This window comes from Malaclemys terrapin, chromosome 15 (assembly GCF_027887155.1).
Source record: "Malaclemys terrapin pileata isolate rMalTer1 chromosome 15, rMalTer1.hap1, whole genome shotgun sequence".
NCBI classification, from domain to species: Eukaryota; Metazoa; Chordata; order Testudines; family Emydidae; genus Malaclemys; species Malaclemys terrapin.
In genome coordinates this window covers 4999331-5140179 of record NC_071519.1, presented here as the reverse complement: position 1 = coordinate 5140179, position 140849 = coordinate 4999331, and the positions used below count along the sequence as shown (strand labels likewise).

At 48.5% G+C, this 140849-nt stretch overlaps 6 protein-coding genes and 1 long non-coding RNA gene across 18 annotated transcripts; 3 read left to right on the top strand and 4 right to left on the bottom strand.

Moving 5' to 3' along the window:
• Positions 1-6374: 6374 nt before the first annotated feature.
• On the bottom strand, positions 6375-34394 carry LOC128823069 (uncharacterized). 2 transcript variants are annotated; one of them, XR_008441654.1, is made up of 3 exons: positions 34296-34394; positions 11727-11857; positions 6375-7152 (listed from the first exon to the last, which is right to left on the bottom strand). XR_008441654.1 is itself a non-coding variant. In XM_054005146.1 (3 exons), the coding sequence occupies exon 1, from the start codon at positions 28926-28928 to the stop codon at positions 27861-27863; it is 1068 nt and encodes a 355-aa protein (XP_053861121.1). In that variant the 5' UTR covers positions 28929-29060; the 3' UTR covers positions 6375-7152; positions 11727-11857; positions 27829-27860. The 2 variants fall into 2 exon arrangements, 1 of the variants encoding a protein (XP_053861121.1); XM_054005146.1 differs by lacking the exon at positions 34296-34394 and adding an exon at positions 27829-29060.
• LOC128822974 (zinc finger protein 420-like) lies at positions 33757-49425 on the top strand. 8 transcript variants are annotated; one of them, XM_054004901.1, is made up of 6 exons: positions 33757-33955; positions 36233-36321; positions 38311-38437; positions 39153-39266; positions 39587-41632; positions 48748-49425. In XM_054004901.1, exons 1-6 carry the CDS (start codon positions 33772-33774, stop codon positions 48954-48956), a joined length of 2769 nt encoding a protein of 922 aa, XP_053860876.1. In that variant the 5' UTR covers positions 33757-33771; the 3' UTR covers positions 48957-49425. The 8 variants fall into 8 exon arrangements, with proteins under 8 accessions (XP_053860876.1, XP_053860879.1, XP_053860875.1 ...); XM_054004904.1 differs by having other exon boundaries at positions 39150-39266; positions 39587-41464; XM_054004900.1 differs by having other exon boundaries at positions 39150-39266.
• A 12326-nt stretch (positions 49426-61751) lies between these two features.
• Positions 61752-68783, bottom strand: LOC128823120 (uncharacterized). The gene is made up of 3 exons (XR_008441673.1): positions 67233-68783; positions 65161-65287; positions 61752-63492 (listed from the first exon to the last, which is right to left on the bottom strand). It is a non-coding gene; the product is annotated as an uncharacterized LOC128823120 (long non-coding RNA).
• Positions 68784-68790: 7 nt separating this feature from the next.
• Positions 68791-78778, top strand: LOC128823003 (zinc finger protein 883-like). Its single transcript, XM_054004993.1, has 4 exons — positions 68791-68953; positions 69666-69792; positions 74616-74732; positions 75081-78778. The coding sequence occupies exons 2-4, from the start codon at positions 69759-69761 to the stop codon at positions 76757-76759; spliced, it is 1830 nt and encodes a 609-aa protein (XP_053860968.1). The 5' UTR covers positions 68791-68953; positions 69666-69758; the 3' UTR covers positions 76760-78778.
• Positions 78779-94220: 15442 nt separating this feature from the next.
• LOC128823089 (zinc finger protein 3-like) lies at positions 94221-95939 on the bottom strand. The gene is made up of 2 exons (XM_054005179.1): positions 95862-95939; positions 94221-95508 (listed from the first exon to the last, which is right to left on the bottom strand). The coding sequence occupies exon 2, from the start codon at positions 95495-95497 to the stop codon at positions 94712-94714; it is 786 nt and encodes a 261-aa protein (XP_053861154.1). The 5' UTR covers positions 95498-95508; positions 95862-95939; the 3' UTR covers positions 94221-94711.
• A 6051-nt stretch (positions 95940-101990) lies between these two features.
• LOC128823106 (zinc finger protein 28 homolog) lies at positions 101991-107074 on the bottom strand. Its single transcript, XM_054005211.1, has 3 exons — positions 106840-107074; positions 102859-102947; positions 101991-102185 (listed from the first exon to the last, which is right to left on the bottom strand). Exons 1-3 carry the CDS (start codon positions 107057-107059, stop codon positions 102030-102032), a joined length of 465 nt encoding a protein of 154 aa, XP_053861186.1. The 5' UTR covers positions 107060-107074; the 3' UTR covers positions 101991-102029.
• Positions 107075-114251: 7177 nt separating this feature from the next.
• Positions 114252-136620, top strand: LOC128823056 (zinc finger protein 419-like). Of its 4 annotated transcripts, none has more exons than XM_054005110.1 (7): positions 114253-115006; positions 115779-115894; positions 119478-119510; positions 126470-126579; positions 127286-127412; positions 133900-134013; positions 135770-136620. In XM_054005110.1, exons 2-7 carry the CDS (start codon positions 115792-115794, stop codon positions 136519-136521), a joined length of 1239 nt encoding a protein of 412 aa, XP_053861085.1. In that variant the 5' UTR covers positions 114253-115006; positions 115779-115791; the 3' UTR covers positions 136522-136620. The 4 variants fall into 4 exon arrangements, with proteins under 4 accessions (XP_053861088.1, XP_053861085.1, XP_053861084.1 ...); XM_054005109.1 differs by having other exon boundaries at positions 114254-115006; positions 115782-115894; XM_054005112.1 differs by having other exon boundaries at positions 114260-115006; positions 115782-115894; positions 135773-136620.
• The last annotated feature ends 4229 nt before the right edge of the window (positions 136621-140849 follow it).

The following is a 140849-nucleotide window of genomic DNA, read 5'->3' as shown; positions in this document are numbered from 1 at the left end:
AGATGATCGCCCAAGCATCAGAAGGCTGGCCTTCAATAAGACTTAAAGTTTTAAAATGCAGTGTGTCCTTTTCCATCCCTCCTCCCCCACCCATCCCAGGCTACCTTGGCAATTATCCCCCTACTTATGTGAGGAATTAATAAAGAATGCATGAATGTGAAAAAACAATGACTTTATTGCCTCTGCAAGCGGTGCTCGAAGTGGGGAGGGGAGGGTGGGGTGGTTGGTTTACAGGGAAGTAGAGTGAACCGGGTCGGGGGGGGTTGGAGGGTTCATCAAGGAGAAACAAACAGAAGTTTCATACAGTAGCCTGGCCAGTCACAAAACTCGTTTTCAAAGCTTCTCTGATGCGCACCGCACCCTGCTGTGCTCCTCTAACCGCCCTGGTGTCTGGCTGCACGTAATCAGCGGCCAGGCGAGTTGCCTCAACCTCCCACCCTGCCATAAATGTCTCCCCCTTACTCTCACAAATATTGTGGAGCGCACAGCAAGCAGCAATAACAATGGGGATATTCTTTTCGCTGAGGTCTGAGCGAGTCAGTAAGCTGCGCCAGCACGCTTTTAAACGTCCAAATGCACATTCCACCACCATTCGGCACTTGCTCAGCCTATAGTTGAACAGGTCCTGACTCCTGTCCAGGCTGCCTGTGTACGGCTTCATGAGCCATGGCATTAAGGGGTAGGCTGGGTCCCCAAGGATCACGATAGGCATTTCAACATCCCCAACGGTTACTTTCTGGTCTGGGAAGAAAGTCCCTTCCTCCAGCTTTCGAAACAGACCAGAGTGCCTGAAGACGCGAGCATCATGTACCTTTCCCGGCCATCCCAGGTTGATGTTGGTGAAACGTCCCTTGTGATCCACCAGGGCTTGCAGCACATTGAAAAGTACCCCTTGCAGTTTATGTACTCGGTGGCTTGGTGCTCCGGTGCCAAGATAGGAATATGGGTTCCGTCTATGGTCCCACCACAGTTTGGGAATCCCATTTCAGCAAAACCATCCACTATTGCCTGCACATTGCCCAGAGTCACTACCCTTGATATCACCAGGTCTTTTATTGCCCTGGAAACTTGGATCACAGCAGCCCCCACCGTAGATTTGCCCACTCCAAATTGATTCCCGACTGACCGGTAGCTGTCTGGCATTGCAAGCTTCCACAGGGCTATCGCCACTCACTTCTCAACTGTGAGGGCTGCTCTCATCTTGGTATTCTGGCGCTTCAGGGCAGGGGAAAGCAAGTCACAAAGTTCCACGAAAGTGCCCTTACGCATGCGAAAGTTTCGCAGCCACTGGGAATCGTCCCACACCTGCAGCACGATGCGGTCCCACCAGTCTGTGCTTGTTTCCCGGGCCCAGAATCGGCGTTCCACGCCATGAACCTGCCCCAGTAACACCATGATTTCCACATTTCTGGTGCCTGTACCTTGTGAGAGGTCTATGTCCATGTCAATTTCCTCATCACTCTCTTCGCCGCGCTGCAATCGCCTCCTCGGCTGGTCCGGGTTTCGCCTTGGCATGTCCTGGCTCTGCATATACTCCAGGACAATGCGCGTGGTGTTCATAGTGCTCATAATTGCTGCAGTGATCTGAGCAGGCTCCATGGTCCCAGTGCTAGCTATGGCGCCTGGTCTGAAAAAAGGCGCGAAACTAGTATCTGATGGACCAGGAGAAGGAGGGAGGGTGGGAGGCAGGGAGGGGCGAGTGATGACATGGCGTACAGGTACAGGGAATTAAAATCAAGAAAGGTGGCTGTGCATCAGGGAGAAACACAAACAACTGTCACACAGAATGGTCCCCCCAAAGATTAAACTGAAAACCCTGGGTTTAGCAGGCCATTGATTTGATGGAGGGAGGGGGAAGCAAATGAATACAGAACAAATTTATTTTTTACATCTTAAGACAACGGTGCAGCATGACTGATAGCCCTCGGCATCTTTCTGGGCGCTTGGCAGTTAGTGTACTACGATGGCCTTCAGGCCTATTGCACAATCTGCTGCTCAGGGAAGACTCTGCTAATGTGCGATGACCCGACTTGTAATAGGACGGTTACCAGTCATAATACACCATCTACTGCCAAAAGGCAAGGGGATGGTGCAATGCAGCCCCACGGCTGCCAGCACCCAGATCGCCGATGAAGGCTACCAGTCATGCTACACCGTCTACCGCCAAAAGGCAGTTAGCAGCTGCTGCTGTGTAGCAATGCAGTCCCACGTCTGCCAGCACCCAGAGGACATATGGTGACGGTGAGCTCAGCTGAGCTGAGCGGGCTCCATGCTTGCCGTGGTATGTTGTCTGCACAGGTAACCCAGGTAAAAAGGCGCGAATCGATTGTCTGCCGTTACTGTGACGGAGGGGGAGGGGCCTGACGACATGTACCCAGAACCTCCCGCGACACTGTTTTGCATCATCCGGGCATTGGGATCTCAACCCAGAATTCCAATGGGCGGCGGAGACTGCGGGAACTGTGGGATAGCTACCCATAGTGCAATGCTCCGGAAGTCGACGCTAGCCTCGGTACTGTGGACGCGGTCCACCGACTAGAGCACTTAGAGCATTTTATGTGGGGACACACACAATCGGCTGTATACAACCGGTTTCTATAAAACCGGCTTCTATAAATTCGAACTAATTTCGTAGTGTCGACGCTCCAGTGGGCGCCGCATTGGGGACCCCTGCTGTACACTAACCCAGTCCTATACAGAACTGTGTACAGTAACCCTAGCCCTGTACAGTAACCCTATAGACTAATTCTAACCTTGTACACTAAACCAGCCCTATACACAACTGTGGCGGTCCACGTCCCCAAGGGTATGAGCGGCGTGGACTATCTGCCACTGTCCGTAAAATAGCCCTTTTGTTCAGGGCAGTGTGGCCTAACAGCCAGAGTCTATGGCATCCCCTTTAAGGCAGGGTGCCAAAATATTAACAACAGGCTCCCACCTCCTCACCCCATGAGGAGATCGTGCCCCCCCTGGACTCCTGCCCCATCCAACCCCCCATGTTCCTTGCGGCCCCCCCCAGGACCCCTGCCCCATCCACCCCCCTTCCCTGTTGCCTGACTGCCCCCTGCTGCCCCATCCAACCCCTCCTCGCATTCCTGATGGCCCTCCTGGGATCCCTGCCCCATTCGATCCCCCTGTTCCCTGCCCTCTGACCACCCCGACCCCTATCCATCTCCCCACAAGCTCCCGAACACCCATGCCCTCTTCCAACACCCCCTCCCTGCTCCCTTACCGCGCTGCCTGGAGCTGCTCGGCTGGGTCCAGGTCTGGGTCCGCTCGGCCAGGTCCAGGTCCGGGTCCGATCAGCCGGGTCCGGGGCTGGGTCCGCTGGACCGGGACCGGCACCACGGGACTCAAGCCGGGCCGGGCCGGAGCCACTTGGCCGGGACCAGCGCGGCGGGGCCCGAGCTGGGCCGGGCTGGAGCCACTCGGCTGGGCCCAGGACCAGGGCCAGTGCCGCGGGGCCCGAGCCAGGTTGGGCTGGGACGGAGCCGCTCAGCCAGGCGCGGGGCCCAAGCTGGTCCGGGCCGGAGCCGCGCCACGGGGCCCGAGCCGGGCTGGGCTGGAGCCGGTTGGCCAGAACCGGTGCGGCACCATGGGGCCCAAGCCAGGCCGGGACTGGGCTGCAGCGCTCAGCGGGGCCAGGCCACGGCCAGGGGGCCGGGCCAGAGAGAACTGCTCGGCCGGAGCCGGACTGGGCTGGGCTGGGCTGGGCCGCGCCGTGCTGCGCCTCCCTGGAGCTCTCCTCGCGCTCCCCCCTCCCGCCCCAGCTTACCTGCCTGCTGCTTGTTTCAGGCTTCCCGCAAACATCTGATTCGCGGGTAGCAGGGGAGGGGGAGGAGAAGCGGGCGGAGCGTTCAGGGGAGGAGGGGGAAGTGAGCTGGGGCCAGGGACAGCCGCCCAAGCTTTTGTTAAATTTAAAAGCCCTTTTAAAACTGGTTGTCCCTAAATAACCGGTTCTAAAAGGGCTTATAAATTTAACAACCAGTTCCTGTGAACCGGTGGGAACTGGCTCCAGCTCACCATTGCCCCTCAGGGATTATTATGTGGGGATCACGAGCCACTCAGGTCTGAAGGCAGCGCTGCCGCCAGCAACAGAACAGAAGTAAGGGTGGTACTAGGGTGCAAAGTCTGCTGTGAAAAGTGATATTGGCAAAGTTTCTTCGCACCCTCAGTAACAGTAACTATTAAAACAACCTTTTCTGCTTATAACAAGAATTCAATAAAAATGTGGTTTAGTCTTAATTTAAAAGTGGTGAGAAAAGGTCCATTCATTTTAAACAACAGGGTTAGAAACTTAGCATGGGAAATAATGTTAAATATAAAAAATGTGTTTTGAATTTACAAGTGCGTGTGTGGGGGGGGGGTCGCTCTCACAGGCTTGCTGTATGAAAGGGATTGGCAACACAACACGTTTGAGAATTGTTCTCATGGCTCTTCTCTGACCCGTCTCCAATTTATCAGCATCCTGTTTGAATTGCGACCACCAGAACTGGACCCAGGATCCCAGCAGTGGTCGCACCAGGGCCAAATCCAGAGGTAAAAATCACCTCTCTGCTCCTACTCCAGATTCCCCCATTTATACACACCAGGATCACATGAACCCTTTTGGCTGCAGCATTGCACAGGGAGCTTGTGTTCGGCTGATTATCCAGGTAACCAACTGAAATGACATAGGGTAGAAAGAAGCAGAACTATTGGCTGGAAAATAGCCCCAAATCGCAGACAGGTTGCATTGAAATTTGACAATAGATTTAATCATTGCAATAACTTTCTTGGGCTCAGGACCAACCCACAAGACTATTAGAACGTCAGCCTAACCCCTTGGATCAGGGCCACCAGACCACGGCCCCATCACTTTTAAGAAGGTACATGGAAAACAGGGGCCGGTTTTTCTGGTCCCCTGTTTGTTCCCAGTCGAGAGACATAATTTGCCTTTCCCGCCCCGTTGCTGGACCAGTGGATTCCTGGAGGATGGCGGCTGTTGGAAGGGGGTGGGTGGAGGGGCTCCCTCCGGGGGGCCTCAGGATGCAGTTGAGGGAGCCCCTGGGATCTGTGCCCCGCCCAGCACTTTTCATGGCCCTCCACAGCCCCTGCATTGCCAAATCTATTCCAGCTCTGGTGCCAGACGCCTCTTTTTCGCTCAGTTGGGGGAAGGATGGGTGTGTCTTGTCTCCGCCGCACACGCATCTGTCCTCTTTCGCTCCCTTCCTTGGCACATCCTTCAGGTTTCTCTGGTGCCGTTCTCAGCTACTTTGCCAGCCTTACAGTCATCTCCCCCCGTTAAAATGCAGCTGCTTCTGGGGGTGGGGTATTGGGGCAGTTTATACAGGGACCCCTCGCCCGGCGCTGAGATGCAGCCACCTCTGGGGCAGGGCGGCTGGTTATACAGGGGTCCCTTGCCCAGCACTGTGTAGCACCTGACACCATGTGGGTCCTGATCTCAGTTAGGGTCTGTGCAGCACCTGGCACAAGGGGGGACCTCCAGCTGCAACCGTAACACAAATAATTCATATAAATATCTAAATTTCCTTTTACATCTTCTAGGCTCTTCCCTTTCTCTGGAGGTGATAGATCGGCTCACCTTCCTAACAGCCCCAGATCGCCTTAGTTCAATGGGACTGGTTTGAAATGTGTGAGGATGTGACCGGTCGCTTCCCAGCTTATGGCTGCTCCCACTGCTTAGCCGAAGGCCTTAGCCTAAGAACCAGGCCTCAGGCTGTCACAGTGGGAGAAGGCCCTGACAACGGCAGACAGTGATTTTGATTCTTTCTTGTATCCCTCTATAACTAGCTAAATAATAAACATACACCTAAATTCTTAAAGTATAGGCCTTTACAGACAGGCCTGAATATCCATATCCTAACACTCCACCCCCACCCCCCCTTTTTTTTTTTTTTTTTTTTTGCAAACAGGCCTAAATACCTATATCCCAACACCCTGCTCCCCAAACCCCATCCCCGCTACCCCCATCCCTGCTCCCCAAATCCATCCCTGCTCCCCAAATCCATCCCTGCTCCCCAACCCCCATCCCCGCTACCCCATCCATTCCCAAAACCCCATCCCTGCTCTGCAAACCCCATCCCTGTTGCTCCCCCCATCCCATCCCTACTGCTCCCCAAATCCCATCCCTGCTGTGACACACACACACACACATGGGTGCAATCTGGAACGGGGGTACCACTGAACCCTCTGGTATACCAGCCTGGGCTCCCTCACTGACTGTGATGCCGTGACAAGCTGCAGACCCACTCCCAGTCCTGCACTTATACAAACTTTTACACAGGCAGGGACACACCCATCTGCAATTACATGAAGGCTTCTCCTCAGCCACTCATCAACTAACATTAGAGAAAGAACAGGAGTACTTGTGGCACCTTAGAGACTAACAAATTTATTAGAGCATAAGCTTTCGTGGACTACAGCCCACTTCTTCGGATGCATACAGAGTGAAATAAATATTGAGGAGATATATATACACACATACAGAGAGCATAAACAGGTGGGAGTTGTCTTACCAACTCTGAGAGGCCAATTAAGTAAGAGAAAAAAAACTTTTGAAGTGATAATCAAGATAGCCCAGTACAGACAGTTTGATAAGAAGTGTGAGAATACTTACAAGGGGAGATAGATTCAATGTTTGTAATGGCTCAGCCATTCCCAGTCCTTATTCAATCCTGAGTTGATTATGTCTAGTTTGCATATCAATTCCAGCTCAGCAGTCTCTCGTTGGAGTCTGTTTTTGAAGTTTTTCTGTTGTAAAATAGCCACCCGCAGGTCTGTCATAGAATGACCAGACAGGTTAAAGTGTTCTCCCACTGGTTTTTGAGTATTATGCTTCCTGATGTCAGATTTGTGTCCATTAATTCTTTTGAGGAGAGACTGTCCGGTTTGGCCAATGTACATGGCAGAGGGGCATTGCTGGCACATGATGGCATATATCACATTGTCTCACCCTGTTAGATGTCTTGGCCTTCACAACATCTTCTGGCAAGGAGTTCCACAGGGCTGGTATTGCAAAATCACACGTGTTCCTGAGATGTACGAGGCACAGGACATAAACGCAGTCCAGAAGGGTGGTACGAGAACACCCTGGAACCTAGTAGGGTAAAAACACTCTCCCCAAGGATAACAAGGACACGTTGGCCTCTCCTAAAGATAAAGTCAAATGAGAGCGTGCTGGATAGAGATGTTTTGATCGAATCAACATGTACAAGGTAAAGGGTGATAACTAATATAAAAACATAAAAATGGCCATACTAGGTCAGACCACTCCATCTAGCCCGGTATCCTGTCTTCTGACAGTAGCCAATGCCAGGTGCCCCAGAGGGAATGAACAGAACAGGTAAACACCAAGTGATCCATCCCCTGCTGCCCATTCCCAGCTTCTGTCAAACAGTGGCTGAGGCACCATCTCTGCCCATCCTGGCTAATAGCCATTGATGGACCTGTTCTCCATGAATTTATCTAGTTCTTTTTAGAACCCTATTAGTATCTTGGCCTTCACAACATCTTCTGGCAAGGAGTTCCACAGGTTGACTGTGTGTTCTGTGAAAAAATACTTCCTTTTGTTTCTTTTAAACCTGCTGCCTATTCATTTCATTGGGAGACCCCTAGTTCTTGTGTTATGAGAAGGAGTAAATAACACTTCCTTATTTACTCTCCCACATCAGAAGGGCAATTGGGGTTGCCAGCAACCCTCCAGAGTCACCAGGAATTAAAGATTAATCTGTAATCTCCAGGAATACGTCCACCTAAGACTGGCAGCCCTGCGGGCAATGCGTCACTTGTTTGTATCCGGGTATAAAGAGGGGTCATGGAGCAGGTGCCTTTGTCCGGCCGAGAGGGGAACAGAAAGTCCTGCCACTCACTGAGCTGACAGCATTGTCTCGGGCATTCATGTGGTAGTGCCCCTGTGACCACTGAGCCAGGGCATTAGCACCCTGCACCAGGGGTGCCACAATAGGGCGGGGGGCAGGGGGTCATGGCCCGTCCACTTTTTGCCACGGGCCCCGCCCCTGCCCCACCTCTTCCCCCTGAGGCCCCGCCCCCTGCCAGGCCAGAAGGTGGAGCCTGGTTGGGGAGCCTGAGCAGTTGTGGGGAGCTGCGGACCCTCGACCTGCCCAGGGTGGAGGCCCCGAGAGCAGCCCGCGGCCCATGTCCCTGCCCCCTGAGGCCCTCGCCCAGGGCAGATAGAGGGTCCGCGGCTCCCCACAGCCGCCCGGGCGACTCTTACCATGGCCCGGCTGTGGCTCCGAGGCCCCATCCCCCGGCCAGAGTCAAGTCGGGGTAAGCGCCGTGCAGGCTGCTGTGGGAGCCGTGGGCCAGGGGCTGCTCTCAGTCCCACCCACCCAGGGCAGGTCGAGGGTCCACGGCTTCTGGCCCCACTCCGGCTTCCAACTTGACCAGGGGCAGGACTTGGGGGGGAAGAGAAGGGGCAGGGCTGGGGCCACGGAGGGGGCAGGGGCCCCTGCCCTGCTCTGTTGGCAATAACTCTGGCCGGGGGCCTTTGCTGCTAGCTGCGTCTGGTGGCCTCATGGGGGTTCGATCGAGGTCTGCTGGCCCGGCTTTCTGCGCAGGGCCAGGATGGCAAACACCGCCAATGCACACACACAGCCAACAACTCATGAGAGCAGCAATCCGCTGCCCGCTGGGACTGTTCCCCGGATCCTGGCAGGGCACTGTGAACTATGAAGCTCTTTGCCTTGAAATAACTCCAGTCCCTTTGTCTCCATCTTTCCCCGGCAATTCGAGGTAACCAGGCGCACCTGGGAGCCCCAGCCTCTGCCTAGCAGGGGCTGTTTTGCAATCAAGAGGCTGGAAGAGAAACGGGAGTTATCGAAAGGGGGTCGTGACGAAGTGGGGGATGTTCTTGTTTTTTCCTTGTTTTTCCAATGGTTTGCATGCAGAGGGGGTGGGACTCAGTTTCCCTGGGTGTTACTGGTTTAACGAGGTGAGGGGAGAGGGGGTTTATTGTTACAGAGGACTACCCACAATAATGCTTCCCTAGATCTCTTGTTCTCTGGAGGGGCCACTCACCCCTCCCCTCTGGGAGCAGAGGCGTGGGGCTCTGGACCTTTTGCAGGCCGTTGGCTGGGTTAGAGCTGGCAATATATCTGCGCTGACCCCCAATCTCTGAGCTCAGTGTGAGTGGTGCCCCTGGAGGTCACTTAAAGCAGAGCCTCCATGAGCCAGGGCGGTTCCCCTTTTGCCCCAGAAGCTGGAGCAAAAGTGCAATGAGCAGCGTGCAGGAATTAGGGGGAATCCCTGGCATCCCCCAACTCTGCAGGGGTCTAACCCTGCTCCCCCTGCCTCTCCCCATGCTCTCTCCCCCCAGGTGGACAAATACCAGATGCCCAGAGCACAATGCGTGGGGCCGATCATGCTGATCTGACTGCACAAGGAGCCCTATTCCTTCTTCCCCTCGGACAGCTGGCTCTGCAACTGTGTCCAGGTGACGTCACCTGAGGGGGACACCTACCGCTTCCCCTGCTACCAATGGATCGAGGGGTACTGCACCGTGGAGCTGCAAGAAGGGGCAGGTAGGTTCCCAAAGCCAATTCCCCCACTTCACACAAGGGATCACAGGCCCTGCCTGCCCACTGCTCCCTCATCTCTGTGCCCCCTAACACAAGCGCCTCTCGCCCGCCCAACAGCAAGTCCTGAGGGAGCACAGTGCTTCCAGGGTACTGCAAATGACTCCAAGATCTCTTTCTTGATGGGTAGCAGGTAAGTTAGACCCCATCATTTTGTATGCATAGTTGGGATTATATTTTGCCATATGCAGTACTTTGCACTTAACATTGAATTTCATCTGCCATTGTGTTGCCCAGTCACCCAGTTTTGTGAGATCCCTTTGTAACGCTTCACAGTCAGCTTTGGGCTTAACTATTTTGAGTAATTTTGTATTGTGTGCAAATTTTTCCACCTCCCTGTTTACCCCTTTTTGCAGATCATTTATGAATATGTTGAACAGGACTGGTCCCCCCAGTACAGACCTCTGGGGAGCACCACTATTTACCTCTCTCTGTTCTGCAAATGGGCCATTTACTCCTACCCTTTGTTTCCTATCTTTTAACTGGAATGCCTGGCAATGCTTTCAGTATCCTCAAAGGATCTGTAGTGGGGTGGTTACCCCACTCCTGCCCTGAAGGGCTTAAAACAGCCCTGGGAGAGGGCTGTGGCAGGGGAAAAGCTGGGCTGATTGGGAAAGCAGCCACAGCTCTAGCCAGTGCAATCAGGGCCCAGCTGGCCTTTATAAGAGGGCAGTGGGCCAGAAGGACACATGCTCTCTCTAGCCCCTAGAGAGAGAAGGACCTGGCTGCCTGAGAAGCTGAGGAGGGTACCTAGGGTGGAGCAGTGCTGGGGAAGGACAGAGGGAGCTCGGGAGCTCCAGCCTAGCAAAGCCCCAAGCTGCAGGCCGAGGTAAGGGCTCACAAAAGGGTACTAGGACTGCAGAGGGGCAGCCCAGGAATAGGCAGAGGCAGCTGGTCCAACCCCTGTTGCCGATGATGAGTGATTAACAGACGGCGTCTGCCCCAGTGAGTGTGGGCTAAATGGAGACTGGCAGTAACCACTGAGGCAAGGTGGGGATAGAGGGTTGGGGGTTCCCCTGGGAGGGAGATTCAGAGTGAGGGGGTACTGTGGTGGGTGGAACCCCTGAGTAAAGGGCACCGGGATTGTCTCATTCCCAGTTGTTCTCCCGCTGGTCTGGGTTGTGCTGGGCAGCAGGTTGTTTTCTTTTTACCATTTCCTTTATTGAAAATCTATTTCAATGAATCATTTCAGCCTCTGCAACACTGGAAGGAAATGGGGTGAGTCGGAGGGATTCACTCTTTCCCCATCACTAGGCCTGCTCACTCCACCAGCGCTGGCCTATATCTGAGCCACAGTGGAGTTTATCCTCCCTATATACCCCTCCACCTCCCAAAGAGTCTCTGCACTTAATAACAGCAATTGGATCCTAAATTGGACTCATTAGGGCTGGAGCTGAAAGTGGCTGGGGAATTCTAATGGATCCCAAACCCAGTGTGATCATTCTACGCTTTAATCCCCGTTTCCATCTATTGGCAAAGCCACTTCTGGATGTTTTCCTGCCGAGCTGGGATTTTCCTCAATACGCTGTTGCTCTTTTTTTTTTTTTTTTTTAATATAAATAACATGACTCCATAATAATGAACTGCTGTTGAGTGAAGCAGGTTTGAATGGATCAGAGGAGAAGGCAACGGGGGAATCTGCTCTCCTGATTTTTGAGTCATCAGATGTAACCTGCTCTGGAATTTCATTTTGTATGAAAGAGAAAGTGACTTATACCACTCTGTGTTGCGGGTTTTTCTCTCTCTCCTGAAGGCCATTTGGTCACATAACTGAATATTAGTTTTGTTCTCCTGGATGTAGCTCAGATTTTTCAGGGACTTTGGGACAAATGACTGTTTGCTAAACAAGTACTGTCTTATTTTATTTTTGTCTTTTCCCCACCACAGCATGATGACACAGAAGAAGCTCAAGTGCAGTTCACTCACCAGGAGAGGATACTCCGGGCCATCGGGCGTGCTACCAAGGCAACAGTAGTGGGTTTAGGGCTCAGCTCTGAAATAGTGAACAGCACACCCCAAATTGTGCAACTAACTGAAGTAATTGGGTGTGTGTGGCCTATGATTTGGGAAACGCTGTCCCTGTCTGTGTTGATGTGGAGAAAACACAAGTGTCATTTTTGGTGAACTTACCCTTGGTAGATGCTGCAAATGTTCACTACAATGAAATCAGTAGCTGCATTCTCTCTATTTTTTAATATATTCCGCTCCTTTGGTGACTTACAGGGATTCTACTGCAGCTGTGTATTACTCCTGGGGGAATTCTGCACCAAAAAATTAAAAATTCAGCATACAATATTTTAAAATTCTGCATCTTTTAGTTGTCAAAATAATACAATGTAATCATGCCAGCTTCAATTATTTTGGTAGTTTATTTCAAATTATCTGTCAGGAAGTGTGTCTCTAACAATACAGACAAAAAAAAGATGCTGGTGATTTTTTTTTTTTTTTTTTTTTTTGGACAAATAGATTCTTTGCTAGGCATATGAATACAGGACTTTGAGTAATTCATTTATATTACAATACAGAATTGTTTTTCCCGCACCTGTCAGAAGCAGTGCAAAGGCTTTGGGGAGTCAGGGGTAATGGAGGAGCTGAGGGAGAGAGATTGGAGTGAACCTCTCGGGGTGTGGGTGGGAGAAGTATGGAACAGGTTTTTTTGCAGGGGAGGTGTGATTGTTAGGGAATTGGGGAGCCTTCCCCATGCAGACCCTCTCCAATTCAGTCAGGCACCTCTCCCCATGTCTCTGCACCCCCATCTCCATGGGTCTCTGCAGTCTTCTCCCCCATCCCCATGTGTTCCCGCAGCCACCCATCCCCATCCCCACATGGCCTTGCACCCGCACTCCCATTCAACCCCTGGCTCAATGATGTAACTCCACTAGGTCCTGAGCCACTAGGAAAAGGTTAGCCACACCTTGGTGAAACTAAGGTAGCCCTGAAGTTGTGGCTTAAATGTGAACAATAAATTGATGTTAGTATTAAAATATGCAAGCGGCTGAGTGTGGATCGCACTGCCTGGGTGAAGTTCTGTGATTAGGATTAATAAACAAATGGACAGCTGCCTCCTTGGGTTCCGGTTTCAGGATTTATAAGGGTTGATTTTCTGCTGTATTGTTCCGATGATTTGGTCAAACTGATAACAAAGATCTTGCTTTAGAATCAAGTCAACTAAGTGATTTCCTGATCTGACCTGAATGTGATCACTGTATTGTGTACCCCAGAGCTAGCTGAGTGGTGTTAATAAAACTTTAGATTTAGTGAAGTGTTTTCTTCATTTTGCTTTATACATTTGAATTAAATGTATGAGAGCTATTGTGTCATGTCTTTCAATAAGCTACATAAGCCAGCCAGAACTGTAGAAAATCTGGGTGGAGAGCAGCCTGTGCAACTCGGAGCCTTATCAGTGCCCTCTATATTAACCCTTTGTCTCTCATTGGGGAGCAGCTGGGCAGGCACCCATCTCAGCTTCTGCTGCAACCTAGGGGTCTCAAAGCATCACAAGGGAAAATGAGCTCCTCTTCGCAGGCTTTCAGTAGTGGGGGTAGGCGTGGGCCGGGGAGGGGGGGGAAGGGGTCTGTTTTGAAGGATTCTATATGGAGGTGACAGAGAGCGAACAAGTTGGAAATGTACAGGGCGGGGTGTGTGTGTGTGGGCGGGGGGGACGGACTCCAGCTCGTTTGCCCCGCACCAGCAGCCAGGCCTGGGTGGGGAGCGGAGGGGGCTGGGCTGTATCACAGGCAGCAGCCATGCTGCACAGGGGCAGCAACCCACATCAGCCGCCCTCAGAAGTGGCTCTGTCCCACCTCCTCCACTCCCCATAGGTGCCCGGAGCAGGGTCCCTCTGCTCAGCCCAAGTTAGGGGCATTTCCCGTGTCCCTCTCCCTGCTGAGGTGCCATGAGGACACAGGAGTTCCAGGGAGACACTGATGCAGAGAATCTCCCCGGCCCACGGCTGGCCCAGAGCCATGTCCCCCCCCTTTACATTGTGCCCTTCCAGTATCACAGGTACAAAACGTATCTGCTAGGAGGGGCAGACTGAACCTGTCACGGTGTATAGGTGCACCCCGTCCCCTGGCACGGTGTATATGTGCACCCCAGCCTGTCGTGGTGGGCAGGGAGTGTGCTGTTACTGCAGTTACAGCCTACCAGATTCTACTGGGTCTCACCACGATGAGATTCAGGGGTCAGGGTCGCATGGCACCCCTCAGATACAGGGTAGTGCGGTCTAGAGGCCAGAGTCAATACTGAGGCCCTTGCATTCAGGGCAGCGCGGCCTAGCAACCAGAGTCCATATAGTAGCCTTCAGACACAGGGCAGTGTGGCCTAGCTGCCAATACTCAGGAGGCCATTGCTGGGGGGGAGGGGTGGACAGTGGCCCAGGTATGGGGGCCTGGGCCCACCCGACTCCACCAGGCCCCGACCCAGGGCCCTAACTGTGATGGAGTGGTCTGCCACTGGGTCAGCGGAGAATCCCACCAACACATGCTGGCCTCACACGGTGGGAGATACCACTCGCTCACCCGCCTAGCGTCACCTCCACTGAACTTCCTGAAGCTGCGGTCCATGAGGCATCCAGGTAACTCCCTGGGACCCTGATGGCAACAGATCTCCAGTCTGGGTCTCAGGATCTCCAGCTAGACGACACCTCAGCTGGAGCTTTTCCCCCAAAGGTCCTTCCCCTCCAGCGGTCAGCCCAAACTGAGCCAGGCTGCTCCCTTTTTATACTAGCACAGCACTTGGAGCATGCCCAGTACGGTCTGAGGTGCGGGAATTCCTTTGCCCGCGGTGTGGGGTGTGTACACTCCGTCACATTATTGGGGGGGGGGGGTCCTGACTCCCCAGCAGACGACCGCTCTCCCTCTCCTGCCCCTGGAGGGAGGGGAAACCCTTTACCCATGTCTCCAGCTCCCTTCCTTCCTCCGCTACAGATCTATAGGTTGTGATAAAAACACTGCGTGGCAGTTCTGCCCAGTGGGTGGTTGGAGCTGGCCATGGTGGCTGCAGGGTCCCGCTGTAACCTCGCTGTCACCGTTCAGGGCAACTGCACCTGGATTCCCCCTCCGTGGTCCACCAGTGACACCCACCTTTAAGCTTCCTAGCTGTCACCTCTCTTGGGTGGAGACTTCTCTCTCCCTCTCCTGAATAGCGTATTTTCAGGCTGCACCAGCCCTGTTTACAATGTAATATCCCTCAGCAAGTCCTAAACGGCCAGCACATGTCTTTTGCTGTTTCTGCAGTGACTAAGAGCAGAGTCACTGCCAACAGTGATATCCACTCAGCTCTTTGGTGCAAGCAAGTTTATTCTTCAGGGGAAAGCATTGCCCAGAAAACATTAAAATCAAGGAAAGAACCAGAGATCGCCCCAACTCCCGCAAGGGCTCTGGTTAGGGATTTGTCCTTCAAACCCCACCCACGGCTTTTTCTGTCATCACAACAGCCTTTGCTCAGCACAAGCCCCCACTCCGTTAATCTGTAAATCTCTCCTTTATGGGGTTTGGGGTTCTGTGATCTGGGAAAGGAATCACAGGGTCACCAAAGCACAAACCTGTCCGTGGGGGTGCAGGGTGGGTGACAAATGGTACATTCTGACCCAGCCTGACTCTAGTTCTCACAATCCCATGGGCTGTATTAGTGGGAGCATTGCCAGCAGATCGAGGGACGTGATTATTCCCATTTATTTGGCACTGATGAGGCCACACTTGAAGTAATGCGTTCAGTTATGGTTCCCCCACTTCAGAAGGGATGTGGACAAATTGGAGAGAGTCCAGCGGAGGGCAATGAAAATGATCAGGGGACTGGGGCACATGACTTACGAGGAGAGGCTGAGGGAACTGGGTTTATTTAATCTGCAGAAGAGAAGAATGAGGGGGGATTTGATAGCAGCCTTCAACTACCTCAAGGGGGGTTCAAAAGAGGATGGAGTTCAGCTGTTCTCAGTGGTGGCAGATGACAGAACAAGGAGCAATGGTCTCAAGTTGCAGTGTGGGAGGTCTATTTGGAAACACTATTTCACTAGGAGGGTGGTGAAGCACTGGAATGGGTTACCTAGGGAGGTGGTGGAATCTCCCTCCTTAGAGGTTTTTAAGACCCAGCTTGACAAAGCCCTGGCTGGGATAATTTAGTTGGGTGTTGGTCCTGCTTTGAGCAGGGGATTGGATTAGATGACCCCCTGAGGTCTCCTCCAATCCTAATCTTCTATGATTCTATGACACAATACACACAGCTGGAGGGCATGCAGATAAATGCCAGTATTCCTATCTGTGCAACACAACACAAACAGTGGCATGTTCTTTATCAAGCCGGGCCTTAAAAACGTCTAAGGATGGAGATTCCACCATCTCCCTAGGAAACCCATTCCAGTGCTTCAGCACCCTCCTAGTGAAACTATATATATATATATATATATACACACACACACACACACAACACCTCTACCCCGATATACCGCGGTCCTCGGGAGACAAAAAATCTCACCGTGTTATAGGTGAGACCATGTTATATCGAACTTGCTTTGATCCCCCCCGTTCCTTGTTCCCTGACTGCCCCATCCAGAGACCCCTGTCCCTAATCACCCCCAGGACCCCACCTCCTACCCAACCCCCCTGCTCCCTGTCCCCTGACTGCTCCAACCCCTATCCACACCCTCCACCCCCTGACAGGCACTCACCGGCAGCGGCGGGAAGCGGAGCATCCCAGCCCCAGTACGCTCCACTCTGCCACCTCCCAGCCGCGGCACTCCGCTTCCCGCCGCCGGTGAGTGCGGGGAGGTTGGGGAAAGGACACCCCCCCGCACTCACCTGCGGTGGGAAGCGGAATGACGCGGCCCCAGACTGCTCCACTTTCCTTGCCCTGGCCCCAGCCGTGTTGCTGGGAGGAGGGAGTAGGAGGGGGGATTGGGGAAGGGTCCCGCATTTACCTGCGGCAGGAAGCAAAGCGCCATGGCTGGGAGCTGGCGGAGTGGAGCAGGCTGGGGCCGGGCTGCTCCGCTTCCCACTGCCGATGAGCGTGGGGAGGTTGGGGAAAGGACGCCCTCTGCACTCACTGGCGGCAGGAAGCAGAGCATTGTGGCCCCAGCCTGCTCCACTTTCTTTGTCCCAGTCCCAGTCCCAGTCCCAGGCCGGGCTGCTCCGCTTCTGCCACTGCGTGCAGGGGGGATCACTTCCCCCAAGCCCCCTCCCCCGAGCGACATGGCTGGGGCCAGGGCGAGGGAAGCGGAGCGGTCTGCTTCCAGCCCCATGCTAATCCCCTGGGCCACTCTGGGACTACGGGGCCCCCAAAATTGCCCCGCCCCACAGCTCCTGCCTCCTAGACCCTGGGGGAGGGGGGGGAAGCCCCTGACCGCCCCCGAGACCCTCTGCCCCATATCCAACTCCTCGGCCTTGGCCCGGCCCAGCCCCCTTAACACAGATTTGGCTGGCATAGCTATGTCAGAGCTTTACCGCGTTGCATGTGAACCTGCGTTATACTGGGGTAGAGGTGTACACACACACGCATCCCAGTTCCCTCAGCATCTCCTCGTAAGTCATGTGCCCCAGCCCCCTGATCATTTTTGTTGTCCTCCGCTGGACTCTCTCCAGTTTGTCCACATCCCTCTGTAGTGGGGGGCCCAAAACTGGATGCAATACTCCAGGTGTGGTCTCACCAGTGCCGTATAGAGGGGAATAATCACTTCCCTCGATCTGCTGGCAACACTCCTACTAATGCAGCCCAATAAGCCATTAGTCTTCTTGGCAACAAGGGCACACTGTTGACTCATATCCAGCTTCTCATCCACTATAATCCCCAGGTCCTTTTCTGCAGAACTGCCACTTAGCCTGTCTGTCCCCAGCCTGTAGCAGTGCATGGGATTCCCAGTGGCTAGTGCCAGGTCCAGGGTTAAAGGGTGGAGGGCAGAGTTAAGGTGACATTTCAGGGGTGGCATATATTTTAAGTCTTCATTTCCTAGTTTTCAGAGGTTTAAATTCATATTCTGTGAAGGGACGCTGGAACACTGGGCAAGCTTAATTCTGAATTAAGGTAGTTTATGGGCATTTAATTTCCTCTTTTTATGGACTTTTTGTCATTAGAACTGTATCTACCCTACAGATTTGGCTGGCTTAGCTATGTCGGTTAGGATGTGATTTTTACACCCCTAACCGGACATCGCCATGTTGGCAAATCTTTTCAGCAGATACCAAACCAGAGTCTGCCTTTGGACTTGAGAGCACTTTAAAATGTTGTTCTTAACCCAGAAATGTTGGTATCAGAGCAAAACTGCCCAAGGAAACTCCTGCAGAAAACAGGAGAAATATACAACATGCATGAGCTGAAAGCTACCCATGGGAGGGCTCAAACTCAAATGCATAGTGTGTAGTTCAGGTTCAGTGACCACAGCATATCCCCTGGAGCCAACCAGTGCTTAATTTGTTATGAAAGAGGTGCCAGGGCTCAAGTCATCAGGCGCTGGGACTCAAGTAATTTTTTTACTTTCATAACTGATGTGGCAAGTGCAGAGGTGCCGGGGCTATGAACTGCCTAGTGGTGCAGGGACTCAGCCCTGGCACAAATTAAGTGCTGGAGCCAAGCAATCACTGTGACAGCTGAGTCCTGGAACTCTACTGGCTCTTAACAGGGTCTCGGTTTTGTGGCACATGTGAATTTCAATGTCTTTGACTCGTCTGTTCGGCTTGTGCTGAACTGGAATTCCAGACTCTACAGTTATTAACTTTTTTTTCAATATTGCTTCCACAAAGGGGCTGTGGGTGCCTTGTAGATGAGAAATGCCAAGTGACTGAGATCAGTCAGGGGACAATTAAAACCATAGTTTGAACCCCAGGTGTGCACACAAAAAATAAGAACAAGGTGATTCTTGTATACAGCTGTTTTTTAGGGGGGCAGGTCTGTATCTCATGTACCTCATGATCGAATCACCCCAAATTTGGACCTCTGATCTTGCCCAGCACCCCCATAAAGAACAGCAAATTACAATACAATTTGAGGGTCCTGTGGCACCTTTAAGACTAACAGAAGTATTGGAGCATAAGCTTTCGTGGGTGAATGCCCACTTCATCAGACTTTACTTGTGTCTGATGAAGTGGGCATTTACCCACGAAAGCTTATGCTCCAATACTTCTGTTAGTCTTAAAGGTGCCACAGGACCCTCTGTTGCTTTTTACAGATTCAGACTAACATGGCTACCCCTCTGATACTTAATACAATTTGAGTAAACCTGTGGATTTTAGAGCAGTTACAATAGTTAATCTTTAAAGAAAAAATAATGCCAAACCTTAACTATACCAGACCTGGTGTTCTACTATAGAATAACTTCCCAAAGGCCTGGAGGGTGTGACAGTCAGATGTGTCCACGTGTTGACAGAAGACAGTTTGAGGTTCCTCCTATTCATAAGTGCTTGGGAGAAGGGAGAGCGGGGAGCAGTGGGAGGGGAGCAGATGAGCTGGTGATTGTGGGGTGCCACAAAGCAAGGGGGGCTGAGACGAGTGAAGAGGTCTGTGAAGGATTAGAGGGAATCAGAGAGGGCTGGATACAGTGGAAGGAAAAGGTGCGAGAGAGGAGGTCAGGGACAGGAGCTTCTGAGAATTGGTAGCATATTGGGGTGGGCTGGGGGAATTGGAGGAAAAGGAGGTGCTGTGGTGGGGAAGGATTGGGTGGGAGATTTAGGTAACATGGGAGTGGGGAACACTGGGAATAACAGGAGGGGGAGGGAAGGGGTTGCTTTAAGAAGCGGGGTGGGTCTAGAGGGAGGGGAAAGGGAAGGTTTCAGAGAGGCAGAGATTTGGGGCAAAAACAGTCTCAGTGGAGTGCCACGGTCTCTGATGCCCTCTCCCTAGGCAAAGCTCATCAACACTACTCCACCTAGGGATCTAAACAGCGGGTAAAAAAAGTAACCGTTTAACCTATTGTAATTCAATTGGTTAAACGGTTAAAGGGGAATTAGAGGTGCGGGGACGCTGCAGCCCCCCCATGCTTCACATGGGGGACCCCCTCCGCCCCATACACTCAGGGTCCCGGCTGCCCCCTAACTCCGCACCTGGGGCTCTGCTGCTGCCGGCATCTGGGGGTGGCAGCAGAGCCCCATGCGCAGGGCCGACAGCCGGGACCCCGGGCATGCGGGGAGAGCAGCCAGGACCCTGGTGCGCAGGGGGAGCAGCCGGGACCCGGGCACGTGTGTGTGTGGGGGGGGAGCGGAGTTTAATCGTTAACTGGAACTGATAAGCAGCAAGCTTCTTGGTTAACCGGTTAAACGTTTACACCCCTAACTCCGTCCTCATCCTCCTTGACCTGGTCAGCTGCCTTTGCCACCGCTGATCCTGCTCTCTTTCTTGATACCTTGTCTTCCCTTGTCCTCTTCCTGGCTCCCTTCCTACCTCTGTAATCACTCCTTCAGTGTGTCCTCCGGAGGATCCTCCTCACACCCATCCCAACTCTCCATGGGGGTTCCACAGGGCTGTGTCCTTGGTCCCCCGTTTCTTCTTCCTCTGCACCTTACATCTGGGTAATCTCATCCACACACACCGTATTCAGCCACCTTCTCTATGCTGCTCCAGATCCGCCTCCTTCTGTCCCAACTAAAACCTCATCTCCTGCTGAATGGCGAGTCACTAGCTCAAGCGCAACAGCTGAAATGGTAAACGCAGAGCTCTCAATGTGTCCCCCAAGCCACCCCCCGCCTCTTTTCTCTCATTGCGGACAGCCCCCCCCCCCCCCACCCTGCCTGTCACACATCTCCGACACGGACCTCCAGCTAGGGCCTCGCACCCAGGCTACAGGGGAAACTCTTGCATTTTCGTTCTGTGTAACATCCCCAAGATATGGCCTGAGCTAGCGTCTTTTCTGCCCATCCACACTGCTAAAACCCATGTCCAGACTCTCCTCCACGCAACACCCTTCCCCTGCCGCAGGGAACTAGACTAGCTCAGTGGTTCTCAACTGGGGACACAAGTACCCCTGGGAGTACGCCGAGCTCTACCAGGGGGTCCATCAACTCACCTAGAGATTTGCCTAATTTTACAACAGGCTACATACAAAGCACTAGTGAAGTCAGTGCAAACTTAAATTGCATATAGATAATGACTTGTTTATACTGCTCTATAGACTATACACTGAAATGTAAGTACAAGATTTGTATTCCAATGGATTTGTTTTATAATTGTACGGTAAAATGAGAAAGCCAGCCATTTTTTAGTACTAGTGGCTGTGACACTTTTGTATTTTTATGTCTGATTGTGTAAGCAAGTGATTTTTTAAGTGGGGCTACGCAAGACAAATCAGACTCCTGAAAAGGGGACAGTTGTCTGGAAAGGTTGAGTGCCACTGCCCCACATGATTACCCGATTAGCCATCCCTCTGTTGTGAGGGGGTCTCTTTTCATACTGCTCCAGACCTTTGATCTTCTGGGTCCCAGGTCCTGCTCATCTCACCCAGTTCTGTAAATTGGTTGGAACAAGGAGGGAGAATATTCAAAGCAAATAGTTTGGGCGTTGTCTCTCAACAGCCCTTAAGTGTTTACTAAGGAGTGGCTCATCTTCAACTCTTCTCCTTGCCTTCCTGTTCCTTTTCCTTACAGGCCCCCAATTAAACTAAACTAAGACAGGAAACATCCCAATCACCAGGTCAACGTATAGTCTCCATCAATATGAGAGAGCAGCTCCAATCCTGTCAGAAAGGGGGTTGAAAAATAGGACCAAGGGACAGCTGGGAAGTGGTAGGTAGGGGAGGAGAGGTTGGGGGGATCTGGAGCTGCAGGGGATCTCAGTGCATTAACTTGGCCCTATTGATTTAGACCCTGCGTTCCCTTTGTATTAGTCCAGTTTCCCTTTATTTTATGTACTCTTTACAAATATTATTTTCACTTATAAGAACGGCCATACTGGGTCAGCCCAAAGGTCCACCTAGCCCGGTATCCTGTCTTCCACAGTGGTCAATGCCAGGTGCCTCAGAGGGAATGAACAGAACAGGCAATCGCCAAGTGATCCATCCCCTGCTGCCCACTCCCAGCTTGTGGCAAACAGAGGCTAGGGACACCGTCCCTGCCCATCCTGGCTAATAGCCATTGATGGACCTATCCTCCATGAACTTATCTAGTTCTTTTTTGAACCCTGTTATAGTTTTGGCCTTCGCAACATCCTCTGGCAAAGATTTCCACAGGTGGGCTGTTTGTTGTGTGAAGAAATACGTCCTTTTGTTTGTTTTAAACCTGCTGCCTATTAATTTCATTTGGTGACCCCTAGGTCTTGTGTTATGAAGAGTAAATAACACTTCCTTATCTACTTTCTCTATACCAGTCATGATTTTATAGACCTCTAGCTTATCCCCCCTTAGTCGTCTCTTTTCCAAGCTGAAAAGTATCAGCGTTATTAATCTCGCCTTATAACGAAGCCGTTCCATACCCCTCATCATTTTTGTTGCCCTTTTCTGTACCTTTTCCAATTCCAGTATATCTTTTTTGAGATGGGTGACCACACCTGTTCGCAGTATTCAAGATGTGGACGTACCATGGATTTATCTAGAGGCAATATGATATTTTCTGTCTTATTATCTATCCCTGTCTTAATGATGCCGAACATTCTGTTCGCTTTTTTGACGGTGCTGCACACTGAGTGAATATTTTCAGAGAACTATCCACAATGACTCCAAGATCTCTTTCTTCAGTGGTAATAGCTAATTTAGACCACTCCTCTCTTCTCCACTGCTCAATGCCTAACCGTGCCCCCCCCCCATCTCTTTCCTCCCCACTGTCTCATTTCTATGCAGGCTTCTCAGGTCTTGAAGTCCGTCCCTGCCAAGGTCACGTGGCCTGATCCTGATTTTTTCACATTCTCCTTTTCCAGAGAAATGTAGTCTGTTACTCCTGGAATAGAGCATCTAATTCCCCAGCCATCTCCATGCTCTGGGGGATTTTCATACCCCCTCCTGTCACACCTGACTTGCTAATTTCCCTAATTCCTCAAAATGCGCTTCCCTGACATCTAAGACCTCTGAGATTCTGCATTCAGTGCCAACCCTGCTCCCTCCCATTCCTGAACTCACGCTCACTAGCTTCACCTTCCCTATGGGGGCGACAGAACAGGGAGGGGCAATGGCCCCTTCACTTTAACAAACTTTGTACTGGCCACAAGGGGGGGAAGGGGTAGGGCGTGGGTCAGGGAGAAGGGATAGCACGAGGGCGGGGCCACGGTTCAGGCGTCCGTGGCCACCTCACTTTTAGGGACCTTCCGTCACTCCTGTTTCCCTATCACTCTCATTATCTTTGTTTCTCTCTATCATTAGAAGCAGGCCCACGGTCACTTCCCCTCTGGCTGGAGTCTTTAGTTTCTGGGACACGGAGTTTCTGTCTCTGTATTTTAAGAGCCCCTTTGCTGAGGAGTGTCTGGCTGGGTGTGTTCCCAGCAGAGATGGGGATCGTTAAATGCCTCGTATGCAGATTGTCCTGCACTTTTGAGTACCTGGGGAGCTGGCTGTGGTATTGTATTGCTTTAAAATGGGCTGGGGTTAAAGTAATAGAATGGTTTTTATAACAAATGGCCTATGAATTCACCTGGTCTGCTTTGTTTTCTTTCCCCTCAGCAGGGTTTTCAGTTTCCAAACCGGACCTGATCTCCCAGCTGGAACGAGGGGAGGAGCCATGGGTCCTGCATCTCCAGGGTTTAGAGGAAAGAGAGATCCCGAGAGGTGCCTGCGCAGGTGAGGGATCATTAAACCAACACAGTCAGTGCCTGAAGGAAACAGCTGGGATTCCCTACACAGACGTTGTGCATTCTCTGGGTTCAGAATTGTCCTCAGCAGGTGTCATATCTTCAGGGCAGCTATCGCTCATAGCTTCCTGCCCACCCTGACTGACACCTGGCAATAGATCCGTCCCTGATCTCCCTTCCCCCAAGTGTTTGGATGGGATGTGAAGGGAGAATTGATCCCCCTCTACTCTCCCCTATGGGGGAATTCAGTCCCTGATTTATTTTCCCCGTCTTTCTGGTATTTATTTTGGTTTGCTCTCCCCTTTCCCATCCCTGTTTCTGAGGCTTCTCCCTCTATCCCAGCAGGTGCTGGGATGGTGAGTGAGAACAAGGAGCAGAATCCTCAGCAGGAAGATGCTGAGCAAGTGGAAGCACATGGGGGATTATTGCAAAGACCCAGAGGGAACCCGTTCAGAAGCCATGAGCAGGGAAAAGCCAGTGAGAGTCAGCGCAGGCCAGAGAGGCTGGAGGGAAACCAGCCAGAGGAAAAAGTGGATACATCCATTAATTGTCAGGGAATTCACAACGACCTCAAGGAAACCACAGCCCCACAGGAAAGAGAAACAACACATGCACTGAGTATGGGAAAAACTTCAGTTGCCGCTCTGGCCTTATTAAGCATCAGAGAAATTCACACAGGGGAGAGACCCTACGAATGCGGTGAGTGTGGGAAAACCTTTGTTTGGAACTCATACCTTGTTACGCATCAGAGAATCCACACTGGGGAGCGACCCTACGAATGCTACGAGTGCGGGAAAAGCTTCAGCGACAGTTCAGCCCTTGTTACGCATCGGAGAACCCACACAGGGGAGACGCCCTACGAGTGCCAGGAGTGCAGGAAAAACTTCACTTGGAGCTCCAACCTTATTATGCACCAGCGAATCCATACAGGAGAGAGACCCTACGAATGCATTCAGTGCGGGAAAACCTTCCCATGGCGGTCGAACCTGATTAGACATCAGAGGATCTATACAGGCGAGGGTCCCTATATAAATTAAATCGGCGTCTAAGGTTTACGATTTCAAAAGGGCTAACTTTAATAAATTAAGGCGACTAGTTAGGGAAGTGGATTGGACTAACATATTTATGGATCTAAAGGTGGAAGGCGCCTGGGATTATTTCAAGTTGAAGTTGCAGGAGCTGTCAGAGGCGTGTATCCCAAGAAAGGGAAAACGGTTCATAGACAGGAGATTTAGACCGAGCTGGATGAGCGAGCGTCTCAGAGGGGTCATTAAGAAAAAACAGGAAGCGTACAGGGAGTGGAAGATGGAAGGGATCAGCAAAGAAACCTACCTTATTGAGGTCAGAGCATGTAGAGATGGAGTGAGAAAGGCCAAAGGCCGTGTAGAGTTGGACCTTGTGAGGGGAATTAAAACCAATAGTAAGAGGTTTTATAGCCATATAAATAGGAAGAAAACAAAGAAAGAAGAAGTGGGACCGCTTAAGACTGTAGATGGAGTGGAGATTAAGGATAATCCAGGCATGGCACAATGTCTAAATGAATATTTTGCATCGGTCCTTAATGAGGCTAATTCATAGATTCATAGATTATAGGACTGGAAGGGACCTCGAGAGGTCATCGAGTCCAGTCCCCTGCCCGCATGGCAGGACCAAATACTGTCTAGACCATCCCTGATAGACATTTATCTAACCTACTCTTAAATATCTCCAGAGACGGAGATTCCACAACCTCCCTAGGCAATTTGTTCCAGTGTTTAACCACCCTGACAGTTAGGAACTTTTTCCTAATGTCCAACCTAGACCTCCCTTGCTGCAGTTTAAACCCATTGTTTCTGGTTCTATCCTTAGAGGCTAAGGTGAACAAGTTCTCTCCCTCCTCCTTATGACACCCTATTTGATACCTGAAAACTGCTATCATGTCCCCTCTCAGTCTTCTCTTTTCCAAACTAAACAAACCCAGTTCTTTCAGCCTTCCTTCATAGGTCATGTTCTCAAGACCTTTAATCATTCTTGTTGCTCTTCTTTGGACCCTTTCCAATTTCTCCACATCTTTTTTAAAATGCGGCGCCCAGAACTGGACACAATACTCCAGCTGAGGCCCAACCAGAGCAGAGTAGAGCGGAAGAAGGACTTCTCGTGTCTTGCTCACAACACACCTGTTAATGCATCCCAGAATCATGTTTGCTTTTTTTGCAACAGCATCACACTGTTGACTCATATTTAGCTTGTGGTCCACTATAACCCCTAGATCCCTTTCTGCCGTACTCCTTCCTAGACAGTCTTTTCCCATTCTGTATGTGTGAAATTGATTTTTCCTTCCTAAGTGGAGCACTTTGCATTTGTCTTTGTTAAACTTCATCCTGTTTACCTCAGCCCATTTCTCCAATTTGTCCAGATCATTTTGAATTATGACCCTGTCCTCCAAAGTAGTTGCAATCCCTCCCAGTTTGGTATCATCCGCAAACTTAATAAGCGTACTTTCTATGCCAATATCTAAGTCGTTGATGAAGATATTGAACAGAGCCGGTCCCAAAACAGACCCCTGCGGAACCCCACTCGTTACGCCTTTCCAGCAGGATTGGGAACCATTAATAACAACTCTCTGAGTACGGTTATCCAGCCAGTTATGCACCCACCTTATAGTAGCCCCATCTAATTTGTATTTGCCTAGTTTATCGATAAGAATATCATGCGAGACCGTATCAAATGCCTTACTAAAGTCTAGGTATACCACATCCACCGCTTCACCCTTATCCACAAGGCTCGTTATCCTATCAAAGAAAGCTATCAGATTGGTTTGACATGATTTGTTCTTCACAAATCCATGCTGGCTGTTCCCTATCACCTTACCACCTTCCAAGTGTTTGCAGATGATTTCCTTAATTACTTGCTCCATTATCTTCCCTGGCACAGAAGTTAAACTAACTGGTCTGTAGTTACCTGGGTTGTTTTTATTTCCCTTTTTATAGATGGGCACTATATTTGCCCTTTTCCAGTCTTCTGGAATCTCTCCTGTCTCCCATGACTTTCCAAAGATAATAGCTAGAGGCTCAGATACCTCCTCTATTAGCTCCTTGAGTATTCTAGGATGCATTTCATCAGGCCCGGGTGACTTGCAGGCATCTAACTTTTCTAAGTGATTTTTAACTTGTTCTTTTTTTATTTTATCCGCTAAACCTACCCCCTTCCCATTAGCATTCACTATGTTAGGCATTCCTTCAGACTTCTCGGTGAAGACCGAAACAAAGAAGTCATTAAGCATCTCTGCCATTTCCAAGTTTCCTGTTACTGTTTCTCCCCCTTCACTAAGCAGTGGGCCTACCCTGTCTTTGGTCTTCCTCTTGCTTCTAATGTATTGATAAAAAGTCTTCTTGTTTCCTTTTATTCCCGTAGCTAGTTTGAGCTCATTTTGTGCCTTTGCCTTTCTAATCTTGCCCCTGCATTCCTGTGTTGTTTGCCTATATTCATCCTTTGTAATCTGTCCTAGTTTCCATTTTTTATATGACTCCTTTTTATTTTTTAGATCGTGCAAGATCTCGTGGTTAAGCCAAGGTGGTCTTTTGCCACATTTTCTATCTTTCCTAACCAGCGGAATAGCTTGCTTTTGGGCCCTTAATAGCGTCCCTTTGAAAAACTGCCAACTCTCCTCAGTTGTTTTTCCCCTCAGTCTTGATTCCCATGGGACCTTACGCATCAGCTCTCTGAGCTTCCCAAAATCTGCCTTCCTGAAATCCATTGTCTCTATTTTGCTGTTCTCCCTTCTACCCTTCCTTAGAATTGCAAACTCTATGATTTCATGATCACTTTCACCCAGGCTGCCTTCTACTTTCACATTCTCAACGAGTTCCTCCCTATTTGTTAAAATCAAGTCTAGAACAGCTTCCCCCCTAGTAGCTTTTTCAACCTTCTGAAATAAAAAGTTGTCTCCAATGCAGTCCAAGAATTTGTTGGATAGTCTGTGCCCGGTTGTGTTATTTTCCCAACATATATCCGGATAGTTGAAGTCCCCCATCACCACCAAATCTTGGGCTTTGGATGATTTTGTTAGTTGCTTGAAAAAAGCCTCATCCACCTCTTCCACCTGGTTAGGTGGCCTGTAGTAGACTCCTAGCATGACATCTCCCTTGTTTTTTGCCCCTTTAAGCCTAACCCAGAGACTCTCAACACTTCCGTCTCCTATGTCCATCTCTACCTGAGTCCAAGTGTGTACATTTTTAATATATAAGGCAACACCTCCTCCCTTTTTCCCCTGTCTATCCTTCCTGAGCAAGCTGTACCCATCCACACCAACATTCCAATCATGTGTATTATCCCACCAAGTTTCAGTGATGCCAACAATGTCATAGTTGTATTTATTTATTAGCACTTCCAGTTCTTCCTGCTTATTCCGCATACTTCTCGCATTTGTATATAGGCATCTAAGATACTGGTTTGATCTTTCCTCCCAGTTTTGTCCTGACTCTCCTTTCTCTCTGCCAATATAGCCCACACTCCCTCTCGTTTCCGACCCATCTCCCCGGTCTCCATGTTCCCCACTTACCTGTGGGCTTTGCTCACCTGTCCCCGTCGAACCTAGTTTAAAGCCCTCCTCACTAGGTTAGCCAGTCTGTGTCCGAATAGGGTCTTTCCTCTCCTCGAAAGGTGAACGCCATCTCTGCCTAGCAGTCCTTCCTCGAATAGCATCCCGTGGTCTAGGAAGCCAAAGCCCTCCTGGCGACACCATCTTCGCAGCCAGGCATTCACCTCCATGATGCATCTGTCTCTGCCTGGGCCCCTACCTTTGACAGGAAGAATTGAAGAGAATACCACCTGCGCTCCAAACTCCTTCACCCGTACTCCCAGAGCCCTGTAGTCACTCTTGATCCGCTCAATGTCACACCGCGCAGTATCATTTGTGCCCACATGGATGAGTAGCATGGGGTAGTAGTCAGAGGGCTGGATAATCCTCGACAATGCCTCCGTAATGTCTCGGATACGGGCCCCCGGCAGGCAGCATACCTCCCGAGATGAGATGTCAGGGCGACAGATGGGCGCCTCCGTCCCCCTCAGCAGAGAGTCTCCGACCACCACTACCCTACGTTTCCTATTCGCAGTGGTGGCAGCAGACTTTCCAGCCTTAGGGGTACGAGGCTTCTCCTCCTTTACTGTAGGGAGTGATTCCTTCTTTCCTGTGTCAAGAACAGCATAACGGTTACCTATAACCACGGCAGGAGGGTTCGGAGCAAGGGTGGAGCACTGCCTGCTGCCAGAAGTAACCAGCTGCCAGTGTCCACCCTGAGCCATCTCCTCCTCCACCAGTGGTGTATCAGCAGTCCTGCGTACTGGGACAGCTACCTCAGCTGTCTCCACATGGACACTGTCGAGGAATTGCTCATGGATACGGATGCTCCTCAACCTAGCCACCTCCTCCTGTAGCTCTCCCACCTGCTGCCTGAGAGATTCCACCAGCAGGCACCTCTCACATTGGATGGTCCCCCCAGCCTGGATATCAGTAAGTGGAAATTGCAAGTTACAGTCTTTGCAAAACCACACCAGGATCTGGGTAGAGGCATCCATGCTTAGGCACTCTGTCTGGCTACAGGCACAGGTGGAGGAGACAGTAGCAGTGCTGGCACAGGTGTTGCGGGTCTTCCTAACCATCGTAAGGCTCCCTCTGTCAAACTCCCGTCTGCAGCCCCCTGTCAGCTGAAAGGGTTGTTTAAGCGAAAAGTTATGAATGTAGTTGCTTTATAGGTATTAAGGGGAATCAAGGGAAAACAGATGGAACCGGCAAGGGACCCTCGCCCCCTTCCTGCTCCCCTTCCAAACTCCTTTGCGAAACTCCCTGTTAGCAGCCCCTGTTTGCAAAGCTCCCTGGTCGCTTGTGCGCTGCTTTATAAAGCCCTGGCCTGTATGAATGCCCCGCCCACTGATAAAGGCTCAGCCACTTACCAGAGACTTCTAGCTTTCAAACCTTCCAACTGCCAGCCACAGCACACGGTCCTTCAAACAACCAAAACAAACAAACAGACTGACAAACACAAGCTCAGCTCACAGCAAGTAACCCTCAAACACAAACAAACACACACTACAGACAGTCACTTACCCCAAAAGGGTGCTGTATTGCTCCTCCTTCACCTGGAGAACTCCCTTGCGAAACTCCCTGTTAGCAGCCCCTGTTCGCAAAGCTCCCTGGTCGCTTGTGCGCTGCTTTATAATGAAGGGCTTAGGAATAGTGGCAGCGTGATGGATGGGAATAAAGGAGGGGGGTTGACATTACCGTATCCGAGGTAGAAGCCAAACTCGAACAGCTTAATGGGACTAAATCGGGCGGACCGGATGATCTTCATCCGAGAATATTAAAGGAACTGGCGCGAGAAATTGCAAGCCCGTTAGCGATAATTTTTAATGAATCGGTAAACTCGGGGGTGGTACCATTTGACTGGAGAATAGCTAATGTGGTTCCTATTTTCAAGAAGGGGAAAAAAAGTGACCCAGGTAACTACAGGCCTGTTAGTTTAACGTCTGTAATATGCAAGGTCTTGGAAAAAATTTTGAAGGAGAAAGAAGTTAAGGACCTTGAGGTCAATGACAATTGGGACAAATTACAACACAGTTTTATGAAAGGTAGATCGTGCCAAACCAACCTGATCTCCTTCTTTGAGAAAGTAACAGATTTTTTAGATAAAGGAAATGCGGTGGATCTAATATACCTCGATTTCAGCAAAGCATTTGATACGGTACCGCATGAGGAATTATTGGTTAAATTGGAAAAGATGGGGATCGATATGAAAATCCAGAGGTGGATAAAGAACTGGTTAAAGGGGAGACTGCAGCGGGTCATACTGAAAGGTGAACTGTCAGGTTGGAGGGAGGTTACCAGTGGAGTTCCTCAAGGTTTGGTTTTGGGTCCGATTTTATTTAATCTATTTATTACTGACCTTGGAACCGAATGTAGGAGTGTGCTGATACAGTGTGCGGATGACACAAAGTTGGGAGGTATTGCCAATTCGGAGAAGGATCGGGATATCCTGCAGGGAGATTTGGATGACCTTGTAAACTGGAGTAATAGTAATAGGATGAAATTTAATAGTGAGAAGTGTAAGGTTATGCATTTAGGGATGACTAACAAGAATTTTAGTTATAAGCTGGGGACGCATCGGTTGGAAGTAACGGAAGAGGAGAAGGACCTCGGAGTCCTGGTTGATCGCAGGATGACTATGAGTCAGCAATGTGACGTGGCCGTGAAAAAAACTAATGCGGTCTTGGGATGCATTAGGCGAGGTATTTCTAGTAGGGATAAGGAGGTGCCGGTTCCGTTATACAAGGCACTGGTGAGACCTCATTTGGAGTACTGTGTACAGTTCTGGTCTCCCATGTTTAAAAAGGATGAATTCAAACTGGAACGGGTACAGAGAAGGGCCACTAGGATGATCCGAGGAATGGAAAACCTGTCGTATGAAAGGAGACTCGAGGAGCTCGGTTTGTTTACCTTAACCAAAAGAAGGCTGAGGGGGGATATGATTGCTCTCTTTAAATATATCAGAGGGATAAATACTAGAGAGAGAGAGGAATTATTTCAGCTCAGTACTAATGTGGACACGAGAACGAATGGATATAAACTGGCCGTCGGGAAGTTTAGGCTTGAAATTAGACGACGGTTTCTAACCATCAGAGGGGTGAAGTTCTGGAACAGCCTTCCGAGGGAAACAGTGGGGGCAAAAGACCTCTCTGGCTTTAAGATTAAGCTTGATAAGTTTATGGAGGGGATGGTTTGATGGGATAACGTGATTTTAGTCAATAGGTCAATAACGTGCCATTGCTGATAATTAGTAACAATGGTCAATGATGGGATATTAAAAGTTACTACTGAGAACTTTTTCCCGAGGGTCTGGCTGGAGAATCTTGCCCGCATGCTCGGGGTTCAGCTGATCACCATATTTGGGGTCGGGAAGGAATTTTCCTCCAGGGTAGATTGGCAGAGGCCCTGGAGGTTTTTCGCCTTCCTCCGCAGCATGGAGCAGGGGTCGCTTGCTGGAGGATTCTCTGCGACTTGTAGTCTTTAAATCATGATTTGGGGACTTCAACAGCTGAGTCAAGGGAGAGAATTATTCCAGGAGTGGGTGGGTCAGCTTTTGTGGCCCACATCATGCGGGAGGTCAGACTAGATGATCATAATGGTCCCTTCTGACCTTAAAGTCTATGAGTCTATATGCGCCGAGAGAGGGAAAACATTCCATCAGAGCTCAGCCCTTGTTTATCATCAGAGAATCTGCAAAGGAGATAAACATTGCGAAAACCCTGTCTAGGGCTGGCAAAAGAGTTTTTTTCTTTTGTCCTCTAAGACTTTTGTTAATTCCCACATATTGACCTTTAAGCTAGTTTGGCCCCTTTGCTTCACCGTGTTCTCTCAGCTCCCCTAGGCAAGTTGCCTGCTTTTGCAGTTTGCCCTTTTCTGGGTGAATCCTGTGGTCCTGTCTATCAATTCCATTGTCCTTTGAGTCTTGGAAGTGTGTGCATGTTCCATCTGCCAGAGGTGTCCATCAGCCCCCGATGGGAGAGAGAGGGGTGACCTCAACTAGCTAAATCTACCTGGGCCTCATGTCCCCTAGGCCAGTGGTTCTCAAAACTTTTTTTTCGCGGACCACTTGAAAATTGCTGAGGGTCTCAACGGACCACTTAATGATCTTTCCAAATGTTGTTTTTACCGTTGGCTAACTATTGGAAAGCGCTTTGGATAAAAGTGCTACATAAAAAAAACCAATAATAATTAATGCTTTTTTGTTCTACAAATAAAAGCACACAACTCATATTTTAGTATCAGTAGTCTTACTTTTCTAATGCAATGGATGTGCCCTCTCTCCCCCGCTGCGGCAGCCCCCGAGCTGGGGCTGGGAAGGAAGGGGATCTCTTCCCTGCCACGGCAGCCCCTGAGCTGGGGCTGGGAAGGAGGAGGGTCTCTCCCCATCAGCCGCAGCCCTGGAGCTGGGGAAAGTCGCCTTTCTCTGGCTGCGGCAGCCCTGCACGTCCCAAATTCCCCCCATCCTCTTTTCTCACCCCACTGCCCCCTCCCACTTACCCCCCATTCTCCCCAAGGCCACCACCTCGTCTTACATGTGCGTCTTCTCCAGGGTCCAGGCACCTAATTTGTGGAGCCACGCCTGTCCACTAATTAGGTGGGTGGCCCTTCATTCTGTTCTGTTCGGCCGCCCAGGCGCGCAGCTGAGAGGGAACGATCCGCGGACCACCTGAATGGAGCTCACAGACTACAGTTTGAGCACCTCTGCCCTAGAATTTTCCTTGGACTTAGCTAGCTTGAGCTAGCTATCATGATGTAAAACACAACTATTCTAGCTGTGAAGACACAGCCCATGTATAGGGGCCAAGGGTTGACCCCTGGCCTGATTTTACGACCTATGACCTGCCTCATGTCTCCTGGGTGATTTTATGCTTGCTAGGGGTAAAATGACATTATGGGAGTGTAAGATTGGTAGGGGTACATCGCTCATTAGCTTGGAACTTGCGGGGTGGGGAGGGCAAATAGGTGAACATAAGTGAATGGGTTATTAAGCTTGTTACAGTTAAGGGCCTATTCTATTCGTTTAAGGCTTTGTGGGAGTAGTTATGCTAAAGGCTGGGATTTAGCAAAATAGAGTAGGCCGAAGGAGATATTTTGCATGCTCATTTTTGGTAGCAAACGAGTGACTGCAGCCAGGGATAGCACCCCACAGAATTCTGCAAGAAGGGAGCGGGTGAGGGGAGGGGGCATTAGCAACTCAGTTACCATGCAGCAGCTAAGCAGCTAGACTGCATTGATCAATAGGATTTATTAAGAAATAAGTGATGCAAATCATGAATATTAATATTTGACACTTAATTTTGGACAGCCAAAAAGGCCACATAAAGCAGTTATGGACCTTATTATAACCAGGGTAAAGGATTAAATATGGTATAAAGCCATACTCTTAACAAGGAAGGGTATAAATGCTATACCCAGTTCCCATTTTTCTCAGTTCCCACAGAAGTGTAAGATAACCCTGAATAAGGCCCAGGATCTGGCAAGAAACCCAAATTGTTCAGTCTCCTGCAATCTCCTCCCACTATTGACTGGATGGGTCTGTTTGCTACTTACATGTAAACTGAGACAGATGCACATTCTTTGATTAGGACAAGCCTGCTTAATAACTTTTGCCTAGGCAGGACTGCCTGGTTTTGAACAAGTAACAGCATACAAAGGAAAAAAGCCAACATCATTCTGCGATGTATTAGCCAGGACTGTTGTAAGTAAGACACCAGAAGTAATAAGTATAAGGGGTTTCCATAACTTTCTGCATAATGTTGCTCCATACATATCCCCAGGATATTATTAAGCAGAGAGTTATTAATTTTCAAAGGCTACCTCACAAGGCCTGTGTGCAGAGAGATTATTACAATAGGGTGCAGGGTGTGAATACAGGCTACTTTGGTTAACACCCCTCCCCCTTCTCTCCTCTCTGGCAGGGAGATGGCGGCAGCCCGGGTTGGTATCTGCAGGACACACAGGAAGGGGCAGGAGCAGCTGGGAGCGGGGCGGGCTGGAGGAAGCAGGCGGCAGGACTTGGGGAGAACAAAGCCCGGAGATCGGGCACGGGGCAGCCGGGGAGGGGCCGTTCTCCCGGGGGAACCAGCCCCGGAGCCAGAGACTCCAGGTGACCGAGAGCCCCCGGGGGACGTGCTGGGGCCGGGCAGGAAAGTGACTCTCTGCCCCAGGGAGCTCAGACGCTGCAGCCCCCGGGGATCTGCTCCCTGGTTGTACATGTGCTGCCAGCAGCCTGGGGCCGCCTGAGCCAGAGCGGAGCCGCTGCAGCGAGGGTCTGCCCCCGGCCGCGCTGGGATTGGGGGGGCAGAGACTGGGGCCCGGCGGGGGGTGTCGGGCGGGGGGCAGCAGCCTGAGTTGCAGGGAGGGGAAGCGGGGGTTGAACTGTCTGTATGCAAGCAGTAAATGCCCCGGGGGAAGGGGCAGGAGGGGAATTCAAGGCAGGGACTGACCCGATCACGCAGGAGGTTTCCCGGGGGAGGCTCCGCCGTTGTACTCGGGGGTCTTACCCCTGCGATTCTCCACACGTGGGAAACTCCGTTTCGTCCTGGGTTGCCGGATACGCCTCTTCCCGTCCCTGCTCCGCCCCTTCCCCGAGGCCCCGCCACGGCCTGGTGAGACCCTCCGGGCCCGCTGCACCCCCTCTGCGGGGGTCTCCCCCGTCCGCTGCCTCCGCCAGACCCCCCTCCTCCTTCTCGACCCCCTCCCCTGCGAGATCCCCTTCCCCCCAGTCCCGCCTCGCCCCCCCCACCTGCCGGGTCCCCTCTCCCCTGCGAGACTCCCCCCCCCCCCCCGCGCCTGCTGGTTCTCCCCTCTTTCCCCCTCCCTCACCAGAATCTCCCCGCCCGCCGGGTCTCCCCTCCCCTGCCAGACCCCCCCCCTCAGCCGGGTTTCTCCTCGCCCCCCTTCCCTGGGAGGTCCCCTGCCCCCTCGTCCAGCCTCGCTCCCTTCCCCGCCAGACCCCCCCTCGCCTGCCGGATCCCCTCTCCCCCGCCAGACTCCTCCCCCGGCCCCCGGGTCCCTCTTCGCCTGCCTCCCCCACTTGCCGGGTCCCCCCTCATCTGCTCTTCCCTGAGAGACCCCCCCCACCGATGGCCGCCAGGTCGCTTCTCCCCCCCCCCTTCCTGGTGAGATCCCCCCCACCTGCCGGGTCCCCCCTCATCTCCCCCTTCCCTGAGAGACACCCCCCCCACAGGGTGCTGTCTTGCCCCCCCGCCAGATCCCCCACCTCGTCAGCCAGGTTCCTCCTTGACCCCCTCCCCTGCCAGACCCCGCCCCATCAGCTGGGTCCCTCCTCAACCCCCCTTCCCAGTGAGACCCCCCTCCCCAGCAGCCAGGTCCCGCCTGGCCTCCTTCTTCCCCATCTGACCACCTCCCCACCTGCTGGGTCCCTCCTCGACCCCCCCCCCGCCGGCCCCCAGGTCCCTCCTCATCCCCCCTTCACTGAGAGACACCGCCTCGTGCCCACCAGGTGCTGGCTCATTCCCCCTCCCCCAGCAGGCCCCTCCCCACCTGCCGGGTCCCTCCTCACCCCCCCTTTCTGGGTGAGACCCCTTCCCCAGGAGCCAGGTCCCGCCTCGCACCCCCCCCTCCTCTGTAAGCTCCCCCACCTCCCAGGTTTCTCCTCACCTCCCTTCCCTGCGAGACCCCCTCCCCGCCTGCCGGGTCCCTCCACATCCCCCCTCCCCTACTAGATCCCCCTTTCCCAGACTGCCTGGTCCCTCCTCACTCCACCTCCCCCTCCAGGTCCCTCCTCTCCCTCGCCAGATGCTCCCTCCTGCCTGGGTACTCCTCGCCCACCCACACGGCGGGTCCCTCCTCACTCCCCTTCCCTGCAAGACCCTTCCCCTCCCGCTGAGTCCTGCCTTGCCTCCCCCTCCCGGGCCAGACCCGCCCCCACCTACCGGGTCCCTCCTCGTCCCCCCTCTCCCACCAGAGGCCCCCTCCTTCCAGGTCCCTCCTCACCGCCCGTCCCCCCCCCCCAGGCCTCCCTCCCGGGCACTTCTCGCCCTCCTACTGGGTCCCTCCTCATTCGCCCTCCCCCACGAGACTCCCTGCCCACTGTGCCCCTCCGAGGAGAGGAGAGATGGGGTGAAGGGGAGGGAGCGGGGTCTGGGGCTGGAGAGGCGAGGCAGGGAGCTAGCCTCCCTTAGGGGAAGCTTCATCCTCCACCCACACTTTCCCTGTCTGTGCCACTTCCCTCTCAAATGCTGATAGAAATTCCCTCTAGTGCTTTCCTTGTCTCTCTCATTATTACCTATCAAGTATTTTCCCAGCGTGGCAGAATCTAGGGTGTCTGTCTGCAGGGAAAGAGCCTGGGGGAATAGTGATGTGAAATTAACTAAAGCCTGTTCTGAAACCTCCACAACTGCCCTTCTCAACCAGACAGGCTGGAGAATGACGTCCGTGTTTCGCTCCAGCTCATCCCGTCCTCCCATGGGACAGGGGAGAGAAATGGCTGCAGAGGAGCCAGTTCAGGTAGGGATTATTGCGGTGTTGCTGGTGAGTTCCTACTGGAGGAGAGGGACAGCAAATACACAGGAGATGGGAAGGTTTGCACAGACTGGTCTGGAGGTTGGAGTGGGCAGGAAATGCACAGGGTGGAGAAAGGGAGGAGGACAGGGTATGGCAAACCTGCTGGGAGTTGTTTAATAAGTGGCCTAGATTCTAGGAACAGACCCATGAGGTTCGGAGGTTGAAATGCCCTAATTTGTGGAAGAGGAAACAACCCACCTAGATTGGGCTAGGAAAATAGACCAGACTTCCAGTGCTGAAGCCTGACCCGACTAACCAGCAGCTGCTGTGAGATATGAAGGGGTCACCCACAAGTCAGGCTTAGGGGAGATGCCCCCCCCCCTCATATCTACTTCCTCACAATGAGGAGGGTGTTGGGCTTCCTACCCATGTCATGGTGATGTCATGGTGGGTGTCTGCTGTAAACACCAGACCAGGAGGATGAGATAGAGGAGGCTTTCTTCAGACAACTAACAGAAGTTTCCAGATCACAGGCCCTGGTTCTCATGAGGGATTTCAATCACCCTGACATCTGCTGGGAGAGCAATACAGCAGTGCACAGACAATCCAGGAAGTTTTTGGAGAGTGAAGAGGACAACTTCCTGGTGCAAGTGCTGTTGGGTCCAGAGTGATCTAGACAAATTGGAGGATTGGGCCAAAAGAAATCACATGAGGTTCAACAAGGACAAGTGCAGAGTCCAAGCTCTTAGGACAGAAAAATCCCATGCACTGCTACAGGCTGGGGACCAACTGGCTAAGCGGTAGTTTTGCAGAAAAGGACCTGGGGATTACAGTGGACAAGAAGCTGGATATGAGTCAACGGTGTGACCTTGTTGCCAAGAAGGCTAATGGCATATTGGTCTGCATTAGTAGGAGCGTTGCCAGCAGATCGAGGGAAGTGATTATTCCCCTCTATTCGGCACTGGTGAGGCCACATCTGGAGTATTGCGTCCACTTTTGGTCCCCCCACTACAGAAGGGATGTGGAGAAATTGGAGAGAGTCCAGCGGAGGGAAACGAAAATGATTAGGGGGCTGGGGCACATGACTTATGAGGAGAGGCTGAGGGAACTTGGCTTATTTAGTCTGCAGAAGAGAAGAATAAGTGGGGATTTGATAGCAGCCTTCAACTACCTTAAGGGGGGTTCCAAACAGGATGGAGCTCAGCTGTTTTTAGTGATGGCAGATGACAGAACAAGGAGCAATGGTCTCAAGTTGCAGTGGGGGAGGTCAAGGTTGGATATTAGGAAAAACTATTTCACCAGGAGGGTGGTAAAGCACTGGAATGGGTTACCTAGGGAGGTGGTGAAATTTCCATCCTTAGAGGTTTTTAAGGCCCAGCTTGACAAAGCCCTGGCTGGGATGATTTAGTTGGGATTGGTCCTGCTTTGAGCAGGGGGTTGGACTAGTTGACCTCCTGAGGTCTCTTCCAACCCCAATCTCCTATGATTCTACCAGGGAGCTCTCACTGGACCCTGCTAGGGACTCCCATCACCTGTATCAGTCTCAGACTAGTAGGAGTGTGATGGATCTCCTGGGACAGAAGGGGCTCTCTCTTTGTGCCCTCACCCTCATGTTTTCTGGATGCTCTAATATTTGATAAGTTCGTGCAGGCTAGGTCCCTCAATGGCTATTGGCTAGGATGGGGAGGGATCGTGTCCCTCGCCTTTGTTTGACAGAAGCTGGGAATGGACGACAGGGGATGGATTACTTGATGAGTACATGCTCTGTTCAGTCCCTCTGCGGCACCTGGTATTGGTATTGAAAGACAGGATACTGGGTTAGATGGACATTTGGTCTGACCCAGTATGGCCGCTCTTATGAGCGGTGTGCGGGTAGGACTTTGTTGACTGCAAGCCACCCAGAGCTTCCATTTGATTGACTCCTTTTCCCGTTGAATAGTGGGGCTGTGAGTGAGGCAGCAGGTACTGACTGTTGAACTCTTGCTCTTTCAGGGGCCGGTGACCTTCGAGGAGGTGGCTGTGTATTTCACCAGGGAAGAGGGGGCTCTGCTGGACCCCACTCAGAGAGCCCTCTACAGAGATGTCATGCAGGAGAACTATGAGAATGTGACCTCGCTGGGTAAGGATTCCCATCCCCTTGGTTCTTAGAAGGGAAAATGCAGAGTTAAGTTTCATGGCATCCCCACAATGCAACCTCTACTCTGCCCTGTTTCAGCATCACCCCGACAAGCCAGTGACCCACATACTAACACTCTGCCCTCCCCGCTACAGAACCCTCTGGGAACAGGGCACAGGGCAGTTCAGCACAAAGTCTCACATCCCCCGGATTCAGTGCTATGCACCGACAAATGACTGTGATGAAGAAGTTGCCCATGAAAAATTTGCCCAGCAAATTTCAAGACAATCAGAATAAACATGTAGCATTTAGGGTAGTTAGACTAGTTGGTCTTTAAACAGAAAATAATGCTTCCATCGAGCTAGCTACTGCCTCTCATGGCGGTAGATGACCTATGCTCATGGGAGAACCTTTCTCTCTGTGATTAAGAAGCAGATCCAGGGTGACTTCCCCTCTGGCTGGAGTCTTTACTTCCTGGAACACGGAGTTACTGACTCTGTGTTTTAGGAGCCCCTTGCTGAGGAGTGTCTGGCTGTGTGTGTTCCCAGCAGAGATGAGGATAGTTAAATCCCTCATATGCAGAGTGCCCTGCACCTTGGAAGCTTCCCCAAGTGTTTTACTGCTTTACAATGGGCTGGGTTAAAACCAATAGACTCTTCTTTGTGAGAAATGTGCCATGAACTCCCCTGATCGCCCTTATTTTCTGTCCCCTCAGCAGGGTTTCCTGTTTCCAAACCTGATGTGATCTCCCAACTGGAACAAGGGGAGGAGCCGTGGGTCCTGGATCTCCAGGGCTCTGAGGAAGGCGAGATCCTGAGAGCTGTCTACGCAGGTGAGGGATCATTAAACCAATTTAGAAACTCTCCTCGCCTGAAGGAAGGAGCTGGGACTCCCTGAAAAGGCCTTGGGAGCTCTCGGAGTTCAGGAGTATCCCCAGGAGGGTTTGTACCCTATGGGCAGCTATCCCTCCCGGCTTCCTACCCATCCTCACTGACACCTGGCAGCAGCTCCCTACATGATGGGATGTGGAGGCAGAATTGTTCCCCTCCTCTGTCCCCTAAGGGGAGGAGTTTTTTCTGTCTCTCCAGCTATAATTTTGGTTTTATTTTCCCTTTTCTACCTCTGTTTATGACGTTTCTCTCTCTGTCCTAGGAGGTGCTGGGATGGTGAGTGAGAACAAGGAGCTGAATCCTCAGCAGGAAGATGCTGAGCAAGTGGAAGCACATGGGGGATTATTGCAAGGATCCCAAGGGAATGTGTCCAGGTGTCATGTGAGGGGGAAAACCTGTGAGAGTCAGCACAGGCCAGAGAGGCAGCAGGGAATCCAGCCCAGGGAGAAAGTGAGCAAATCCATTAATTGTCAGGGGACTCACCAGAACTCCAAGGAAATCACAGCCCAGCAGAGAATACCCACAGAAGAGAGAAAAAACACATGCACTGAGTGTGGGAAACACTTCACTCTGATCTCCACGCTCATTAGACATCAGCGGATCCACACGGGAGAGCAGCCCTACAAATGCTGTGAGTGCGGGAAACAGTTCAGTGAGAAATCAAACCTTATTACACATCAGACAAGCCACACAAGAGAGAGACCCTATGAGTGCTGTGAGTGCGGGAAAAGCTTCACTCGGAGCTCTACCCTTACTAGACATCAGAGGATCCACACAGGAGAGAGACCGTATGAATGCTGTGAGTGCGGGAAAAAGTTCACTCTGAGCTCATTCCTTATTAATCATCAGAGAATGCACACAGGAGAGCGACCCTATACATGTGGTGAGTGCGGGCAAACGTTCGCTCAGAGCTCAGCCCTATTTAAACATGAGAAGATCCACACAGGAGAGCGCCCCTACGAATGCTCTGAGTGCGGGAAACAATTCATTGAGAAATCAAAATTTATTAAACATCAGAATAGCCACATGGGGGAGAGACCCTATGAATGTGGTGAGTGCAGGAAACAGTTCAGTGAGAAATCAAGCCTTACTAAACATCAGACAAACCACACAGATGAGAGACCCTATGAGTGCTGTGAGTGCGGGAAAAGCTTCACTCGGAGCTCATCCCTTATTAGACATCAGAGGATTCACACAGGAGAGAGACCATATAAATGCTGTGAGTGTGGGAAAAGGTTCACTTTCAAATCAAACCTTAATATACATAAGAGGATCCACACAGGAGAGCGCCCCTATGAATGTTGTGAGTGCGGGAAACAGTTCACTTGGAGCACAGCCTTTCTTAAACATCAGAGAATCCACACAGGAGAGCAGCCCTATGAATGCTGTGAGTGTGGGCAAACGTTCCCTCAGAGCTCAGCCCTTCTTAAACATCAGAAAATCCACACAAGAGAGAGACTTTATGTGTGCTGTGAGTGTGGGAAAAGCTTTACTCGGCGCTCATCCTTTATTAGACATCAGAGGATTCACACAGGAGAGAGACCGTATAAATGTGAGTGTGGGAAAAGCTTCACTTTCAAATCAAACCTTAATAAACATCAGAGGATCCATACAGGAGAGCGCCCCTACAAATGCTGCGAGTGTGGGAAACAGTTCAGTGAGAAATCAAACCTTATCACACATCAGACAGGCCACACAGGAGAGAGACCCTATGAGTGCTGTGAGTGTGGGAAAAAGTTCACTCAGAGCTCAGGCCTCTTTCATCATCAGAGAATGCACACAGGAGAGCGCCCCTATACATGCTGTGAGTGCGGGAAAAAGTTCACTCAGAGATCAGGCCTTATTAATCATCAGAGAATCCACACCGGAGAGCGACCCTATGAGTGCTCTGAGTGTGGGAAAAAGTTCACTCAGAGCTCAGGCCTTATTAATCATCAGAGAATCCACACAGGAGATCGCCCCTACACATGCTCTGAGTGTGGGAAATCGTTCCCTCATAACTCAGGCCTTATTAAACATCAGAGGATCCACACAGGAGAGAGACCCTATGAGTGCAGTGAGTGCGGGAAAAGTTTCACTGAGAACTCATCCCTTACTAGACATCAGAGGATCCACACAGGAGAGAGACCATATGAATGCTGTGAGTGTGGGAAAAGGTTCTCTTTCAAATCAGACCTTAATAACCATCAGAGGATCCACACAGGAGAGCGCCCCTATGAGTGCTGTGAGTGCGGGAAACAGTTCACTTGGAGCACAGGGCTTACTATTCATCGGAGAATCCACACAGGAGAGCGACCCTATACATGCTGTGAGTGTGGGAAACAGTTCACTCAGAGTTCAAGTCTCATTAATCATCAGAGGATCCACACACGAGAGCAGCCTGTGAATGCTGTGAGTGTGGGAAAAGTTTCATCTGGAGCTCACACCTTAATACAGTAACTCCTCTCTTAATGTTGTATTATGTTTCTGGAAAATGCTACTTTAAGTGAAACGATATTAAGTAAATCCAATTTCCCCATAAGAATTATTGTAAATGAGGGGGGTTAGGTTCCAGGGAAATTTTTTTCACCACACAGAAGACTATATTTTTATATATACATAGTATAAGTTTTAAACAATTTAATATTGTACATAGCAGTGATGATTGTGAAGCTTGGTTGAGGTGGTGAAGTCAGAGGGTGGGATATTTCCCAAGGAATGCCTTACTAAATGATGAACTAGCACTCGGGTGAGCCCTCAAGGGTTATCACATTGTTATTAATGTAGCCTCACACCCTATAAGGCAGCTTGAATGGAGGGAGGACACACAGCATGGCAGAGAGAAACAAAGACACACACTGTGTGTGTGTGTGTGTGTGTGTGTGTGTGTGTGTGTGTGTGAGAGAGAGAAGCACATTGCCCCTTTAAGTACACTGACCCAACTCTAAGGCCTGGTCTACACTAGGCGTTTATGTCGAAGTTAGCGCCGTTACATCGAATTAACCCTGCACCCGTCCACACCGCGAAGGTATTTAGTTCGATATAGAGGTCTCTTTAATTCGACTTCTGTACTCCTCCCCGACGAGGGGAGTAGCGCTAAATTCGACATGGCCATGTCGAATTAGGCTAGGTGTGGATGGAAATCGACGCTAATAGCTCCGGGAGCTATCCCACAGTGCACCACTCTGTTGACGCTCTGGACAGCAGTACGAGCTCGGATGCTCTGAACAGCCACACAGGAAAAGCCCCGGGAAAATTTGAATTTGAATTCCTTTTCCTGTCTGGCCAGTTTGAATCTCATTTCCTGTCTGGACATTGTGGCGAGCTCAGCAGCACTGGCAATGATGCAGAGCTCTCCAGCAGTGATGGCCGTGCAATCTCAGAATAGAAAGAGGGCCCCAGCATGGACTGATCGGGAAGTCTTGGATCTCATCGCTGTGTGGGGTGATGAGTCCGTGCTTTCCGAGCTGCGCTCCAAGAAACGGAATGCAAAGATCTACGAGAAGATCTCTAAAGACATGTCAGAGAGAGGATACAGCCGGGATGCAACGCAGTGCCGCGTGAAAATCAAGGAGCTGAGACAAGGCTACCAGAAGACCAAAGAGGCAAACGGACGCTCCGGATCCCATCCCCAGACATCCCGTTTCTACGAGGCACTGCATTCCATCCTAGGTGCGGCCGCCACCACTACCCCACTAGTGACCGTGGACTCTGAGGATGGGATATTGTCCACGGCCGGATCCTCGGACATGTTAGCGGACGGGGAAGATGAGGAAGGAGAAGAGGTGGACGAGGCAGTCGACAGCACTCACAACGCTGGTTTCCCCGACAGCCAGGATCTCTTCATCACCCTTACAGAGATCCCCTACCAACCGTCCCCAGCCGTTACCCCGGACACAGAATCTGGGGAAGGATCAGCCAGTAAGTGTTGTAAACATCTAAACATTTATTTTTAACAGAACAGAAATATTAACAATTAAAAAAATGGGTTTCTCATGATTAGTTTGCCCTAGGCGCTTAACGGTTCAGTCATGGGCAGTGCAACTATTGAAAAAAAAATCTAGCAATGTCCAGTTTTGCATGATTGTCCTGCCCAAGCCGCTCTACTGTTTAGTCACTGCTACAGCAGCTAGAGTAAAATGCGGTCTATATGTCCGGGGATGGAGCAGAAATCCTCCTGTGACATCTCGAGGAAGCTCTCCTGGAGGTAATTGGAAATCCGTTGCATTAGGTTCCTGGGGAGAGCGGCCTTATTGGGTCCTCCGTAGTACGACACGTTGCCACGCCACGAGACAAGCAAGTACTCGGGAATCATTGCTCTGCACAGCAGGGCGGCATACGGCCCTGGTCTTTGGAGGCTTTCCCAGAGCATTCTCTCTTTCTCGCTGTCAGAGATCCTCATGAGGGTGATGTCGCTCATGGTGACCTGCTTTGAATGAGGTAGGGGAATGTTAGTGTTGGGACTGCTTTACCGTTCCTTTACAGAACTGTAACCGCTGGTTTGCAGCCACGCGGTGGAGGCGGGAGAGGGGCAGCCGAAAGGGATCATTCCCGGGGACAGCCGCGAGGGTGTGGGACAGGAGCAGAGTTCCTGCTTGCCGGATTGCTGGCAGCAGGGACCGACATTGATTTCAATGTGAAATGAGGCCATTGCTAATATTAAAGTTTTAAGCTGCCACGAGTCTACGGCTTACCATGTCTGCCTGCAACAGAAATTCCGTTGTCCTGACACGGTTCTCAAATGTGCTGTGCAAGACCCCAGGCACTGAATGCGAAGGCCGAGAATTCGACCTTGTGCTGAGTGCGCATGTGATAGGTGCTGTGCATGGTCTTGTTCACAGAGAAAGACTATGTTCTTTATTCACAACTACATTTATCTTTCTGAGGAATTCACTCCCTTTTTCCCATTCCCACAGCCCCATCTGCGACGGTCTCACAACCTAGCCTGGCATCACACTCCCAGAGGCTAGCGAGGATTAGGCATAGGAAGAAGAGGACACGGGAGGACATGTTCTCAGAGCTTATGGCCTGCTCCCGAGCCCAGGCAGCACAGCAGACCCAGTGGCGGGAGAACTTGTCCCAAATGCAGCAAGCAAACATGGATCGGGAGGAGAGGTGGCGGCAGGAAGACCAGCAGGCGACTCAAACCCTGCTTGGACTACTGAGGGAGCAAACGGACACGCTCCGGCACCTTGTGGATGTTCTGCAGGAACGGAGGCAGGAGGACAGAGCCCCGCTGCAGTCCATCTCTAACCGCCCTCCCCCGCCACCAAGTCCCATACCCCCCTCACCCAAAGTGCACAGAAGGAGAGGCGGCAGAGTCCACGCAAACTCTCACTCCACCCCTGCAGAGAGCTCTAGTAGCAGAAGGCTCTCATTCCCCAAAATTTGACAAGTTCTTTCCTTCCCGCCTGACACAAGCCCCCGTCCAAGTTTCACCTCCCAGTTCCATGTGTAGTTGATAATAAAAAATATGTTTCTGTTAACTAATGTTTCCATCATGTTCTTTTGGAGGAGGGGGGGAAAGGGGGATGGTAATTGGACAGGACAGTCACCTTTGGCAGGGTACATAGGCGGGGGCAGGCACAGCAGCAGGGCACATACACAGTGCAGTGACTAGTTGCCCTGGTCAGTCTGGGAGGTGGTTTTCATGTTCTGTAGTGGGGGGTGGGTTGCTCTGTGACTTTGTGGCGGGGGAGGGCAGTTACAGATCTTAAGCGGCGGTCCTTATGCAGGATCACAGAGCCACACAGCAGGAGATCTGTAACCGTCCTCCCCCTGCCACAAAGTCACATAGCCCCCCCATACACACAGTCCCGATCAGGAGGGGTGACAGGCTCCGTTGAAAGAACCAGCCCACCACAGCGGAGCCTGTCAATCCTTGAGTTTAGAAGCTTTCTTTGCGTCACTACACTACACCCGCTCCGCACCACAATCCGCGTCCCAGTTTTAAAAAATTCCCGCGAAAACAGTAGTAAAGAAAACGGTGTTCATTAACAAAGTAGAACTGATTTTATTTCGAAACGTGTGTTGGAAGGGGGGGAGAAGGGGGTATGTAACTGGAGAGGATAGTCAACATTAACTGGGTAAAGAAACGGGGGCAGGTTCGGCTTCTCTGTACACAAACTTTACAGTCACAGGTTACCCTGCTCACTCAGGAACCTAGCTTTCAAAGCCTCCCGGATGCACAGCGCGTCCCGCTGGTCTCTTCTAATCGCCCGGCTGTCTGGCTGTGCGTAATCAGAAGCCAGGCTATTTTCCTCAACCTCCCACCCCGCCATAAAGGTCTCCCCCTTGCTCTCACAGAGATTGTGGAGCACACAGCAAGCTGCTATAACAATGGGGATATTGGTTTCGCTGAGATCACAGCGAGTCAGCAAGCTTCTCCATCTCCCCTTGAGACGGCCAAAAGCACACTCCACCACCATTCTGCACTTGCTCAGCCGGTAGTTGAAGAGTTCTTTTTCACTGTCCAGGGCGCCAGTATAGGGCTTCATGAGCCAGGGCATTAGCGGGTAGGCTGGGTCCCCGAGGATGACTATAGGCATCTCCACATCCCCAACAGTTATTTTGTGGTCCGGGAAGTAAATACCTTGCTGCAGCCGTCTAAACAGACCAGAGTTCCTGAAAACACGAGCGTCATGAACCTTGCCCGGCCATCCGACGTAGATGTTTGTAAAACGTCCCCTGTGGTCCACCAGTGCTTGCAGCACCATGGAAAAGTAGCCCTTTCTGTTAATGTACTGGCTGGCCTGGTGGTCCGGTGCCAGGATAGGGATGTGAGTTCCATCTATGGCCCCACCGCAGTTTGGGAATCCCATCGCTGCGAAGCCATCTATGATCGCCTCCACGTTTCCCAGGGTCACTACCTTTGGCAGCAGTACATCAACGATTGCCTTCGCTACTTGCATCACAACAACCCCCACAGTAGATTTGCCCACCCCAAACTGGTTCGCGACTGACCGGTAGCTGTCTGGCGTTGCAAGCTTCCAGAGGGCTATGGCCACTCGCTTCTGGACAGTCAGGGCTACTCGCATCCGGGTGTCATTGCGCTTCAGGGCAGGGGACAGCAACTCACAAAGTTCCAGGAAAGTTCCCTTCCGCATGCGAAAGTTTCGCAGCCACTGGGATTCATCCCAGACCTGCAGCACTATGCGGTCCCACCACTCAGTGCTTGTTTCCCGTGCCCAGAATCGCCGTTCCACGGCATCAACATGACCCATTGCGACCGTGATGTCCTCGGCGCTGGGTCCCCTGCTTTCTGAGAGGTCTGTGCTACTCTCAGACTTCAGGCCATCACCGCGGTGACGTAGCCTCCTCGCCTGACTTATCTGCATCTGCCTCAGGGAAAGGTGTATGATAAGCTGCGAGGCGTTGAGAGCGGCCACAACTGCAGCGATGGTCGCAGTGTGCTCCATGCTCGCAGTGCTGTGGCGTCCGCGCTGTCACTGACTAGAAAAGTGCGCGAACTGATTTCCCGCCGGCGCTTTCAGGGAGGGAGGGCGGGAGTGATGGACGGATGACGACAGTTACCCAAAAGCACCCTGGACACATTTTTTTTACCCAGAAGGCATTTGCGGCTCCACCCAGAATTCCAATGGGCAGCGGGGACTCCGGGAACTGTGGGATAGCTGCCCACAGTGCACAGCTTCCAATGTCGACGCTTTCCCCGTTAGTGTGGACTCACAAAGTCGAATTACTGTCCTTAGTGTGGACACACACGTTCGACTTTGCAATATCGATTCCAAAAATTCGATTTAAGTAAAATCGAACTACTCTCGTAGTGTAGACAAGGCCTAAGTACACTGCCTTTTTAAGTAGATCAGGAAGTTGAGATAGCAGCTGCTGTCAGCTCCCTCCGTCCTGAGCCCTGTCATGTTCCCCTTCCCCCCGCTCTGTGGAGATGGGGTACAGGAGCGGGGGGAGGGGGACACGCTGACATTAGCACTCCTCTCTCCCCCCACCTCTGCACAGCAAGCAGGAGTCTCTGGGAGCAGCTCCAAGACAGAGGGCAGGAGCAGCACACGGCAGTGTGGGGAGGGACAGCTGAACTGCCCAGCAATTGATAGCCTGCTGGGTGGCTGCCACACAAGGAACTTAGGGGATCTGAAGGGGGGGGCTGCCGGCCCACTCTGGTTCCAGGCCCCCACCAGCTCCAATGGCTGCTCTTTCTGCAAGCAGTGGACAAAAGAGGCGGGCTGCCAAACAATGTTATAATGGAGTATTGGGCAACTTTAAACAAGCATGTTCGCTAATTGATCATTAACATAACAACGAAACAACTTAACCAGGACAAAGTTAAGTGAGGAGTTACTGTGGGCATCAACGATTTCACAGGATAGATACACACCATAAAAACTTTGTGTAGGACAGAGAAAAGATTTTTTAAAAGACATTTGCTAATTCCCACATAGTGATTTTTTTATTGTACCATTTGCATCACCCTGGTCTCTCAGCTCCCCCAGGTGAGTTGCTTGCTTTTCCTTTAGCAGGTCGCCCTTCTCTGGAGTGAATCCTTTGGTCCTTTCTACCAACTCCTTTCTAATGTGAGTCATCATGGGCGTGTGTCTCTCCTGCCAGGAGTGTCCATCAGCCCCAGGGGTGGGAAATAGGGTGATCTCAAGTAGCTAAACTGAGCAAAAATCGTTCTGGGGTTTGCCCCCTCTAGGATTTTCCATGAAGTCGGCCTGCTGGAGGTAGCTACCCTAATGTAAACACCCTGCTAAGTGTGCCGTGCTGACATAGCCCAGGCACAGGGGTTGGGGTTAGCTAGCACCTTCCCCTTTGAACTGTCCTAATTCACACCCATTTCCTGCTCTAGCCAAGCCCTGAGCAGCACATTTATACTGTCACCGCACTAGCCGAGTGATTGTTAGAGTCACCGAGTTCCCCCTTTGGCGACAGATTGTCTCATTCCCAGATGTTCTCACGCTGGTCCAGGTTGTGCTGGGCAGCAGGTATTTTTCATTTTACCACTTCCCTTATTGAAAATCTATTTCAATATAACAAAGAGGAGGAGCAGGACTGGGACAAATGTATCATTTCAGCCTCTGCGACACCGGAAGGAAATGGGTTGAGTCGCCGGGATTACCTCCTTCCCCATCGCCGTCACTAGGCCCGCTCACTCCAGCAGCGTTGGCGTCTGTCTGAGCCACAATGGAGTTTATCCACCTCTGTTCTCCGCCTCCACCTCCCAAAGAGTCTCTGCACTTCATAGCAAATTGATCCTAAATCCGTTAGGACTGAGATGAGTGTCCCAGACCTGGATGGGAAATTTCAGTGGATCCCAAACACAGTGTGATCATTCCGAGACTAAATCCCAGTTTATCTCTATTGACAGAGCCACTTCTGGACTTTTCCCTGCGGAGCTGAGATCGTTTGCAGATGAGAAGGTTGGCAGTTTTTCCCTATTATGATGAAGCTTTTTTTTTTAAAAAAAAATAGCACGACTCCATAATAATGAACTGCTGTTGAGTGAAGCAGGTTTGAATGGATCAGAGGAGAAGGCGACGGGGGAATCTGCTCTCCTGATTTTTGAGTCATCAGATGTAACCTGCTCTGGAATTTCATTTTATATGAAAGAGAAAGTGACTTATACCGCTTTGTTGCGGGTTTTTCTCTCTCTCCTGAAGGCCATTTGGTCACATAATTGAATATTAGTTCAAAGAACCTAAGCAGTCAGATCCATACCATTAAAATTCTGTGTATTAAGGTCTGTATCTGTATTAAGGTATTTGTCCTTGGAAGCCACTGGGAGAAGGTTAGCCACATACTGGTGAGATCTAAGGTAGAAGCTCTGAAGTTGTGGCTTAAATGTGAACAATATATTGGGCTTATTGTTGATATATTCAAGTGGCTGAGTGTGGATCGCACGGCCTGAGTGAAGTTCTCTGACTGGGATTAATAACTAAGTGGACAGCTGCCTCCTCGGTTCCTGTTTCAGGATTTAACAAGGGTTCATTTTCTGCTGTATTGTTGTGATAATTTGGCTAAAGTGAAGACTTGATTCCAAAGCAAGATCGTTGTTTACTGACTGATTTTTTGATCTGACCTGAACGTGATCACTGTATTGTGTACTCGAGAGCTAGCTGAGTGGTGTCACAAATAAATTAGGTTTAGTGAGGTGTGTTCTTCATTTTATTTGTTTCTTCATTTTAATGAAATGTATAAAAGGGATATTGAGTCATGTCTTTCAATAAGCTACATGGGCGAGAATCGTGGAGTATCTGGGTGGAGGTCAGCTGGTGTAACTCGGAGCCTTATCAGCTCCCTCTACATTAACCCTTTGGTTCTCATATGGGAGCAGCTGGGGGAGGGGGCACCCATCTCAGCTCTGGCTGCATCCTAGGGGCTCAGAGCAGCGCAAAGGAAAATGAGCTCCCCTGTGCAGGCTTTCAGGAGCATGGAGTGGGGGTAGGGGAGGTGGGTCAGGGCAGTGCGTCTCCCTGATGAGAGATTGATGGAAGGGTGGGGTATCTCTAAATATGTAGTAGTGGTGGATTTATCTGCTGTCACACCAGTCTGGCTTTCCCTGGGCTTGTGTCTGATCAGGCTGAGGTGAGGTTGGGGGGTCTGGTTTGAAAGGTTATAAATGGAGGTGAAAGGGGCCAAGCAAGCCAGAAATGTACTGGGATGGTTCCGGCTTTCTTGGCCCCTGTCCCCAGCATCCGGCCTGGTTGGGGAGCGGAGGGGGTGGGCTGCCACTGCTTCCTCCCATCTGGGCGCTCTCGCAAGCAGCTTCTGCTGTGCGACCTGGAGTTAGGGTTGCCAGGCGTTCTGTTTTTCACAGGAACGCTTGGACAAAAAGGAACCCTGGTGGCTCCGGTCAGCACCGCTGACTGAGCTGTTAAAAGTCCAGTCAACGGTGCAGCCGGGCTAAAGCAGGCTCCCTGCCTACCCTGCCTACCCTGGCTCCGTGTGGATCCCGTAGTGGCTACATGTCCCTGCAACCCCTAGGCATAGGAGCGATTAGAGAAGCTCCATGCGCTGGCTCCACAACTCCCATTGGCTGGGAACTGTGGCCAATGGGGGTGGTGCCTGTGAGCATAGGCAGTGCCCACGGTGCAGAGCCGCCTAGACGAACTTCTGCCTACGGGCCGGACATGCCGGCTGCTTCCAGGAGCAGTGCGGAGCCAGGGTAGGGAGGGAGTCTGCCTTAGCCCCGCTGCGCCACCACCTGGGAGCTACATGAGGTATGCGCCAACCGGCCGCAGTCATACCCTGAACTCCCTGTCCCAGGTCAGAACCCCCTCCCACGCCCCATCTCCCTCCTAGAGCCAGCATCCCAACCCTGTGCCCCATCCTTGAGCCCCCTCCTGTACGCCAAGCCCCTCATCCCCCGCCCCTCTCGAGAGCCTGCAACCCAGCTGTGGCCAACACCCCCTACCACACTCCAACCTCCCGCTCCAGCCCAGTGACAATGAGTGAGGGTCAGGGAAAGCGAGCGACTGAAGGAGTGAGGGGGCGGGGCCTCGTGGAAGGGTTGGGGTGGGGCAAGGGTGTTTGGTTTTGTGCAATTAGAAAGTTGGCAACCCTACGCCGAGTGGCTACCCTCAGCCGGCGTGAGAAGCGGATCTGTCTTGCCCCCTTCCCCAGCTGAGGTGACCGCGAGGTTGCTGGAGTTCCAAGCAGACACTGTGGTGCTCTGAGTCTCCCGGGGGCAGGGCCAGCCCAGAGACGTGTTCCCAGCTCCTGTGGCCCCAGCACCCCAGGAGCCAGCGGTATTGGTTGCCCTGGCCAGGGATGTGGGGCTGGAAGGTTCCTTCCAGAGGCAACATGTGGGGTAGTCATGTGCCCTCCCCCCCCCCAAGTTTACATTGTGCCCTTCCTGTATCAGAACGTACAAATTGTCTCTGCTGGGAGGGGTAGCTTGTCCCCCACTGTAACATTATTTGGAAGGGGGTGTCCTGACTCCATGGCAGATGACTGCTCTCCCTCCCCTGCCACTGGAGGGAGGGGAAACCCTTTACCCATGTCTTCAGCTCTCCTCCTTCCTCAGCTGCAGGAGATCTCTAGGCTGTGTTAAAAACACTGTGTGGCAGTTCTGGCCAGCGGGTAGTTGGAGCTGGCCGTGCTGGCTGCAGAGTCCTGCTGTAACCTCACTGTCACCGTTCAGGGCAACTGCACCTGGATTCCCCCACCGTGGTCAACCAGCAAAACCCTCCCTTAGGGAAGGTCTTCACGACATGGGGGGGTCGATTTAAGATACGCAAATTCAGCTACGCGAATAGCGTAGCTGAATTCGACGTATCGCAGCCGACTTACCCCGCTGTAGGGACAGCGGCAAAATCGACCTCTGCGGCTTCCCGTCGACGGCGCTTACTCCCACCTCCGCTGGTGGAGTAAGAGCGTCGATTCGGGGATCGATTGTCGCGTCCCATCGGTCGATCCCTGAGATGTCGATTTCTACCCGCCGATTCAGGCGGGTAGTGTAGACCTAGCCTCAGACTTCCCAACCATCACCTCTTGGGCAGAGACACGTGTCTCTCCCTCTCCTGGTGCTTTTCAAAATCCAATCTCGTGGGCTTCCTGGGAGGATGCTCAATGATGAAGGAGAAGGGTGGGGGGGAATCCCAGAGAGAAAGACCCACATCAGCACAGACTGAACAGTGAGGAAATGGGGTGGGGAAAGCAGACAGAGGTTACAGAGAAGCCTATTTACACACAACAGGGACACTGTCTCTTACAGAGGGCAGGAGGCAAGTGCAGCATGTTTAGGATGATGGTGGTGGAAAGAAAAAAGGCTGGATTCAAGAGGAGACCAAAGGAGGGGAAGGTGAATGGCAGCTCCACACAGGACTACGGCGCTCTGACACCGCAGTTCTGGGCACCCTGGACAGTCCTAGCTAGAGAGAACAGGCAAACAGGGACCCATCCCCCTGCAATGAACCTTTCCTGGCAGAATGCAGAACCTCTTCTGCCCCATGCAGAAGTAGGAGCTGTATTGGGAGTGGGGGGCCCTCGGGACAGAGGGCAGCTGAAGTCCCTCAAATGTAGGCGAACTAGGCACTGCAGAATGAAAGGGCTTCACCCCCCTCACAGCTGGGACCGAGGGGCAGCAACAGCTGTTAGGGTCTGCGACCAGGATTGGGGAAAAGACAAGCAGATGGGCCAGATCCCCAGCTGATGTTAATCCTGCTTCCGTTGGAGTAAATGGGTCAGATCCTCAGCCGATGTGAACTTCTTTTACTCCAGTGGTGACAACTTCTCTATTTTCCTCATGTCCCATTTAACCAGCTAATTTCCCTGTTCGGGCTAAACTTTTTGTCATCTAGGTGGTTGTTATATTCCCCTCTGGTGTTATCTAGACTGGTGATCTGCTAGGTCACTCCAATCCTTGACTCTGGGAGCCAGCCTGACCCTGCTCTGCTGTGAGAACCCCCACTCCTGGGCTGTTCACGCACAGCCTCTGGCATGTAAGCTGCTCCCAGGTACTTGCAAGTGAATAACACAACCCTAGGAACCTCCGGCTTGCAGTTATGCCCGCTGGACACTGCAAGCATATATGAGTTCGTCAATTTAACAAAGAACTTGATATTTACCGGGCTTGTTATCCCAAGGGGAGCCTCTGACACACTTCAAACCAAATGCACTGCTTCAGGTAGAATAAACAAATTTATTAGCTATAAAGAGAGATTTTATGTGATTATAAGTCAAAGCATAACCAGTCAGATTTGGTCGAATGAAATAAAAGCAAAATCATTCTAAGCTGATCTTAACACTTTCAATGTCCTTACAAACGTAGATGTTTCTCACCACAGCCAGGCTCTCCCCTTTGATCAGAGCTTCAGTCGCTTGGTGGTGGTGGTGGTGTCTGTAGATGTAGGTGGAAAAGAGAGAGAGAGAGCAAAATGTCTCTCCCTTTTATCATGTCCTTTCTTTCCTTTTGGCTTTGGCCCCCCACTTTTCAGAGTCAGGTGAGCATTACCTCATTGCAGTCCCAAACTGCCCAAAGGAAGGGGGTGACTCCCTCAAGGGTCTAACAGATTCTTTTGTTATTGCCTAAGCCTGTGTATCATTGTTCCTGTGAGGCTGGGCTGGGTTTGTCCCATCCATGCCTTGACGAGGTGTGAACTGCCTCTCTGTTCTTGGAAAGTTTTTGCATGGGCTTGCTTTGGATACATTGAGGATACATTTTCAACCTCATAACGACATACATGAAATTATAACCTATAACCTTACTGTAACATTAGTGTAACAATTACTAGAACATCACTATAACAACCATGCTCAGTGCATTATGAGTCTTCCAAAGACACCCAACATGACAAACTTTGCATTGGATACCACACAATCATTTTATAAAGATGAAGTTGGGGGTGTAGAGTGTCCCCCCGAGGTACAGAGCATCACAGTGGTATTGACTTTGCAGCATCCTCTATCTCACCCCCTCTAGTGGCTGGCCCACATGCAGAACAGCCTACTGCTCTCAGTTACGCTACTAGCTCAAGGGGCAGAGGTCTGTATGCGGTGGCTCAAATGGCCCTGTGCTGCTGCTGCTGACCCCCCCCCCCCAGGAGCCCAGTCACAGCTCCTCATCAAAGGGGCTCCCAAAACACAGACACAGTAACCCCATGCCCCAGAAAGTAAAGACTCCAGCCAGAGGGGAAGTCACCTTGGACCTGCTCCTTAACCACAGAGAGACACCCAGACACAATGAGAGTTGTAGGAAGGCTGGGACTGGTGAGCATGGACTGGTGGGATTCAGCGCAGTAAGGGATAGGACAGACCGGGGATGTAGACATTACTACAGCAATGGAAAGGGGTCTCCCATTGGCATAGGTCATCCACCTCCCCGAGAGGCAGTGGCTAGGTTGATGGAAGCATTATTTTCTGTTTAAAGATCAATTTTTCTAACTACACTAAAAGCCACATTTATTCTAATGGTCTTGATATTTTCTGTGATTTATGGGCATTCAGGGAAGGGTTATTGGTCCAAATACGGGTCTGTTTGAGACGAGGTCCCTGAGATACAGCTCTGCCACCAGAGGCAGCTTTTTACAAGTCATCTTGCTCTTTTAACATTTTACTGCACACAGCTTGGGCTGAAACTATTATTGTTCTCCTTGTTCCCTGACAGATCTCAGTCACTTGGCATTTATCTCAGATAGTACATAGCACCCACTGCCGCTTTGGGAAACTAGGACTGAAAAAGTCAATACCTGTAGAATTTGGAATTTCAGAGCAGCACAAGCCAAACTGGTGAGTCACGGACACTGAAATGCAGACGTGCTGCAATACTAAGGCCTGGTCTACACTAGTCTGTTATTTTGGAATTAGCCGAGTTAATTAAAAAAAAAAAAAGAGAGATTCCATCCACACGACCAAACCAGTTTTTTCGATTTAAAGGGCTCTTTAATCCAATTTCTGTACTCCACCTCAGCAAGTGGAATAGTGCTTAAATCGAGATTGCAATCCTGGGTTAAAGGTATTGTGGACGCAATTCAACATTATTGGCCTCTGGGAGCTATCCCAGAATGTTCCCTTGTGACCGCTATGGACAACACTCTCAACTCCAATGCACTAGCCAGGTGGGCAGGAAAGGCCCCGGGAACTTTTGGATTTCATTTCCTGTTTGATCACTATCAGCGCAGGGGACCATCAGCACAGTCCACCATCACAGGTGACCATGCAGAGTCCACCACCACAGGAGATCACGCAGTCCTGGATTCGCAGACGAGCTCCAGCATGGTCCAAACGGGAGGTACTGGATCTCATCGCATGCTGGGGAGATGAATCTGTTATGGCAGAACTACGTTCCAAGAAAAGGAACGCAAATACGTACGCTAAAGTCGCCAGGACCATGATGGAAAGAGGCTACTCCAGGGACACAGAGCAGTGTCGTACAAAAATCAAGGAGCTCAGGCAAGCATACCAAAAAGCCAGGGAGGTGAACGGGAGCTCTGGGTCACAGCCCCATAGATTCCACTTCTACCATGAGCTGCATGCAATTATGGGGGGTGACGCCACTACCCCACCACTGTCCGTGGACACCTGCAAGGAGGGAGTTGCACAGAGCGAGGAGGAAGAGTCATTGGAGGATGAAAAGGAGGAGGACAGTACACAGGCAGCAAGTGGGGAATCTCTTTTCCCCCTAGCCAGGAACTATTCTTAATGCTGGAGCTAATAGCCTCCCCCACTCCCAAGGTGGGCTCCCAGATCATGACCCTGGAGAAGGTACTTCTGGTGAGTGAGAGCCTGATCAGAGCCACATGGTGGGGGACAGGGGGGGAAACCCAGCTGCGCTGGGCTGTTTGAGTTTAGTTTAAAGGGCTCATCCCTGCTCAGAGCCTCATCGGAGCCACGCGGTGGGAGTGGGGGGAGGAGGGAGTGTTGTGTAAAGTGATCATCCCAGAGAGCCCGCAGGCCCTCCTTTTATATGGCAAACTCACCAGGCATTGCTTGCTATGGGAAAGGGGGCCCAGCAGTTTGAAAGCATTGAAATGAATTTAGGAGAAGCAGAACCCCACGTGCCCCTAGGCTACCTACAAGCTGAATTCTGTTGCCCGGCCATGTGTGATGGCTTACTCACACCAAAGTAGCAGGCACTTCAGTATAAGAGGCAAAATGCTAACTTGTACAGAAAGAACATGTGCTGTGTACTATGAAGTTGCCTGTTTCACTGAGCAGGAGTGTTCCCTTTGTTCTCTGAAATGTATCTTTTAAAATACTACCCTCCCTTTTTCTCCTCCTGCAGGTGCAAATGTTTCAACGTGGCCCCTATCTACTCCGTCCCAGAGGCTGGTCCAGATTAGAAGGTGGAAAAAACAAACTCGGGACATGTTTGCCGAGCTCATGCAGTCCTCCCACACTGATAGGGCCCAGCTGAATGCGTGGAGGCAAACAATTGCGGAGTCCCATAAAGCATTACATGAACAGGAAGAGAGGAGGGACGCGTGCGATGAGAGCAGGCAGGATGCTATGGTCAAGCTCATGGGGGAGCAAACTGACATGCTCCACTGTATGGTGGATCTAATGCGGGAAAGGCAGCAAGACCACAGACTGCCACAGCAGCCCCTGTATAACCGCCCTCCCTCCTCCCCAAGATCCATAGCCTCCTCACCCAGATGCCCAAGAATACAAGGGTGGAGGCTATGGGGACCCACAAACTCAGAAAGCTGGCATATGCAAACTTTTGATTTGGTTTCTGGACTTGTCCTCCCCTCGTCCTCCACGCCCCTAACCGAATACCCCCCTCCTCCCCGTCTACCTTCTGATTTCTCTCAATGTGTTGTGCAACAAATAATAAAGAACAGTTTTTAAACAATTTTGACTTTATTTCCTTTCATATATATAGGGGATGGGTAACTTCAAGAGAAGCAAACACAACTGTCACACCGTACCCTGGCCAGTCATGAAACTGGCTTTCAAAGCTTCTATGATGTGCAGCATGCCTGCTGCACTCTTCTAATTGCCCTGTTGTCTGGCTGTGTGAAATTGGCCACCAGGTGAGTTGCCTCAACCTCCCACCCTGCCATAAACGTCTCCCCCTTACTCTCACAGATATTGTGGAGCACACAACAAGCAGCAATTACAATTGGAATATTGGTTGTGCTGAGATCTAACCGAGTCAGTAAACTGCGCCAGCGTCCTTTCAAACATCCAAAAGCACATTCTTTTAGACAACGTGTGCTGTGCATTTTTATTGCATTTTGTAGAAGTTCCTCTTGGAAGTTTTGCCCTCTGATTCCAAAATGTTTGGGTTAAGAGTAATAGTTTTAAGTGCTCTGAAATTCACATGCAGACCCTTGCCTGGTCTCTTCTTAAAAGTTTTGCCAGCGGAGCTGTGTCAGTTACGGGTGTTCCATGTTGTCGGTCCTGGGCTCCCGTGGAAGCTACAGAAGGTAACAATTCCCCGCCGTTTTTCAGCCATCATGAACTGAGCCACACAGTCACACCACTAACCAATGTTCCCTTGAATATTTTCCATCCATGTGCAGGTTCAATTTTGTTATGTGCAGCACCAATCTCGAGGTATGTGCGGATGTGCACCACAAGTGCAAACAAAAACCCTAGATATAATATATATTCTTAAACAGTTCATAGGTATGGAGGAAGAAGAAAAATATGAAAACAAGGGATAATTAACAAGTTGCACTGCCTAAGATGTTTATTTAATATGAAATCAAATACAAAGAAAATTGACACTGCCCTCGGAGTACATGTATTTTATCATCCTTTCTAACAACGCAAGTTAGTAAACACACCAAAATGTGGCATACTGAAGACAGCTATAGAAATAAAACAAAGCCATGGCCATTAAGTAAAAGCATAAAAAATATGCACCAGAGGCCCAATTTAATAACCTACTCCTACCATAGAGTCTGACCACTAAATCTCAAAAAATGAAGCATCTGCCAAAACACTAGCATGCTACGGACTTTTGCAGTTCACAAAACTATCCCCCTTGCATGCATATTATCTGCACACACAGCTCAGCTTTAAGATGCTAAACAAATCTATGAGTCAACTAGAAAGAGTCATGCTCTCATCGCAAATACTAATACAATATTTTCTGATACTGGAAAGGAGAGTAAAGGGTATTCACTCAGGCTTATACCATTTCTATGGGATGTCAACTCTTAATTTGATGAATACTTCCCACACATAGAACAGTAAAAATAAGTAATAAATCAACACAGATAGCAAAGAAAACCCCAAACAAACAAGTGACAACACTGAAAATACAAAGGGAAGCAAAACATCAGGTGGTTGGTTATGGGTATTTTAAATGAGTGTTTAGGACTCACGCTGTGCAAGTGCAACAGAGCCCTGTAGAAACAGACAAAGTTCTCCTGGTCTGAAACTCTCACATTGTGTGTGTGTGTCACCAACTCAAAGAGTAGAAGCCCTGGAGCACATTGACACATGGCTTCGGAGTTTGCAAACAGATCCCTGCTTCAAAAAGCTTGCAAATAAGGTCTTTATCTTACAAAACACCCAGCACCACACCTAGTGCTTGCTACTTCTGAGTCTATGTCTACACTTGCAGAGTTTTTGAGCTGTAAGTTTTACCGGTGATAGGTGAAAGTAAAGCACTGGTTTGGGTACTCACTTACTTCCACAGGCATCAGAAAGTGTTTACATTTGCAGCACTTCCATCACCAATGAGAGCGGCGCTCTACGGCAGCTATCCCACAGTGCAGCTCTCTCCAGTTTGAGGATGGGTCTTGTGGGAAGGGGGGGGAGGGTGATCACGGGGCATCCTGGGTCCCTGCACAGCCTCCTCTCCCCAAACACTGATCAGCTCCCGGAGCTCAGCATTGCTCAAAGCAGGGGATCGTTTGCTCCATGGAGCCGGCATTGTCATCTGGCCAGATAAGTGAGCACTTGCCAAGAAAACAGGAAGGGGAGTTTCAAAGTTCCTGGGGTTTTACAGGGGGAGGGGTGGATGTCTGTTTACCTGGCAACAAAGCAGCAGAGTTGCTGGCCAGAAGAGTCACCTAGGCAGTGTGGGATATCCTGTGGAGGCTAAAAGCTGTGTAAGCAAGAAGAACGTGTCTTCACTTGCACATCACCGCAAAAGCATCACTGGTAAGAGCTGTACGCCTCTCATGGGGGTGGTTTTTGTTTTGCAGTGAAACTTCTGAGTTTCACTGCAAAAAGTCATTGGCAAATGTAGATGCTCCCATGGTTTTTGCGCAAAAAAGGGACTTTTTCCGCTTTAAATGGCAAGTGTAGACATAGAATCATAGAATCATAGAATATCAGAGTTGGAAGGGACCTGAAGAGGTCATCTAGTCCAACCCCCTGCTCAAAGCAGGACCAATTCCCAGCTAAATCATCCCAGCCAGGGCTTTGTCAAGCCGGGCCTTAAAAACCTCCAAGGAAGGAGACTCCACCACCTCCCTAGGTAACGCATTCCAGTGTTTCACCACCCTCCTAGTGAAATAGTTTTTCCTGATATCCAACCTGGACCTCCCCCACTGCAACTTGAGACCATTGCTCCTTGTTCTGTCGTCTGCCACCACTGAGAACAGCCGAGCTCCATCCTCTTTGGAACCCCCCTTCAGGTAGTTGAAGGCTGCTATCAAATCCCCCCTCATTCTTCTCTTCTGGAGACTAAACAATCCCAGTTCCCTCAGCCTCTCCTCATAAGTCATGTGCTCCAGACCCCTAATCATTTTTGTTGCCCTCCGCTGGACTCTTTCCAATTTTTCCACATCCTTCTTGTAGTGTGGGGCCCAAAACTGGACACAGTATTCCAGATGAGGCCTCACCAATGTCGAATAAAGGGGAACGATCACGTCCCTCGATCTGCTGGCAATGCCCCTACTTATACAGCCCAAAATGCCGTTAGCCTTCTTGGCAACAAGAGCACACTGTTGACTCATATCCAGCTTCTCGTCCACTGTGACCCCTAGGTCCTTTTCTGCAGAACTGCTACCTAGCCATTCGGTCCCTAGTCTGTAGCAGTGCATGGGATTCTTCCGTCCTAAGTGCAGGACTCTGCACTTGTCCTTGTTGAACCTCATCAGGTTTTTTTCGGCCCAATCTTCTAATTTGTCTAGGTCAATACTCTAAGTCAATGGGAGTACTCTGAAGAGCCAGAACTATACCAGATAGCAAAGATCTGGCCTTAATGGTTTCCAATACCTCTCCCCAAACAAATTCTAAAACTTCATGGAAATCATTTGTCTGTAATCCAACTCTAATTGAAAGGCCAAACAAACAAACAGGATCCATGGTAAAGTTCTTCCAGTTTTAACAATTGACCATGTATTAATTAATAACACAGGATTTTTTTAAAAAATCATTAAGATCACAGTTTTCAGATACCTACAACACTCCAAACGAATTATGTTGTTAAAAGAATCCTTTTCTTTCTTACACCTATGTAAACTTTGTTTGAAATGTAATCATGCAAATGTCATGAGCTAGGCCTAGCCACATGCTTTTGCTCCAGTATTCATTCACTAAAGCCCCAATCCTGCCAGCACCTATACATGGGAGCCCTACACCTGCATAATTGTTTGCAGGGTCAGTATCTAAGAGAGAGTAAATAGCATGAAAGCAGCTTCTTAAAGCAACACCAATCAAAATAAAATCACAGATCTAGTTCTTTTAACCTTGGATTGCTGTAATTTACCCATAAGATCACTACAACCGAAAGATCAAAGTGTTTTTTCAGTTTATTCACTGTGTGGACTTGACAGCAGTTTAGAGCCCGATCCTGAGCTTATTAAGACCTCACTGTAACCTGCACTATTTAAAAATACTCATATAACCTCCTGAGAATTCTAGGAAGAAGATAGATTATTAGCACTTATCTACAAAAGCAGCCTAAATGCTTTACAATAAAAAACAAACAAACAAACAAAAACCCACCAATACAAGTGGCAATGGATGCATGAGCTAATAAGTAGTTTTTCTGTTATTTTTTGTTTCACCTGTTATTTTTATGGGAGCTGAGACCCCTTTTCCTTTTTTGAGGAAGCTCATTGTCAAAGTTCAGCCTTTTATGTATGGAAACCTCCCCAAAACTGTCCTTGAATTTCTTTTATTTTTGAGATCTTTGGGGTTCAAACTTCCACAGTGCATATGGTTCACAGCAACCAATATTTTAAGAAAACTGCTGGGTTAATTCGGACTCTTCCAAACTGACGATAGCCCAAAGTCTGCCTCACATGAAATGGATCCGGCCACGGTGTAGACATACTCTAAGCCTACACGGTGTCTGTAACCAAGGTGTCCTTCACTCCTCATTTGCCTGTAGACTTCAGGCAAGTGACTGCCATGTGGGGTGAGCTGGAATCTTCAACCATGAAGACCAAGGTAAAGGTGGAAGCTCTTTTGCACCAGGAACCTGTCTAAGAAAGATGGACATTCCAGGACTCCCAGACTGATCCCCTCTGGGGAAGGAAGTTGTAACATCAACACCAGGCTGTGCCAGCCTTGACCTGTCTCCTCGTACCTGACATAGCTTGCAAATGTGAAGTACTGAGCCAGCAACCCCATTGCCTGGCTCCTTGATTGCAGCTCTACCGCCTACTCCATGGGAGTCCAAAGAGCTGCAGAGTTGGAATCACTCATCAGTTTCAATATCTGATTGTTACGTTTTCTATTTTTCCGACTTTGTGTGACGGGTTTGGTCACAGAGACCCCCTTGGGACTGTCACCTGACGTGCTGAATTTACCTCTGAGCCCATTTTCTCTGCCAGTTTGGGCCTCCAGAACCCCGCGTTGTTGAGCCAGACATGCTAGCCTGTTGCAACACAGACCCAGGGTCTGAACCACCCCCAAAGCTGCAGACTTAACTAAAAACAGCTCAGCAAGTGCTCCTGTCTCCAGCACCCAGACCCCAATGGGATCCAAACCCCAAATAAATCGGTTTTACACTGTATAAAGCTTATAGAGGGTAAACTCATAAATTGTCCGCCCTCTATAACACTGAGAGAGAGAGATACACAGCTGTTTGCTCCACCCAAGTATTAATCACTTACTCTGGGTTAATTAATAAACAAAAGTGGTTTTATTAAGTATAAAAAGTAGGATTTAAGCGGTTTGAAGTAATAACAGACAGAACAAAGTAAGTTACCAAGCAAAATAAAGCAAAACATATAAGTCTAAGCCTAATACATTAAGAAACTGAATATAGGTAAATCTCACCCTCAGAGATGTTCCAATAAGCTTCTTTCACAGACCAGACTTCTTCCTAGTCTGGGCCCAATCCTTTCCCCTGGTACAATCCTTAGTTGCAGCTCAGGTGGTAACTAGGGGATTTCTCATGACTGGCAGCCTCCTTTGTTCTGTTCCACCCCCTTTTATATCTTTATATCTAAAGGCAGGAATCCTTTGTCTCTCTCTGGGTTCCCACCCCACCTTATAAATGGAAAAGCACCAGGTTTAAGATGGATTCCAGTATCATGTGACATGTTCACATGTCCTGTGAGACCCCTAGTCTCCATTCTTCCAAGGTTGCCTGGCACGTACCCCCGGAAGGTTTGTAAGTAAACAGAGCCATTTACAGGTGATTGATTCTGAAGCACCCTTAATGGCTTCCACTTAACATGTTTACATCAGTAATACAAGTTTATATCTTATTCTCCTAACTCCAGACATAGAAATAATCCATGCAAACAAATAGGATGAACACACTCAGTAGATCATAAACTTTGTAATGATACCTTACAAGAGACCTTTTGCATAAAGCATATTCTAATTACATTATATTTACACTCATTAGCATATTTCCATAAAACATATGGAGTGCAACATCACACTTTATTTTTATCAAGTGGGAGACATCCCAGCCTTTCTATTTTACTCTGGTGGTACACTGGGGCTCAGTGTGTGCATGTGTGTATATAACCTGTCACATCCATGCAGGAAAGGAGCTAAAAAGAATAAGGCCCAAATCTAAATAACCCTAAAATGCTGCCCTACCAAATGATTGATCATGTGCTCCTAGTTCGGTGAAAGTGTTCAAAGAACCTGAGCTGTTGGATACATACCATTAACATTCTGTGTATTAATGTCTGTGCCTGTATTAAGGTATTTATCTGTAGAAGCCACCGGCAGAAGGTTAGCTACATGCTGGCGAGATCTAAGGCAGAAGCTCTGAAGTTGTGGCTTAAATGTCAACAATAATTTGGTGTTAGAATTGAAATATTCAAGCGTCTGAGTGTGGATCACACGGCCTGAGTGAAGTTCTGTGATTGGGATTAATAACTAAATGGACAGCTGCCTCCTCGGTTCCTGTTTCAGGATTTATAAGGGCAGATTTTCTGCTGTATAATATCTTGTTCTTTAACATTTTACTACACACAGCAGGGGCTGAAACTGTGGTTCTCTTTGTTCCCTGATGGATCTCTGTCACTTGACATTTATCTCAGGCCTGGTCTACATTAGCGGGAGGGTGGGGGGCAAGCTAAGTCGGTCTAAATTATGCAACTTCAGCTACGAAAATAGCGTAGCTGAAGTCGACGTACTTAGAACTACTTATGCGGTGTCTTCACTGCGGTAGGTTGACAGCTGACACTCCCCCGTCGACTCCACCTATGCTTCTTGCTCCGGTGGAGTACCAGAGTCAACGGGAGAGCACTCAGTGGTCGATTTATTGCGTCTTTACTAGATGCGATAAATTGACGCCCGCTGGATCGATCGTTCTGGAGGTAAGTGTAGACATGATCTCAGTTAGTACGTAGCACCCACTGCCTCTTTGGGAAACCAGGACTGAAAAGTCAATACCTGTAGAATTTGGAATTTCAGAACAGCATAAGCGAAACTGATGAGTCACTGACATTGAAATGCACATGTGCTGTAAGACCAAATCCCTGTTAACTGCTAGAGGGTTTCCCGCACTCTGCTGTCACAGTAAAGGGTTGGCTCAAGGGGATGTGCTGTGGCCATTGAACCTAAACTACACCCATGAATTTGAGATTGAGCCCTACCTCTGATAGCTTTCAGACAATGTGTGCTGTGCATTTTTATTGCAGTCTGCAGAAGTTCCTCTTGGAAGTTTTGCCTTCTGATTCCAAAATGTTTGGGTTAAGAGTAATAGTTTAAAGCAGGGATTCTCAAACTGGGGGTCGTGACCCCTCAGGGGGTCACAAGGTTATTACATGGGGGGTCGTGAGCTGTCAGCCTCCACCCCAAACCACGCTTCACTCCAGCATTTATAATAGTGTTAAATATAAAAAAGAGTTTTTAATTCATAAGGGGGGGGGGTCGCACTCAGAGGCTTGCTGTGTGAAAGAGGTCACCAGTACAAAAGTTTGAGAGCCACTGGTTTAAAGTGCTCTGAAATCCACATGCAGACTCTTGCTCTGTCTGCACTTAAAAGTTTTGCCAGCTTAGCTCTATAAATTTAGGTGTGAAAAATCACACTGCTAACGGTCATAGCTATGCCGGGAAAAGCTCTAGATTACACACAGTCATAGTGGCAAAAAAAATCCAGTAAATAAAATCAAAATAATTAAATGCCCATAAACTACATTAATGCAGCGTTACGGTGGCCCAGTGCTGTCTCCTGCCCTCATGTGGTGGGAGCTAAAGTTAAACCTCTGAATGCTAGGAACTATAGAGTTAAAGTACAGCCATAACCACAACACAACCTTAACTCTGCCCCTTCCCTAAGCCTGGGGTTGACACTCGCCACTGGAAACGGTTCAGTAAGGCTGGTGCAAAGGTTTACAAACTACAAAGGTCAGTGGTATCTTCTCCATCTCAGGAAGTCTTCAGGTCAAGACTAGATGCCTTTCGGGAAGATGATTTAGTCATACACAAAGTATTCAGCTAAATTTGGCAGTAAATGGATGAAATTCTGTGGCCTGTGTTACAGAAGAGGTCAGACTAGATGACCTAATAATCACATCTGGCCATAAAAACCTATACATCTACAAGAGATATGAAGAAGGACTAAAAGAACCTGTCAGTGTTTGTGTTGTGTTGCACAGATGGGAATACTGGCATTTACTGGCATCCCCTCCAGCTGTGTGCACTCCGTCATCTCTAGCTAGAATATGATGCTAGATGGATTACTGGGAGCAGCTTGGCAGAGCTGTAACTCTGATAGGAAGGGAGGTGCCTGTGAAACTTGGGGAAACCAAGTCTGCCCCATTTCCATGCTGAGTGTTGTAGGTTGCGTCTGTGAAGGTGCACAAGGGCGTGTTCTTGTCATGGAGATTGCCAGCAGCCTGGTGGCATATGTGTAAAGAGAAGTTGTTAGACTTTGTGCTGTTCTGCTCCTGTTCCCACAGTGTTCTGTAGCAGGGGAGGGCAGAGAGCTAGTGTGTGTGTCACTGGCATGCTCTGGTGATGCTGACACAGAGCAGAGTAGAGGTTGCATTGTGAGGGTGACATGAACCTTAACCCTGCATTTTCTCTTCTAAGAGCCAAGGGGACGGGAATCCTTACCCAGCGAGGTCACATTCTCATAGTTCTCCTGCATGACGTCTCTGCAGAGGGCTCTCTGAGTGGGGTCCAGCAGAGCCCACTCTTCCCTAGTGAAATACACAGCCACCTCCTTAAAGGTCACCAGCCCCTGAAAGAGCAAGAGTCCAACATTCAGTACCTGCTGCCCCACTCACAGCCCCACCATTCACGGGGGAGAGGAGCCAATCAAATGGAAGTTCTGGGTGGACCGCAGTCAAGGCCAGCTCTAGGCACCAGCAAACCAAGCACGTACTTGGGGCAGCACAATTTCAGGGGTGGCATTCTGGCCACCATTTTTTTTTTTTTTTTTTTTTTTTGCTTCGGCAGTTGCACTCCCGGAGGTTTTTTGTGTTTTTTTTCGCTTGGGGCGGCAAAAAAACCTAGAGCCGGCCCTGCCACAGTCAACAGAGTCTCACCCCACCCCGCTCAGAGCATCCAGGAAACACCAGGGTGGGGGGATGAAGAGAGAGCCCCCTGTCTCTCCCAGCAGATCCCTCGCACACTAGCCACAGACATGCAGGAGATGGAATCCCTAGCAGGGCCCAGGGAGAGCTGCCTGGTAGGAAGAGAATGGAAAGTCATTAATTTTAGGATAAGTGGGGGAAGGATCTCCTTGGATTTTTTGATCTATATGTGATATTGAGAGAGAAAAGGGGAAGAAGTAGAGAGAATTTGTATCAATATTTGAGAGGCAAGTGGCACAAACAGGGAAAGGAAGCAATTACCTCCTCTCTCCCCCCCCCTCCGCCCCTGCCCCCTACCACACATACTTCTCCCCCTGGAATTTCCTGGCTGCACAGAGACAGTTCAGTCCCCTGTAGTGTGAAAATCTCTCTCTGTCTCAATGGGCTAACAGGAGCAGTAACTGATGTGTAAGGTAGTGTGAGGGGGTGTATGTAAAACATTTCACTGCATCAAGTCTCCTGCAGCACCTCAGTAGGTGACATCAGACAGAGAGGAGCTGCAGTGACTAGGCATTGGGATGCCTGTGCCTTTAAGAACCCAGCCTTGGGAAGTCCATGTGAGAGGTGCTGTCCTATGGGAGGGGAAATAAAAAAGCTCCTCTGCTCCGCCCCCACCCAGGAGTGGCACCAGGGTTTTTGGCACCCTAGGCGGGGGGTCCTTCCGCCGCGCTCCCGGTCTTTGGGGCACTTCGGCAGCGGGTCCCGGAGCAAGTGAAGGACCCACCGCAGAATTGCCACCGAAGACCCGGAGCGCGGAAGGACCCCCCGCCGCCGAATTGCCGCCAAGGGCAGCAAAATGCCGCCTCCCCAAATCTTGGTGCCCTAGGCAACCACCCAGGTCGCCTAAATGGAAGCGCCAGCCCTGCCCCCACCCTATTATTGCAAACACCGGTGTCGCACTGGAGTACAACTGTTCCCCCCTCTGCCTGTGCCGGGGTTTTGCCTCTGTCACCCTCAGGCAGCGCCTCACCCCGGGAGCTTACCCCTGGTTCCTTCATCCCCCCAACCCTCATTTTGTCCTTCAGTCCCTATCCTAACCCTGCCACCAGCTGCTTGACCGCCCCCCTCCCCGACCAGTCAATTTCCACCCCCTGCTCAGACCCTGGCCACCCCCCTGTCCGATTTACACCCTTTGCCCCTTTTTAACTGTAACCCTTCTGCCAGGCCAAGTTGATAGCACCAAGGGCTGGGTTCAGTACATAGGGGTCCCTTCCCAACAGCGTGACACAGAACCAGCTCGAGCCCCCACCCAGTGACCTGGGAAAATCTTACACACACCCCTGGGCGCCTCAAAGAGGCAATACTTCCCCTCCCGCAAGCACAGAGCCTCGGTATAGCAGAAAATGTTTAATAACATGAGGTAAACGACATAGCATTAAACACCACAACTAGAGTTCATAGACCAAACCATGAGCGAAGACCCACCCCAGCAAATTGGGCCGTGTCCTTTCCTGTTGGTTCTTGAAACCAGCAACCACCAAAGTCCCAAAAGTCCAATAACCCCCCAAAGTCTCTGTTCCTGGTCAGTGCAGCCCCAGAGTTCAAAAGGCGGGGGGGGGGGGGCACGCAGGGTGTTAAGGGGCACCTTACATGATCCGTGGCCGACCGGCCGCCTCTCCGTGGGGTTCCGCCGCAGCCTTCACTACGAGCCGCTCCACTCCACCAGCTGTCCCGTGAGCCGTTCCTGCCGTCCCACGAACTGCTCTGCTCTGCCAGCTGCTCCGCTCTGCTCCACTTACCAACCTGTGAGCCGCTTGGCTCCACTCCACTTCAACTGTCCCTTGGACCGCTCCAACCATCCCCGCAAGGCTCCGCTCTGCTAGCTGCTCCTCCAGCCGGCCCTGCAAACTGCTCCGCCATCCACTTGGCAATATAGCTTCAGGTTTCCCCACTAGTTAACACAGCCTCAGTGATCTCAGCTCTTAGTAACTTTGCTCTTTAGTGATTTCAGCTCTTAGTAGGGAAGCCCCAGTGCTAGTGCATCATTGGCCCAAAGTGAACTCAGTTCAGCAGCTTGTAACTAGACTCCTAATGGAATCAAAGTTAACTCTGACACTCAACAGGTGGGTGGCAGCAGGAAGGGGGGCAGTGCAATTGGTGTTTCAGGCTCACAGAAAGAGCCCACACCACTAAATATAAATACCTACGACCAACCTCTCTCAATTCACTGTGGGGGTTTGTAACCCATGCCCCTTGTCAAGCAAGTGCTACTTAGGTAATGGTGAGTCCTTCTGTCATACAACAGTTCCACTGGCCTTGATTCACATAATCAGGTAACAACACTTTATTCCTCCTGCCCCAATAACAGATAAACTGGGGATCCCACCCCATCCAAAGTAACGACTATCAGTTGCTGTTGTTTCATGCCAGGCGGGTGGGCGTACCTATGCAAACAAGATCAGCCCCTGGAGTTCTTTTCCACACTCGCCATAATTCACCACCAGATGTCAGGGTAGAGCTCATCCTCACTCTGCTTACATCACCCAGGTAAAAAGTAGTCATCGGAATCTGATGCCAAGTAAGGGCAGGGAGAAGGGCAGTGGCTTCAGCAGATGTTACCGAGCATGCTCAGTGCAGTTTAAGCCTCTAAGATAGACACACACTCTCCCCGCGTCCGTCCCCCCCCAGGAGCTGGTGGATGGGGAGTGGGACTTGCCCTGCAGCACCTTCCCCCACTGCAAGGAGCTGGGGGGGGGGGTGTTCTGCGCTCTAGTTCCCTGCTGCAGCATCCCCCTGGGGGGGCGGGGCTGGGGCTGTGTCCCTCACAGCCACCCAGTGACCGGGACCAGCCACACCCCCCCCAGTCTGGTGCCAGGGCCGGAAGCTCAGAGCCCCACAACTGCGGGGGGGAGGGGGAATGGCTGAGGCGCTTGGAGCAGCGGATCCGCCGCCCGCCCTACCACCCCCCCCCCAGGGCGCATACAAAGCTCGCGGGGCTGGAGGGGGAAGGGGAGCCCCGCCCCACAGCCCGAAATAAAGCGACGGATGCACCAACCCCCACAGCAATGTCCTGCCTGCACCGAGTCCCCCCCTCGCACCGCCGCCTCCAGCCGCAGCCCCTGCAGCGCCTCCGCGACTCACACACGCCGGGGGTGGCCCGGCCCCTGCACACGCAGCCCCGGCCAGGAGCGCGGCAGCCCGGGTTGGTATCTGCAGGACACACAGGAAGGGGCAGGAGCAGCTGGGAGCGGGGCGGGCTGGAGGAAGCAGGCGGCAGGACTTGGGGAGAACAAAGCCCGGAGATCGGGCACGGGGCAGCCGGGGAGGGGCCGTTCTCCCGGGGGAACCAGCCCCGGAGCCAGAGACTCCAGGTGACCGAGAGCCCCCGGGGGACGTGCTGGGGCCGGGCAGGAAAGTGACTCTCTGCCCCAGGGAGCTCAGACGCTGCAGCCCCCGGGGATCTGCTCCCTGGTTGTACATGTGCTGCCAGCAGCCTGGGGCCGCCTGAGCCAGAGCGGAGCCGCTGCAGCGAGGGTCTGCCCCCGGCCGCGCTGGGATTGGGGGGGCAGAGACTGGGGCCCGGCGGGGAGGGGGTCCCTTGGGATGTGGGGGAGGGGAGGTTTGAACTGTCTCTGTGCAGTTCCGGGGGGCAGGGGTGAAGTCTTTGCATCATTTCCCTGTTTGTGCCACTTCCCTCTCACATATTGATACAAATTCTCCCCAGTTCTTCCCTTTTTCTCTCTCAGTATCACATATGGATCATCAGTTCCAAGGAGATCCTTCCCCCATTCCTCCTCAAATTATTGACTCTCCATTCGCTTCCTACCAGGCAGCTGTGCCTGGGCCCTGCTAGGGGCTCCATCTCCTGCGTGTCTGTGGCTAGTGTGTGATGGATCTGCTGGGAGAGACAAGGGGCTCTCTTTGTCCCCTCACCCTGGTGTTTCCTGGATTCTCTGAGCGGAGTGGGAGTGGGACTTTGTTGACTGCAAACCACCCAGAGCTTCTGTTTGGCTCCTCTCCCCCATGAATAGTGGTGCTGTGAGTGGGGCAGCAGGTTTTAGTGTTGGGCTCTTGCTCTTTCAGGGGCTGGTGACCTTTGAGGAGGTGGCTGTGTATTTCACCAGGGAAGAGTGGGCTCTGCTGGACACCGCTCAGAGAGCCCTCTGCAGAGACGTCATGCAGGAGAACTATGAGAATGTGACCTCGCTGGGTAAGGATTCCTGTCCCCTTGGTTCTTAGAAGGGGAAATGCAGGGTTAAGGTTCATGTCACCCCCACAATGCAACCTCTACTCTGCTCTGTGTCAGCATCACCAGAGCATGCCTGTGACACACACACTAGCTCTCTGCCCTCCCCTGCTACAGAACACCGTGGGAACAGGAGCAGAACAGCACTAAGTCTAACAACTTCTCTTTACACATATGCCACCAGGCTGCTGGCAGTCTCCATGACAAGAACACGCCCTTGTGCACCTTCACTGACACAACCTACAACACTCAGCACGGAAATGGGGGCAGACTTGGTTTCCCCAAGTTTCACATGCACCTCCCTTCCTATCAGAGTCACAGCTCTGCCAAGCTGCTCCCAGTAATCCATCTAGCATCATATTCTAGCTAGAGATGACGGAGTGCACACAGCTGGAGGGGATGCCAGTAAATGCCAATATTCTGATCTGTGCAACACAACACAAACAGTGGCATGCTCTCTTAGTCCTTCCGTATATTTCTTGTAGATTTATAGGTTTTTATGGCCAGATGTGACTATTAGGTCATCTAGTCTGACCTCTTATATAACACAGACCAGATAATTTCATCCATTTCCTGCCAAATTGAGCTGAATACCTTATGTTGGATTAAATGATCTTCTTGAAAGGCATCTAGTCTTGACTCAAAGACTTCCTGAGATGTTGAAGCTGCCACTTCCCTGGTAATTTATTAACCTTTGCACCAGCCTTCCACACCCAGAGGCGAGTTCCAACCCCAGGGATAGGGAAGGGGCAGAGTTAAGGTTGTGTTGTGGTTGTGACATGTACTTTAGCTCTTCATTTCCTACTTTTCAGAGGTTTAACTTTAGTTCCCATCACATGCTGGGAGGGCAGGAGGCAGCACTGGGACACCGTAACTCTACATTAGTGTAGTTTATGGGCATTTAATTACCTTGATTTTATTCAATAATTGTTGGTTTTTGTTTTGCCACTATAACACAGGACAGGGGGAGGGATAGCTCAGTGGTTTGAGCATTGGCCTGCTAAACCCAGGGTTTTGAGGCAAAAATCTGTCTTGGGATTGGTCCTGCTTTGAGCAGGGGGTTGGACTAGATGACCTCCTGAGGTCCCTTCCAACCCTGATATTCTATGATTCTACCCTAGAGCTTTTGCTCTCCTAGCTATGTTCGTTAGTGGTGTGATTTTTCACACCCCAAACTTACAGAGCTACGTGGAAAAACTTTAAGTGCGGACCGAGCAAAAGTCTGTATGTGGATATTAGGGCATTTTAAAATACTACGCTTGATGCAAACATGTTGGAATCAGAAGGCAAAGCTTCCAAGTGGAATTTCAGCAGAATAGAAGAAAAATGCACAACACACATTGACTGAAAGCTACCAGGGGGAGGGCTCAGGTGTGGTTCAGATTCAATGGCCACAGCACATCCCATTGAGCCAACCCTTTACTGTGACAGCAGATTGCAGGAAACCCTCTAGCAGTTAACAGGAACTTAATCTTGCAGCACGTCTGCATTTCAGTGTCCGGGACTCACCACTTTGGCTTGTGCTGCTCTGAAATTCCAAATTCTACAGGTATTGGCATTTATCTCAGTTAGCACGTAGCACCCACTGCCTCTTTAGGAAACCAGGACTGAAAAAGTCAAGTGACTGAGATCTGTCAGGGAACAAGAAGAACTATAGTTTCAACCCCAGCTGAATGTTAAATGAGCAAGATGATTTTGTAAAAAGCTGCCTCTGGTGGCAGGGCTGTTTCTCAGGAACCTCGTGATCGAATCACTCCATATTTGGACCAATAACCCTTCCTAGAATGCCCATAAATCCCAGAAAATATCAAGACAATTCGAATAAATATGGCTTTTAGTGTAGTTAGAAAAATTGATCTTTAAACAGAAAATAATGCTTCCATCAACCTAGCTATTGCCTCTCGGGGAGGTGGATGACCTATGCCAATGGGAGATCCCTTTCCATTGCTGTAGTAATGTCTACGTCCCCGGTCTGTCCTATCCCTTACTGCGCTGATTCCCACCAGTCCATGCTCACCGGTCCCAGCCTTCCTACAACTCTCATTGTGTCTGGGTGTCTCTCTGTGATTAAGGAGCAGGTCCAAGGTGACTTCCCCTCTGGCCGGAGCCTTAACTTTCTGGGGCATGGGGTTATTGTGTCTGTGTTTTGGGAGCCCCTTTGAAGAGGAGCTGTGACCCGGGTGGTGGAGTGGGGTCACCCTGACATTGCTCAGTCAGGGCAAACTGCAACAAATGGGGCAGACGATCCCCAAAACAGGTGGTTATTTCTAATAATGAGATTCACCAATTCAGCAACAAAATAGCTTCTACAATACCTTCCTGCTTATCCAGAATTTAGTAACACAGTTCCTTTGGAACAATGTAGCCTTGCGCTCCCACCCAGACAGCCAAGTTAAATAGGATTAGGATTACTGAAAATCTTGTTCATCATATAAAAAGTTCTACTAATCCCAAAGGTTCAGACACATTACCCACCAGGTCAGTGAATAGTTCAGATTTTACCCAAATCCATGCTTACTGCCAATTCTTATTAACTAAACTAAGATTTATGAAAAAGAAGAGAGTGTGTATTGGTTAAAAGACTGTGATCCATGCAGATGAGAGTCGAGTTCTTAAGTCAGTTTCATAGTACAGATGGTGAGCTTCAAAGGTGTAAATAGAAACAAAGAGTCCTGTGGCACCTTATAGACCAGTGGTCTCTAACTCAAATGAACACGAGGGCCACATGAGGACTAGTGCATTGGCCCGAGGGCCGCATCACTGACACCCCCCTTCACTGCCTCCGGCCCCACCCCCACTCCACCCCTTCCATGAGGCCCCACCCCTGCCCCATCTCTTCTCCACCTCCTCCCCTGAGTGCGCGACTCCCTGCTCCTCCTCCCTCCCGGAAAGTGCTAAGCGCCACCAACAGTAATGCACCTCACTCAAAGGACAAAACATGCACTTAGTTAGATTTACTTCTGTTAAAGCTCCCCCACTGCACTGGGCTGCACCACCACTCCACCCCTGCTCTGCCTCTTCCGGGGTGGCAGGTTTGTAGAAATTTTGGTGGTGTCCAGAACCTGCTCTCCACCCCTACCTGCCTAAGGCTCTGGGAGGGAGTTTGGGTGGGGGAGGGGGTCTGGGGTGCAGGCTCTGGGATGGAGTTTGGGGATAGGAGGGGGTGAGGGCTGTGGGGCTGGGGATGAGGGGTTTGGGGCATTGGAGAGGCCCGGGGCATTGGAGAGGCTCAGGACTAGGGCAGAAGGGCAGGGGAAGGGCAGCCTGCCCTGGCCCTAGTGGAGGGGGGCACTAGGACCCTGTGGCAGCAAGTGATGCCAGAAGCCAGCAGAGCAGAGTGGGGCAGTGAGGGGGCAGCAAATGAGCCCGGGGGACACTTGGGGGAGGCGCGTGGGGCTGGCAGGCGGGGCCGGGGGAGAGACCCAGCCCCAAACATTGGGGAGCAGCAAGCAGGGAGCTTAGCTGCCACATAAAATAACTCGGCGGGAGGGGTGCGGAGAGCTTGGCAGGCCACAGGGAAGAGCTCCGCGGGCCACGTGTTTGAGATCCCTGTTATAGACTAACAGATGTATTGGAGCATAAGCTTTCGTGGGTGAATACTCACTTCGTCAGACGCATGGTGTAAATAGTTCTTTCAGAATTAGTGGAATTGGTCATAGTCCAATGCCCAATATTGGAGTGACCCAGACTGGAGCAGGGAACCTCAGCCCTGCGACTCGAACTTCCTCTGGCAAAGCTTAAGCAGATCTGAGGTAACAGGATCAGGGCCCAGGAGTTCTTTTTATAGCTCTCTGGCTGCCTCTTGACAGCTCGCATTCCTTGGGTGCAGCATTGTGGCTTGAAATAAAACCCCCTATTTCCTATGCATACACAGGTAACTAATTGCATTAATCAGCCTAAGGTAATTCTCCATTGAGCAGTTCAAAGACCAGCGGTGGGCAACCTGTGGCCTGCGGGCCGCATGTGGCCTGTCAGGGTAAATCACTGGTGGACGACAAGACAGTTTGTTTACATTTGCATGGCAGTCCACAGCTCCCAGTTTCCACGGTTTGCCGTTCCCGGCCAATGGGAGCTGTGGGAAGCGGCAGCCCGCAGTTACCATTGGCCGGAAACGGTGAACCGCAGCCACTGGGAGCTGTCATGCAAATGTAAACAAACTGTTTGACGGCCCGCCAGCAGTTTACCCTGACGAGCTGCAGGTTGCCCACCACTGTCATAGACAGTTTACTACAAACTTCAAAGAGAAATATAGATGATGACATTATTACACCCAAGTTTCATCTAAATGTTAATATTCCCTTTTGATCTATGATTCAGTAGATATAGTGACAGACAGGAACCGTCTGTTTACATGGTTAACATCTAACAAGTTATAAGTAAACACATAGAATTAGTATTACCTCTAATTCTCTCAAAATACTGGTTTGCATTTCAGAGCTCTCATCTATGGGACATGGCTACGTTAGCTATTTATAAGGAATAGCCCTAATTACCTAATTACATACTTTTCTAATATGACTTTAAAGGTTGAATTTGGGTAATTTAGCCTGCTAGTTGCTAAACCTTTCTGTCTCAATGTCACGGGAGTGTCTGGCTGTGTGTGTTCCCAGCAGAGATGGGGATAGTTAAATCCCTCATACGCAGAGTGTCCTGCTCCTTAGAGCACCTGGGAAGCTGCTCCAAGCGTTTTACTGCTTTACAATGGGCTGGGTTAAAACCAATAGACGCTTCTTTGTGAGAAATGTCCCATGAACTCCCCTGATCTCCCTTGTTTTCTATCCCCTCAGCAGGGTTTCCTGTTCCCAAACCTGATGTGATCTCCCAACCGGAACGAAGAGAGGAGCCGTGGGTCCTGGATCTCCAGGGCTCTGAGGAAGGAGAGATCCCAAGAGCTGCCTACACAGGTGAGGGATCCTTAAACCTGTTCAAAAATGCTCCATGCCTGAAGGAAGGAGCTGGGAGTCCCTGAAAAGGCCTTGGGAGCTCTCTGAGTTCAGGAGGATCCCCAGGAGACCTTATACCCTATGGGCAGCTATCGCTCCCGGCTTCCTACCCATCCTCACTGACAGCTGGCAGCAGCTCCCTACCTGACGGATACAATTCTGCCTCCACATCCCCTCTTCTCGCTGCTGTGGAGAAAACTTTAGGAGAATTCACTACCAAGGTTTTTTTCCTGTCTCTCCAGATCTAATTTCCGTTTGTTTCCTTCTTTTCCACCCCTGTTTCTGACGTTTCTCTCTCTGTCCTAGCAGGTGCTGGGACGGTGAGTGAGAACGAGCAGAATCCTGAGCAGGAAGATGCTGAGCAAGTGGAAGCACATGGGGGATTATTGCAAGAATCCCAAGGGAATGTGTCCAGGCGTCATGTGAAGGGGAAAACCTGTGAGAGTCAGCCCAGGCCAGAGAGGCAGCAGGGAATCCAGCCCAGGGAGAAAGTGAGCAAATCCATTAATTGTCAGGGGACTCACCAGAACTCCAAGGAAATCACAGCCCAGCAGAGAATACCCACAGAAGAGAGAAAAAACACATGCACTGAGTGTGGGAAACACTTCACTCTGATCTCCACCCTCATTAGACATCAGCAGATCCACATGGGAGAGCAGCCCTACAAATGCTGTGAGTGCGGGAAACAGTTCAGTGAGAAATCAAACCTTATTACACATCAGACAAGCCACACAAGAGAAAGACCCTATGAGTGCTGTGAGTGCGGGAAAAGCTTCACTCGCAGCTCTACCCTTACTAGACATCAGAGGATCCACACAGGAGACAGACCCTATGAATGCTGTGAGTGCGGGAAAAAGTTCACTCAGAGCTCAGTCCTTATTAATCATCAGAGAATGCACACAGGAGAGCGACCCTATACATGCTGTGAGTGCGGGCAAACGTTTGCTCAGAGCTCAGCCCTCTTTAAACATGAGAAGATCCACACAGGAGAGCGCCCCTACGAATGCTCTGAGTGCGGGAAACAATTCATTGAGAAATCAAAATTTATCAAACATCAGAATAGCCACACAGGAGCGAAACCCTATGAATGTTGTGAGTGCGGGAAACAGTTCAGTGAGAAATCAAACCTTATTACACATCAGACAAGCCACACAAGAGAAAGACCCTACGAGTGCTGTGAATGCGGGAAAAGCTTCACTCGGAGCTCATCCCTTATTAGACATCAGAGGATTCACACAGGAGAGAGACCGTATAAATGCTGTGAGTGCGGGAAAAGCTTCGCTTTCAAATCAGACGTTAATAAACATCAGAGGGTCCACACAGGAGAGCGCCCCTATGAATGCTGTGAGTGCGGGAGACAGTTCAGTCAGAAATCAAACCTTAGCACACATCAGAGAGGCCACGCAGAGCAGAGTCCCTATGAGTGCTGTGAGTGTGGGAAAAAGTTCACTCAAAGCTCAGGCCTTATTAATCACCAGAGAATCCACACAGGAGAGCGACCCTATACATGCTCTGAGTGGGGAAAACAGTTCAGTGAGAAATCAAACGTTATTAAACATCAGACAGGCCACACAGGAGAGAGACCCTATGAGTGCTATGAGTGCAGGAAAAGGTTCACTCAGCGCTCAGGCCTTATTAATCACCAGAGAATCCACACAGGAGAGCGCCCCTATACATGCTCTGAGTGCGGGAAAAAGTTCACTCAGAGCTCAGGCCTTATTAAACATCAGAGGATTCACACAGGAGAGAAACCCTATGAGTGCTGTGAGTGCGGGAAAAACTTCACTGAGAGTTCATCCCTTATTAGACATCAGGGGATCCACACGGGAGAGAGACCATATGAATGCTTTGAGTGCGGGAAAAGCTTCACTTTTAAATCGGACCTTATTAATCATCAGAGGATCCACCCACGAGAGCAGCCTGTGAATGCGGGAAAAGTTTCATCTGGAGCTCACACCTTAATAGACATCAGCGATGTCACAGGATAGAGACACACCATAAACACTTCGTGCAGGGCAGAGAAAAGATTGTTTTAAAGCCATTTGCTAATTCCCACACAGGGACTTTTTAGGGCTGTTTGCACCATTTGCGTCATCCTATTCTCTCAGCTCCCCCAGGTGAGTTGCCTGCTTTTCGTTTTGCAGGTCACCCTTCTCTGAAGTGAATCCTGTGGTCCTTTCTACCAACTCCTTTGTCCTGTGGGTCATGGGAGTGTGTGTCCCTACGGCCAGGAGTGTCCATCAGCCTCAAGTGGGGTTAATAAGGGTGACCTCAGGTGGGGGAAATCTAAAATTGACCTGGGCTTTGCCTCCTCTAGGATTTTCCAGCCTGCTGGAGGTAGCTACCCTAATGTAAACACCCTGCTAGATGTGCAGTGCTGACGGGCACAGGGGTTGGGGTTAGCTAGCACCTTCCCCTTTGACCTGTCCTAATCAACACTTTCATACTCGAGACAAGCCCTGAGCATCACATTTATACTGTCACCGCACTAGCAGAGCAATTGTTAGAGTCGCCAAGTTTCCCCCTTTGGCGACAGATTGTCTCATCCCCAGTTGTTCTCACGCTGGTCCAGGTTGTGCTGGGCAGCAGGTATTTTTCTTTTTGCCATTTCCCTTATTGAAAATCTATTTCAATATAACAAAGAGGAGGAGCAGGAGTGGGACAAATGTATCATTTCAGCCTCTGCGACACCAGAAGGAAATGGGGTGAGTCGGAGGGATTCCCTCCTTCCCCATCACCATCACTAGGCCCGCTCACTCCAGCAGTGCAGACGTCTGTCTGAGCCACAATGGAGTTTATCCACCTCTGTTTTACCCCTCCACCTCCCAGAGAGTGTCTGCACTTCATAGCAAATTGATCCTAAATCCGACTCGTTAGGGCTGGAGATGAAAGTGTCACAGACCTGGATGGGGAATTTCCGTGGATCCCAAACACAGTGCAAACATTCCGAGTTTAAATCCCAGTTTCTGTCTATTGACAAAGCCACTTCTGGACATTTTCCTGCTGATCTGGGATCGTTTGCACACGAGAAACTCGGCAGTTTTCTCCTATTACGATTATGCTAATTTTCTTTTTTTGTAAATAACACGATTCCATAATAATGAAGTGCTGTTGAGTGAAGCCGGTTTGAATGGATCAGAGGAGAAAGTGACGGGGGAATCTGCTCTCCTGGTTTTTGAGTCATCCGATGGGAACCTGCTCTGGAATTTAATTTTATATGAAACTGAAAGTGACTTATATAGAGATAGTTGAGTGGTGTTAAGAATAGTTTAGATTTAGTGAGCTGTGTTCTTCATTTTATTTGTTTTATACATTTCATTAAAATTAACAGAGATAGTGAGTCATGTCTTTCAATAAGCTACATGGGTCAGAACCGTGGAGCATCTGGATTGAGATCAGCCAGTCCAAGTTGGAGCCTTATCAGCTCCCTCTGTAGTAACCCTTTGGCTCTCACATGAGAGCAGCTGTGGGGAGAGAGGGGTGGGAATCCATCTCAGCTCCCACTGCATCCTAGGGAGCTCAGAGCATCGCAAGGGAAAATGAGCTCCCCTACGCAGGCTTTTAAGAGTACGGAGTTGGTGGAAGGGTGGGGTATCTCTAAGTAGGGGTGGGATGGTGGTGGATTTCTCTGCTGTCACTGTCATGACCAGGACCAGCCAGCACACCCGTCTGGTCAGGATCAGCTGAAGTTGGGGGTCTGGGTCGAAGGGTTGTAAATGGAGGGGAAGAGATTGTGCCTTTCAGCCGTTGTGGTGTTGGCAGACTGAAGATGTGTTTGTGTTTTGGGGGAACATTGGGGAATGACTGAAAGAGGGCAGAGTTAAGGTTGTGTGGGCAACCTTAACTCTTAGTTTCCTATTTTTCAGGCATGTGAGTTTTGCAGAAGTTGAGGTTCTCCAGGCAGACAACATCCCAACAGGCACTTAACTCCTCATTAATGATGGTTTTTGCCCTTTAATTACTTCTTGGGGAATTCTGCACCAAAAAATTAAAAATTCTGCACACAATATTTTAAAATTTTGTATGTTTTATTTGTCAAAGTAACATAATATAACTCCAGTTTCAATTATTCAAAATACCTGTCAACAAATATGTCAACAATACAGACAACAGCAAAAATGATTCCCCGAGGAGAAGAGAGTTAACGAAACTCCTACAACAACCCAATTCCAGATGGGGGATGTTGGAGGGGGCTGTGTGGGGCCCCCAGAGCCCAGACACCTGCACTCCCATCCCCCCAGAGCCCAGCTTTAGGGCAGCCCCCAGACACAAGCACCGTTCTCCCCACAGAGCTCAGCCATGGGGCAGCCCCCGGCCCAGACACCAACACCCCAGGGGCTTTACTCCCCCCAATTTCTTTACTGTCCTGGTGGGGGACGTGGTGTGCTGCAGCCCTGCCCTTCCCCACTCTTTGCCAGAGCTGGCAGGGTGTCCCAGGCCCTCTCCTGCCTCCAGGAGCACGAGGATCAGGCAGAGCGTGCAGCCTCCAGCCCTGCCAGACTGGGCGCTCTGCTCACTGCGAGCTGGGTGTCTTTATAAAAGGGAGAAAGACAAGAAAATCCCATGATGTCCCAGGAAGAAGTGAGCAGATTTCTTCCCCCTCCCAGGCCCCTTTTCTCTACACGACCCTTTGCTGTGTGGGAGGGGTGAGATAGAGGACGCTGGGGAATCAATACCACCGAGATGACAAAAAGGAAAATTAGCTCGTTAAATGGGACATGACAAAAATAGAGAAGTTGTCGCCATTGGAGTAAAAGAAGTTTACATCGGCTGAGGTTCTGGCCCATTTACTCCAACGGAGACAGGACGATTAACATCAGCTGGGAATCTGGTCCATCTGCTTGTCTTTTCCCCAATCCTGGTCACAGACCCTAACAGCTGTTGCTGCCCCTCGGTCCCAGCTGTGAAGGGGGGTGAAGCTCTTTCATTCTGCCTAGTTCACCTACATCTGAGGGACTTCAGCTGCCCTCTGTCCCGAGGGCCCCCCACTCCCAGTACAACTCATAGTGCTCCCTGGGGCCTTCTGCCAGGAAAGGTTCATTGCAGGGGGATGGGTCCCTGTTTGCCTGTTCTCTCTAGCTAGGACTGTCCAGGGTGCCCAGAACTGGGGTGTCAGAGCACCGTGGTCCTGTGTGAAACTGCCATTCACCTTCCCCTCCTTTGGTCTCATCTTGCATTGAATCCAGCCTTTTTTCTTTTCGCCACCATCATCCTAAACATGCTGCACTTGCCTCCTCCCTCCTTTAAGAGACAGTGTCCCTGTTGTGGTTAAATAGGCTTCTCTGTAACCTCTGCCTGCTTCCCCCACCCCATTTCCTCACTGTTCAGTCTGTGCTGATGTGGGTCTTTCTCTCTGGGATCCCCCTCCCCCCTTCTCCTTCGTCATTGAGCATCATCCAGAGAAGCTCAGGAGGTTGGATCCTGAGATGCACCAAGGTGAACTAGGAGCACAAACCCCCACTGCCCATCCATGGGACTGGTGCTTGGCCCTTTGCTGTGAGCAGGATTTGAACCTGTGCAGGCAAACCTCATGGGATTGGGGGAACCAGAGTCAGGCTGGGGCAGAATGTGCTGTTTGACCCCCCCTCCCCCGGACAGGTTTGTGCTTTGGTGACCCTGTGATTCCATTCCCAGATCACAGAACCCCAAACCCCATAAAGGAGAGATTTACAGATTAACGAGGTGGGGGCTTGTTCTGAGCAAAAGCTGTTGTGATGACAGAAAAAGCTGTGATGGGGTTTGAAGGACAAATCCCCAACCAGAGCCCTTGCTGGAGTTCGGGTGATCTCCGGTTCTTTCCTTGTTTTTAATGTTTTCTGGGCAATGCTTTCCGCTGAAGACTAAACGTGATTGCACCAAAGAGCTGGGTGGGTATCACTGTTGGCAGTGAATCTGCTCTTAGTCACTGCAGAAACAGCAAAGGACATGCGCTGGCTGTTTAGGACTTGCTGAGGGATATTACATTGTAAACAGGGTTGGTATATCCTGGAAATACGCTGTTCAGGAGAGGGAGAGACACGTGTGTCTACCCAAGAGGTGATGGCTGGGAAGTCTAAGGGAGGGTGTTGCTGGGTGACCACGGTGGGGGAATCCAGGTGCAGTTGCCCTGAACGGTGACAGTGAGGTTACAGCAGGACTCTGCAGCCAGCACGGCCAGCTCCAACCACCCGCTGGCCAGAACTGCCACGCAGTGTTTTTAACACAGCCTAGAGATCTCCTGCAGCTGAGGAAGGAGGAGAGCTGAAGACATGGGTAAAGGTTTGCCCCTCCCTCCAGTGGCAGGGGAGGGAGAGTGGTCGTCTGCCAGGGAGTCAGGACACCCCCTTCCAAATAATGTTACAGTGGGGTACAAGCTACCCCTCCCAGCAGAGATGACTTGTACCTCCTGATACTGGAGGGGCACAATGTAAACATGGGGGGGGGGGGAGGACACATGACTGCCCCACATGTTGCCTCTGGAAGGAACCTTCCAGCCCCACGTCCCTGGCCAGGGCAGCCAATCCTGGGGCCTTCTGCCAGGCCTTCTTAATATACAGAATTTTAATGGTATGTATCCAACAGATCAGGTTCTTTGACCACTTTCACAGAACGAGGAGCACATATTCAACCATTCTGTAGGGCAGCATTTTAGGGTTATTTAGGTTTGGGAATTATTCTTTTTAGCTCCTTTCCTGCATGGATGTGACAGGTTTCATATACACGTGCACGCACTGAGCCCCACTGTACCACCGGAGTAGAACAGGAAGGCTGGGATGACTCCCAGTTGATAAAAAACAGAACAAGTAACAATCAGATATTGAAACTGACAAATGAATCCACCGCTGCAGCTCTTTGGACTCCTGTGGAGTAGGAGCTAGAGCTGCAGTCAAGGATCCAGGCGATGGGGTTGCCAGCTCCATACTCCACGTTCCCAAGCTCTCTCAGGTACGAGGAGACAGGTCAAGGCTGGCACAGCCTGGTGTTGATGTTACAACTTCCTTCCCCAGAGGGGATCAGTCTGGGAGTCCTGGAATGTCCATTTTTCTTAGACAGGTTCCTGGCGCAAAAGGGCTTCCACCTTTACCTTGGTCTTCATGGTTGACGATTCCAGATCACCCCACATTGCGGTCACTCCCCTGAAGTTTCCAGGCAAATCAGGTGTGAATTACATATTGGATACAGACAATGTGGCCTGATCCATTTCAAGTGAGGTGACTTCAGGCTATGGTCAGTTTGGAAAAGTCCCATTAAACACACAAGTGTTGTTAAAATATTGGTTGCTGTGAGCCACATGCACTGTGGAGGGCTGAATCCCAAAGATATCAAAAATGAATGAAATCTAAGGACAGTTTTGGGGAGGTTTCCATAGCCTGGCTTGAGGGTTAAAAGGCTGAACTGTGACAATGGGCTTCCTTAAAAAAAGAAAAGGGGTCTCAGCTCCCATAAAAATAACGGGGAGCTCCTCCCCAACAAACAAACTACCTCTTGCCGCATGCATCCATTACCATTCATAAAAAGAACCGTGGACATCTCCTGACAGACGTTATATATCTTCGCTTTGCAGAAAAGAGGGGAACTCAGTGACCCATACAGTCTAATTGGGTAAAAGGTTACACAACTTGTCTCCTTAAGTAATTTTACTTTAGAGCTTGTCAAAACAAATTCCAGTTGAAACAGAAATAACTGAAGTCTGGGTCTGTATTCTCCTATACAATATTTGTCTCTTACATTCCCCCACCTCAGCCTTGGAGGGATATTGTACTTCAGAGCACCTTAGTCCAAAGGGTGTTTTACATCAAATACACTTTTTAAGGTTAGTAATATAGGAAGTGGTGGCTAACAAAAAGCAAACCAATGTAAGTCACAGTGTTCCAGTATAATTCAGGTTAGCACTAAGTTAGGCTTTAACCAATAATTAACATCATTTTCAATGGTAAAAAGAACATAGTCAAAGATTATGAAATCTTATGATACAGGTTTGTTTCATTTTAAGCCCCATTTCCACCAAGTGAGCACTGTGTAAATGTAGTCTACACCAGCATAGTAGCTTTCCACATCTGTGAGTTCATTTATCTCTGGTCCTTCTGATGTAAGTGTTGGTGGAAGGGGTCTCATGCTTCGTGGGAAGGTTTGCATCAGGAGAAAAAGGACCTCAGCTCTATATTCACACCTTCCAGTCTTTCAAAGTAGCAGGAGGTGCATGCAACATGCACAACTGAATCAGACACAAGAGCAAAACTAAGTGACAACAGCATAGAATCAGGATTCAACATTCGTCTATCCAGCAGTCTGAAACTGGAGCCTGACACATAGAATGACAGTAATGGACGAGGGAATCAAACAGCATGGAAGTCCTTGATGCTCAATCAGGCTGGGGCAGGAATCTCCTCTGAAGGCATCAACTATTTCTCACTTTGCCTCATGGATCCTTGGATCCAAATAGTGAAGGACCTTCCACTCGAGCCCGGGCAGCCTTTGGGACTCTAATCAGTGACACTGAATTAGGGAGTGGTATTAAAAACAATCAAACAGTTTTATCTGGACGATAGTTCCACACAGCTTCCTCTCTGGGGCGAAAATCAGTTCTTGCCAAATCCTTGGCCTTTGTCAGGGTACATTTACACTCCTCTGGAATAGAATCCTTTACAAAACCAACCAAATTCTGAGCAGTGTTAGTGAGGAATGAATTCCCCAAACACGGCCAATTTATTTCTTTAATCTGGTGGCACAGGTCTAAATTAGGGACTAGAAACACTCTGCATCAGAATCCCCATAAATCATCAAAGGAGGGGAACTTATTAAGAACAGATATTCTGCAGCTCTCTCACATACAACACTGATTTCATTTCAATGCACATTTGCAGCATCTACCAAGGGCAAGTTCATCAAAAATGCCACTTCTGTTTTCTCCACAGTAACACAGACAGGGACAGCGTTTCCCAAATCATTGGCTACATGCACCCATTTACTTCAGTTAGTTGCACAATCTCGGGTGTGCTGCTGTTCACCATTTTAGAGTGGAGACCTAAATCCAATACTGTTTTCTTGGTAGCACGCCCAATGGCTCGAACTGCACTCGAGCTTCTTCCATGTCATCATGCAGCGGTGCAGGAAAGAGAAAAATAAAATGAGAAAGTATTATTCTAGGAAACAGTCATTTCTCCCAAAGTCCCCGATAAATCTGAGCTACATCCTGGAGAACAAAACTAATATTCAATTATGTGACCAAATGGCCTTCAGGAGAGAGAGAAAAACCCGCAACAAAGCGGTATAAGTCACTTTCTCTTTCATATAAAATGAAATTCCAGAGCAGGTTACATCTGATGACTCAAAAATCAGGAGAGCAGATTCCCCCATCGCCTTCTCCTCTGATCCATTCAAACCTGCTTCACTCAACAGCAGTTCATTATTATGGAATCGTGTTATTTACAAAAAAAAAAAAAGCTTCATAGTAATAGGGAAAAACTGCCGACCTTCTCATCTGCAAACGATCTCAGCTCAGCAGGGAAAAGACCAGAAGTGACTTTGTCAATAGACAGAAAGTGGGATTTAGTCTCGGAATGATCACACTGTTTTTGGGATCCACTGAAATTTCCCATCCAGGTCTGGGACACTTTCATCTCAGTCCTAACGGATTTAGGATCAATTTGCTATGAAGTGCAGACACTCTTTGGGAGGTGGAGGCATAGAACAGAGGTGGATAAACTCCATTGTGGCTCAGACAGACGCCAACGCTGCTGGAGTGAGCGGGCCTAGTGACGGCGATGGGGAAGGAGGTAATCCCGGCGACTCAACCCATTTCCTTCCGGTGTCACAGAGGCTGAAATGATACATTTGTCCCACTCCTGCTCCTCCTCTTTGTTATATTGAAATAGATTTTCAATAAGGGAAATGGCAAAAAGAAAAATACCTGCTGCCCAGCACAACCTGGACCAGCATGAGAACAACTGGGGATGAGACAATCTGTCGCCAAAGGGGGAGCTTGGTGACTCTAACAATCGCTCTGCTAGTGCTCAGGGCTTGTCTTGAGTATGAAAATGGGTGTTGATTAACACAGGTCAAAGGGGAAGGTGCTAGCTAACCCCAACCCCTGTGCCTGGGCTATGTCAGCACAGCACATCTAGCGGGGTGTTTACATTAGGGTAGCTACCTCCAGCAAGCCGACTTCATGGAAAATCCTAGAGGGGGCAAAGCCCAGGTTCATTTTTGCTCAGTTTAGCTACTTGAGGTCACTCCTATTTCCCACCCATGGGGCTGATGGACACTCCTGGCAGGAGAGAGACACACTCCCATGATGACTCGCAGGAGAAGGGAGTTGGTAGAAAGGACCATGGGATTCACCCCAGAGAAGGGCAACCTGCAAACGAAAAGCAGGCAACTCACCTGGGGGAGCTGAGAGAACAGGGTGACGCAAATGGTGCAAACAGCCCTAAAAAGTCCCTGTGTGGGAATTAGCAAATGCCTTTAAAACAATCTTTTCTCTGCCCTGCACAAAGTGTTTATGGTGTGTCTCTATCCTGTGACATCGCTGATGTCTATTAAGGTGTGAGCTCCGGATGAAACTTTTCCCGCATTCACGGGCTGCTCTCGTGGGTGGATCCTCTGATGACTGATGAGACTTGAGCTCTGAGTGAACTTTTTCCCGCACTCACAGCACTCATAGAGTCTCTCTCCTTTGTGGCCTGTTTGATGTGTGATAAGGTCTGACTGAAGTGGTTCCCGCATTCGCAGCATTTGCAGGGGCATTCTCCCACGTGAATCCTCTGATGTATATTAATGTCTGATTTGAAAGCGAAGCTTTTCCCGCACTCACAGCATTTATATGGTCTCTCTCCTGTGTGAATCCTCTGATGTCTAGTAAGGGTAGAGCTCCGAGTGAAACTTTTGCCACACTCGCAGCACTTATAGGGTCTGTCTCTTGTATGGATTCTCTGATGTTTAAGAAGGGCTGAGCTCTGAGGGAACGTTTGCCCGCACTCAGAGCATTTATAGGGGCGCTCTCCTGTGTGGATTCTCTGATGTATATTAAGGTGTTTTTTCTCTCTTCTGTAGGTATTCTCTGCTGGGCTGTGATTTTCTTGGAGTTCTGGTGAGTCCCCTGACAATTAATGGATTTGCTCACTTTCTCCCTGGGCTGGTTTCCCTGCTCCCTCTCTGGCCTGTCCTGACTCTCACAGGTTTTTCCCTGCACACAACACCTGGACACATTCCCTTGGGATCCTTGCGATAATTCCCCATGTGCTTCCACTTGCTCAGCATCTTCCTGCTGAGGATTCAGCTCCTCGTTCTCACTCACCATCCCAGCACCTGCTAGGACAGAGAAAGAAACTCAGAAATAGGGGCAGAAAACAGGGAAACAAAGCAAAATTAGAGCTGGAGAGACAGAAAAAATCTAGTAGCTGAATTCTCGAAAACTCTTCTTCTTAGGGGAGAGAGGAGGGGAACAATTCTACCTCCACATCCCATCAGGTAGGGAGCTGCTGCCAGGTGTCAGTGAGGATGGGTAGGAAGCCAGGAGCGATAGCTGTCCATAGGATACAAGGCCTCCTGGGGATACTCCTGAACTCTGAGAGCTCCCAAGGCCTTTTCAGGGAGTCCCAGCTCTTTCCTTCAGGCACTGAGAGTTTCTGAATTGGTTTAATAATCCCTCACCTGCGTAGACAGCTCTCAGGATCTCGCCTTCCTCAGAGCCCTGGAGATCCAGGACCCACGGCTCCTCCCCTTGTTCCGGTTGGGAGATCACGTCAGGTTTGGGAACAGGAAACCCTGCTGAGGGGATAGAAAACAAGGGAGATCAGGGGAGTTCATGGCACATTTCTCACAAAGAAGAGTCTATTGGTTTTAACCCAGCCCATTGTAAAGCAGTAAAACGCTTGGGGAAGCTTCCAAGGTGCAGGGCACTCTGTTTATGAGGGATTTAACTATCCTCATCTCTGCTGGGAACACACACAGCCAGACACTCCTCAGGTATCTTGTAAGGTATCATTACAAAGCTTATAATCTATTGAGTGTGTTCATCCTATTTGTTTGCATGTATTATTTCTATGTCTGGAGTTAGGAGAATAAGATATAAACTTGTATTACTGATGTAAACATAGAATCATAGAATCTCAGGGTTGGAAGGGACCTCAAGAGGTATCTAGTCCAACCCCCTGCTCAAAGCAGGACCAATCCCCAACTAAATCATCCCAGCCAGGGCTTTGTCAAGCCTGACCTTAAAAACCTCTAAGGAAGGAGATTCCACCACCTCCCTAGGTAACCCTTTCCAGTGCTTGATCACTCTCCTAGTGAATATCAAGTAGAAGCCATTAAGCATGCTTCAGAATCAATGAACTGTTAATGGCTCTGTTTAGTTGCAATCCTTCCTGTGTATGTGTGGGCCAGCCCAGGAAGAATGGAGGCTGGGGTCTCACAGGACATGTGATCATGTCACCTGATACTGGAATCCATCTGAATCTGGTACTTTTCCATTTAGAAGGAGGGGTGGGGATCCAGAGAGACAAAAGATTCCCGCCTTGTGCCAAAGCTATAAAGGGTGGAGGGGGGCTGCCAGTTATGAGAAAGCCACTGGGTACCACCTGAGATATCTGCTGGATCTAACAAAGACTGTACCAGGGGAAAGGATTGGGCCCAGACTAGGAAGGAGTCTAGTCTGTGAAAGGAGCTTATTGGAACATCTCTGAGGGTGAGATTTTACCTATAACACTGGTCTACAATTTTTGAGAAGTCGTCTGCTTCAGAGATAAAATGTGCTATTTATTATGTATTTTGATGTGCTGAATTCAAATATGACAATTAAAACAACTGATTGGCTACTGTTTCTAAGATATTTAAGTTTTTACATTTGATGTCTATGTATATTGTGTAGATAATAGACTTTTAATCATAAATTGTAAACCTAGGTCTTTTCATGTGTTTATGGTTGCTTTACATGATAATATTTCACCTGTCCTGTTTATGTAACACTTTAAAAATCAGCAAAAGGGTTATATAAATAAAATTTATTATGAAACAAAAGGCAAAAAACTATTATGTACATAGTTTAGTCCTATTCAGTGTCTACTCGGTGCTTCTTGGCTTGTCTCTTGTATTCATTAAATGGAGCATCTCTTGTCACTGTCCAGCAATAGTCTGCAAGCATTGATGGGCTCCATTTACCCTGATAGCGTTTCTCCATTGTTGCAATGTGCTGGTGAAATCGCTCGCCGTGCTCGTCGCTCACTTCTCCGCAGTTCGGTGGAAAAAAATCTAGATGAGAGTGCAAAAAATGTATCTTTAGTGACATGTTGCAACCAAGGCTTTTGTATGCCTTGAGGAGGTTTTCCACCAACAACCTGTAGTTGTCTGCCTTGTGGTTTCCAAGAAAATTTATTGCCACTAACTGGAAGGCTTTCCATGCTGTCTTTTCCTTGCCACGCAGTGTATGGTCAAATGCATCATCTCGAAGAAGTTCACGAATCTGAGGACCAACAAAGACACCTTCCTTTATCTTAGCTTCACTTAACCTTGGAAATTTTCCATGGAGGTACTTGAAAGCTGCTTGTGTTTTGTCAATGGCCTTGACAAAGTACTTCATCAGACCCAACTTGATGTGTAGGGGTGGTAACAAAATCTTCCTTGATTCAACAAGTGGTGGATGCTGAACACTTTTCCTCCAGGCTCCAATGACTGTCAGAGTGGCCAATCTTTCTTGATGTAGTGGGAATCTCTTGCACGACTATCCCATTCGCAGAGAAAACAGCAGTACTTTGTGTATCCAGTCTGCAGACCAAGCAAGAGAGCAACAACCTTCAAATCGCCACAAAGCTGCCACTGATGTTGGTCATAGTTTATGCACCTCAAAAGTTGTTTCATGTTGTCATAGGTTTCCTTCTTATGGACTGCATGACCAACTGGAATTGATGGCAAAACATTGCCATTATGCAGTAAAACTGCTTTAAGACTCGTCTTCGATGAATCAATGAACAGTCTCCACTCATCTGGATCGGGAACGATGTTGAGGGCTGCCAGCACACCATCGATGTTGTTGCAGGCTACAAGATTACCTTCCATGAAGAAGAATGGGACAAGATCCTTTTGACGGTCACGGAACATGGAAACCCTAACATCACCTGCCAGGAGATTCCACTGCTGTAGCCTGGAGCCAACAGCTCTGCCTTACTCTTGGGTAGTTCCAAATCCCTGACAAGGTCATTCAGTTCACCTTGTGTTATGAGGTGTGGTTCAGAGGAGGAGGATGGGAGAAAATGTGGGTCCTGTGACATTGATGGTTCAGGACCAGAAGTTTCATCCTCTTCCTCTTCCTCGTCTGACTCAAGTGAGAATGATTCTGGTGCATCAGGAATCGGCAGTCCTTCTCCATGGGGTACTGGGCGTATAGCTGATGGAATGTTTAGATAATGCACAGTCCACTTTTTCTTCTTTGACACACCTTTCCCAACTGGAGGCACCATGCAGAAGTAACAATTGCTGGGATGATCTGTTGGCTCTCTCCAAATCATTGGCACTGCAAAAGGCATAGATTTCCTTTTCCTGTTCAACCACTGGCAAAGATTTGTTGCACAAGTGTTGCAGCATATGTGTGGGGCCCACCTCTTGTCCTGATCTCCAATTTTGCAGCCAAAATAAAGGTGATAGGCTTTCTTAACCATAGTTATACTGCGCTTTTGTGATGCAAAAGTCACTTCACCACAAACATAGCAGAAGTTATCTGCACTGTTCACACAAGTACGAGGCATCTCTGCTCACTTTGGCTAAACAGAAATGTGTCCCTTTGTAAAATCAAACACTGACAAATAAGAGAGCACGACACTGTATGATTTCTAGAGCTGATATAGGGCAATCTGTTCAGCAGAGTGATGCATCATCCATGACTTCTAGGAATAATATGATGCAATTCATATCATGTATGACGCAATACCAGCTTCAGATTGCATCATTCATTGTTTTGCCTAAAAAGCAAATACTGTCCAAACCCAGTCATAGATTTATTCATAGATCCAGTCAAAGATGTATTTTAGTCATTTCTGGTTTAAATTGAGATCCCTTCCCTTTATAACTCACTTATCCTCTGCCATTCCCAAGTCAAGGGTCGTATATACTGACCCAATAGCATATCTTGAAAACTAGAGCCAATCAACAATTTTAAGCATCATTTTCGTTCTTAGCGACCCAGAATTAGTAAAGTTTGACTACATTTATTTCAGAAGCATTTTGGCTGTAGAGCAGTGTAATCAGTTTCTTAACGTATTGGCCAGGGGAGGCCAACCTGAGCCTGAGAAGGACCCAGAATTTACCAATGTACATTCCTAAAGAGCCACAGTAATACATGAGCAGCCCCCATCAGCCTCCCCCCACCATCCCCAGCACCTCCCTCTCCCTTCTCGTGCCTCCTGCTCACCGCAGTCAGCTGTTTCACAGTGTACCGGAGGCTCTGGGATGGAGGGGGGAGGAGCAGGGGTGCAGCAGGCTCATGGGAGGGGGAGGAATGGGTGGGGGCTTTGGGGTAATGGGTGGAGTGGGGGCAGGGCCTAGGGTTGAGCAGTGGAAAGTTGGCACCTGTAGCTCCAGTCCCGGAGTGAGCACCTATGCAAGCACCTATTAACTTCTGAACAGCTGCATGCGGCTCCGGAGCCACAGGTTGGCCACTCCTGTATTAGGCTTAGATTTGTGTGGTTTTGCTTTATTTTGCTTGGTGACTTACTTTGTTCTGTTCAAATAATAGAATACCATTTATTTAAATACTTTTGGATGTTTTTTACATTTTCAAGTATATTGATTTCAATTACAACACAGAATACAAAGGGTACAGTGCTCACTTTATATTTATTTTTATTACAAATATTTGCACTGTAAAAATCAAAAGAAATAGTATATTTCAGTTCACCTAATATAAGTACTATAGTGCAATGTCTTGATCATGAAAGTTGAACTTACAAATGTAGAATTATGTACAAAGAAATAACTGCATTCAAAAATAAAACAATGTAAAACTTTAGAGCCTACAAGTCCACTCGGTCTTACTTCAGCTAATCGTTCAGACAAACAAGTTTGGTTACGTTTACAGGAGATAATGCTGCCCACTTCTTGTTTACAATGTTACCTGAAAGTGAGAACAGGCATTCGCATGGCTCTCTTATAACCAGCGTCGCAAAATATTTACGGGCCAGATGAGCTAAAGATTCATATGTCCCTTCATACTTCAACCATCATTCCAGAGGACATGTGTCCATGCTGATGATGGGTTCTGCTCGATAACGATCCAAAGCAGAGTGTACCAATACATGTTCATTTTCATCATCTGAGTCAGATGCCACCAGCAGGAGGATGGATTTTCTTTTTTGGTTGTTTGGGTTCTGTATTTTCCACATCAAAATGTTGCTCTTTTAAGACTACTGAAAGCATGCTCCACTCCTCGTCCCTCTCAGATTTTGGAAGGCACTTCAGATTCTTAAGCCTTGGGTCGAGTGCTATAGCTATCTTTAGAAATCTCACATTGGTACCTTATTTGCATTTTGTCAAATCTGCAGTGACAGTGTTTGTAAATCAAACATGTGCTGGGTCATCATCTGACACTGCTATGACATTAAATATATGGCAGAATGCAGGTAAAGTAGAACAGGAGACATACAATTCTCCCCCAAGGAGTTCAGTCACAAATTTAATTAACACACTATTTTTTTAACGAACATCACCAGCATGGAAGCATGTCCTCCGGAATCGTGGCTGAAGCATGAAGGGGCATACGAATGTTTAGCATATCTGGCAAGTAAATACCTTGCAATACCAGCTACAAAAGTGTCATGTGAATGCCTGTTCTCACTTTCATAGAATCATAGAAGATTAAGGTTGGAAGAGACCTCAGGAGGTCATCTAGACCAACCGCCTGCTCAAAGCAGGACCAACCCCAACTAAATCATCCCAGCCAGGGCTTTGTCAAGCCGGGTCTTAAAAACACTGTAAATGTTCAGGTGACATTGTAAATAAGCAGGCAGCAGTATCTCCCGTCAATGTAAACAAACTTGTTTGTCTTAGCGATTGGCTGAACAAGAAGTAGGACTGAGTGGACTTGTAGGCTCTAAAGTTTTACATTGTTTTGGTTTTGAGTGCAGTTATGTAACAAAAAAAAATCTACATTTGTAAGTTACACTTTCACAATAGAGATTGCACTACAGTACTTGTATGAGGTGAATTGAAAAATACTATTTCTTTTGTTTATCATTTTTACAGTGCAAATATTTGTAATAAAAACTAATATAAAGTGAGTACTGTACACTTCATATTCTGTGTTGTAATACAAATCAATATATTTGAAAATGTAGAAAAACATCCAAAAATATTTAATAAATTTAAATTGATATTCTATTGTTTAATAGTGCGATTAATCACGATAAACTTTTTATATCACAGTTAATTTTTGAGTTAAACACGTGAGTTAACTGCAATTAATTGACAGCCCTAGTTCAAACTTATTATTTTATGATTTACTTTCTTCTTCCATTTAACAGTATTATAGGCTGGTGGAATCCGGTTCTGTTTGTTCCGATTTAAATAAATCCTCTGTTATAGTTTGTTGTTGTTTTTTGACAACCAGTTATATCATCTCGGCTACAATTAAATAATCTTTTATCATTGTGTAATTCCTCCCCCACCAGCTCTCATCTGCCGGATAAATTATAGCACCACTTGAAGTCCAATTGACAAGTGCAATCACTCGAAGAAGAATGAGGCAATATGTTGACTCTAAAAATTGCTTTGCAGAGGGAGGAGAAGTATAAATGTGATGCTCCAGGTTTGTTTAGACTAGGAAAGGTGATGGAGGCTAGGTCCGGTGATGAGGAAACATCATATTACACTTAATGTATTGGGGTGCAGCGTGCGCTTGTCACAAATAACAGGTTCTTTTCCTAGGCTGCTCCGTCAAGTTAATTGAGAAGATGGAATTTGGTGAAACACACAGAAACTTTATGTCATATAGACAACCATCACTGAAATCATAAGACAGGCTCAACATACATACGCTTCCCGACTTACGCAAGCATTCCATTCTGGAACGCCTCGCATAATTCGAATTTTGCGTAAGTCGGAAACGTATCTCGGACCATTATGCAAAATAAATAAATAAATAACTCCTATTTCTAGGTTACGAACTTTTTCCGTAAGCTCGGATTTGCGTACGTTGGGTCTATGTAACTCGGGGAGCATCTGTATTGACCTTATTCTTATATTTCATTGTACATACAGTACTCACACTCTTGCAAGTAAAGAGACTATTAGCAACAGAGGTGGAGCCCACCAGAAGGGAGGTCCTGATTCCATTTACACGGTCTCAGGGACCCAACGAACTGAGAAAAATGGGAACTGGGTATGGCATTTTATACCCTTCCTTATGGTAAGTGTATGGCTTTATACCATATTTGATCCTTTACCCTGGTTATAACAAGGTCCATAATTGCTTTATGTGGCCTTTGTGGGTGTCCAGAATTAAGTGTCAAGTATTAATATTCATGATTTGCATCACTTATTCTTAATAACTCCTATTGATCAACGCGGTCTAACTGCTTAGCTGCTACATAGCAACTGAGTTGCTAATGCCCCCTCCCCTCTTGCAGAATCCTGTGGGGTGCTATCCCTGGTTGCAATCACTCGTTTGCTTCCAAATATGAGCGTTCAAAATATCTGACCTGGGATTATCTCCTTCGGCCTACCCTATTTTGCTAAATCCCAACCTTTAGCATAACTACTCCCACAAAACCTTAAACTAATAGAATAGGTCCTTAACTGTAGCAAGCTTAATAACCCATTCACTCATGTTCACCTATTTGCCCTCCCCACCCCACAAGTGCCAAGCTAATGAGCGATGCACGCCTACCAATCTTACACTCCCATAATGTCCTTTTACCCCTAGTAAGCATAAAATCACCCAAGAGACACAAAGCAGGTCATAGGTCATAAAATCAGGCCAGGGGTCCTGCCAGCAAGAATAGTTGTGTTTTTTATGTCACAATAGTTAACTCCAGCTAGCTAATTCCAAGGAAAATTCTAGGGCAGAGGTGCTCAAACTGTAGTCCGTGAGCTCCATTCAGGTGGTCCATGGATAATTCCCTCTCAGGTGCGCGCCTGAGCGGCCACACAGAAAAGAATGAAGGGCCACCCACCTAATTAGTGGACAGGCGTGGCTCCACGAATTAGGTGCCTGGACCCTGGAGAAGACGCACATGTAAGAAGAGGTGTTGGCCTTGGGGAGAATAGGGGGGAGGTGGGAGGGGGGAATTGCAGTGAGAAGAGGGGATGGGGGGAATTTGGGAGTGAAGGGCTGTGGCAGCCAGAGAAAGGCGACTTTTCCCAGCTCCAGGGCTGCGGCTGCTGAGGAGAGACTCCCCTCCTTCCCAGCTCCACTCGGGGACTGCCGCAGCGGGGGAGAAAGGGCACATCCATTGCATTAGAAAGATAAGACTACTGATACTAAAATATGAATCGTGTGCTTTTATTTGTAGAACAAAAAAACGTTAATTATTTTTTTTTTTATGTAGCACTTTTATCCAAAGCGCTTTCCAATAGTTAGCCAACGGTAAAAACAACATTTGGAAAGATCATTAAGTGGTCTGTTGAGCAATTTTCAAGTGGTCCGTGAAAAAAAAAGTTTGAGAACCACTGGCCTAGGGGACATGAGGCCCAGGTAGATTTAGCTAGTTGAGGTCACCCCTCTCTCTCCCACTGGGGGCTGATGGACACCTCTGGCAGATGGAACATACACACGCTTCCAAGACTCAAAGGACAATGGAATTGATAGACAGGACCACAGGATTCACCCAGAAAAGGGCAAACTGCAAAAGCAGGCAACTTGCCTAGGGGAGCTGAGAGAACACGGTGAAGCAAAGGGGCCAAACAGCTTAAAGGTCAATATGTGGGAATTAACAAAAGTCTTAGAGGACAAAGGAAAAAAAAATCTTTTGCCAGCCCTAGACAGGGTTTTCACAATGTTTATCTCCTTTGCAGATTCTCTGATGATAAACAAGGGCCGAGCTCTGATGGAATGTTTTCCCACACTCGGCGCATGTATAGGGACCCTCGCCTGTATAGATCCTCTGATGTCTAATCAGGTTCGACCGCCGAGCGAAGGTTTTCCCGCACTGATAGCATTCGTAGGGTCTCTCTCCCGTATGGATTCGCTGGTGCATAATAAGGTTGGAGCTCCGAGTGAAGTTTTTCCCGCACTCCTGACACTCGTAGGGCGTCTCCCCTGTGTGGGTTCTTCGATGCGTAACAAGGGCTGAGCTGTCGCTGAAGCTTTTCCTGCACTCGTAGCATTCGTAGGGTCGCTCCCCAGTGTGGATTCTCTGATGCGTAACAAGGTGTGAGTTCCGAACAAAGGTTTTCCCACACTCACTGCATTCGTAGGGTCTCTCCCCTGTGTGAATTCTCTGATGCTTAATAAGGCCAGAGCGGCAACTGAAGTTTTTCCCACACTCAGTGCATGTGTTGTTTCTCTCGCCTGTGGGGAGTCTCTGCTGGGCTATGGTTTCCTTGAGGTTGTTGTGAATTCCCTGACAATTAATGGATTTATTCACTTTTTCCTCTGGCTGGTTTCCCTCCAGCCTCTCTGGCCTGCGCTGACTCTCACTGGCTTTTCCCTGCTCATGGCTTCTGAACGGGTTCCCTCTGGGTCTTTGCAATAATCCCACATGTGCTTCCACTTGCTCAGCATCTTCCTGCTGAGGATTCTGCTCCTTGTTCTCACTCACCATCCCAGCACCTGCTGGGATAGAGGGAGAAGCCTCAGAAACAGGGCTGGAAAAAGGGCGAGCAAACCAAAATAAATACCAGAAAGACGGGGAAAATAAATCAGGGACTGAATTCCCCCATAGGGGAGAGTAGAGGGGGATCAATTCTCCCTTCACATCCCATCCAAACACTTGGGGGAAGGGAGATCAGGGACGGATCTATTGCCAGGTGTCAGTCAGGGTGGGCAGGAAGCTATGAGCGATAGCTGCCCTGAAGATATGACACCTGCTGAGGACAATTCTGAACCCAGAGAATGCACAACGTCTGTGTAGGGAATCCCAGCTGTTTCCTTCAGGCACTGACTGTGTTGGTTTAATGATCCCTCACCTGCGCAGGCACCTCTCGGGATCTCTCTTTCCTCTAAACCCTGGAGATGCAGGACCCATGGCTCCTCCCCTCGTTCCAGCTGGGAGATCAGGTCAGGTTTGGAAACTGAATACCCTGCTGAGGGGAAAGAAAACAAGGAAGACCAGGTGAATTCATAGGCCATTTGTTATAAAAAAACATTCTATTACTTTAACCCCAGCCCATTTTAAAGCAGTACAATCCCACAGCCAGCTCCCCAGGTACTCAAAAGTGCAGGACAATCTGCATACGAGGCATTTAACGATCCCCATCTCTGCTGGGAACACACCCAGCCAGACACTCCTCAGCAAAGGGGCTCCTAAAACACAGAGACAGAAACTCCATGTCCCAGAAAGTAAAGACTCCAGCCAGAGGGGAAGTGACCGTGGGCCTGCTTCTAATGACAGAGAGAAACAAAGATAATGAGAGTGATAGGGAAGCAGGAGTGACGGAAGGTCCCTAAAAGTGAGGTGGCCACGGACGCTTGAACCGTGGCACCACCCCTTCTCCCCGAGGCCCCGCCCTCGCACCATCCCTTCTCCCTGCCCGTCGCCCTGCCCCTTCCCCGAGGCCCTGTCGCTGCGCCGCATCTTCCCCCAAGGCCCCGCCCTTGCACCGCCTCTTCCCCCCAAAACCCCACTCCCTCCTCTCCGCCCTCTCCCTTCCCCCACTTTGTGGCTAGTACAAAGTTTGTTAAAGTGATGGTGCCACGGCCTCTCCCTGTTCCATTTGAGGAATTAAGGAATATAGCAAGTCAGGTGTAACAGGAGAGGATATGAAAATCCCCCAGGGTGTGGAGACAGCTGGGGAATTAGATCCTCTATTCCAGGAGTAACAGACTACATTTCTCTAGAAAAGGAGAACATGAAAAAATCAGGATCAGGCCACGAGAGTTCAGCAGGGATGGACGGACTCCAAGACCTGAGAAGCCAGCGTGGAAGTGAGACTGTGGCTGCTTCAGGCAGGGGAGAGGGAAGTGAGGCCCTCCAAGCCCCCAGAAGTTTCACTGCCAACTGATGACATCATCAAGAAAGCTCCCATCTGTGGCAGGGAAGGGGTCACACTGTGGCTGGGAGGAATATATGGATTCAGGGGGAGTGGCTGGGGTCCCAGCGGGGAGGGAAGAGATGGGAAGGGGCACGGTTAGGCACTATGCAATGGAGAAGAGAGGAGGGATCTAAATTAGCTGTTACCACTGAAGAAAGAGATCTTGGAGTCATTGTGGATAGTTCTGTGAAAACATCCACTCAATGTGCAGTGGCATCAAAAAAGCGAACAGAATGTTTGGCATCATTAAGAAAGGGATAGATAAAACAGAAAATATCATATTGCCTCTGTATAAATCCATGGTACTCCCACATCTTGAATACTGTGTGCAGGTGTGGTCGCCCCATCTCAAAAAAGATATATTGGAATTGGAAAAGGTACAGAAAAGGGCAATAAAAATGATGAGGGATATGGAATGGCTTCGATATAAGGAGAGATTAATGACACTGTTACTTTTTCAGCTTGGAAAAGAGACGACTAAGGGGGGATAAGCTAGAGGTCTATAAAATCATGACTGGTATAGAGAAAGTAGATAAGGAAGTGTTATTTACTACTCATAACACAAGACCTAGGGGTCACCAAATGAAATTAATAGGCAGCAGGTTTAAAACAAACAAAAGGACGTATTTCTTCACACAACAAACAGTCCACCTGTGGAAATCTTTCCCAGAGGATGTTGTGAAGGCCACGACTATAACAGGGTTCAAAAAAGAACTAAATAAGTTAATGGAGGCTAGCCATTGATGGGCAGGGATGGTGTCCCTAGTCTCTGTTTGCCAGAGGCTGGGAGTGGGCAGCAGGGGATGGATCACTTGGTGATTGCCTGTTCTGTTCATTCCCTCTGAGGCACCTGGCATTGGCCACTGTGGAAGACAGGATACCGGGTTGGTGGACCTTTGGGCTGACCCAGTATGGCCGTTCTTATAAGTGAAAATAATATTTGTAAAAAGTACATAAAATAAAGGGAAACTGGACTAGAAACAGGAAGGCAAGGAGAACGGTTGAAGACGAGCCACTCCTTGGTAAACACAACGCTCAAACTATTTGCTTTGAATATTCTCCCTCCTTGTTCCAACCAATTTACAGAACTGGGTGAGATGAGCAGGACCTGGGACCCAGAAGATCAAAGGTCTGGAACAGTTTAAAAAGAGACCCCCTCACAACAGAGAGATGGCTAATCTGGTAATCATGTGGGGCAGTGGCTTTCAACCTTTCCAGACGACTGTCCCCCTTTCATGAGTCTGATTTGTCTTGCGTAGCCCCACTTAAAAATCACTTGCTTACACAATCAGACATAAAAATACAAACGTGTCATAGCCACTAGTACTAAAAAATGGCTGGCTTTCTCATTTTACCGTACAATTATAAAACAAATCCATTGGAATACAAATCTTGTACTTACATTTCAGTGTATAGTCTATAGAGCAGTATAAACAAGTCATTATCTATATGCAATTTAAGTTTGCACTGACTTCACTAGTGCTTTGTATGTAGCCTGTTGTAAAACTAGGCAAATCTCTAGGTGAGTTGATGGACCCCCTGGTAGAGCTCGGCGTACTCCCAGGGGTACTTGTGTCCCCAGTTGAGAACCACTGAGCTAGTCTAGTTCCCTGCGGCAGGGGAAGGGTGTTGCGTGGAGGAGAGCCTGGACATGGGTTTTAGCAGTGTGGATGGGCAAAATAGACGCTAGCTCAGGCCATATCTTGGGGACGTTACACAGAACGAAAATGCAAGAGTTTGCCCTGTAGCCTGGGGGTGGCTTGGGGGACACATTAAGAGCTCTGCGTTTACCATTTCAGCTGTTGCGCTTGAGCTAGTGACTCGCCATTCAGCAGGAGATGAAGTTTTAGTTGGGACAGAAGGAGGCGGGTCTGGAGCAGCACAGAGAAGGTGGCTGAATACGGTGTGTGCGGATGAGATTACCCAGATGTAAGGTGCAGAGGAAGAAGAAACGGGGGACCAAGGACACAGCCCTGTGGAACCCCCCATGGAGAGTTGCGGTGGCGTGAGGAGGATCCTCCGGAGGACACGCTGAAGGAGTGATTACAGAGGTAGGAAGGGAGCCAGGAAGAGGACAAGGGAAGACAAGGTATCAAGAAGGAGAGCAGGATCAGCGGTGGCAAAGGCAGCTGACCAGGTCAAGGAGGATGAGGACGGAATTAGGGGTGTAAACGTTTAACCGGTTAACCAAGAAGCTTGCTGCTTATTGGTTCCAGTTAACGATTAAACTCCGCTCCCCCTGTGTGCCTGGAGTCCTGGCTGCTCCCCCTGCACGCCGGGGTCCCGGCTGCTCTCCCCGCATGCCCGGGGTCCCGGCTGTCGGCCCCGCGCATGGGGCTCTGCTGCCACCTCCAGATGCCGGCAGCAGCAGAGCTCCTGGTGCAGGGTTTGGGGGACAGCCGGGACCCTGAGTGCATGGGGCGGAGGGGGTCCCCCATGTAAAGCATGGGGGGGCTGCAGCGTCCCCGCACCTCTAATTCCCCTTTTACCGATTGAATTACAATAGGTTAAACGGTTACTTTTTTTACCCGCTGTTTACATCCCTAGGTGGAGTAGTGTTGATGAGCTTTGCCTAGGGAGAGGGCATCAGAGACCGTGGCACTCCACTGAGACTGTTTTTGCCCCAAATCTCTGCCTCTCTGAAACCTTCCCTTCCCCTCCCTCTAGACCCACCCCACTTCTTAGAGTAACCCCTTTCCTCCCCCTCCCACTATTTCCAGTGTTCCCCACTCCCATGTTACCTAAATCTCCCACCCAATCCTTCCCCAGCACAGCACCCCCTTTTCCCCCAGCCCACCCCAATATGCTACCACTTCTCAGAAGCTCCTGTCCCTGACCTCCTCTCTCGCACCTTTCCCTTCCACTGTATCCAGCCCTCTCTGATTCCCTCTAATCCTTCACAGACCTCTCCCCTTTTCACTCATCTCAGCCCCCCTTGCTTTGTGGCACCCCACAATCACCAGCTCATCTGCTCCCCTTCCACTGCTCCCCGCTCTCCCTTCTCCCAAGGACTTATGAATAGGAGGAACTTCAAACTGTCTTCTGTCAACACATGGACATATCTGACTTTCACACCCTCCAGGCCTTTGGGAAGTTATTCTATAGTAGAACACCAGCTCTGGTATAGTTAAGGTTTGGCATTACTTTCTCTTTAAAGATTGACTATTGTAACTGCTCTAAAATCCACAGGTTTACTCAAATTCTTTGTAATTTTCTGTTCTTTATGGGGGTGCTGGGAAGGATCAGAGGTCCAAATTTGGGGTGATTTGGTCACGAGGTTCATGACATACAGACCTGCCCCCCTAAAAAGCAGCTTTATACTAAAAACAGCTTTATACAAGAATCTCCTTGGGCTCAAACTATGGTTTTAATTGTTCCCTGACTGATCTCAGTCACTTGTCATTTCTCAGCTACAAGACACTTTGTGGAAGCAATACTGAAAAAAAGTTAATAACTGTAGAGTCTGGAATTCCAGTTCAGCACAAGCCGAACAGACGAATCAAAGACATTGAAATGCACATGTGCCGCAAAACCGAGACCCTGTTAAGAGCCAGTAGATTTCTAGGACTCAGCTGTCACAGCACCTAACCCGGCACCTGACCCGGCACCACTAGGTGGTAGTTCATAGCCCCGGCACCTCTTTCATTACAAATTAAGCACTGGTTGGCTCCAGGGGACGTGCTGTGGTCACTGAACCTGAACTACACCTGTGCTTTTGAGTTTGAACCCTACCACGGGTAGTTTTCAATCAACACATGTTGTATATTTCTCCTGCTTTCTGCAGGAGTTTCCTTGGGCAATTTTGCCCCGATACCAAAATTTCTGGGTTAAGAACAACATTTTAAAGTGCTCTCAAGTCCAAAGGCAGACTCTGGTTTAGTATCTACTTAAAAGATTTGCCAACATATATATGTCCGGTTAGGGGTGTAAAAATCACATCCCAAACCGACATAGCTAAGCCAGCCAAATCTGTAGGGTAGATACAGTTCTAATGACAAAAAATCCATAAAAAAAGGAAAATAAATGCCCATAAACTACCTTAATTCAGAATTAAGGTTGCTCAGTGTTCCAACGTCCCTTCACAAAATATGAACTTAAACCTCTGAAAACTAGGAAATGAAAAGTTAAAATATACGTCACCCCTGAAATGTCACCTTAACTCTGCCCTCCACCCCTTAACCCTGGACCTGGCACTAGCCACTGGGAGTGGTGCAAATGTTAACAAACTAACAAGGGACCTGGAGGTTTCTCCATCTCAGGAAGTCTTTAGGTCAAGACTTTCAGGAAGATGATTTAGTGAAACACAAGCTCTTCAGCTCAGTTCAGCAGTAACTGGAAGAAATTCTATGCCCTGTGCTATACAGGAGGATGGACTAGATGACCTAGTAGTCCTTTATGGCCATACAATCTATGAATCTATAACAGATACGAGGAAGGACTACGAGAACATGCCATTATTTGTGTTATGTTCTACAGACTGGAATGCCAGCATTTATCTGCATGCCCTCCAGCTGTGTGCACTCTATCAGGTGTAGCTGTAACGGAAAGGTGGAGGGATTAGTTGGAGCAGCTTTGGAGAGCTGTGACTGTGGTATGAAGAGAGATACATGTGAAAGTTGAGGGGCCTAGTCTGCCCCATTTCAGTGCTGAGTATTGTAGTTTGTGTCAATAAAGGTGCACAAAGGTGTGTTCTTGCTACCGGGGTTGTCAGCAGTCCAGTGGGATACATGCTAGTAATCTCCAGGGCTTAGTGAGAGCTAAGTAAAGGCAATGACTCAGAAGGAATCCTCGAAGTGAGGGTAAGGGAGTGGTATCATTTTGCTAGTCTGAGCTGGTGTGTGTGGTGTAGGCTCAGTGTTTGAGTGCCAGCCAGGGGTTGGAAGCTTCTGTTTGTTATGCTGGACCTAACCCCAAGTTTTGCCTTAGCAAAGAGAAGTTGTTAGACTTTGTGGTGAACTGCCCCTGTGCCCTGTTCCCAAAGTGTTCTGTAGCAGGGGAGGGTCTCTGGTAGTGTGTGGGTCACTGGCATGTTGGGGTGATGCTGAAAAAGAGAGGAGGGTGCTTTGTGGGGGTGGTGTGAACCTTAACTCTGCATTTCCCCTTCTAAGAACCGAGGGGATGGGAATCCTTACCCAGCGAGGTCACATTCTCATAGTTCTCCTGCATGACATCCCTGTAGAGGGCTCTCTGAGCGGGGTCCAGCAGAGCCCACTCTTCCCTGGTGAAATACACAGCCACCTCCTCGAAGGTCACCGGCCCCTGAAAGCGCAAGAGTCCAACACTCAGTACCTGCTGCCCCACTCACAGCACCACTATTCATGGGGGAAAGGAGCCAATCAAATGGGAGCTCTGGGAGGATCACAATCAACAGAGTCCTACCCGCACACCACTCAGAGCATCCAGGAAACACCAGGGTGGTGGGAGAAAGAGAGAGCCCCTTGTCTCTCCCAGCAGATCCATCACACTCCTACTAGCCAGAGACTGATACAGGAGATGAAGCCCCTAGGAGGGTCCAGGGTCAGCTGCCTGGTAGGAAGCCCAACACCCTCCTCATTGTGAGGAGCTGGATATGAGTGGAGGGACAGCTCCCTTAAACCTGACTGGTGGGTGCCTCCTTCATATCTCACAGCAGCCGCTGGCTCATAGCGCTCAGGCTCCAGCATTTGGAGTCTGGGAAGTTTTCCCAGCCCAGTCCAGGGGGGCTCTTTCCTTTTCCATTTTCCTTTTCCATTTTGTTCCTAGAATCCAGGCCCCAGGTTAAACAAGTCCCCGCAGGTTTTCCACATCCTATCTCCCTCCCTTTCTCCACCCTGTGTATTTCCTGCTCCCTTCCCTCTCCAGACCACCCACCCCCAAAGTTCCCACCTCCTCAGTATTTACTGCCCCTCTTCTTCCAGCAGGAACCCACCAGCAACTCCTCGATAGTCCCTACCTGAACTGGCTCTAATGCAGCCATTTCTCCTCCCTGTCCCATGGGAGGACGGGATGAGCTGGAGTGAAACATGGACGTCGTTCTGCAGCCTGCGAGGGAAAGAAAGGCAATCGAGGCCCAGTTTTTCAGAACAGGATTTAGAAATTTCACATTACAATTTCTCCCAGGCTCTTTCGCTGCAGGCGGATATTCCAGATGCTACCACGCAAACAACAGAAAGAGCCAAAACACGAGTAATAATGGGCAGGGACGGATTCACTCTCCTGTGGGCCCCAGGCTATTAGATTTTGTGGGGCCCCTGTAGACAAGTCTTTTTCCTGGGAGGGTGTTTGGGTGCAGGAGGGGGCAGGGGGTTGGGGGGCAGGGCCTGGGAGGGTGTTTGGGTGCGGGAGGGGGCAGGGGGTTGGGGGGCAGGGCCTGGGAGGGAGTTTGGGTGCGGGAGGGGGCAGGGGGTTGGGGGGCAGGGCCTGGGAGGGTGTTTGGGTGCGGGAGGGGGCAGGGGGTTGGGGGGCAGGGCCTGGGAGGGAGTTTGGGTGCGGGAGGGGGCAGGGGGTTGGGGGGCAGGGCCTGGGAGGAAGTTTGGGTGCGGGAGGGGGTTGGGGGGCAGGGCCTGGGAGGGAGTTTGGGTGCGGGAGGGGGTTGGGGGGCAGGGCCTGGGAGGGAGTTTGGGTGCGGGAGGGGGCAGGGGGTTGGGGTGCAGGGCCTGGGAGGGAGTTTGGGTGCAGGAGGGGATTCTGACATGGGGCAGGGGGTTGGGGGTGTGAGGTGCAGGCTCTGGCCAGGAGGCGCTTACCACAGGTGGCTCCCGGCTGGCGGCGCAGCAGGCTCAGGCAGGCTGCCTGCATGCCGTGGCCCCATGCTGCTCCCGGAAGCAGCTGGCTGCTAGCCCATCCCTGTGGCCCCTGGGGGGGAGGGGGACAGTGTCTCCATGCGCTGCCCGCGCCCACAAGCGCCGCCCCTGGGGACAGGGGACTTTTAGTGGCCCAGTGTTGGAGATCGCTGCCTGTGCATAGGCGCCGACTCCATGGGTGCTCCAGGGCTGGAGCATCCATGGGGAAAAATTAGTGGGTGCTCTGCACCAACCGGCAGCCAAGCACCCTGCCCCACCTCATCTCACCTCACCTCCGCCTCCTCCCCTGAGCGCGCCATGTGCCCACTCCTTCGCCTACCTCCCAGCGCTTGCTGCCACAAACCAGCTGTTTCGCAGCATAACAAGCTCCGGGAGGGAGGGGGAGGAGTGGGAACACAGCACACTCAGGCAAAGAGGCGTGGCTGGGGCAGGGATTTGGGGAAGGAGTCGAATAGGGGCAGGGAGGGGGCAGAGTTGGGGCAGGGACTTTGGGGAAGGGGCTGGAATGGGGGCAGGGCTGGGGGCAAAGGTGGGGTCAAGCACCCACCAGCACCAGCAGAAGTCAGCACCTATGTGCCTGTGATTTATTTTTGCAGGGCCCTGGACTGCAGCCCCTAAAGCCCCTGCCTTAATCCAGCCTTGATAAGGGGGCAGAGTTGAACTGCCCAGACATCTGTTGGAAAAGTAATATGGCCAAACACAAAACATCCAGCAAATTCCTGGAGTCTTTTGGGGACAGCGTTTTGTTTCAGAAGATGGCAGAAGTAAAGAGGGGGGCACCTGTTTTAGAACTGATTCTGACTACGAGGGATCTGACCGTGGAAGGCAGGTTGCATAAATGTCACCAATATATGATAGATTTCACGATGTGAGGAAAGGAAGGAATGTGAGCAGCAGAATAAAGATGGTGGTGGACATTAAAAAAAAAAAAGCAGATTTTAAGAAAGTCAGAGAACTGGTAGGGAAGAAAATTAAATTAAAGGGAAAAAATTGCTTAGGACAGCCAGCAGTTTCTCAGAGTTAGTATTAAAGAGGTAACAGCAAACTTTCCTGATGTGAAGGAAAGAGAGGAAAAATAGAGGCTAATCTGGCTCCATCAGGAGCTCTTTAATGACCTGAAAATAAAAAGGAATCCTACAAACAGTGGAAACAAATTGCTAAGGAGGAGTGTAAAAGTGTAGCACAAGCATGTAGGGAGAAAATCAGAAAGATTAAAGCACAAAAGCAAGGCACATAAAAGGCCAAAAGATAAGGGTCATATAAATACATTCAGAGCAAGAGAAAGGTGAAGGAAAACATAGGTCCACCAGTGAACAGAGAAGGAGAGCTAATGACAGATGACAACAAGACTGAACTGTTTAATGCCTTTCACCTTCAGTCTGCATAAAAAGCTTAATTGTGACCAGACACTTGACACAATTATTACTAACAATGTGAGGGAAAGAACAGAAACCACAATCACATAAAAAAAAGGCAAAACATGACAGCTGATAGCAGTGTTCAGAAATTAAAGGGAAATCTGAGGAATATTGGATCAGTTTTAACAATTAGAGAGGAAAGTGGAAAAATGTGAGGGATTTTATATCAATACTCAGTTATAGGCAAAGAGGCAAAATGTGAGTGAATTTCAAAAAGAGAGAGAGAGAAGGGGCAACCTTTGCCAGGGTTTGCTATCAATCTTCAAGAATTTGAGACAAGGGCAAATCTGAGGAGATATTATTTTATAATTAGAGACCCAGGGAAGAATCTCAGGGCATATTAAATTAGGCTATGTCTACCCCAGTGGGTCTCAACCAGGAGTACACTTACTCCTGGGGGTACACAGGGGTCTTCCGGGGGGTCCATCAACTCATCTAGATATTTGCCTAGTTTTACTACAGGCTACATAAAAAGCACTATTAAAGTCACTGCAAACTAAAATTTCATACAATGACTTATTTATACGGCTCTATAGACTGAAATGTAAGTACAATATTTATATTCCAATTGATTTATTTTATACTTATATGGTAAAAATTAGAAAACAAGCAATCTTTCCAGTAACAATGTGCTATGACACATTTGTATTTTTATGTCTGATTTTGGAAGAAAGCTGTTTTCAAGAGAGGTGTAACGTGGAGGTATGCACAACAAGTCAGCCTCCTGAAAGGGGTACAGTAGTGTGGAAAGGTTGAGAGTCACTTGTCTACACTAGTAACCTTACAGCACCACAGCTCTCCTGCGGGCATAATTAAACCACCCCTAACGAGCAGCGGTAGCTATGTGGGCAGGAAAGTGTCTCCCACTGACATAGTGCTGTGCACTCCTGTGCTTCTGTGGGTGTAATTTATGTCAGTCAAGGGATATGTGTTTTTTTTCACACCCAAGCGACAAAAGTTTTACTGACAAAAGACAGTCTTGGTAACAGATAACTAGAGAGAAAGTGGGACAAAATTTTAGGATATTCAATGTCAATCTTTGAAAAATTGGGGAGAAAATGGAAATATTTGATATTAGGAGAGAAAACTGCCAAAATCTGAAGGGATTTTATGTTTATATTAAGTGGGAAAAGTTTGAAAGGATGGTATGTTCACCATACAGCAATGGAGAAGCAGGCAGCCTTCTGGTAAGCGGCTTTCAGAGGGCCAAATGGGTGGGGAACCCCCCACTCCCCGCCAATCTGAGGCGATTTTAAACTGACATCAGAGAAGGAGAGAGAAAAATGGAGACAAAATCTGAGCCTAGATAAAGAGTGGATAATCTGAGAGAAAAGCGGGGGGGGGGGGGGGGAGGAGAGAGGGATCGACTTAGTTGTCAAGAGTTGAGAGAAGTGGCAAAATCAGAGAAGATGTCCTTAAACACCCCCCTCCCCAGATCAGCTGCTTTCCTTCCCCTTCAATCTCCTGCCTGCACAGAGTTCACACAGTCTGTCTTTCCCCTCCCTGCAACTCTGGCTTATTTTTCATCCCTTTCCCTTCCTGATTCCCCCCCCCACACACACACACACCCAAGGGACAGCTCCTGGGATAGCTCCTGACCGGAACTGGAGACAGAGGGAGGACAGAGGATTCATTGTCTAGGGTTGCAACATCTGAGGATCCCTCACTTTCCTGCCCGTCCCCAGCACTTTCCCCTGGGTCTCTCCTAGTCACCTGGAGTCTCCGGCTCAGGAGTTGATGCTGGTGGAGCCCAGGGCTGCCCTAAGGGGCTAAATCCAGCTGGAGAAAGTCCCCCCCACGTGGCTGGGTACAGGAGGAGCATGAAGGAAGGTCTCTCCTCAGCACACACCCCGCTGGGGAAGCAGCAGCTGCTCAGCTCCCAGGTCACAATGGAGGAGGCAGCGTTTTGCATTTTGCAGTGAGTGACCGACATTATCTGTGTACTTTGTTTTCTTCCTGCCTCCTGATCGCTCCTGTTCCAGCCCCTTCCTGTGTCCCTCAATAGCAACCCGGGCTGCAGCGCTCACTGGGACAGGGGTTTCCTCTGCTCCGCACGCCCCAGAGCTGATGCCTGGTTGACACACACACACTGCAAGGTTAAGCTGCTGCCCCCAGTCAGAATTTGCTCAGCTTTGAAAGGGACGGAGCTCGGCTGTTCTCGGTGGTGGCAGATGACAGAACAAGGAGCAATGGTCTCAAGTTGCAGTAGGGGAGGTCTAGGTTTGATATTCAGAAACACTATTGTGCAGCACTGGAATGGGTTCCCTAGGGAGGTGGTGGAATCTCCATCCTTAGAGGTTTTTAAGGCCCGGCTTGACAAAGCCCTGGCTGGGATGATTTAGTTGGGGTTGGTCCTGCTTTGAACAGGGGGTTGGACTAGATGACCTCCTGAGGTCTTTTCCAATCTTCTATGATTCTATGATAAAGATGTTTAGCATTAGCAACATCTGCTGAAGTCACTGGCCTGACCCTACCTTTCCTTGGGGTTACCGTCTGCTTCTGGCTGTTCCCTGGACAGCACTGCCAACCCCAAGTGGCCAAAAATCATGAGATTGGCTTTGAAATCACGAGAGCAGGGCTTAAATTCAGCTGGAGCCATGTGGAGTGTCGCTCCCGTAAATATTTTCAAACCTACAGGAGCCCCGTGCAGGCCCAGCCAGGATCTGGGACCTAGACCCCGCTGCGCGGGCCTTGCCGCATAGGCCCAGGCAGGAGCCAGGACTCAGACACGGACCCCACCACGTGGGCTGTGCAAGAGCTGGGACCCAAACCTGGACTCCACCAGATGGGTTCAGGCAGGAGCCAGGACCAGGACCTGGACATGGACCTGGACCCCAGCCAGGAGCGGAGTGCCCAAGAGAGAAGCTCCACCTAAAACCTGGGGCAAACCACTAGTTCCCAGAGCCCCCCCCTCCAACCTACCCACAGACCCACTCACCAGGCCCCTGCTGGCAGGAATGCTGGTGCAGACTGCAAGATGCTGTCTCCCACTCAGCCAGTTCCACCTCCTGCCAGACCAGAGCGGCAAATTTTGAATTATTTTTAGCACACAGCTGGGCCGCAGCTGTGTGCTAATTGGGCCACATGCAGGCCGCCGGTTGAGAACCGCTGATCTAGGTACTCCCTTGTAAAACAGATTGCTTCTCCCCCCCACCCCACAAATGGAAGGGTTCTCTTGCGGATGATCTCCATACATTCAGACCTATTGGGGCCTCTCCCATCACCATTTGCTACCATGATGACGTCTCTATTTTAAATCTGGACACAAATAAAGAGAGGCATTTTTCTAATTTGGGCAATTGCACCATTGTGACAAGGAATAAGAACAAAAATAGCTGGTGGAACTCTTTGCCAGAGGATAACTTTTGTTCTTGTGTGATGAACAACCAGATTCACTTTACTCATCTGCTCAAAGATATGGTGTGTATTTTTGACATGCTTTTGTGTATCTTCCCATCCTGCTATCCTTGTTTTTCTTTCCATAGCTGACAAAGTTGCAGTAGAGGGAACATAGAACATAAGAACAGCCACACTCAGGACTGGCTCCAGGGTTTTTGCCACCCCAAGCGGCGGAAAAAAAAAAAAAGAAGCCGCGATTGCAATTGCGATCAGCGGCACTCCGGTGGCAGCTCCACCGCGCCACTTTCTTCTTCAGTGGGAATTCGGCGGCAGGTGCTTCCCTCCGAGAGGGATCTGCCGCCAAATTGCCGCCAAACAGCCCGACATGCCGCCCCTTCCCCTTGGCCGCCCAAGCACCTGCTTGCTGGGCTGGTGCCTGGAGCCGGCCCTGGCCACACTGGGTCAGACCAAAGGTCCATCTAGCCCAGTATACCTGTCTTCCGACAGTGGCCAATGCCAGGTGCTTCAGAGGGATTGAACAGAGCAGACAATCATCAAGTGATCAATCCCCTGTCGCCCATTCCCAGCTTCTGGCAAACAGGCTAGGAACTCCATCCCTGCCCACCCTGGCTAACAGCCACTGATGGACCTATCCTCCATGAACTTCTCTAGTTCTTTTTTGAACCCTGTTCTCATCTTGGCCTTCACAACATCCTCTGGCAAAGAGGTCCACAGGTTGACTGTGTGTTGTTGTATGAAGAAATACTTGCATTTGTTTGTTTTAAACCTGCCGCCTATTAATTGTATTGGCTGACTCCTAGTTCTTGTGTTATGAGAAGGAGTAAATACCCCCCTTAGGCCTTGGCTACACTCGCGGATTCACAACGCTGCCGCGGCAGCGGTGCTGCGACAGTGCTGTGAAGCGCGAGTGTAGTTGCAGCACTGTATGTACTCCACCTCTCCGAGGGGAATAGCTTGCAGCGCTGCGAGTGAGCGAGCGTGCAGCGCTGCAGGCGCTGATTACACTGGAGCTTTACAGCGCTGCACTCGCTGCGCTCAGGGGGGTGTTTTTTCACACCCCTGAGCGCAGCAAGTGCAGCGCTGTGAATTGCCAGTGTAGCCAAGGCCTAAGTCATCTGGTTTCCAAGCTGAAAAGTCCCAGTCTTATTAATCTCTTCTCATACGGAAGTTGTTTTCCATATTCTCCACAAAAATCAATGTTTAAGGCAAAGTCGGCTTGCTTGATGACCAAAATTATAAACAGAAATCTTGACTCATTCATGAATGCAGTTTAGTTCGGGCATTTAATGAATGATTTGCAAATATTTTTTCTCTTGGGGCAGGGCTCATATTTTAGATGATATGTGGCACCCTCTCATGGATTTCTCTCAAAGGAGGAGTTTAATGCTAGTAGGTTTAACCATGTCCCATTAGCTTTCACTGCTCTTTCAATGTCAACAATGTTTTTCCTCCCTCCCATGGGTACACGTCCCCCCCCGCTGCCCGGGTTTGGGATCTGCTCTGCCACCCAGGTTTTGCTCGGCCAGAGCTGGATTTCCCGAGTGTCACAAACACCCTGCGAGGGACCCGCCCGGGTAGGAGCCGCCCCTTCCTGCCCCCCCGCCCAGGAGCCCTTTGTGTTTGCAGAAAGGAGCCATGGCCGGGGCCGGGAACCCAGTGTGGAGGAGGCTCCAGCCATGCAGCCCGCGCGGCAGCGCGGTGGGTCCGGGGGCAGCGCGGAGCGGGCAGGTGCTGGGTGAGGGGCGTGGGCCGGAGACACGCGTGGGGCGGACACGCTCCTGCCGGGAGGGGCTCGGAGCCCGGCTCGGCTGCAGAGCGAGGGGATGGAAGCAGCTGGTATTGAGGATCGTGGGGCTGCTGGAGTTTGGGGGCTACTTGGAGCTGGGGTTTGGGGGATATTTGGTTGGGGGGGCGGAGTCCATGTTCAGATCTGGCCCTACGGGAGCATTGGGGGCTGGAGCTGGGGAAAATCTCTGAAGTTGGCTGCTTGAGATGTGGGCAGGGCCTGGGGATGTTTGCAGCTGGGAGCTGCATCCCTGTTACTTCAAACTGAGTTTTCTCTGGCAAACCTGCTGCCCCTTTCACCAGCTTCACTGAGGCTGAACAAGACCTGGGATAAAAGTCTGAGTCCCAGAGACTCTGCAGGGCAGGACGGGCCCTGAAATTTGGCAGCTGGGAGGCCGTTTGCAGCAATTTCTCCCCCCCCCCCCTTCTTCCAGGAGGCACCGCAAGAGCGTCTGGCCCCTCTGGGAAAAGAGAGAGAAGCAGCCAAAGCCGAGGAGCAGCAGCACAGCGAGGAGCTGCTGGTAGGTACCCGGGAGCCCCCTGGCCTCAGGTTTGCCTGGGATCACAGTGCCCTGCGTCAGCGGCTCTCATCCTTTCCAAACTACTGTCCCCATCTCAGGAATCTGATTTGTCTTTAGTTGCCCCAAGTTTACCTCTCTTAAAAACAACTTGCTTGCAAAATCAGACATACAAATGCAAAAGTGTCACAGCATACTAGTACTGAAAAATGGCTGACTTTCTCATTCTTACCGTATAATTATAAAATAAATCCATCTGAATGTAAATCTCGTGCTTACATTTCAGTGTATTGACTATACAGCAGTCTAAACAAGTCATTGTCTGTATGAAATGTTAGTTAGTACTGACTTCGCTAGTGCTTTTTATGTAGGCTGTTGTAAAACCAGGCAAATCTCTAGGTGAGTTGATGTACCCCCTGGAAGACCTCCAGGTATGCCCAGGAGTATTGGTACCCCTAGTTGAGAACCACTGCCCTGAGTGACATGGTGAATGCAGGGCCCATCCTTCCAGCCTGAGCCCAGGGAGAGGCAGGGTCAGACACGTGGGTGACATGATGCCCTTAGGATGCAAGAGGCTGCAGGGCAGGAGAGGGTCAGTCTCTGTGTTAGCCCAGAGACCTGCCAATGGGCTGTCTGCATGTTACAGTGACCGGGAATCCTTTATAGCACCCAGGGGAGAAGGGGGGCAAGGAGATGAAATGTGGGCTGGAGAGTTTGGCTCAGTTCAAGTTGCTGGGGGGAGGGATAGCTCAGTGGTTTGAGCCTTGGTCTGCTAAACCCAGGGTTGTGAGTTCAATCCTTGAGGGGCCCATTTAGGGATTTGGGGCAAAAATCTGTCTGGGGGTTGGTCCTGCTTTGAGCAGGGGTTTGGACTAGATGACCTCCTGAGGTCCCTTCCAACCCTGATAGTCTGTGATTCTAGTGATGTACAGCTCACGCCTGCCCCAATCCCTCCATCCTTCCACCCCATCACCCACTGCAAGAAATCCTGTGTTCTTGTAAATAAAACCATGTGCTGGGAGGCACATTTATGATTAATCAAAGGCTCTTAAGCAAAGTGAGCAGTCCTGGGATAAGAAGGAAGGTCCTCTCCTCAATCAGTAACTGGTTAAAAGATAGGCAACAACGGGTAGGAATAAATGGTCAGTTTTCAGAACGGAGAGAGGTAAATAGTGGTGTCCCCCAGGGGTCTGTATTGGGACCAGTGCTGTTCAACATATTCCTAAATGATATGGGGAAAGGATAAACAGTGAGGTGGCAAAATTTGCAGATGGTACAAAATTACTCCAGAAAGTTAAGCCCAAAGCAGACTGCGAAGAGCTACAAAGGGATCTCACAAAACTGGGTGACTGGGCAATGAAATGACAGATGCAATTCAGTGTTGATAAATGCAAAGTAATGCACTTTGGAAAACATAATCCCAACTATACATATAAAATGATGGGGTCTGAATTAGCTGTTACCACTGAAGAAGGAGATCTTGGAATCATTGTGGATAGTTCTCTGAAAACATCCACTCAATGTGCAGCGGCAGTCAAAAAAGCAAACAGAATGTTGGAAATCATTAGGAAAGGGGTAGAGAATAAAACAGAAAATATCCATATTGCCTCTATATAAATTCATGGTACGCCCATATCTTGAATACTGTGTGCAGATCTGTTTGCCCCATCTCAAAAAAGATATATTGGAATTAGAAAAGATGCAGAAAAGGGCAACAAAAATGATTAGGGGTATAGAACAGCTTCCATATGAGGAGAGATTAGTAAGACTGGGACTTTTCAGCTTGGAAAAGAGACGACTAAGGGGGGATATGAGAGAGGTCTATAAAACCATGACTAGTGTGGAGAAAGTAAATAAGGAAGTGTTATTTACTCCTTCTCAAACAAGAACTACGGGTCACCCAGTGAAATAAATAGGCAGCAGGTTTAAAACAAACCAAAGGAAGTATTTCTTTACACAACACACAGTCAACCTATGGAATTCTTTGCCAGAGGATGTTGTGAAGGCCAAGACTATAACAGGGTTCAAAAAAGAACTAGATAAGTTGATGGAGGCTAGGTCCATCAATGGCCATTAGCCAGGATGGGCAGGGATGGTGTCCCTAACCTCTGTTTGCCAGAAGCTGGGCATGTATCACTTGATGTTTACCTGTTCTGTTCATTCCCTCTGGGGCACCTGGCATTGGCCATTGTTGGAGGACAGGACACTGGGCTAGATGGACCTTTGGTCAGACCCAGTCTGGCCATTCTTATGTTCTGTGTTCCCCTGTTACCGAGCCGCCCTCTCCCTGTGGTTGCAGAAACAGACGGAAGCCGAGAGGCAGAAGATCGTCTGGGAGTGGAAGGAGCTGCGAAGGTTTCTGGAGGAGCAGGAGCAGCGGCTGCTGTCCTGGCTGGAAGAGCTAGAGAGAGCCATTGTCCAGAGAAGGGATGAGGGCATCTGCAGCCTGTCCTGGGAGATTTCCCTGCTCAGGGAGAGGGGAGGAGAGAAGGGGCAGCAGCCACTGAGCCAACCCCTGCAGGTCAGACTGTCATTGCAGTGATCCTATGGATAGAAAGCTGGCTAGATCGTCGGGCTCAACGGGTAGTGATCAATGGCTCCATGTCTAGTTGGCAGCTGGTTTCAAGTGGAGTGCCCCAAGGGTCGGTCCTGGGGCCGGTTTTGTTTAATATCTTTATTAATGATCTGGAGGATGGTGTGGACTGCACTCTCAGCAAGTTTGCAGATGACACTAAACTAGGAGGCATGGTAGATACACTAGAGGGTAGGGATCGGATACAGAGGGACCTAGACAAATTAGAGGATTGGGCAGAAAAAAACCTGATGAGGTTCAACAAGGACAAGTGCAGAGTCCTGCACTTAGGACGGAAGAATCCCATGCACTGCTACAGACTAGGGACCGAATGGCTAGGTAGCAGTTCTGCTGAAAAGGACCTAGGGGTCACAGTGGACGAGAAGCTGGATATGAGTCAACAGTGTGCTCTTGTTGCCAAGAAGGCTAACGGCATTTTGGGCTGTATAAGTAGGGGCATTGCCAGCAGATCGAGGAACGTGATCGTTCCCCTTTATTCGACATTGGTGAGGCCTCATCTGGAATACTGTGTCCAGTTTTGGGCCCCACACTACAAGAAGGATGTGGAAAAATTGGAAAGAGTCCAGCGGAGGGCAACAAAAATGATTAGGGGTCTGGAGCACATGACTTATGAGGAGAGGCTGAGAGAACTGGGATTGTTTAGTCTCCAGAAGAGAAGAATGAGGGGGGATTTGATAGCAGCCTTCAACTACCTGAAGGGGGGTTCCAAAGAGGATGGAGCTCGGCTGTTCTCAGTGGTGGCAGATGACAGAACAAGGAGCAATGGTCTCAAGTTGCAGTGGGGGAGGTCCAGGTTGGATATCAGGAAAAACTATTTCACTAGGATGGTGGTGAAACACTGGAATGCGTTACCTAGGGAGGTGGTGGAGTCTCCTTCCTTGGAGTTTTTTAAGGCCCGGCTTGACAAAGCCCTGGCTGGGATGATTTAGCTGGGAATTGGTCCTGCTTTGAGCAGGGGGTTGGACTAGATGACCTCTTGAGGTCCCTTCCAACTCTGATATTCTATGATTCTATGATTCTATGCAGCATTTCTATAGGCACTTTTGAGCCCTAGACCCCACAGCACTTTACAGAGGGGTCAGGGGCATTATCCCTATGGGAGAAATGGGGAAAGTGAGGCAGGGGGAGAGGCAGAGCCCTGCCCAAGGTCACACAGTGAGTTTGGCAGTGGCGCGAGGGATGGGTCCTGGGAGTCCTGGTGCTGCAACCCCAAGACTTTCTCTCCTGCCTGTAAATGTCTGTCTGCATTTGCACTTCAAGGGTGACAGCCCCCCCACATGCCATGGTCTTGAGCCAGGCCTAAGGCCCCACTGCCACCAGATTAATGGGTTTAGTGGGGTCAGGGGGCTTGTGGGGCTCTCAACGCTAGCGGGAATTTCACTTTCAATGCAGCAAATATTTTCTTCCTGTAAAATGCCTGGGGAGAAACTTCCCCTTGTGGCGATCTCTCAGCAGGGATTCGTGGGGCTGCTGACGGCAGAAGTTCCTGCTTGGGGGATGGCAGCTGCTCTGGGAACATGAACCCGAGTGTCTGAAGTTAGACTCCAATGGTAATTCCCCTGCAAGTCCTCTGATGGCCTCTTTTTTCTCTCCTTCTGCAGGGTGCCAGGAGCACTAGGAGCAGGTGAGTCCCCGGCTCCATTTCCCTCCTCCTCATGTTCAATTACGCTTAGAAACTGCACTGGATACGGAGCTCCTCCCTGCCCTTGGAGTGTGACACGCCGGCTTAGAGCCTGGGATTCTGTGTCCCCTACTGGCTGCCTCAGTAAGGGGCAGAGCCTGTTACTCTGACAGCTAATGAGGTCACACCAGGGCTGTCAGACATATAGGCCAGACCCGGTCTGTCTGACGTATTTATGTGGCCACATCATGTATTCAGAGTGTGCAGAATCTCAGCTTTCAGTTTTTTTAAAAAGTAAGTTTCTAGCCCTCCTGGTAACAAAGAAACCCTCCCAAATGGACACGGAGACAATGTTGCCTTCCTGAGTCTGCAAACAGCCTGAAACACCAGTTCAGAGAGGCGTGAATGCCCTTGTCCTCTCTTAATCTCATTGCAGTGACAGTTTAACATCAACATTCAATATTCCATGGCTGATCACTTGAGCAGGTGGGAGGGGGCAGGAGAGAAACCTTTGAGGGGTGGGAATAGGAAGCTGATGTAGAGAGGGAAGAACAGAGGAGAGACACAAAGACAGTGAGGAGAGAGAGAGAAATGGAGAAAGGAGGGTGGGAGTAGAAAGGAAACAAACCAAACATTAGAAATAGCAGGGACCCTAATTGTGTGAGGAAGGGGGCTGAGTGATACTGATCATGAAAATAAAGGACTTAATAAAGAACAGTAACAAATTGTTGGTATGGGGATCCGGCCCATTTCTCACCCCTCCTCCTTTCCCCAGCAGGGAGGATGGGATGTTTCAGAAGCCTAAGCTGGGGTTTGCAGAGCTGGAGAAGAAACTCAGCGATTTCTCTCTGAAAAGCGCCCACTTGCGGGAGGTGCTGCTGGGATTCAAAGGTGAATGGGAGTCCGGGACTGTTGTCTTCTCTGGTTAGAGTGACCCTTGCCCTGGGGAGGAGTCGGGGACTCTAGTGATGTCACTGATCCTGGGCTTCATCTCACAGCCCAAGCTCAGCAAGTCGCCCTTCCCCATGGGAGTAGCTCTGTGGGGCTGGCTCTGTCTGCAGCAGCTGCATTATCGACCTCAGTCTGTGTGACCATCTTGTAGCTAACAGCAGTTACATTAATAACGCTGCTCTACAGCCAAAATGCTTCTGAAATAAATGTAGTCAAACTTTACTAATTCTGGGTCACTGAGAATGAAAATGATGCTTAAAATTGTTGATTGGCTCTAGTTTTCAAGATATGCTATTGGGTCAGTATATACGACCCTTGACTTGGGAATGGCGGAGGATAAGTGAGTTATAAAGGGAAGGGATCTCAATTTAAACCAGAAATGACTAAAATACATCTTTGACTGGATCTATGAATAAATCTATGACTGGGTTTGGACAGTACTTGCTTTTTAGGCAAAACAATGAATGATGCAATCTGAAGCTGGTATTGCGTCATACATGATATGAATTGCATCATGTTATTCCTAGAAGTCATGGATGATGCAATCATAACGAAGCTTACATCACTCTGCTGAACAAATTGCCCTATATCAGCTCTAGAAATCATATAGTGTCGTGCTCTCTTATTTGTCAGTGTTTGATTTTGCAAAGGGACACATTTCTGTGTAGCCAAAGTGAGCAGAGATGCCTCGTACTTGTGTGAACAGTGCAGATAACTTCTGCTATGTTTGTGGTGAAGTGACTTTTACATCACAAAAGCGCAGTATAACCACTATGGTTAAGAAAGCCTATCACCTTTATTTTGGCTGCAAAATTGGAGATCAGGACAAGAGGTGGGCCCCACACATATGCTGCAACACTTGTGTAACAAATCTTTGCCAGTGGTTGAACAGGAAAAGGAAATCTATGCCTTTTGCAGTGCCAATGATTTGGAGAGAGCCAACAGATCATCCCAGCAATTGTTACTTCTGCATGGTGCCTCCAGTTGGGAAAGGTGTGTCAAAGAACAAAAAGTGGACTGTGCATTATCCAAACATTCCATCAGCCATACGCCCAGTACCCCACGGAGAAGGACTGCCGATTCCTGATGCACCAGAATCATTCTCACTTGAGTCAGACAAGGAAGAGGAAGAGGATGAAACTTCTGGTCCTGAACCATCAATGTCACAGGACCCACATTTTCTCCCGTCCTCCTCCTCTGAACCACACCTCATAACACAAGGTGAACTGAATGACCTTGTCAGGGATTTGGAACTACCCAAGAGTAAAACAGAGCCGTTGGGCTCCAGACTACAGCAATGGAATTTCCGGGCAGGTGATATTAGGGTTTCCATGTTCCGTGACCGTCAAAAGGATCTTGTCCCATTCTTCTTCATGGAAGGTGATCTTGTAGCCTGCAACAACATCGATGGTGTGATGGCAGCCCTCAACATCGTTCCCGATCCAGATGAGTGGAGACTGTTCATTGATTCATCAAAGACGAGTCTTCAAGCTGTTTTACTGCATAATGGCAATGTTTTGCCATCAATTCCAGTTGGTCATGCAGTCCATATGAAGGAAACCTATGACAACATGAAACAACTTTTGAGGTGCATAAACTATGAGTAACATCAGGGGCAGCTTTGTGGCAATTTGAAGGTTGTTGCTCTCTTGCTTGGTCTGCAGACTGGATACACAAAGTACTGCTGTTTTCTCTGCGAATGGGATAGTGGTGCAAGAGATTCCCACTACATCAAGAAAGATTGGCCATTCCGACAGTCATTGGAGCCTGGGAGGAAAAGTGTTCAGCATCCACCACTTGTTGAATCAAGGAAGATTTTGTTACCACCCTTACACATCAAGTTGGGTCTGATGAAGAACTTTGTCAAGGCCATTGACAAAACACAAGCAGCTTTCAAGTACCTCCGTGGAAAATTTCCAAGGTTAAGTGAAGCTAAGATAAAGGAAGGTGTCTTTGTTGGTCCTCAGATTCGTGAACTTCTTCGAGATGATGCATTTGACCATGCACTGCGTGGCAAGGAAAAGACGGCATGGAAAGCCTTCCAGTTAGTGGCAATAAATTTTCTCGGAAACAACAAGGCAGACAACTACAGGTTGTTGGTGGAAAACCTCCTCAAGGCATACAAAAGCCTTGGTTGCAACATGTCACTAAAGATACATTTTTTGCACTCTCATCTAGATTTTTTTCTACCGAACTGTGGAGCAGTGAGCGATGAGCACAGCGAGCGATTTCACCAGCACATTGCAACAATGGAGAAACGCTATCAGGGCAAATGGAGCCCATCAATGCTTGCAGACTATTGCTGGACAGTGACAAGAGATGCTCCATTTAATGAATACAAGAGACAAGCCAAGAAGCGCCGAGTAGACACTGAATAGGACTAAACTATGTACATAATAGTTTTTTGCCTTTTGTTTCATAATAAATTTTATTTATATAACGCTTTTGCTGATTTTATTGTTACATAAACAGGACAGGTGAAATATTATCATGTAAAGCAATCATAAACACATGAAAAGACCTAGCTTTACAATTTATGATTAAATGTCTACTATCTACACAATATACATAGACATAAAATATAAAAACTTAAATATCTTAGAAACAGTAGCCAATCAGTTGTTTTAATTGTCATATTTGAATTCAGCACATCAAAATACATAATAAAGAGCCCATTTTATCTCTGAAGCAGACAACGTCTCAAAAATTGTAGACCAGTGTAACTAGGGCCCTACCAAATTCATGGTCCATTTTTGTAAATTTCACGATTATAGCATTTAAAAAATCTTCAATTTCACGGTTTCAGATATTTAAATCTCACGGTGTTGTAACAAAACGTGAGTATGTATTTTAAAATGGCAAAATATAAACATGTAAAGGCCTTAAAACTCAGCGTTTCTCAAACTGACCCCAGGCTATTGTAGGGGGTTCACGGTATTGCCATCCTTACTTCTGCGCTGCCTTCAGACCTAGGTGGCCGGAGAGCAGCGGCTGTTGGCCAGGTACCCAGCTCTGAAGTCAGCGCTGCCGCCAGCAGTATAGAAGTAAGGGTGGCAATACTGTGCCCCCCCACAATAGCCTTGTGACTTCCTTTTGGGGTAGGGACCCCCAGTTTGAGAAATACTGTGTACTTTTGTATACGTTTACCCTATAGTTTAGGATACCTTTATAGTACACCTCTACCCCGATATAACGCTGTCCTCAGGAGCCAAAAATTCTTACCGCGCTATAGGTGAAACCACGTTCTATCGAACTTGGTTTGATCCACCGGAGTGTGCAGCCCCCCTCCCCCCCCGGAGCGCTGCTTTACCGCGTTCTATCCGAACTCACGTTCTATCGGGGTAGGGGTGTATAGAGTAAAAGTGCACAAAAGACCAGATTTCACAGGGGAGACCAAATGTAATGGTCCGTGACCCATTTTTCACAGCCATGAATTTGGTAGGGCCCTATTAATAACTATTGGGAACCTCCCCTGAATGCAAGGGCCTCAATTCTCACCTCTCCCGTCCTCTCCTTCCCCTAGAGACCCTGCGACTGGAGCTGGGCAGCGACACAGGTACGTGTCTGTCTCTGACGGGCCATGGGGAGATTTCAGACCAATAACCATGTTAGCGACGGCATCACGGCCTCCAGCCCCCATGTGCACCTGGAAGCTGTGGAGCAATGCAAAGCAGGGTGAGCCCTGAGACTGATTCACTCTTGCTGTGACGTCTGACGGGGATTCAGAGCGAATCCAGATCTCAGGGGGGTGTTTCCCTTTGGGGACAGGAACAACACCCTGAATGGTGTAAAACAGGATGAGACAAGAATACACTGAACAATTGACTGCTGCATGGAGCAACCAAAAATGGTACTGGAGGGGTGGGGGCATCAAAGTCTCAGGAGCAGGGCCTGGAGCCCAGCTGTATCCTGTATTGACTGACCCTGAATGGGAAATCAAGCTGCTCTATTGTGCACAGAGTGACTATGAATGGGAGGAAAGTGCTACATTGTATATAGGCCAGTGTTGAGGGAACTGCAAAGTATCTGTGTGTATAATCTGTGTCTCAAACTCTTTTCACATTGGCTTTGCCCCCCCCCTTTTTTTTTTGATAAACACTTAAAAGCATTTAAGTCAACAGCTTATTGTTTACACCCGAGTTAGTGTTTTCACCTGGGATTTTGTCAGGTGATGTAAATTCCCATGGCGTTCCGTTTAGTGCACTTTTTTGGGGCAAGTGTGTTAATTTTATTATTGTTTAGTGGCTCTCAGCCTTTCCAGACTACTGTACCCCTTTCAGGAGTCTGATTTATCTTGCGTACCCCCAAATTTCACCTCTCTTAAAAAGTACTTGCTTACAAAATCAGACATAAAAATACAAAAGTGTCACAGCACACTATTACTGAAAAATTGCTTACCTTTTCATTTTTACCATGTAATTGTAACAAAAATCAATTGGAATATAAATATTGGACTTACATTTCAGTGTGTAGTATATACAGCAGTCTAAACAAGTCATTGTCTGTATGAATTTTTAGTTTGTACTGACTTTGCTAGTGCTTCTTATGTAGCGTGTTGTAAAACTAGGCAAATCTCTAGATGAGTTGATGTACCCCCTGGATGATCTCTGCGTACCCCCAGGGGTACATGTACCCCTGCTGAGAACCACTTGTTTAGATGATTTTACTTATTTGCATGTGAATAATTTTGTACTATGTTTTAATGAATGGTTAATTTATGGGTTTGACCTAATTGGTTTGTTAGTGCAAGTAGTTCACAGCATTTGTTTTGTTTTCTTTTAGCATTTTGGAATGTGTAGGTACGCCAGGTACAAAGATATAACAGGAAGTTACTTGTCACATAGTTTTGATTTGTACCTAAAATGAAAGTCGACACATTAGTTTTTACAGCTGACTTTAAGGCCAGTACAGCAGCAATTTCAGCATAATGACTTGTGCCAGGAATTAGTTTAAAGTGTTGTAAGATTTTTTGGGGGGGGGTTGATAATATATTTTTGCGCTAGCACGCTGAACCCTCTTTTGATTAAATGAATAACTGTGTATGCAATGGGTAAATTGGCACAAATTATTTTCATTATAAGATGGATACTGCAAACTTTGTGGGCAAATAAGTTACTTTTCTTTAAGTATTGTTTTAAGATTACTGTCCTGATGTTGATGTAGTTGGATTAATTTTGTGCCTTTGCAAACTGTTTTTAACATACATCATTTTTACTCTTTCCTCCCCCGCCCCCCCACCTAGAATTTAGGAGATTAGTTTGACACTTGACACTTTACTTCAAAAGTTTGATTGGATTTTAGTTATTTTAAAGACTGGTAGTTAATGTTACTAGTGACTTTTTTATTATTTCTTTTTTATAGTGAGAGTATTTTTTTTTACGGCAATTAACTTTTTGGTTCCATAATTAATAGTTTGGGGTTTTGAGGGTTTTTTTTATAATACACAGCAATCATACTGTGTTCTATACATGCAATCTTTAAATAACACTTTTTGCTTCTTTGAGGGTAAATTAAGACAGGGTCTTGGATTAATTGTTTTTTATTTATTTTTTTTAGCCTGATTTTGTGTAGGTTCCTAGTTCCAATCCTGATGTACTCGTAGTAGTTTACCAAAGTATACTCTGGCATATTCTGGGATGAATTGCAGTAATTTGCAGGGTCACAGAAAACTATGTACTTCTGATATTTTTAAAAATTCATTAGAATTTGCACTTTATGAACTTGGGGGTCATAGACCATTAGAGGAAATTTTAAAACCCAAATAATTTACTCTTTTTTTAATTGTCTTTTTACTAAAGACAGTTTTGACAATCATTTTTAAGTTGTTTTAGCACATATATTGGTTGGGTTTTTACATGATTTTTAGTTTTACTAAACATTAAAACATCATTATTATTATTATTATTATTATTATTTGACATTAGGTAAAGCTTTGTGAATGAAACAATTAAATTTGGCGACATTTTTATTCCCAGGACATTTCCCCCCTCCCCCCCAGGTATATTGACTTTATTTAAAGCAAAAGCTAGCTTATGCTGGTTTTTTTGGAACTACTTTTAGGGTTTAAAAAGTGTTCACTACATTTAAGAGGTGGTAAAATACTTTTTTTTTTTTTACTTAGCTTGGCTACGTTTTGATTTATAAATGGAATTTGTTACCAGTTTAGGAGCATTTGTTTAGTTGCTTATAATGAATTGTTAAAATTTGATTTGATTAAGAAAAACTGGCCACAAGGGTGTATTCTAGATCGATAGATAAGATATCTTTCTCCATATCTATCAAAAAATAAAAAACTTTGCATGGATTTTTCAGCAGCTAACAATACAATATTGTTCTATATACACTAGATTTGATTTTGAAGTGGTTTTTAATTTTACTTTGTGGAGATGTTTGATTTTTTTTTTTAAACAATTCAGGCAGGTTTTATAAAACAGACATTTTGGAATTATTTTTTTAATTCTGTGTTTTCTTTTTAGGCTAAACTATTGCCAGTTTTGTTAATTTATTCACTCGCTTTTGAAAATTATATGCTGCTTTTGGAGGATGAATTTTTTTTTTAAACTTTACCTAGTACATTAGATTGTTGAACTGATATTTTACATTAAACAGGACTTTATTGATTTTTTATTTTTTAAATGTAACTCATGTTTGCCCATTAATTAGCTAGGTGTAGGGAGAATTTTTTAAAATAAATCCTAAATTGAAAGGAAGATACTGCTTAACACATACCCTCCTTGATAACGTTTTGGGGGGTTAGTTTTTAACTTTACCAATCATGATGACTGATAGAAAGGCAAAAAGCTTGTCCCATGTGGAAGATGACAGACACAATACCTACATTAAATTGTGGAGAGGAATTTTAATAGTTTTAGACAATGGATTATTCACTAAAATAAAGGCATTACCCTCCTTAAAATTTAAGAGATGAGTTTCTGGTTTTTTGCGGGGGTGGGGTAAATGCTAATATTAGGCTAGTTTCCTGGAAACATGGAGTGGAATGTAATTAGCTGTAGGATAACTCCACGCTTGTCCTTTCTGAGTTAGTGTGTTTACAGGGAAATTTTTCTGCAATGGGTTGAATTTCTACAGAAAATTCACCAACTACATGTGCTACTTCTGGAATTGTTTCACCAGATTTTAACAGACCTTTGGTAGGTTTTAGGGTTGTCCTTTAAATAGGTAAAACTTTGTATTAAAAAATCTCAAACTGTCACCATTTATACCAGTGAATTTGTTCCTAGGTAAGCTGGGTATGGTAGGTAGCTTTGTATTTGAGAATTTAATTTCCCGATTAAAAAGTTCCTTAAAACTGTGGTCTTTACATTGGGGATGTTTTTGATCTCCAAAGTAGGTTTGCCTTAACTTTTTATAAAACTTAGAAATACCTGTCTTTTTTGTTTCAATATTATAAGCTATTTACCAGGCTGTGAGGGAGTTCTTAAATATGCCATTCTCTCCTTAAACCAAGCCATATTTGTATAAAACTCTGCTGACACTTTGTTGATAAAGGTTTATTTTGAAACCTTTTTAGTGGACATTTGTTTTGATACTGTAACTGTATTTTATTTGTCTGTGAAAACTAACTTTTTTTGCCAGGTGTGTACTGTGGCCTTTCTTTCTTTCTTTCTTTCTTTCTTTCTTTCTTTCTTTCTTTCTTAATAGTTAAGCACATGTAAACATTAGCATTTTGGATTCTATGGATTAATTTTTGTTGTTGTTTGGTTTAAATATGAAATATTTTTACTAACTACTTTGGAGTTGCTTTTGTTTACTGTTTGTATTGTTATTACCGGCGTGCTTGCATTATTATTATTATTATTGCTAATTATTTTAAAGATTTTTCAACGGTTTTCAGAGGACACAAAGGTGACACAAGTTTGCTTTTTTGCTGATTTTTAACAATGTTACATTGTCCTGGCACCACTGTATTTTTTAAATTAACTTTTCTCTTAAGTTTTTTAGCTTTTCTTTCAATGTCATTTGAAGATTTAAATCATATGTAATTTTTTAGTACCAATTTTTTTTTGCTTTTTTAAAATTATTACATTTTATTTTAATGATTACATTAAACTAATTTTAGTAACTATTTTGCACTTTTAATGGTAGTAACGCTAATTGTTGTTTTTCTTTTTATTAAGTTTATATAGTCTGTTTTTGGTGCTTCTTTTTTTAAGACTGCTACATTTTGTAACAGCTGGTTACATTTGTGAATGGCTGGTATAAATTTAAAAAAAAAGGCTGAGCTTTTTTAACACTTATTTGAGAGTTTAAGTTAATGTATTTAGAGGGTTTTTGACTTTTTTTAAATGGATAGAAGTTATTTTTTATTTGTGAATTGTTTAAATTTGTTAGTAATGTATGTACATTTTTAACTGACTGTTTTTAGCACACTATTTAACTCTTGCGACACAGACAGTAGCTGATTTTTTACACTTTAAATTAATAAAACAGTTATTAGTAGCTAATTTTGTTAAAACACAAATTTAGATGTTTTTATGTTTTTACATTATTCTTTTTAAAATAGATATAGATTTTTTTAATTACATTTTTTACTCTAAACTTATTTTATGCTTAAATTATACCTGAAAAGAATTTATATTTAAGATAGAATCTTAAAGTTTTTTCTAAGACATTCCTATTCATCCATTGTGATCGTTAATTTATGGGAAACAGCTTCAGCAGAGCTAAAACTGCTAGAATTATTTAAAGGAGTTGCACCGGAGGGTAAAGGCACAGCGTCAGTGGCTTCTGGGGTAACGGGATACGTTTCGTTATTAGTCTTGCTTTTTTATGGGGTCTTTTTAGAAAATAATGTAACTTACAACACTTAAACTTTAAGAAAAACAAACGGGATATGTCTACAGCCAAAAATAAAAAATGCAAATTACAATCACTCATCGCGGGGAAAGAGGGAATATAGGTCAAAACAAGGACTATCAGAAAGACAGTATTTCATTTTGCTTTGTTTCTTCTGACTTGGGGTTGAGAAAGTGAGATGGTTCAAGATGAGATGCAATGATGGCAGATTGGGGTGCACTGGGAAATGACTTGTCTCCCCAAGTCTCTTTTTAAGAACCTCCAAAAGTAGTAAAAGAGAGAGGCATAATTCATTTTGTTTCCTAACTAAATCTATTTCTATCAGGACAGACTTGGCATAGGTAGCCTTGTTCCCATGTTTTCTTGCTTACTTCACATATCCATAGTATGTGGGGAAAAATTGGAAAGAGTCCAGTGGAGGGCAACAAAAATGATTAGGGGACTGGAGCACATGACTTATGAGGAGAGGCTGAGGGAACTGGGATTGTTTAGTCTGCAGAAGAGAAGAATGAGGGGGGATTTGATAGCTGCTTTCAATTACCTGAAAGGGGGGTCCAAAGAAGATGGATCTAGACTGTTCTCAGTGGTCGCAGATGACAGAACAAGGAGTAATGGTCTCAAGTTGCAGTTGGGGAGGTTTAGGTTGGATATTAGGAAAAACTTTTTCACTAGGAGGATGGTGAAGCACTGGAATGGGTTCCCTAAGGAGGTGGTGGAATCTCCTTCCTTGGAGGTTTTTAAGGCCCCACTTGACAAAGCCCTGGCTGGGATGATTTAATTGGGGATTGGTCCTGCTTTGAGCAGGGGGTTGGACTAGATGACCTCCTGAGGTCCCTTCCAACCCTGATATTCTATGATTCTATGATTGCAGGGGTGGGAGGGAACCCAGACATAGGTGTGGGCCAAGTCTCGCAGCTGGAGGGAGAGGAGAGGGGGAAGGAAATAGATAAACTGAAGGAGAAGTAAGTGGGGAGAGCGGTGACAAGGTCCCAAACTGGTCCAGTTATAGAGTCATAGAGTTTCAAGCCAGATGGATCCACTGGATCATCTGGTCTGACCTCCTGTGTCACAGGCCACCAACCTGACCCACCACCTGCCTACTAAACCCAACAGCTGGAGTGAGCTCAAAGTATCACAGCCCACAGCAGACTAGACTGTTATGTGCCAGAGGCAGAGAATGGTGGGTGCGGAGTGAGATGCTTGAGGCCCCTGACAGGGAAACGATTACCCCCACCCAGTGTCCCATCTCCAGCCGCGGCTGTCCCTGGTGCTTCAGAGGAAGGAGATAAAAACAAAAAACCTCCCAGAATACATTGGGGTGGGGGGGGGGAGAGAGACGACATCCCTTCCTGACCCCTGCCATTGGCCGTCTGGAAGCCTGAGCTTTAGGAACATGAGACGTAGACCAGAATCACGTAGACCAGAATAAAACTGGAGAGGGGAATGCAGCCCAAAAGAATTCTGGGCAGCAGGTCAACCAGTGGGTCTGATGCAATTCCATAGAATCATAGAACTGGAAGTGCCCTTGAGAGGTCATCTAGTCCAGTCCCCTCCACTCATGTCAGGACTAAGTATTATCTAGACCATCCCTGACAAGTGTTTGTCCAACCTGCTCTTAAGAAAAATCTGTCGGTAGGGAAAGAGCCAGGAGCAATCGTGATGTGAAATGCATTAAAGCCCCTTCTGAAATCTCCCCAGTCCCCCTTCTCACCCTGACAGGCTGCAGAGTAACACCCGCCTTAGGCTCCCGATGCTCCCATCCTCCCCGGGGACGAGGAAGGACAATGGCTGCAATGGAGCCAGTCCAGGTAAGTTTTCTGAGGGAGTTGCTGGTGGGTTCGTGCTGCGGGGGGGCAGAAAATACAAAGGAGGTGCGATTTGCTTGGGAATTCGGTCAAGAGGTGGGAGGGGGCAGGAAATCCACAGGGTGGAGAAAGGGATGGGGACAGGATGTGGCAAACCTGCTGGAACTTGTTCAACCTGGGGCCTGGATTCTAGGAACAGACCTATGGGAGGTTGGGGTTCAAATCCCCGTATTAGTGGAACAGGAAACAAACCCCTTGGCCTGAGCTGGGGAAATTTACCAGATTACTAGTGCTAGAGCCTCAACCTACTAACCAAAGGCTTCTGAGCAACATGAAGGGGACACCCAGCAGAGGGGCTTAGGGGAGATGCCCCATCCCCTGACATCCAGCTGTTGGCAATGGGGAGGGGGTTGGGATTCCTACCAGGGGGCCTGGAGCCTGCTGGGGGCCCCATCTCCTGTATCAGGCTCTGGCTAGTAGGTGTGTGATGAATGTGAAGACCCTGCTCCTGCTGTCTACTGGGAAGTGCGAGAGATCCTCTCTTTCTCGCCTCACTCTGAGGCCTGCTGGCTGCTCTGAGCAGGGTGGAGGAGGGACCTGCTGATTGTGAGCCTCCCAGCGCTTCCATCTGCTAGGTTCTTCTCCCCCGTGAATAGTGGGGTTATGATTGGGGCAGCAGGTACTGAGTGTTGGACTCTTGCTCTTTCAGGGGCCAGTGACCTTCGAGGAGGTGGCTGTGTATTTCACCAGGGAAGAGTGGGCTCTGCTGGACCCCGCTCAGAGAGGCCTCTACAGGGATGTCATGCAGGAGAACTATGAGAATGTGACCTCGCTGGGTAAGGATTCCCGTCCCCTCGGTTCTTGGAAGGGGAAATGAAGAGTTAAGGGTCATGTCACCCCCCAATGCCATCCCTACTCTGTCCTGTTTCAGTATCACCCCAATATGCCAGTGACACACAAACTATCACCCTGCCCTCCCCTGCTACAGAACGCTCTGGGAACAGAGCAGATGCAGTATCGCACAAAGTCTAACAACTTCTCTTTGTGAAGGCAAAACTGGGGTTTAAGTCTGGCAGAATGAAGAGAAGCTGCCTGCCACTGGCCTGCACTCCAACACTGAGCCTACTCCACACACACCAGCACACACTAGCCAAGTGAGATCACCTCTTTACCAGCATAAGCACCAATGTGCATCGTGCTGTGAAAGTGGGAGGGCTTCTCCCACCCACATAGCTACCGCCGCTCATTGGGGTGGTTTAATTATGCAGAGCGGCTACACAAGAGATCTTACAGCAGCACAGTTGCCTCACTGTAAGCTCTCTAGTATAGCCATGGACTTAGTTTGGCTGATTTCACCCCTAAGGGTGTAGCTCTGCACCAGGATGCTTGTGCAATAAAACAAGACTAAGTTTATCAAAAAACGGTTATTTAGGTAACACCAAGGAGAGGGAATTGGGACAGAAATAGTTACTAACAAACCCAAGTTAAAATACGCTTCTGAGACTAAAGCCTAACTTCACTAACTAGGTTTTTTTGTTCAAAGTCGTTTGCTCCCCACGCTCCTCCTTCCAGCGTGGCCGGCCAGTGCTTAGCCAGGATCCAACACAGCAAAACCCAGAGCACTTGGTTCCTGTGTCTCCTGCTCAATTGTCTTTTTACCCACCTTAATTCCCCCCGAAATGTCTCTGTTTAAAGAGCCAGTATTGCTTCCTCCTGTTCTTCCCTTTCTGTGCGCTTCCTATCTCCCTAGTCGTTTGCATGTAAATGGCTTTTCCGTTGTTTTGATTCCACCCTGGTTAATTTACATCATTGTTAGGGGCTGGCTTTCCCTTCACCCTCCCCTGCTTCTTGGCCCGCAGACAGAAAACAGAAGATCAGCAGTCCGAAATGCAGGCAATGCAATGTTTATTGGCATTAATCAAGCATATCCATAGTTCTACACGCCGGCAGAGCCTTTTTCCCAGTGTCCCAGTTTCCTCTTCCTTAGAAGGCATAATTATACCTGCAGTGCACGCCCTTGGTCCCACTGCTTACAATGTATGGTCATGTTCTGTTTTGGAGGGTCGTGAGTCTGGGGGCTTTGGTACCATCTCTTCTGTATCCCATGGGAAAGGTAAGGAGTGAGGTTGTGCTTTGGTCAGAGACAGGCATTTCTTTGTCTTTCAGTGTTTTTTATACCTTCCACCCCCAATCTCCCCTCCCCCACCCGACTGGTTGCTTGACCTTATCTTGGGAGAGGAGTTGAGGCAGGATGGGGGGAGGGATAGCAGTGAGTTCAATCCTTGGGGATTTAGTTGAGGATTGGTCCTGCTTTAAGCAGGGGGTTGGACTAGATGACCTCCTGAGGTCCCTTCCAACCCTGATATTCTATGATTTTAGGAGTGTCCTTCAAGTGTACACTCCTATATTACACTCCCACTCGCCCAGCAACACTTTAGCTCTATCTCTTATCACCCCATCTGCTTGTGGTGTCTTTGTTCTTCATTCACACATATTAATAAAAATACAAAATTAATAAGAAAAAAAATATCAAATGATCCAAACAAGACCCAAACTTCTATCTCAAGCAAATATACAGGCCTGAATATTACATTAACATCACTAACGCTCCTAGCAATCATCATTGAATTTGTTCTGCTGGTCGGGTCATTAGCTTCCCCGGCTCGGGCCAGGTACTGGTGGGGAGTGTGACGGGAATGCTGTTGCAGACAGGTAGCCAGCTGCCTCCGCTCCTGTCCAAGAGACAACTTGTTTCTCCATTTGTCTGGTCACAAACTCAAAAGCATCGAGAGGCGAGTATCCATAATTCCTCATGTGGTGTTCAGACAGACATTTCACAATGATAGTAATGACCAGCATATTGCAGGCTTTCAGACAAGACCTTGCTCTATTGAGCACTTTTACAGTACAGTAATATTGCATACCATCAGATGCTACCCTTGCTTTGGGGTTCAGACCCCCCCCGATTTCCCCCTGGGGTTGTCACAGTGCCACGGTGAGTGATGGGCTAGCTGCATCTCTGTCCCCTTCCTCATCTTTTTGAGTTCCTCTCCTCTGAGGTCAGATCTTGTGCCTTTCTGTCTCCTGGAGTGGAATTCAGCAATTCTTCTTCTCCTAAACCAGGCCCTGGGCTACAGTACCCTCTGTGCTTATCCAGCAGGTCAGGCTGAGTGCGGACACCTTTAGTACTTCCCTTCAGGAGTCTGAGATCAGTGACAAAAGAGTCTTCTTCAAACCAAAGAAGTATTTATTATGCAGTGGAGGAAAAAAGATTTGAAAATGGTCTTCATGCCTGCCTGGCTGATCATCCCCTGATGGACACCTAGGCAGGTCTAGCTTCTTCAGACATCCCATCAGGGTAATTTCTTTGTCTCTTTCCTGCAAACAATTACCTGAACTGGCTATCCCACCTGTGACGGGATCCCCGGGGTGCAGCGTGGGACGGCTGTGCCCCCTTAACTCTCCAACCTGGTCTGTCTCTTGCAATGCTTTGCTAGTGACAAGCAGCAAACCCCTCCAGGCCCTGCTATCACTCAGCACAACAGCATGTGGAGCCCCACACCCAACTAGATTGCATGAATGCTCCCAGAGTCACTCATGAATCACAAAGAGAAAGGCACCAGAGCCAAACCCTCCCAGCACTGTACCCTCAGGAATATACCCTCCTGTACTGCTCAAGACGAGCAGTGCAAATTTATTAATTGATTCACCACTTCATTTCATAACTGTCAGGGTGGTTAAGCACTGGAATAAATTGCCGAGGGAGGTTGTGGAATCTCCACCAGTGGAGATTTTTAAGAGCCTGTTAGACACACACCTGTCAGGGATGGTCTAGATCAGTGGTTCTCAAACTTTTGTTCTGGTGATCCCTTTTGCAAAGCAAGCCTCTGAGTGCGACACCTCCCTCCCCCCAGCTTATAAATGAAAACTGTTTTATATATTTAACACCATTATAAATGCTGGAGGCAAAGAGGGGCTTGGGGCGGAGGCTGACAGCTCGCGGTCCCCCATGTAATAACTTTGCAACCCCCAGTTTGAGAACCCTGGTCTAGCTAATACTTAGTTCTGCCATGAGTGCAGGGGACTGGACTAGATGACCTCTCAAGGGCCCTTCCAATTCTATGATTCTATGCGCTTTCCCTGCTCCCTCCTATTCCTTACTGCTCTGAACCCCACCAGCCCATGTGCGACATCTTCTCGGGATGTCCAGAACTGTAGGTCATTGTCTTCTCCTCCTGCCACAGCAAGAGAGATGTGCTGGAGTTAATCTGTGTATCCGCTCCCAGTCTTTAGCCCCCACAAAGAAACTCCTCAGGGTTCTGCCAGCTCTCACTTTGCCTGGCAGGTTAACCGTTGGTGTACACCTTTCCTCCAACTCCCCTGACGCACCCCCTGTAGTGTCCAGCTCCTGTCACTGGACACTCACAGAAATTACCAGGTCTGGTGCCCCCAAAGGGGCAGCACCTGCAGCTTGGAAGGTTACAACTCTGGAGCGGGTCCTTTATAACAAGGCAGCACTGTAATCTCTTCATAGGGAAAACAGATATAAGTTTATTCACAAAAAACAGACTCTGAGATTCAAATGGGCAGATTCAAATATGCAGTGAGCAAGGGTAAAAAGAACTGAAGTAGTTACAAATAAAACAAAAGTATGCAGTAAAACCTCAGAGTTACAAACACCAGAATTACGAACTGACCGGTCAAGCACACACCTCATTTGTAACTGGATGTACGCAATCAAGCAACAGCAGAGACAAAAAACAAACAAACAAAAAAACGCAAATACACTACCGGGCTGTGTTAAACGTAAGCTTACTGAAAAAATAAAAGGAAAGTTTAAAAAAAGATCTGACAAGGTAAGGAAACTGTTTCTGTGCTTGTTTCATTTCAGTTAAGATGGTTAAAAGCAGCATTTTTCTTCTGCATAGTAAAATTTCAAAGCTGTATTCAGTCAATGTTCAACTGTAAACTTTTGAAAGGACAACCAGAATATTTTGTCCAGAGTTACGAACGTTTCAGAGTTACGAATGACCTCCATTCCCGAGGGGTTCAAAATTCGGAGGTTCTCCTGTATTGTGCTTTCTAGAGACCAAGATTTAAACTTATCAAGATACAGTCCTTGTCCACTGCTTTATCTTGGCCTCAAATGCTGGTTTCCGGTCAAACCAGGATCCAGAACATTCACAGACCATCCACTTCCACTAAGGGTGTTCTTCGGTGAAATGGATAACAAAGGGGATTCTTTTTCCTGCCTTTTATAGTCCAGTAAACCTCTGAAATGTATCCTTTTGAAGAGGGCTATCAGATAAGACTCCTCTCCCACATCACTTCTTCTCTGGTGAGCTGGTGCCATGCTGCCTTCACATCCTCATGTTAACTTGTTTCTCCTCTTTACTTAATTTGCACATGTAGGTCCCATTGTATTTAGCTCGCAATGCTGAACTTAAGCCACATCTACACTAAGGGCTGGTCTACACTGGGGGGCGGGGGGGATCGATTTAAGATACACAACTTCAGCTATGAGAATAGCGTAGCTGAAGTTGACGTATCTGAGAACGACTTACCTCCTGTCCTCACGGCACGGAATCGATGGCCGCAGCTCCCCTGTCGACTCCGCTTCCGTCTCTCGCCTTGGTGGAGGTCTGGATTCGACAGGGAGCGCGTTCGGGGATTGATTTATCGCATCTAGACAAGACGCGATAAATCGATCGTGGACATACCCTTACAAGCTTCCAGTGGCATAGCTGTACTGCCGCCAGAACACTTGTGTAGCTGCGTTATGCCAATGGGAGAGAGCTTTCCTGTTGGTGTAATAAAACCAGCTCAATGAGCAGCAGTGGCTATGTCAGCAGGAGAGCGTCTCCTGCCAACAAACTTCTGTTGCTCAGGGTGTGGGGTTTTTTTTCACATCCCTGAGCGACCAAAGTTTTGCCTACATAAGTTCTAGAGTAGACATGTAGGACAGAGACACCTTCCCTCCTGTCTGGAAGAAACTTGTTTCTCCCTTTGTTTGGTTAGACATTAAAGCAAAGGTCCCCAAATTGTGGGGCTCAGAGGAATGTTCGGGGGTGGTGGCCTGGGCCAGTCCCCATGGGGGGCAGGGAGGGAGTGCTACCCAGCCCCGCACCTAGCCGTGCACCTGGGCCCCTGTTGTGGCTCCATTCCTGGCCTGGGGCCAAGGCTGGGAGTGGGGGAGGAGCAGAGTCACACCCAGCCCCTGCCATGGCTCTGCTCCCACCCCCAGCCTCGGCCCCTGGTCACAGCTCCAGCCTTGGCCTCAGACCCACCCCCAGCCTTGGCCCCAGCCTTGGCCCCCTGTCCACATTCCCACCCCCCTGCTCCCGGCCTGGGGTGCAGGGGCAGACAGGGGAAAAGGGGGGGTGACCCTCAAAAGTTTGAGGACTAGTGCGTTAAAGCATAATATCACTAGGTACACATTATTCCTCATATAGCATCAGTGCACACATTTCACAATTATCTGAATCGTAGTACTGGAAGGGACCTCGAGGGACCATCTAGTCCAGTCCCCTCCACTCATGGCAGGACCATTATCTAACCCATCCCTGACAGGTGTTTGTCCTGCCTGCTCTTAAAAATTTCCAATGATGGAGATTCCATAACCTCCCTAGGCAATTTATTCCAGTGCTTAACAGGAAGTTTTTCCTAATGTCCAACCTAAACCTCCCTTGCTGCAGTTTAAGCCCATTGCTTCTTGTCCTATCCTCAGTAGTTAAGAACAATTTTTCTCCCTCCTCCTTGTAACAACTTTTTATATACTTGAAAACTGTTTTCATGTCCCCTCTTGATCTTCTCTTTTCCAGACTAAACAAACACAATTTTTTCAATCTTCCCTCATTGGTCATGTTTTCTAGACCTTTCATCGTTTTTGTTGCTCTTTGCCGGCTTTCATTTGATGCCTTACGAAAAACTTTTTGAATAAATTCTATTAAACCAGAGTGGGTTTGTCAGACCTTATAGGTGTTCCGGACACAGAGGAGTGAGCCACAATTGGGCCTCCGTGTCACAGCTTGCTTGCCTATTCCATCTTCCCTATGACTCTCTCTGGATGTCTGTCAGTGAGTTCCCCTCTGAGTCTTCCCTTTCCGGGACAAGGAGTTGCCTTCTCTGTGTTTTCAGGATCCTTTCATGATGAGTGTCTGGCTGTGTGTTCCCAGCAGATATGGGGATAGTTAAACCCCTCCTAAGCACCTTTGATCGTTTGGGGAGCTGCGTTACAATGGGCTGTTAAAATAATATAACTTTTTTTTTGGAATGAATGAAATTAATTCACCTGACCTCGCTTCTTTTCCTTCCCCTGAGCAGGGTTTCCTGTGTTCAAATCCGATGTGATCTCCCAGGTGAAACAAACGGAAGAGCCAGGGGCCCCAGCTCTCCAGGGCTTAGAGGAAAGAGAGATTCTGATGGCCACCTGTTCAGGTGAGGAATAATGAAATCCACTCAAAAGCTGTCAATGCCTGAAGGAAAGAGCTGGGATTCCCTACAAAGGCCTTGTGAGTGCTCCGAGTTCAGGATTGTCCCCAGCAGGTGTCAGATCCTCAGGGCAGCTATCGCTCATGGCTTCCTACCCATCCTGACTCTCACCTGGCAGTAGCTCCCTCCCTGGTCTCCCCTCCCCTGAATGTTTGGATGGGATGGAGGCAGACTTCATCCCCTTCTCTGTCTCCTATGGGGAAGAGTTTGGGGAAATTCAGTTCCTGGTTATTTTTTTTTCTGTCTCTCCAGCTTATTTTGCTTAGCTCTCTCCTTTTCCGTCCCTGTTTCTGTGCCCTGGTCTACACAACAGAGTTAGGCTGGTGTAAGCTGCCTCATGTCAACCTAACTCTGAAAGTGTCTGTGCTAAAATGCAGCTCTCACCCCACTGAGCCAACTTAAATGACTTAAATAATCCCAACTATACATATAAAGCGATGGGGTCTAAATTAGCTGTTACCACTCAAGAGAGATCTTGGAGTCACTGTGGGTAGTTCTCTGAAAACATCCACTCAATGTGCAGCGGCGTCAAAAAAGCGAACAGAATGTTCGGCATCATTAAGAAAGGGATAGCTAATAAGACAGAAAATATCCTATTGCCTCTATATAAATCCATGGTACGTTCACATCTTGAACACTGCGTGCAGATGTAGTTGCTCCATCTCAAAAAAGATATGTCGGAATTGGAAAAGGTACAGAAAAGGGCAACAAAAATGATGAGGGGTATGGAACGGCTTCTGTATGAGGAGAGCTTTAAAAGACTGGAACTTTTCATCTTGGAAAAGAGATGACTAAGGGGGGATATGAGAGAGGCCTATAAAATCATGACTGGTGTGGAGAAAGTAGATCAGAAATGTTGTTTACTCCTTCTCATAACACAAGACCTAGGGGTCACCAAATGAAATTAATGGGCAGCAGGTTTAAAACAAACAGAAGGAAGTATTTCTTCACACAACGCACAGTCAACCTGGGGAACTCTTTGCCAAAGCATGTTGAGGAGGAGGGTTCAAAAAAGAACTAGATAAACTCATTGAGAATAGGTCCATCAATGGCTATTAGTCAGGATGAGCAGGGATGGTGTCTCTAGCCTCTGTTTGCCAGAAGCTGGGAATGGGCAACAGGGGATGGATCACTTGATGTTTATCTTGCATCTGAAGAAGTGAGGTTCTTACCCACGAACGCTTACGCTCCCAATACTTCTGTTAGTCTTAAAGGTGCCACAGGACCCTCTGTTGCTTTTTACAGATTCAGACTAACACAGCTACCCCTCTGATACTTGATGTTTACCTGTTCTGTTCATTCCCTCTGGGGCACCTGGCATTGGCCACTGTCGGAAGACAGGATACTGGGCTAGATGGACCTTTGGTTTGACCCAGTGTGGCCTTTCTTATGTTGTAAGAATTCCCCCTTCGCGAGAGGCGTGGTGCTTAAGTCGATGTAATTATGTCGATGCAGTGCCAGTGTAGACACTGCATTGCTTGCATTGACTGTTGCTGCCTTTTAGAAGCCATCCCACAATGCCCCACGCTGGCTGTTAAGTCAGTGCAAGCGCTCCTGGTGAGGACGCGCACTGCCGACGCAAGGAGTGTAGCGTGGACATGCAAAAGCAATTTAATTACTGCGGTGGATGTACGTTGACAGAACTTAGGTTGACTTAATTTTGTAGCGTAGACTCGTCTTGAGGTTTCTTTCTCTATCCCAGCAGGTGATGGGATGCTGAGTGAGAATATGGAGCAGAATCCTCACCAGGAACATGCTGAGCAAGTGGAACCACATGGGGGATTACTACAAGGCTCCCAAGGGAATGTATCCAGGCATCATGTGCAGGGAAAAGCCTGTGAGAACTGGCATAGGCCAGAGAGACAGCAGGAAAGCCAACCAGGGGAGAAAGTGGGTAAATCCCCTAATTGTCAGGAAACTCACAACAACTTCAAGGAAAGCACAGCCCAGCAGAGAATCTCAACGGGAGAGAGACCCTATAAATGCACTGAGTGCGGAAAGACCTTCAGTTTGAGTTCAAACCTTATTAAACATCAGAGGATCCATACAGGAGAGCGCCCCTATGAATGCGGAGAGTGCGGGAAAACCTTCACTCACAGCTCACACCTAACTAGACATCAGAGAATGCACACTGGAGAAAGACCCTATGAATGCTGTGAGTGCGGGAAGACCTTCCGGTACCGCTCAGACCTTATCACGCATCAGAGAATCCACACGGGGGAGAGACCCTATGAGTGTGGTGAGTGCGGGAAAAACTTCAGTCAGAGCTCAAACCTTATTAAACATCAGAGGATCCACACTGGAGAGAGACCCTATGAGTGCTGTGAGTGCAGGAAGACCTTCACGCGGAGATCAAACCTTAATGCACATCAGAGAATCCACAAAGATGCAAGACCCTATGAATGCTTTATATGGGAAAACCTCCACACTGAGCTCACACCTTATTACACATGAGAGAAACACCTTAAAAACCTTTTCAAAGCCTGACAAAAGTTGTTGGGTTTTTTTTGTATGTTTGTTTGTTTTGTTTTTGCCTTAATGCTTTTGTTAATTCCCACCTAATGATCTTTAAGGATATTGGCAGAATTATCTTTACTGTGGTCTCTCACCTCCCCAGGTGAGTTGTCCACTTTTCTGTTTTGCTGTTTTCCCTTCTTTGGGATGAACACAGTGGTCCTCTCTATCAACTCCTATGAGTCATGGGAGAGTGTGTCTCTCTTGCCGGGAATGTCCATCAGCCAAGGTGAGGGAGATAAGGATGACCTTGATTAGCTACATTGAAGCACAATCTATGTGGGCCTCATCTCCACTAGGTTTTTCCCATGCAGTTAGCTAGCTCATGTTCGCTATCCCAATGGAAAAAGACAGCTACTCTTTCAGGAGTGGATGTGGTTAGCTAGCCTATTTCCTCATGAGTTGACCTCATCTTTTATAGCTTTTCATAGTCTAAAAAAGCCAAGAGCATCACATTTATATTGTTCCTCCCTTTGCAAAGCAGTTGTAAGAGTCATCAAGTTCCGCTTTGAGGATAAATTGTCTCATTCTCTTTTGTTCTCACATTGCCCTAGGATGTGCTGAAGAGCAGTTATATCCTTTTTTTTTTTTTAACCATTTTTCTCATTTAAAATGTATTTCAATATAATAAAAAGCAGGAGCACAGGTGGGAAAAAAGTGTTTTTTCTGCCACTGTGATGCCTGAAGAAGATGGGGAGAGTCAGAGAGATCCCCTCCTTCCCCATCAACCCAGCAGCATTACTCGCCGCACGGCTAAGATAGAAGGTCTCGTCTTCACATTCTACCCCTCCACAGCCTAGAGTCATGTGATGCGGCGGCCTCAGTTTTCTGTGCTTCAGAATGGTGCTTTGATTTCTTTGATCCTAAATCAGACTCATTAGGGCTGGAGACGAAAGTGTCACGGGACTGGAAGGGGAATTCAATGGATCCCAAACACTGTGATCATACTGAGTTTCAGTCCCAGTTTTAATCTATTGGCAAAGCCACTTTTGGTCTTTTTCCTACTGAGTTGGCATTGTTCACAGATGGGAAAGTTGTCTGGTTTTGCGCCCCTTCCGCCCCCCCCCCCCTTCTGATGATGCTAAAGCTTTTGTAAATAACACAACTCACTAATGAGGCAGTGGTGAATGAAGGAGGTTTGAATGACTCTGTGAATATGATGGGAGAATCAGTGGTCCTGCCTCTGAGTTATCAGATGTAACCTGCTGTGGAATTTCATGTTACATGACCCTGAATGTGTCTCATGACTTCTCTGTGAGGTGGGATTTTCTCTCATGTTTGGAGGCCCTTTGGTCACACAACTGGATATTAGTTTTGTTTGACAGGACATAGCTCAGATTTATTGGGGACTTTGAGATAAATGACCATTTGCTAAAATAGCCATTTCTTAGTATATTTTTGCTTTCCTCCCACCTCTCCATTATGACACAGAGGAAATTCAAGTGCAATTCAGTCAACAGGAGAGAATACTCCAGGCTATTTGGCATGCTAACAGAGCAATAGGAGTATTTTTAAGTCTCCAGTCTGAAATGGTGAGCAACAGCAGACCCCAAACTGTGCAATTAACTGAAGTAACTGCCTACGATCACAGTGCCATTCAGTTCTTTAGGTTAATATTATCTCAGATGATCCAGGGAGACAATTTCATAGTATGTGACTTTCAACTAGGCAAAAATGCCCATGTATTTCCCCCTCCGCACCCCCTCCCCCCAAGCATGTGTGACCCAGGCCCGACAGGAGGTTACTCCTGAAGGTATCTCCTGTGATTTGGGAAATACTGTCCCTAACTATGCAAATGTGGAGAAATAGACGTGATGTTTTTGTTGAACTCGCCCCTTGTATGTGCTGTAAATGTGTATAAAACGAATTAAGTGTTGAATGTGATGTAGCTGCAGGAAAAACAACTGTTTTCAAATAGAAATCCCACCTCTACTGTCTTACAGAAATTCAGATCCAGGTTTGTATCCAGTCCCTAATTTAGACCCGTGCCACCAGATTAAAGAAAGAAATTGAGCATGCTGGGGAGAAGCCATTCCTCACTAACACTCTTGAGATTTGGGGTGTAAATTAACCTTGACCAAGACCAAGGATTTGGCAAGAGCTCAGGTAGAAATAGCAGGCAGCCAATTGTTGGCTTGTATCACAAAGTAAGCAACTATGGTGAACAGTGCACAAGTCAAATTGTTTTGGAACACCATTTCCTAGTTCAGTGTCACTTATTAGTCCCAAAGGATGCCAGGGTTAGATCGTGAACAATTGTCCTTTTCCATTTGGATCCAGCATTTCATGAGGGAACAAGAGAAACAGCTGATGTCTTCAGAGGACATTCTTTCCTCAAGGATCCAAAGGATTCTTTCCTTTTGTGCAAGTGATGGCTACAGTTAGGGAATTAATGTGTCCGATTCCCAGTTGAGACTTCAGGATCCGCAAATGTTGAGTCCTGATGCTATTCTTTTGTCTCATAGTTTTGTTCTTGTGTCTCAAGCATTGGTATCACTTCTCTTCCACTCCTGCTCCTTTGAAAGATTAGAAAGTGTGGAAATAGCATACAGGTGTTGTTTGCTCGTGATGTAAATCTTGCTACATAGTGCAAGGCTCTTTTCTCCAAAACTTATGACAGAAGACCCAAAGTTAAATGAACTTGTAGATGTGGAAGAACCTATGTTGGGGTAAACGACAAATTAACACAAAAGTTCACTTGGTGGAAGTGGGAATTAAAAGAAAACTGACGTATGATAAGATTCGTAAGCAGCGAAAATGAAATTAAACACAAAGATGGTGGTTAAAGAGTAAGAGACTAATTATGTGATCATTGGAAAACTGAGAGTTGTGTATATATATTTTTTGTTTTGTTAGTAATAAAGTAAATGATGGATAATCCTGAAGAGTTTATGTGATGTAATTTACCCCCTTCAGACTAAAGAGTTCTGAAGTAAAAACTCACTCCCAAGTATTGGGGTGGTGGAATATGTAAGAAAAATACCGTATATGAGAATACAGACCCAGTATAGATGTCAATTATTTCTATTTTGAATGGAATTTATTTTGATACACATTCTTTAAGTAGTTTGATAACTTGTCTTTAAGTAGTTTTTCTCTTATGTAACCTTTTACCCAGTTAGACTGTAAGAGTCCCGGAATATCCCTCTTCTCTTATTTGCAAAGGATGTGACATCTGTCATGAGATGTCCACATTTATTTGTCAGAGTAGTGATGCAGTGGGTAGTTTTTCTGCTGAAACCTTTGCAGCTAGTTATTTTAACGGGTGCTGGGCCCCCTTTTCCTTTTGTTTTTCTTTCACATTTGATACCTTTGGGGTTCATACATTCCCACAAAATTTGGTTTTTAACAATAGATATTACAAGGAAACTGCTTGGTTAAGGGAGACTTTTCCTAATTGACATTAGCCCAAAGTCTGTCTCATGCCAACTGGGTCAGGCCATGTTGTCTGTAGCCAAGGCATATTTCACCCCCGATTTTCAGCCAGCTCCTTGGATTCGAGTTTTAACATTTATAAGAGTTGATTATCTGCTGTATTAATCTGATGATTTGGCTCAATTGATGACTTGAGTCCAATGCAGTAGCATTAGCTCTTTGATTTTTGTGATTTGATCTTAACTATATTGTTTAATACAGTTTAGTATTTTTATAGTAATATATAATAGTTTAGCCTTAGTGCTAAGTGTTCTCGGTTTTATTTGTTGTTCATCTGCCCTGTATATTCCTCCTTGAGTGTCGGCTTTGGTTAATAGTAATCAATTCCCTCCTTTGAATTTGTATAGGGATATGAGGCAGGTATGATCATGGCAGTCCAGGGGCCAGCTTATGGTAAGTCCCCCATGTCTGAACTGGACACTAAGAGATACTGGAATCTGTCTTGTGGGATACTTTTGATAAAATAGATATTGGAATGCTAAGAAAGTGTGTAATGTTTAGACTCTGTTGAGTGCCATGCATTAATCTTAGTTGTTCTATCTGTTCCATGTTGTAATATGTTGAGTGTGCATCGTGTGAGCCTCCGTGACTGTACGAATCACCATACAGGAGAGGGATATTAATTAGTGTGAAGGGCTGCTCTTCTACAGAAATTGTTCCCCCTTCCCCAGCCCCCCTATAGCCAGAAGGGCTATGGTTGGATCTTACAACTGGAAACTCTACATCTGAATTGAGAAGCCATGAACGAAAGGACAAAAGACTTGTTGTTCCACTCTCATCCCCATGAAGATGAGTTCTGCGCATGGACTCATCCCATCAGCTGAGTTTAAAGC

What these genes read in the sequence shown, in the direction of transcription:
- LOC128823069 (XM_054005146.1), bottom strand. Translation starts at nt 28,928, where the DNA reads ATGGTTAGGAAGACCCGCAACACCTGTGCCAGCACTGCTACTGTCTCC.
- LOC128822974 (XM_054004900.1), top strand. Translation starts at nt 33,772, where the DNA reads ATGGCGGCAGCCCGGGTTGGTATCTGCAGGACACACAGGAAGGGGCAG. An exon ending in CTGCAGAGGAGCCAGTTCAG is followed by an intron (nt 36,322 to 38,310) that starts GTAGGGATTATT and finishes TTGCTCTTTCAG; the next exon opens with GGGCCGGTGACCTTCGAGGA. An exon ending in TGAGAATGTGACCTCGCTGG is followed by an intron (nt 38,438 to 39,149) that starts GTAAGGATTCCC and finishes CTGTCCCCTCAG; the next exon opens with CAGGGTTTCCTGTTTCCAAA.
- LOC128823003 (XM_054004993.1), top strand. Translation starts at nt 69,759, where the DNA reads ATGCAGGAGAACTATGAGAATGTGACCTCGCTGG. An exon ending in TGAGAATGTGACCTCGCTGG is followed by an intron (nt 69,793 to 74,615) that starts GTAAGGATTCCT and finishes CTATCCCCTCAG; the next exon opens with CAGGGTTTCCTGTTCCCAAA. An exon ending in CCCAAGAGCTGCCTACACAG is followed by an intron (nt 74,733 to 75,080) that starts GTGAGGGATCCT and finishes CTGTCCTAGCAG; the next exon opens with GTGCTGGGACGGTGAGTGAG.
- LOC128823089 (XM_054005179.1), bottom strand. Translation starts at nt 95,497, where the DNA reads ATGGTGAGTGAGAACAAGGAGCAGAATCCTCAGCAGGAAGATGCTGAG.
- LOC128823106 (XM_054005211.1), bottom strand. Translation starts at nt 107,059, where the DNA reads ATGTCGGTCACTCACTGCAAAATGCAAAACGCTGCCTCCTCCATTGTG. An exon ending in TCCTGAGCCGGAGACTCCAG is followed by an intron (nt 102,948 to 106,839) that starts GTGACTAGGAGA and finishes TTTCCCTCGCAG; the next exon opens with GCTGCAGAACGACGTCCATG. An exon ending in CTGCATTAGAGCCAGTTCAG is followed by an intron (nt 102,186 to 102,858) that starts GTAGGGACTATC and finishes TTGCGCTTTCAG; the next exon opens with GGGCCGGTGACCTTCGAGGA.
- LOC128823056 (XM_054005110.1), top strand. Translation starts at nt 115,792, where the DNA reads ATGTTTCAGAAGCCTAAGCTGGGGTTTGCAGAGCTGGAGAAGAAACTC. An exon ending in GGAGCTGGGCAGCGACACAG is followed by an intron (nt 119,511 to 126,469) that starts GTACGTGTCTGT and finishes AAATCTCCCCAG; the next exon opens with TCCCCCTTCTCACCCTGACA. An exon ending in TCTGATGGCCACCTGTTCAG is followed by an intron (nt 134,014 to 135,769) that starts GTGAGGAATAAT and finishes TCTCTATCCCAG; the next exon opens with CAGGTGATGGGATGCTGAGT.